Source organism: Melospiza melodia, chromosome 18 (genome assembly GCF_035770615.1).
Source record: "Melospiza melodia melodia isolate bMelMel2 chromosome 18, bMelMel2.pri, whole genome shotgun sequence".
Taxonomy (NCBI): Eukaryota; Metazoa; Chordata; class Aves; order Passeriformes; family Passerellidae; genus Melospiza; species Melospiza melodia.
The window spans coordinates 8062066-8204656 of NC_086211.1; the positions used below are offsets into that span (position 1 = coordinate 8062066).

At 43.0% G+C, this 142591-nt stretch overlaps 3 protein-coding genes across 3 annotated transcripts; all 3 read left to right on the forward strand.

The window, feature by feature from the left end:
- Positions 1 to 8482: 8482 nt before the first annotated feature.
- SMG1 (SMG1 nonsense mediated mRNA decay associated PI3K related kinase) lies at positions 8483 to 67975 on the forward strand. The gene is made up of 63 exons (XM_063171935.1): positions 8483 to 8637; positions 17386 to 17549; positions 20497 to 20652; positions 23183 to 23319; positions 25559 to 25617; positions 26319 to 26532; positions 27269 to 27394; positions 27489 to 27561; positions 28241 to 28338; positions 29811 to 29984; positions 30965 to 31189; positions 31301 to 31402; positions 31844 to 32113; positions 32660 to 32790; positions 33482 to 33643; positions 34080 to 34198; positions 34622 to 34709; positions 34792 to 34893; positions 35420 to 35560; positions 35853 to 36052; positions 36297 to 36493; positions 37148 to 37315; positions 38085 to 38239; positions 38693 to 38838; positions 39505 to 39706; positions 40634 to 40743; positions 41134 to 41281; positions 41648 to 41807; positions 42413 to 42533; positions 43167 to 43415; positions 43699 to 43983; positions 44979 to 45123; positions 45395 to 45533; positions 45824 to 46054; positions 46147 to 46324; positions 46944 to 47105; positions 47380 to 47597; positions 47772 to 47926; positions 48836 to 49058; positions 49770 to 50016; positions 50600 to 50829; positions 51382 to 51630; positions 52007 to 52145; positions 52233 to 52342; positions 52945 to 53163; positions 53594 to 53784; positions 54386 to 54558; positions 54935 to 55214; positions 56767 to 57039; positions 57600 to 57834; positions 59313 to 59539; positions 60196 to 60346; positions 60439 to 60628; positions 60849 to 61318; positions 62275 to 62409; positions 63266 to 63418; positions 63750 to 63929; positions 64132 to 64359; positions 64789 to 65000; positions 65202 to 65308; positions 65633 to 65812; positions 65945 to 66051; positions 66725 to 67975. Exons 1-63 carry the CDS (start codon positions 8549 to 8551, stop codon positions 66800 to 66802), a joined length of 10986 nt encoding a protein of 3661 aa, XP_063028005.1. The 5' UTR covers positions 8483 to 8548; the 3' UTR covers positions 66803 to 67975.
- A 4812-nt stretch (positions 67976 to 72787) lies between these two features.
- Positions 72788 to 79154, forward strand: ARL6IP1 (ADP ribosylation factor like GTPase 6 interacting protein 1). The gene is made up of 6 exons (XM_063171936.1): positions 72788 to 72866; positions 74332 to 74465; positions 76120 to 76239; positions 77053 to 77170; positions 77803 to 77887; positions 78106 to 79154. Exons 1-6 carry the CDS (start codon positions 72831 to 72833, stop codon positions 78222 to 78224), a joined length of 612 nt encoding a protein of 203 aa, XP_063028006.1. The 5' UTR covers positions 72788 to 72830; the 3' UTR covers positions 78225 to 79154.
- A 552-nt stretch (positions 79155 to 79706) lies between these two features.
- On the forward strand, positions 79707 to 84021 carry RPS15A (ribosomal protein S15a). Its single transcript, XM_063171938.1, has 5 exons — positions 79707 to 79763; positions 80819 to 80956; positions 81112 to 81191; positions 82656 to 82741; positions 83886 to 84021. The coding sequence occupies exons 2-5, from the start codon at positions 80824 to 80826 to the stop codon at positions 83977 to 83979; spliced, it is 393 nt and encodes a 130-aa protein (XP_063028008.1). The 5' UTR covers positions 79707 to 79763; positions 80819 to 80823; the 3' UTR covers positions 83980 to 84021.
- Positions 84022 to 142591: the final 58570 nt, after the last annotated feature.

Here is a 142591-nt window from a genome sequence, read left to right on the forward strand (position 1 = left end):
AGGAGGGAAATGCACTAGAAATCTACCCTGGGCAGTTAATTTCAGTGTCTCTCAGCAGTGATGGGCTGCTTTGTAATTTGCTTCAGTGCTATTTTTAATCTTGTGAAGTTCAAAAGGTAAAGGATAAATTTCACTCAAACTTAGATTTGTTGTTTTCAACTTGGATCCCAGATTTGAAATTCCAATTAGTATCCATAGAAATGTGTGTATGTACACACTACACATGGGATTGCATTTCAGGGGGGTAGCTATGCCCAAGCAGCAATTCCATGTGCAGCTCTGGTTCATATGGCTACATTTCTCAGAGACACTTTTTTTGGTCTCATCATGGGTTTTCTTCTGGGTGTTTAAAGGCTTGGCTTGCTCTTCAGCTGTGTGTTGGTGAAAGCTTACAGCCAGGATTTATGGATTTGCAAACATGTCATTAAGGGGTTGGTGGATTGGGTCTGCATGCTTGGAGCTAAATTCCATTTATCTGGAGAGTAGGTGTTTAACTAATGGCACATCAGACATGAAATAAATGCAGGGCAGCTTCTAGTGTCAGTATTTTACAAAAACATCTGAATGAATGAGCTGAGAGAACAAAACATCGACTGTTTTTATATTCAGTGAACAGAAATAACAAGAAAAGGCACCATGATGAAGCACTATCTTTGTGCATTAGTGATTATTGCAAAGTTAATTTTATTCATTCTGAAGGATCACCGTATCTGTAAGACTGTGGAACAGCAAGTTCAAGAAACTGAAAGAACCAAATAATTGCAAACCATATACAACCTAATTAATATCTCAAATAAGAATTTAAAGGAACTTGTGCAAAAGAAAACAGTAAGTTTATGTAACATTTCTAGCTGAATGAAAGGCTGACTGTGTTTGTTAACAGGGCTGTAATGCTCTGTGTGCATTGGTGCACAGGCTGTGGGTAAGAAGGATGGTCGTGCTACAGCGAGCTGGGAAAAAGTGTAGCATAAATGTGATCTAGGAGAACAATGAGAAAGAGACAGAGAGAGATGTCCTCTGTTTAAGGCCTCATTCTGCTTCAGATGGTGAAGCTGTCTTCTATAGCAGAATTATTAGACAATATTATGTTATGTTATGTTATGCTTCAAGATGCCAACCTGATCGTCTGATTATTCTAAACATTTAAAAAAATGTAATTTCTGCCTAGAAAGCTTTAAGATACACAGCAGTTTATAGAATACCATATTTTTAAGTGAGCAGTCACAAGTACTGAGGACTAAGGAGTATGACAAAATAAAAATTTGAAAGAACATGTCAATAGGGCTTTATGAGATATGCTGTCTTTCTTTTGCTTATTTCTGAGTAAATCCTTGTAGTTTGCTCTGTAAACATGCAAAAATTGAATTAAAATAATTTTATCAAGGCTGAAAAAAAGCAAAACTTGAAAATCGGAGAGAAGTCAGAAATAGGGTTGACTGGGAATAATGTGTGCTTTTCATGTACAAAGCCATATGCTATTTTTTCACCCTGGCCTGGAGATGAGTCAAAGTTGCTTTTGAAGGAAGCTGTGGTTTGTAAGGCTGTTGTTAGAGAAGCTGCAAATTGTAGTGATTTATACAAGGCACTATGGGAAGATGATTTGCTGGTTACAATGCGTGTATGTTATTTGGGAAATCAGATTCCCTTTTACATAATGCTAGACAGCTCTCCCACACCAAGCTTTTCATAGGCTCAAAGGAATTCTGAGTCCTTGCACTGCATGTATCAGGCAGTAAAAGGCAATTTATCCTCCTTTGATTCAGACTGAATTGTGTCATTATTGAGCCGTGGACACAGCCTTTCTCACAAAAGTAGCATGCAATAACAACTATGCAGGTGAGATTTCAACCAAGCAGTGCCTGGGGCCTCAATTCCCCTTGTGGAGACTTTGAACCCTCCTGGGTTTGCTCTAGATAGTGCCAGTGACTGCTGTCACAGGGATGCCCATCCTCTGCAGTGCCCTCCTTGCAGAGGAACCAGGGGAACTGCTGTTGCTCCCTGTGTTTACCCCGATTTTATCCATATGCCACTATCCAAGTCAATTTGTTTTCTGCTGATGAGTGTTTTCCCACCCTGTTAGCATGTTATCATGCAAACATCCAGAGATGTGAAAGATTTTGTCTTTTTACTTGGTTTTGTATGAAAGAAGAGCTTACATGGTCCATTGGCCAGCAGATGAACCATAGGCCCTCTAGGAATTCCTCTAGGAATTACTTTTGGTTCCATTGCCAGCTTTGTGATTGGACACCTCAACTTGTGAGTTTCCACAAAAATGCCCTAGAAAGGTTGTGGGAAAACCTGAGTGGTGCTTGAGAAAGGTGTGCAAAACTGACAGAAAATTTGGTTGTACATCACATAAAATTAGTCCTACAGAACACTGTCTGGGTCAGAGCACTGAACTTTAAGAGATAAGGACTTGCTGTTTAAATCTCTCTTTCTGGACCCAGGGCTCCTCTCTTTCATGCTCTGATACCGTGTTTTTTCTCACAAAGGCTGGTTATCGAGCTTCTCACGAAGTATGACTCACGAACTATGACATCTCTACTGATCTCATCAAAGTCTTTTCCAGAGGCTTCAAGGAAAGATTGAGAGATAAGGACTTGGTAATGTTGAGATCTGGAACACATTAAAAAAAACAGGTAGGAAAATGAGCCTAGAAAAAGCAATTAAAGTTAGAGAAGATTAAAGGATAAATACCTTGGGGGAGTTTACTGTATGTTTCACTTCTGTTTGTGCTGCACCTTTTAGACCAATTTTTCTTTTCATTTTCATAGCACTCCACTATCAACATAAGCACCAAACTGATCTAAATTAACAAGTTGGATTCATTACACCATTCAAACAAATTTCCCTGGGCTTATTACACCTAAAGGCTTGATACTTTCCTGCCAGCCTCTTTCAAATTACCCTTTCAACAAACATGACATAAACTTGGGTCTGCAGAGCATGAAAATTTATATGCAAGAGCAGTTATTTTAACAGGTGGAAATTCTCAGATTCACCAGAAAGGTGAAGCATCAAGTACACCATTAATTTTTCAAAAGGGCTTCAGAGTGTAATAGTCTTTTACTATTGGCATCCATGGTGAGAGCTAACTGCTTCTTGCTGCAACTCTGCCTTTCTCTGCAGTGCAGCACGGAGCACGCCAGCTCTGCTCCACCACTGTGCAGCATTTCATCATGTGCAATTGCTCGTGAGCCCCGATTCAGCTTTTCCCTCCTGCAGCATGCAGTGCTTCTCAGGCTTCTGCCCAGGCTCTCAGGGATCATGCAAGCAGCACAAATCTCCCCACAGCCCCTGAACAGCCAGCTCTTGCAGCACCATGAGCTGATCTGCAGCCAGGCTTGGCTTGCAGGGGACAGAAATCTCGGGCAGGACAGCAGTGAAGCTGAGCAGAGGAGAGGGAGCTGCTGCTCGTGGAGCACCTTGCAGTTGCTGTGAGTAAAAGCACATTTGATTCTCAGCCAGCACTGTCTACACATCCGACATTCAGCTGTTCCACGAAGTTTGATTTTCAGAGACGTTGAAAAAATTTTGTAACGGAGTTGTTACAATACTGTCAATTTAACTACGTAACACACTGCAGGCAGACTATGACTTTCCTCTAAGGAGCTTTATGTGGATTCCAAAACTCAGAAAAGGATTGCTGCAGTTCCCACTCTCCTGAAACCAACATGGACACTACTGCTTTGGGTTATCTCCTCCTTTTTACCCTGGCTGAAATTTAATACATATAATATGACTGCATGTATCCACAAAAAAAAAATTACTCTCCTACTATTTTTCCTTGGCTTTCAGGACCTAAAGTTTTAAAGAACTGAAACTGGTTCAAGTTATGTATTTATCAAGTCAAAATTACTGCAACAACTACTTGTTTAGAAACCTGTCACTTAAATGGAAGTGCTCAGTTTTTATGTTATGTATGACTGTTGCTGCTAATATGTAATAATATCTAGGACATTTAAGGAAGTATACACTTAAACAGAAAAACATACTGTTAATAAACAGAATATGAAGAAACAGCTTATATGCACAAACAAGGACTAATGTAGCCCACGATGTAATAAATCTGTGACAGGATGATGTCTGTGACAGGAACTCAGATATTTACTCATATACTGTACATAATGCTAGGGGATGTATATCTCACCTAGGAGATGTAAAATACCTCAAAGATGTAATAATCATAAATAAATTCAGGAGAGCAAGTTCTAAGAAATTTAATGTCTTATATTTGTTGCTCTGTTGTAGAGGAATACTGTTCAGGAAAAGATATCCTCTAAAAGACCTTGAGGAAATGGAGCAGATGGTTGTATGTGCTATCCCACTTAAATTCAAAGTGGCTTTATAAATACTCAGAAAAAATACAGCAATGTTTCCCCAGTCTTTTATACAAGTAAAAGAAGCTAAAAGTTGATTTTTTGTTGATATTCAAATTGGAATTCCAAAACAAAAGATTGACTTTTTACACTAAAATGATTTTCAACTCCAAACTGGTGGTGAACTAATAGCTCAATATACATTGTTATTAGAATTATTTGTACGTTGGATTGCTGTATCAATACACCTTATAGGATAAGGAAACATTCCAGTTTGGGATGAGACAAGGTAGGCCTCAACAGGGGCTGCAGCATCAGTTACTGATGGACAGTGTCCCTGCTGGGCAGAGATCTCTGTGGATCCCTGCACCTGCACAGGTTTTTAATGAGAGCACAGTGGGAGTCCTGGGGGAGCTCCTGTGCACGCCTGGGGGCTGTGCCTGAGCCGCCAGCACAACGTGTTCTGGACACCCTGTGCTCTCATGCCTGCACAGACTGGCCACACACCACGTGTGCTCTGAGACTGCGGTGCCCAGAATAATCTGTGGGGCCAGTCAACTGAAAATTTGGGTGGTTGTTGCTAGAAACTGGGTTCTGCCATTAAAACAGTAGAATTGGCAGGTATAGGGAGTAAATCCTCTAAGAATCCTTTCTAATTTTTAAGAGGCATCTATCTGAAATACACAGACTACAGGATCTTGGCGACTGGTGCTTCTCTGCTCTGGTAAAATACTGTTTTGCTCCTTGGCTTCTGTCCTGTTTCCACAAGAGGAAATAGCATCTCTTTCCCTCTCATGGCTGGTGATTGTTTTTCTCTCAATCTGTAGCTTTATTATGAATCAGAGGGAGCCAAGGGCCAGGAGTGACTTGCAATCCTCAGCACATGCTGGTTTCTCCAGACACACTGCTTAGTAAGGAAATAAATTAGTGAGGGGTAAAAGACGCAATATGGTGCTTACCACCCAATTTCAGCACATTAAATATATACAATCTGCACTTCATTCCCACTAAAAATAACACTCAGATTAATGCAGCTTCCTTTGATATATTAAATAGAGAAATCATTAGCATGAATTACAAAGCAGGGAAAGTGTAGTTCACGGTGTCTGCCACTCCAGAGCTGTGCATTAGGATGGATGTGGGCAGTTTGATGGAGCAGAGTGAGCATACACCCAGGAGTGAGACAGGGCACGTATCTCCATAAGTGTCATCGACTCCTTCTGGAATTTAAGGCAGGTCTTTTAAGTACATATATTTCTATTTTGAGAGAGTCCATATTTAAACACTTTAATTTTTAGCAAGATTTCAGAATGTACAGCTCCAGCTGATGTCTGTGCTGGCTACTCAGTATCCAAGTTCCAAACTTGAGGACTGAAATTTAGAAGGCAGTTTTGAAAATCCTGGCCTCAGCTTCCCTGGGTTTTTTAATTCCTAGTGTGATATCTGAATGGCCTTATCCATCTTTGGCTGATTGAAATCTGCTGAGAAAATGCTGTAGGAATAATTATTACTCTATCTCACAAATCTTGATGAGCTTTTTAACTAATATCTTTAATACCATTCAAATTTCATAATATAATAATCTTTGTAGAAACAAATCTAGAATATCTTTTATTTTGGTAGCTATATAATATCTTACAGTGTTAAGGCTGGGCACAAAAGCAGTTTAGAAAGCTGAACATCTCTGATACATTTTCCAAATGGAGACAACTGCACTCTGAAGAGGGATCTGCATTAGACCACACAGACTGCAGCAAATTCACCACTAGAATACAGGATTTCTGATACAAAATTTACTTTACTGAACACTAAATCGGCTGTTCTTAAACTCCTGGTGGATACAGGCAATTGTTTGTCATAGTATCCAGGTTGGTTTCTTGCCTCCCTTGGGAAAATTAATTGGAAGTGTAGTTAAAAATAAGTTGCTACTATTACCTTTTCCCTTAAGTGATTCATGTTTGTTACCACTGGGATGCTACTCAGTAATGAAACGAAAAGAATCACTTGCTGCATCACTGGGGCAGAGAATCTGCTTGACTTAATTGGGAAGGGTCAGCAAATTTGCAGCAAGTACTGTTGTTATACTTACAGAAAATAATTTTGTGGTGTATTGTGTAATTTTGGATGTCTATCTCAATTTTGAAGGACAGGAAAAAATCTGTCATGGCTCACGGAATTGATTGGTTTTGCAAAACTAATTCACTTAAGATACACAAATGTACATCAGTTGAAAGTCAGACTGATGGCCAGGGGTCATTGCATAGAAGTGGCATTTTATTGTGATGAAGCCTTGTGATGCATTTTTTTCTTTTTGTCCTGAAATTGATCTTGAAATCACTGTGTCTTGCAGGCATTGCTAAGTGAGTGCAAGGCAATAGGAGTGTATCAGCAGGGTGAGGGCTGCCCAGCAGAGTCCGAGGGAGGCGGCAGGATGCCATCTGTCTGAGGGAAGACTCCAACAGAACCCTGGCATAGTACAAGGATTTCTAATATGGAAATAGGCACAGGAGATTTTCAGAAGTCTCCTCAGGTCTTGCAGTGGTCTCCAGCCTCAGATATTGCAATTAAAAAAAGATTTTGTCTACTCATGTCTCTTTGCTGAATATCTAACTAAACTATTGTGATTTTTCATAACTAAGGAATAGCCTGCTGTCAGGAATTGGACTTAATGAATCAGCTAATGTAAGTTTCCAGACCTTGCAGGAAAAATAAAAATATGCCAGAGACAGTGTACACACCTTTTTTTTTGGGAAACGTCCTTAGAATATCTACCAAATGGAGATGACCTTTTTTCTCGTCTTGGAATTGTCTGCCTCCCTGGTAAGAGACAGACTTTGCCAACAGTGGGCACCAAATGCCCTTCCGGCAGCTGTGAAGATAGCTTTGGAGGATAGCACGGACAGCCATGGAGATACATGGATGTGCATCCGGGCTTAGAAGGACACTATTTGGCTTTTGAAATGCATTTTAAAAGGTTCCTGTAAGGAAGATGGGGGAAACCTTAGGGATTCAGTGTTTAATGTGGGCCTGGTCATCTTTCTGCTGATGGCTGCTGAACATCAGACTCCCCGCTATTGATGGACGGGCGGTGTGCCCTAATGGGAGAAGCGTGGGGATGTTCCATCCGGAGGGACACAGCTCCCCACAGACTCCAGCCGGGCGTGGGGCAGCACGGACAGACCCGTGCGGAGGGAAGGGGGGATGGCAGCAGGGCAGGATCCGCCCCCCGGCCCCGCTCCGGTCCTGTCAGCCCTGGCCGCTCCCGGGTCTCAGGGGCCCCAGGACCCCCTCACGCCTTGGAAACCTCGGAGCGCCGGGGGTCCCCTGAGGACTCGGGGCGTGAGATCCCCTGGCTCCCCTCAGGACTCGGGGTCTGGGATCCCCGGGCTCCCCTCACAGCTGGGGACTGGGAGCCGCCGCCTCCCTCTGTGTCGCGGGCACACCGGGGCTCCTCAGGCGCCAGGGTGCCCTCGAGGCCCGGGGTACCCTGACCCTCAGGATATCGTCTTAAACTGCGCCCAGGGGAGGTTTAGGTTGGATATTAGGAAGAAGTTTACAAGAAGGATTAGACACTGAAATGGGCGGCATAGGGAGGTGGTGGAGTCACCGTCCCCGGAGGAAAGACTGGACGTGGCACTCGGTGTCATGGTACAGTTGACGTGGTGATGTTCGCAGAGAGGTTGAACCCGATGATCTCAGAGGTCTTTTCCAACTCCAGGGATTCCGGGATCCCTTCACGCTGCTGGCGTTGGGACGCCCCGGCTGCCCTCCCGCCCGGGCTCCCCCGGCAGCTGAGGGCTGTCACCGGCTCCCCGCAGGGCCGGGGGCTGACACCCCTGTGACCGCCCGGGGCGGCGCCGCCGGCGGCCAGCCGCTCCCGGGGGAGGCGCGGGCGGAGAGCAGCGGGGACCCCCCGGGCGGGGATCCCGTCCCGCGGCTGCCGGAGGCGGAGCCGCCGCCCCCGCGCCCCGTGCCCGCCCTCCCGGCGTGCCCCGCGGAGGGGCGGGCGGCTCATGTCCGCCATCCCGGCGTGCTGCGCGCCCGGGCAGCAGCCGGAGCAGCCGCGGCGGCCGCGTCCCCTCCCTGCGCTGTGAGACAGCAGCACCGCCCGCGGAGCGCGAGTGAGGAGCCGCCGCCCGCGCCTCTCCCCCCGCGTCCTCCTGCTCCTGCTGCTCCTCCGCCCTGTCCCGCGCCGCTGCCCGGCCGGCCATGCCGTCTCGGGCAAGGTAATGAGCCGCAGAGCCCCGGGGTCTCGGCTGAGCGGCACCGGCAGCAGGCAGCACTACCACCCGCGGGGCTGGAATGACTGGCAACCCAGGTGGGCAGGGCTGGGGCCGGGGGCGCGGGCTCGGCGCTGTGAGAGCGGGGCGGGCGGCTCGGCCGGGCCCCACCGCCGGGCCTGGGGGAGCGGGGCGGCGGCGGAGCCACTTCCTGGCGGCCGGGCCTAGCGCGGGAGGGCGGGCGGGCCCAGGCGGCGGGACGGGGCCGCGTCTGCCGGAGGCGGGACGGGGCCGGTGTGTCAGCGCTCGGCGGGGCGGGAGCTCCCGCGGCCTGTAACGAGTGCGGCCGGTGGCCGGTGTGTGCCTGCGGGCAGCGCGTCCCTGCCTGGCGGCCGCGGCGCGGGGGAGCGGGGGTGGGCTCGGGTCCCGTATTCTCAGCCTGGTTTTCAGCTGGAGCACGGCCAGGGAAGAGCTGAGGCTGCAGGAGTACCCGTGGTTTTTTGAGGGTTAACACCATACTACCTAGGTTTATTTTGGATTTTTTTTAAACAATCTGGGGAGAATAGTTGATCTATATAAGCTCTCAACCCAGCCTAGTAAAAATGTGTTGTAAGGTTTTAGGTGTGTTTACATCTGGCACGTTTTAGTAAAATTCAAAATCTGTTCACTTCTTTAGTTAGATGTAGAGAGTGTATTTCAGCTCCTTATTATTTCTAATCTATCTCCTGCTAGTGTATTTGCTCTGCTCCTCAGTCTTGCTGTTTTCAGCGTCAAAATTGTCATGTAGAAATCCTAAAAAAAATTGGTGTTTCTTAGGTTCTTTAAAAATATATGATTTTAGAGTTTTTGAAAGTTTTACACAACATGGGACCCTACTTACAAACTTTCCAGTAGAGACCAGGGTGGCACATGCTTGGGAATGTATTGACAGGTGATGGTTCCAGTCTCATGTAGTTTGGACTAGAAAAATTGGGTAAATGAGAAGGTCACTTCAGCATTTACTGTGAAAGAAGCTTTCCTTTTGCTTGAACAGCAAACAGGCTAACAGCTCAGACTCTAGGGCCAGTACTAGAGGCTGTTCAATTCTTAATGGTGTATGGGGCATGGTTATTTAAATTCTAATTTCTTCTGTGATTGAGATACTTGGTCACATAACTTACTCTTTTTTCCTCACTTAAGAACTTATGAACATTATTGGTGACATTTTCTTAGCGCATCTAGATTTTTTTGGGAGAGAATTAAGAAGACTGATCTCTTACTCCTTACCTACTTCTTCACTTCAGTTTTCCTGGCTGCAGTGTGTAATTCTGGGCCCTAACTCATGACCTTTCCACCTGGAAGAAATTGGATGTGTCTTTGCAGTGGATGACTTCTATAAATGGATTTTTCATGAGTTCTGTCTTTTTATCTAAAAAATACATCTTCTGAGGGCTAGGAAGCTGATTTTATCCAATGCAGTATTGCCTACAGAGGCTTCAGTAGAGTTAAGGGTGACAGTAAGAGTGTAGCTGCAGAAATGCTTTGCCTGGTGGACAGGTTTGAGAAGTTACCTCCACGTGTGGCTCTGGTGTGTCCCCTGTAGTCCGGTGCCTCCTTAGCTCTCAAGTGCAGCTGTGTGACCTGGGCTGCTGAAATAATTGTCACAAATTGCCTCAAAGCCACAGCAGAGCCAAAGCTCTGAGAGCACCAGGGGAAGTGTGGCAGCCTAAGGGAGCCTCAGCATGGATGGGGCCTTGTTCTGTTTCCATCACACTGTGTGAGCAACAGCTTCTGCTAAGAAATTGCCAACACCTCTGTGCTGGTCCTGACACTTCTCAGAACTTAACTGTATAATTTCCTTTAAATGTATTATTATTATTATTATGGATACCAGGAATCAGAAACATTCACACAATCCCAAGCACAGCACATTTTCATCTATGTGCAGTGCTCCATTTTTTTACATCTCAGAAAGATTGGTGATGGGAAACCTGAGTCTACACTATGAATTTAAGGACAGTGCAGAGATTAAATCAGTCTGTCTATTTGGTGGTAACTAATTTTTGAAAGTGATTCACATGCACGGTTGAAAGGAGATCTGTTATATAAAACTGACAGTCTTTGTTTCTTTCATAATTTGAAATATGATCTTGGACAAACCCCACAACACAAATATACCCACATATTCTTTCCTTCCCCTTTCTGCTGGCTGTTTGTTCCATTTACTTCAGGTGATACTGGTAAATGCTTTCTTGCAGGGTGTGGAAGAGGTGAAGGAAGTGGCCCAAGCAGTGAAAGCTGTAATAATTGTAGCTGTCTCAAGTTCCTAAGGGTAAAAAAAGGAACTGCTGATACATGGGTGTATCATCAGATGGATTGTTTTCAAATGCACTTTTTTGTGTGTGTAAAAGTGACTAGATTGATTTTCATTAGTAGGTCCAGATTTCCTCTCAGTTTTTAGTAATGCTGATCAGCACTGGGGCTTGTGGTGAACAGAGTGTGAAACTGAAAGTTGGAGTGCACAGCTTTTTTTAAAGAAAAAGTTTTTAATGAAAATGAGATTTCTTTTGTGTACGTGTGGATGCAGTCATACATCATGGACTGGTTTTCCAGCAGTGTGTGTGCAGATAGAGCTGCCCGTGTTACAGAGGAAGAAGTTGTCCTGATGTACAGGGGGTATCACTTTGTGCACTGCTGTGTGCCAGACTCAGTTAATAGCAACACAAAAACTTTGTAGACAGATATTGGATGGATGTGACAGAGAACACTGAAGGATTTCTTGAGAAGACTTGATAAGATTTTGTTCCCCCTTCTCCTAATCTTTGCAGCTGTCTAGACCTTTGCTTCTTTCTTTTTTTTCTCTTTGTTCAGTAGATCTCACTGCATTTTCCCTGTTACAACTCTTGGGGCAAAAAATCAAATGATTTCAGTGTGCAGGCCTTGTGTGTGAGCAGAGTTCATTTGTTAGAGTGCTGAGGGCTAATTATGGACTGAAACAAGCAGTCCTGCTCTTTGGGAGGAAATGCAGGAGTGTGAGTGCAGGGTAGCAGGTTAGCAAGTGCAGGGTGCACCATGGCATTCTTGGGTGAAAGTGTGAAAAGGAAGATCAGATTTTAATTAACAGGACCTCTCTCCCTCCCTCACCTATCATAAATGTAGGTTAGAAGGGGAGGATGTGTGTAAAACGACATCTTTCACATCTGAGCAAATTTCCAGAAGTATCCTATTAGGTTTTAGTACTGAAATAATGAAAATGGCATGTGTCCTCTCCTACAGCATAACTCAGTGTTACAGGTTACTAATTTCTGTTAGCATGGTGCTTGCCAAACCAAGTTACTGCCTGGTCCTCATGGGTTTAAATCCAATGAGACAAGACAGTAAAATATGGTCTCCTTCCAGGTAGATTGTGGCCCAAGCAGCCCTTCCAGCAAATTGTCTGGAAGTTTGTAACTGAGGACAAGTACCCTGTCTTTAATTCAGACAGGTTGGGAGATACTGGCAGGGAGCAAAAAAACTCATTAGACCAAATGGCCCAGGAAGGTGCTGCTCAGAGCAGTGCTATGCACATGGCTGTGAGGGGCAGAGCAAGCACTCACTGTGGAAATTGTCTGGTCATAATGCTGCATCCAGGCAGTGAATGACAAACAGGTGATGGTAGCAGTGCTGGGTAGAAGGAAAGTTGAGACAGAGACTCTGTTTCTTCTGTGCTTGCATGTACAACAAAGTACCTGTAAAATTTGTTAGCAATAGGCTGAAACCATTGTTTGCATAGGTGGGAGACCTGAAAGTTGGCAGCATAGAGGTGTTTGAGGATGTTGCTGTGATTACCTAAGAATGGGTGTAGGGTCATGCAGGGTGAAAGTGGATATGACTTCTGCCCCTTCAGGGGTAGCTGAGAGAGAGGAGAGCCAAGGCTGAGATAGGGCAGGACAGAGAAAAGTCGTCAGTGATGTTAAGGCAGTTTAAAGAACGAGATGTAGGATCAGTTGTAAGGTTCCATTGTGAAAACATCAATGGAAGCCTTGGGAGGAGATTCAGTGGGCTGCATGTGGGAGATGCTGGACAGGAATGGCTTCAGTTCTGGAGTTGCCGCCATAATTCTTGATCTCCTTTCACATTTGTGTTAAGTATGATGATAACTCTTTGATCTCACACCTTCCCAAGCTTTTTTTGGGTTTTGGTAAAATGGAGGAGCTGAAATTTGTAATGTAAGAACCTTTGTTTTTAATGTGAAGATAGAGGAGAATGAGATGTGAGAAAGATTAAAGAAGATGAAAGTGTGTCAGTGGGAAGCAGAAGAAACTTGGAAGTGGATTGTTTTCCATTCAAGAACAGCCATACTAAATCAGCCCAAGGGTTCAGCTAGTTCAACATCCTGTACCCCAAAATGTCTGTTGGAATTCACCTGTGGAAAAAGAAGAGGATGTGTAAATGTGATACCCTTCCCTGACATTCCCTTCTCATAATGCCCAGTGTGGAACAGAATGAAATTGGTGAGCTACTGTCTAAGAAGAGAGGGACACAGAATCAGAGGTGATTTGAAATGCTGCTGTGATGGCAGGTAATTGTCCAGCAATGGAGCTGGCAGAATTGCAGTAGGAAGATAGTTAATTAGTTATTTCATGAATAGGAAACACAGCCACTTGTATTTTCTCAGCACAGAGAAGAAGCAGAAGTTGGCTTTGGGGTGGGCTCTGGCTTGGCAGGATGGACCAAGTGATGAGAAGATCATGGCAAAAGGAAGCTCTGCATGCCAGTGGCAGAACAGGCAGAAACTTGGTGGGAAGCTGTTAATTTGGGTGAATACAGTGACTCTTTAAAGTTTTAAATATTTTACTGATAAAGAATTTCAGTAATTAAGAATTTATCGACATTACTTCAAATAAACTTGGCAAATAGAGCAAGTAAGCAAATGAAATCAACTGACTTGGGTAATAATAGAGCTCACTCAGTGGAGTTGCCTTGGAATAAATCTTTCATGTAGGTTCTGTGCTTGGAAATAAAATCAAATAGAATAATTAAGTGATTTTTGTCTCAAAATATTGTCCATATGGCAGGGTTGTTCTGAAAAAGCTACACATAATGAACAGTATACACTAGATTGTAGCAAGTTTCTTGGACAAAAATTATTAAGGCTTCCATATAACAAAAATAACAACACATTTTTGATCTATTTTTCTTTTTTTTTTTCTGGGTAAGTTAAACTAGTTGCTCTTAGCTGTGCTCTCTTCAGTCAGACAAATTGGTAAGTCAAATTATATTTATATTTTTGATGAAATAAGATAGTAGACTTATTTTTGAAAAGTCTGTTTCCTTTTGTATGCCAGTGGAAAAAAAAATAAGCAGCCTTTTTGGAGAGGGAGGACACACTAGTGGCTATTTCTGCTTATTTATGTGGGTGAACTATTTTCTTTTCCTGTTGGACAAAGGCAGGTTTAAAATCACCCTGCAGAAAACTGGATGCAGTATCTTCCGTTTAAAGATATTGCTAAAGCAGTGTCTGCAGCCACTTGGTGGTGATGGGCAATCTTCCTCCACAACCAGACACAGATGAAAACTCTCATGTGAGCTCTTGGAGTGCTTTGTTTACTCTCCATCAGTGGGCTTTTCAGGTAGAAGTAATGCAGTGTAGTCTCTCATAAAGTGCCAAATAAACTTTAGAAGCTACAGTATAAGGTAATCATAGTCATGTTCATCCTTGTAGTTTCCCATTTTGATTTCATCTAATATAGCATTTGTATTTTTGCTTTTGCTTATCTGTTGCTAACATTGTACATTGAGACTCTATCAATATATGATGTTTGTTAGATGTGTGGCAATGTCAATGTATTTTACTTAAATTTGTTGTTACATAGGATAATTCTGAGCATTAGGTCTGTCATGTAACCTGCCATCTGCTTGGTGCAGTTTCAGTGTAAATATCCCCATGTGAGCAGAACTGTGCCCTCCTGAAATGCAGGCATGGGCTGAGGTGACCAGCACTACAGTCCTGCCCATTGCCTGGGGGAATGGCTGGAGGGAGGCAGAAAATGTAATTATTTTAAAACTTTGGCAAGTACCTTCACACAGAGTGCCTGCCTTTGAGTTGTGAGGGGCTGTCTTTCAAAATAGCAACCACATTGCTGTCATGAGAAATGGTGTCTTTGAGAAATGGGTTTGGAAATGGAGTGTGTCTGCCTGTGAGCATGCACAGCAGTGTCACCCAGGTGTCTGGAGCACAGGGGCAGGTGGCAGGTGCTGGGACACAGCCCCAGCTCTTGAGGAGCCCTTGCCACAAGTGCCCAGAGTGGTGTTGCAGGAGCCCACAGTGCAGCTCTGGAGTTCCCTTTCCCCTGAGGGTGGTGAGTGCCCCTGGGCAGCTGGAAATGCTCAGGTCTGTCAGTCCTCTGCTCTGCCTCTGCTGTGCAGCTCCTTATGAGCTCCTTCCCATTGGAAATCCCCTTTCCAGGCAATACAGGCCGCAGCAGTTGGTTGGTCACAGGATACCAGCATCTTTCTAGGATGATTTTTGTCTCTGCCTCATAAAGATAGCCAGGAGTTTCTATCCTATTGAAGCTAAACATTTATTATAGTGGGAACAGTGTTGTCAGTGGGCATTATTGTCTCTTAAATTGATATATAGGAGTACAGTTATGTATTTTTTACTAAAATTGGACTCACCTTTATTTGGTGATAAAGTGTGAGCAGGTTGGCTTGCAGTTGGCTGTTCCAGAAGCCAGAATGAAGTGAGTGTGTGGGTTTTCCTGGGGAAACAACAGGCTCACGTATTTTACCACAATGGAAAATTTTACAAAGCGTTCGCAGGCTGTCCTGTGGGAAGTGGGGTTAGCTGAGAACATGTGTAGTCCTTCAGCTGATAGGGATGTACAGAACAGTGTTAAAAATTGTGCATTTAATCAGCTTTTCTACAGACGTAGGAATTTCAGTGTTAATGGCTGACAATTAGAGATGATTCAGTTTACAGCACATTGCCTAAAAAAAAGCAATGCCCTTTGGGAAGGTAAAGGTAAGAAGCCATCAGTACTTCAATTTGTCAGCTGAAAATTTGTCAGCCTGTTTCATTGAAAGGCTAATGTAATTGCTCAAAGTGAACTGGGAGGTTTTAGGGCAGGGAGATCTGGGGTCTCTGTGTATGTCTGTACATGATTTGGTCACATTTGAAGTTCATACCATGTGAAGTGCAGAACTTTCCTGTTCAGCATAGCTTAGGTGAATGATGGTGGAACAATTGAATAAAGATTTTTACAATCCTAGTTAACTGTCATGAATAAAGACTTTTACTAAGGCTTTGCCTCTAGAGTAGCATAGCCTATTTTTCAAATAGTCCAAGCAAGTGCCCAACAAAGCAGTAGATGTGATGGCACAGTGGGCACTGAGTGAGAAAAAGTGTCTTACTGTGTATGTCTAAAAATGAACTTGCTTACAGTGCAAAAGGGAATAATACCTGCCAAGCAAATATAACATCAACCTGCACTGTGAGAACATGGGAAAAGTACAGTTTTCTTATTGTTCCAAACTGATAATGTCTTTTAACATGCTCAGGAGAATAAAATGTGTGTCTTTAATTCCAGTTAGTTTTGCAAGTGTCAGTGCTCATGGTATTGCTCTTCCAGTTGTACTGAGGCCGAGCTGTGTTGGACAGTAGCAAGGCTTTAGTACTGCTTAAGTAACAACTGCTTATCAAAAAGTTTACCTGTGCTTTTCCCTTTTGGCCTTGAGATGTATTTCCCTTTTTCCTGAATTGTCTACCAGTTCTAATTACAGTGTTGTCTTGCAAAGGAAAAATGAAAGAAATTTTCTTTAAGGACATGTGGTGTTTATCCTTACACAAATTGTAGTTAATTTACAGAAGTGATCTGTCCTGCTTTTTTGTTAAATAATTAAATGAACTATCCAAAACTTTAAGTAAAAATAGTAGATCTTTAGCTTGTTGTGAGTAATCTGAATAGTCTGATTCTAAATACACTGGGGTTGAGTGAAATTTTGCTGACTCTCCCTTTGGATGGGTATTGCTTTATTTGTTTTAGTGTCATCCCCCCATCATTGCTTGTAAGAGTGCATTTGAAGTGATTGGTTCAGTTTGTGTTCTAAAGTCTCATGCACACATGTTTATTATTAAAGTCCTGTATGTTTAAAAATTAAACCACTTAGTGTGTCCAGGGAGAAGAGTTGATTTCATAATTCTAATATTTTCCCTTAAAAGTTTAGTCTGGTCTATATCAGTTTTCTGATATGAGAGTGGTTCAAACCTAATGCAGATTTCTTTTTAAGTTGCCTTTTATCTGCAGACATTTACACTTAAGGATCACAGCTCTTAATTTCCCTTTCAGTATTTTCACAGTGAAGTCTGCTTCCTTCCTTTTTTATTTTGTAAAAACTTCAGATGTGATTTTTGTGCTGATCATCAGTTACATTCTTCCATCTAATAAGAGGGTTTATGTTGCTGAGTAAGGCCCATGGCATATTACATAAATGTTCATCTGTAGATCAGAGATGACTTTCACAAATGGTAGGCTGTGTCATCCAGCTGTGATACATACCTGGACCTGGTTGTGTTTTATTTGTCACCTCTGGGAAGTAATGTTTTCCTTGTACAGACATGCAACTGGAAAGAGACTTGAGAAGGTCATAAGAAAAGGCACTGGCACACTAGAATGCATTTCCTTTGCATGTTGCTGTGATAGTTAGTCAATTCCTGTCCCAATGTGAATTTAAGGTCACTTTTTAAGCAACAGGTTAGACAAACAACTTTTTTGACATAGTGAAATACATTTGGGATTGTCATTTAAATATGCTGCATTTATAAGTGAATGTGAATCCCACTCCTGTTATATCCCTACATAAAAAAAATATTTTTCTCTTTGTAGAACTGACAGTGCATCAGCTGACCAGGACAATTTAAAATATTCTTCATCCAGAGATCGGGGCAGTTCTGCCTCCTATGGATTACAACCCTCAAATTCAGCTGTGGTGTCTCGGCAAAGACACGATGATATCAGAGTCCACACTGACATACAGAATGAAGAAAAAGGTACCCAGATTGCTGTTTCATGTGTGATTGTGAGGGGATGAGCAGGGAAAGGCAGGAAACTGAAATGGTGGAGAAACTCTTATTTTGTTTTGCTTTTTTTTTTCCCTTCCCCCCCCAAAAAAGCTGTGAACTGATTTGTCTCATTGCCACAGTATCAGTGTTTGGGAGATTTGTCAGGCCTCAAAGAATTGCTGTGGTTGTTGTGAATACTGAGAAAAACATGCAGTTGTGTTAGGAGAAGAATGCAAGAAGAGCTTGATGTGTTAACAGAATTAGTGCTTTTTTCTGAAGAGTGATATTCTGGATGTGTCTGGTCTTCAGGCTGTAATTTCTTCCTGAATAGTCTCCAGTACTTCTGGTATTGGATTAAATGGGCTACAAGGCTGATCTATTGCCTGTTGCAGCTTTTCTGCACCAAACTGGAATCTTTATTCAGCAATCAGTTCTATATTCTTGTAATTAATGTCAGTTTCTACTTTCATGTACCTCAGTCTGACTTCATGTAAATCATGTGATGTGTGATTCATACATTTTTACTGGTTTTGGTTTTTTTTATCCTTAGGATGTAAATACTATCTCTAGGAAATAACTGAACAGTCAGAATCATATTTTTTCTGTAATTATGAAAAGTCTATATTCTGATTTTTTTTCCTTTCTTTAATTGCCAAATACAGATATCAAATTGGAGGATTTCTTACTTGTAGAGTCAGTTTTGACTATGTAAATCCTCAGGCAGGCCAGACTCAAGAACCAATCTCACAGGAACAGTAGTGTGGGAGTTTTTGTTCAGGAACCTAAAAAGTATTTGAACTCCCCCCACTTCTCTGGCCTGTAACTGACTCTAAATAATTGCTGTATCTTAGGGGAAATTACAGCTGGATGCAAATTGATATTTTATAAGTAGAAGGTAGTGTTAGTTAGTAGGTGGGAGAAGCATGAAGCATGTTTATCTGCATAGTTTGAGAACCTTAAGATTTGTTTTACTTCAGTAGAGAAACTGCTTAGGAGGTGAGTGTATTTGTCTGTCTGCTAATGTGGAATGTTGTACTGTGTTTAACACAGACTGGCATAGGGGGTTGTTCTTGTAATTTGAAGGGTGCTGGTATTTAAAGAATGTACTGGCAGTGCAGTGAAATAGTAAGTTTTGGACAAATTCAGAAAAGTAGTTTGTGAAGTTGCTGGGGAAGTGCCATTTGAGAAGAAAAATGTACCTGGCTCTCCCTCCAGTGCTGTGTCTTGCAGGGCATGTCTCTGCTAGCTCAGCACTTTGTGCTGTTCTGTTCAGGTGTGACTTGAAAAGAAGTGATTGGGATATTCTAACTATAAAACCAAGTTCCAGGTGTATCTAGTTCATTTTTGTTATTGGAGAATTTTGTAAGCATAAAAATGCAGAATAGTTTCTCTGTTTACTAAGATTTTTCAGTTCATCTGTTGGAGTCTGTCAGCATGGAATTTTCATTTGAGATTTTCTGTCCTGGCTTCCATACGCCCCCTACCCACCTCCCCCCAGTTTCTGGTGTTAGTAATAAAAATCACTTACAAATTGATGATTTTTGGAAGTTTTTCAGGTTTGAAAACCTCCAAGGATGTGACTCTTATGTTTAGGCTCAAATGCATTATTGCTGTTGGAAGTTACTTCCTTCATAGGACAGTGTGGTTTGTTCTGACGAAATAAAGTGAAAATGGCACACTTGTTAGTTTCTGTTTAAAAACTGAGCTGTAAAAAACAATGTTGTAAATCTAAATGGATACAAACTATCTTTGCTGTAATTGTAGTTAACCAATTACAAGTGAGACCTTGCACAGGGTTTTCTGTAATGGTAGGGCAGCCCCATGGGTATAGGGATGCACAAATGTATACTGGTAGTTAATATCTGCATTTTATCAAATGTTTTGCCTTAAAGAAACATTTGTTAAATCCACTAAGGTCCAGGTTCACCTCAGTGTTTGAACTCTACTTTTTTATCAATCCTTTAGTCTCAGTAGGCAGCCTCTTATGGGGAGCTACCTCTCCTTTTCCCCAGACCTTTTATACATTGAAGCAGATGGACTTGAGGAAATATCTTTTCTGAAAGAAATCTTGCATGTTTTTTAATGTTCTAGATTTAATTTTATTGGTTGATTCTTCTATGTCTTGGACAAGGAAGGCACTTCAGAAATGTTCCTTGGAGCTCTAATACATTGAGTGAAGGATTGGGCAGGCTCAGGGAACAGTTTCACTTCTCTGCAGTGTTGAGGGGAAGAACCTGCTCCTCAAAGTGGTGTGGCAGGCTGGAAAATTTCCAGTCTCAGCATTTGAGTAGGTTTATTCTGGTGGATCTAGGAGTAAGATCAACTGAATTAGTCAAAAATTATGCTTTTATTTTCATTTTCTATTGTTACCAAAGAATGTAGAATGTAGACTCCTTGAATGAGAATGATACCAGTATTACTGAAAATGTCGACCTTTATGTTTAAGGAGAGTTGTTCAATCTGTGCAAGCAGATCATATTTGTCTTTTCAAAAACTTTATTTTTTGGCCATTTTCCTTAGCTTGTGTGGTGGATTCATAGGAAAAGCAGAATGAAGATTTCATGTATATAAAGGAGCAAGTAAATTAAAATACCTAGCCATTTGTACTGGCAGTTTGACCTTGTATTTTACAAGGCCTTTCATGTCAAAGTAATAATAAGAAAACATTAAATGCAACAAAGTTGATATTAAAATTTATGAGAATAGTGGTTTTTTTTCATGTTCAGAAAAAAAAGACGAGATTCTTAATGTGTGACCTGGAAATTTACAGGAAATAACAAAACATTGATACATGTCAAAGTGAAGAAGGAAGCTAAAGGAGGTGGTAGAAGATAGAGCTGCTAATTTGCATATGAATTGAATAACTCACAGCTCAGCACCCTGGGAAATGTGTGCTCTGAGAGCCTGATCTAATGTCACATTGGTTTGTCCACAGGTGGCTACAGTGTCAATGGAGGATCTGGGGAAAATACTTATGGTCGGAAGTCGTTGGGGCAAGAGCTGAGAGTTAACAATGTGACCAATCCTGATTTTACCAGTGTTCCGCATGGGAATCGTGCTTTAGCCACAAAAGACATGAGGAAATCACAGGGTAAGGACATGGCTGATTTTCAGGAAGAGGATATCTCTTTGGGCAATATTTCTCACGTTCAGAATGTGAAAAGAAGTTCTGTGGTTATGCAGTCTGTATGGATTTTATTTTTTGTGATACATGATTAGATGGTGTTGATGGAAACTTGTTTTGCTCGTTTTTTGTCCCTTTTACTTTCCTTGTGCTGAGGCTTCCTCCATAGGTTTGGCAGATCTCTCAATGACCTGGCTTAGGCTGTAAATCTTTCAATTTCCTTTAGATGGCTTTTGAACCCTTGCTTAGATTAGCCAGATTTGGCAGAGACATCTCCAAGAAGGAGAACTTGCTTTGGATTTGTCGCAAATGGATGCCTGAGTAAAAAATTGTAATTAATGAGCCCCAGTGTGGGAAGAGCAGCAGTGGCTGGGAGCAGCTCAGCTGTTCCTGTTCTCCCTGGGCTGCAGGATAAGCAGTGGTCACGTCCTGTCACTGTGTCCTGAGCCTGCCACTGCTCCTGCTCCCTCTTGCTGAGGAACAGAGGCCAGGGAGGAGCTGGAAGTATCCTAAGAATGTGGGCAAGGTCTGGGGAGATGCAGCAAGAACAAATTTGGAGTTTCAAGAGGGTGCAGGAATGCTGGGCTTGTGTTTTTGAGGAAGAAGGCTTCACTCTTCCCACTGTTTGAGGTTTGAGTCATAGTTAAAAAAAAAAAAGTTATTCTAAGCATTTTTTGAATGGAAATAGAAACTTTATGACTAAGCACTGTCACTTATTGCATCACTTAGTATAAGTAGTAGTTGAGCCACTGGTAAAATCTGCCTGCTTTATGCCAGGCGCGTTATAAACATGAGGACAGGCTGTTTCTTCTCAAGAATTAATATTTCAGAGGAGAAAAAAGAATATTCGGTGTACTTTGCAGTGGAAGAGCTGAGGTGTAAGTGGTGCCATGACTGTTTCAAAAATGTGATTTTAGGAATGGATTAAACTCAGACTTTAGAATCCCATTCTGGTGTCTTGGTCTAAAGTTATGTAGTCCTTTTAGTGTCTTTTTATGTTTATGTAGAGGAAATAGAACACTCTTCAAATGAAAAAACTTTCTGCCAGTACTAAATAATAGTTAATTCAGACTGTTTTCCTGGGTATGTGAGCATCTCTTTAATACTTAAAACGTTAGGATATATAATTTTGGATTCCTGAAGTTGCTGCCTATGACTTGCATATTTTCTCTCCTTGAAATGTCAGATTTCAAGAGTTTGTCCTTTTGAACGTGTCTGTCTTTGATTGTTGTAGGTTTCAGCAAGTCATTTTGGTTTTTTGTGTCTTCAAAATACAATGGGATTATGCTGCAACAAGATTTTGGGTTTTAAGTTCTTTGATGTTTTCTTGTTAGTGTATTCATTAAACTATTTTTAAAATAGTCTTCTGTGAATTAGTGTGTGGCTGAGACCTTGCTGAATTTTCACAAAGTGGATGTCACAGGTATTTGTGCTTTGATTAGTGTAGCTTCATTTGTGTTCTTGGTTAATATTTTTTGCTTCTTTTTTTTTCTTAAAGTTATAATTGTGACTTAACAATTACCTGACACTATTGGGGAGTAATGCCAATGTAGATTAGCTATGAACTGAATAAAGAGAAAGCTGCTTTAGTCACACCAGATGAGTGATGTCTAGCAGAGTAGAGCAGAAAGCTCTGTAGCTGTCTTGGATTTTCTCATTAGTCATGTTGACTAAGAATGCCTCATCATACTCCATGAATCCTCTGATTTGAGCCACCATGAAACATCTAATGTTAAATTTATTGAAAGAAATTTTGCTTCCTTTTTTCAAATGAGGGCAATTAATTATTTGTATGAATTCATAGGTAATTTGTCCCTGAGGCAGGTGAGCTGCACTGTGACCATCCCTGGTATTGTGTGCTGTTGGCCAGGTTTGATGAGGTGTTGCCTTAGGAAGGTTCATTCTCCCCCATCGTGATCTGCTTAAGTGAACAGCCAGGTCCCTCTTCATGCTGGGGCCTTCTGTTCCTCAGTAAAGGAAGAGCAGATCTGTTTTCCTGTTTGAGACAGAACCCTGCTGCCTATCAAGAGAGAAAATATTGTTTGTTTGTAGTTGCCTGAACTTAAATCTGGTTCTTTGCTTCGGGAAGCAGCTTGTTTTTTCCACAAGGTTTTCTCGAAGTATTGTTTGTTGAATTATTTTTGTTTATTCTACAGTAAGTCTGGTTTAATCTTACCCCACACCATTTTTTTTAGTTCCATTTATGTAGAAGGAAACTAAGTCCAGATTTTTTGTGTAGAAGTAAGACACTTCTGCTTAGTTCTGAATGAGTTCAACAGGTACTGGGCTGTGCACATGAAGAAATGAAATATTTTGGTGGCTAAATTGGATTTTACATTTAACTTCCTTTTATGAAAGTTTAAAACCAATCAGGTTTTATTTTTAATTATTTTCTTAAATGACTATTATGACTTATTGATTCCACTCATACATGTATTGGACAGCACAGTACTGTTGATAAATGCTGTGGGAACAAATAAAGAATTTCTTTTTCCAGAGCGACCGTTGTCTTATTCTGACGAGTCTCGACTGTCAAATCTTCTTCGGAGGATTACTCGGGAAGACGACAGAGACCGAAGACTGGCTACTGTAAAGCAACTGAAAGAATTCATTCAGCAACCAGAAAACAAACTGGTCAGCAATCCTTCCTTTTCCATTGCATTGGGTAGTTCTTGTTTTATAAAATTGTCTTTTTCAAATCTGAGTATTGGCATGTGTCTGCAGGAATGATCTTGTATACAAAGAATTTCATTCCACATGAAAGGAGAGTGTATTCCTGGATTGTCTGTCTTGTTTCCATAATTCAGGAAATGTTTGATTAGAATGTATTGCCTTAAGCTAAACTGATGAATGCCTGAACTACTAATGTAGATTAGCTGTTACAGGAATTTACATGGCATGTGTGTGACTTTGTTTGACTGCTTTAGGAATAGCCTCTGGATCCCTCAGGAAGGAAACAGTGAGAAAGCAAAGTGTTGTTGTCTTGTTCAAGAACTGCTTCTGTATTTTAAATTAAAAATACACGGGTTTTTTATTCTTGTGAACAGCTCATCTTAGAGCTACTCAGCTTTCTAACTAAACATCTCTGTATGTGGGAAGAGAATTAAGTAAATCTTTGTTTTCATTACATCTTGAGGAGTTCTGGTGGTTTGCTGAAGTCTCTAATGTCCTCAAGTGTTTTTTAAGGATATGGGGATGGGAAGGGAAGTATCCCACTGTGGGTATAAATTTTTAATATTACGTATTTTGAAATGAAATATTAAAGAGCATATTGTCTGGCACATCTCCCCCACTGTTTTGGAAAGCTTAAGAGTTCTCCAAGTACTGAAAAAGCAGGAAGTGATGCTTTAATATCCTGCCACTCATTTGCAAGCAGTGCTCTGATACTTTAGCTGTGGGATCTGTGTCTGTCCTTACTCATAAGAAATTGGTTCATTTTCTCATTGTATGTTAATTAACCAGTGATAATTGTGCTCTTTTCCAAAGGACATGAGACTTGAATATGGGGAATATTCTGGTCTGTGCACCTAGGTGTAAGCAGCCCTTGTGCAAGCCTGGTTAACACTTCAGCTTTCCTCTTGTTGCTACAAGGGTTTAGGAAGTAAATGCTTTCCATAGTTATTCTGTGGTTACTTTTAGTTACTTCCATTATTCTCCATGAGGTTTTCCCCATTTTAAAATTTTATTTTGTAGCTGCATTTATTTAGGTTTATTGGTATCTCAGAATGTACTGAAATTGCCATTGTAATGTGTAAGTCAGCAAGGACAAACTTTGTTAGTGGTCAGAGTATTAGAAGTTTGTCACTTAGAAGCTCCTCTGAGCTCACTAATGAGAATAAGATCAGATGTCAAGTGATATCAAGGCCAAAACTTCATAATGGACGGTGTTTAACCTAGCAGTAGTTCCTGCAGGTCTTGACACTACACAGTGTACTTTAACTTTGGAGTTCTTTTCATCTTCAGTGCTGAAATACGAGTTCAGAGTCAAGTGGTAGAAGTCAGTAGTCTCTTGTTATCTAATGGAGTCCAGCTTTAGCTTCTAAATTATAGAGATGTCTTTTTCTTCTTAGCCTGTCTTGCAGGTACCAGACACATTTTCAAAATGCCCTTATGAGTTCTGAGGGGTCAAGCATGTGGATCTCTGTCCCTCCAGCCTCAAAAGCATGATGTTGCTCAAAACTTTTAAACAAAAACTGGCTACCATCCACAGTGTTAAAGAGGAATGTCTTTCTGAAGAAAAGAGAATGAACCTTTTTATTAACTTGTCAAGAAAACTTCCTGTTAATATGTTACACAGTTGCAGCTAATGTGTGATTTTTCAATCAGATCACTAAAGTGGCAGGGGTTTAGTGCATGTTAGGAAAACAGGTCTTTCTGATTATGGTTACTGAGAAGCACTAGTTCATCAATAATGCTTCACCTCCAAAATTGTATTCCATTTCACTAAAATGCAGGGTTGCCTAAATAGAAACTTTAATACTTCAGATTATGAGTTCCATAAAATTTTCCAGTGATACAGTTGATTTATTAGTGTTAGAAATTTGGGCTTTAGTAGATGCTACTCATGAACTGTGTGATGTGTCTTCCATGGTGATGTAATGTTATCAGCAAGAACTAAACATGGAACAGACCTTGATAGCAGGCTGCCAGTATTTTCATGGCTACTGTAAATAAATATCAAATATAACATCTAGGATAATATTGCAGTGTTGCTTAATATAGTTGATGCTAGTCTGCAGTGGCCATGGAAAGCATGATGGCATTCAAGGAGAACTGAGAGTGTTGTGTTTAATGTGGGTGTAAGCAGGACCTATTGTGGAGGCAGTATTGGGCAATTGCTGTGCTTATGCCTTTTATGTATCTTATATTACAGGTACTTGTTAAACAACTGGATAATATCCTGACTGCCATTCATGATGTGCTCAGTGAAAGGTAAATTGAAAAAATGCTCTAAAGGGGAAAAATAATGTCGGTATTAGTTTGAAATAGAGAGGGAAAAGTTTGAGAGAAAGTGATTTGCTAGTTTTGCATGGGTGTCCCATTGCAGGAACAGAATGAAATTGGGGGAAATAAAGGCTCTTAGGCATATCAACAGTTCTGTTGGGCTGTCTAGAGTACACCTCCCTTGGACAGAATGTGGAGGCACAAGTGTGGCTTTGGTGCTGTGGGTGGTGTGGAGTCTGTCTCAGGTGTGTTCACTCAGCTGGTGGAGCTGTGCACTGCAGTGCTGGGGTAGCTTCCAAAGTGAAATGAGTTTTTTTACAAGCTGAGTCATTTACATCCAATGAAGAATGTGTGTAGAGGATGCTGAGGTTTGTGTGGGCTTTTAGGTGCTTAGGTCAGTGTTATTTCCCAGACTCAGCTGCATATTAAGAACTATTTCTATTGGGTAGTGTGTTGCTAATAAAACAGCACATTTGCATACTTTTATTCCAGTTGATTTACTCCATAGAAATGATATTTCTTAGAATTTTATCTTAGCTTTGCCACTGCTGCCATTAAGTAGGAGAGAAGCAGCTTCATTTCTGCATCTATTTTCTTTTGCTTTAGAAAATGCATAATTCTGTTCATGCTTCTGTTTTGCTGCCATGGCTGGAGATCCCAAGTTTCTTTTTTTCTCTCCAAAATTACAGTAGCAAATTGCTTCAGGAATTGAGACAGGAAGGAGCTTGCTGTCTTGGCCTTCTTTGTGCTTCTCTGAGCTACGAGGCTGAGAAGATCTTTAAATGGATTTTTAGCAAATTCAGTTCATCCACAAAAGATGAAGTTAAACTTCTTTATTTGTGTGCAACCTACAAAGCACTAGAGACTGTAGGAGAAAAGAAAGCATTTTCATCTTTAATGCAGGTAAGACTACAAGTTAAAACATGATTATTAATGATTTTCTCAGTGCAATGCTTGAATGAAGTTTTTAAACTGGAATGAACAGTAAGTAATGCTATATTGACATAATAAATAAATATCATTACAACTGGGATGCAACTTTCTGAATGGGAGTATTTGATTCTGGTTAAATTAGAAAAGAATGACAAGTCACATACTTTGATGTAACTTTCTAGTATTTATAGCAAATCCAAGAAGAATCTTTTTGAAACAAAAAGATAAACTTATGTGGAATGGTACACAAAACCCAACCTTTTGATTGTTATATGCCACCTCCTATTTACAATTTCTAACTGGAATTGTGGGTAGATCTGAGAAGGAGTAGGATGTGTGCAGACAAGGTGATGTCCCTTTGTACAAGTTTTAGGGTTTCTTATTTTGGGTGTAGAAGAGCTATGGCCAGGTCTGTGCTCCAATTTAATAATTACTTTACAGAGCCAGAAAGCTTTGACAGAAGAAATAGGGCTTAAAATTACACAGTTGTTCTGTGGCTAAAGAGCTAAAGAAAAGTGTTCCCTGGCCCTGCCATATATCAAGCAAATGCCCCCTTTTTGTGATTATTTTCATGCAGTGTATGTGATGCCTTTTACATTTTGTTCCTGCAGAAGGAGTAGAGTTTTGTTGATTGAATAAAAGCAGTTTGTTCCAGTGTGTTGTCTCTCATGTTTAATATGAAATATCTGGTGCCTTTGCTTTTCAGCTTGTAATGACCAGCCTGCAGTCCATCCTAGAGAATGTTGATACACCAGAGTTACTGTGCAAGTGTGTCAAGTGCATCCTTCTGGTGTCTCGATGCTACCCACACATTTTCAGCACCAATTTTAGGGTAAGCTTTCTCTGTGCTTTGTGTTTGCTTTCTACAGTGGAAATGTTGGTGCATTAAGTTGGGTAATGGCTCTGTTTTCACAATTGCTTTCCAGGACACAGTGGACATCCTGGTTGGGTGGCACATAGATCATACCCAGAAACCTTCTTTGACACAACAGGTCTCTGGTAAGTTTGGCCAGAGGAGCTCATGGAGGGTCTCACAGCCTGCTCTGGCTTGCGGGTGTTGGGGGTTTACTTACACCAGTTTGGGTCTTCTGACACGGAAGTTTACACAAAACCAAACTGAGTTTTTGGCTGTGTAGCATGATACTTTATTCCTAACTTTTTAGCAAATTTACATTTTCCATTTTTTGCTGATTCTGGAAAAATGGGATGCTTTTTTCAGGGTACATTTAAACACCAATTGCTTTGTGCAGTCTTATAACAATCTTAAATTTATAGGTCTTAATATATCCTCCGTGAAAGGATATATTTTCTCCATAGTACTTTTAGAAAATCTTCCTCATAAAGATACTGTACTGGCATTTAAAAATGGGGAGAGTTTTTCCAATAGCTTTATCATTTTTCTAGGAGTTATTCATAGCAAGTTTATTATTCTTCTTGTGTCATAGCCCTAGATTCTATCCTTGATGTTTACTGATGTGGGGCAGAACTGAACCTTAAAATTATTTTTGCAGAAGGGCAGAAGAGGGAGATACAAATTGTATTTCTTTTAAAAACATCTAGTGTTAGTATTTTCATGTAGATGACCTCTTTGCTCAGCAACTTTTCCCTCAGAAATATGCAACTAAAATTTAATGATTGTATGTCACCCTGTATTAATTGGCTTGGTATTTTTGTACAGGATGGCTGCAGAGCTTGGAGCCCTTTTGGGTGGCTGATCTAACTTTTTCTACCACACTTTTGGGTCAGTTTTTGGAAGATATGGAAGCTTACGCTGAGGTAAACAAGACTTTATGGTATATACCAGAGTTAACTGTTATGGTTTTATTAATAAACCCACAGCTGTGATTTTTATGGCTGTATTACTTTTGTAGGCTTTCCTGGGGAAAAGAGGACCAAATTATGGAGTATAATTCAGTCACGTACAATGACCAGCTGCACAAATACTCATGAATTATTTAATTAGTATCACAACCAGGTTTTTAGCCATTGTTGATTGACAATATAGTGTTGTAGTAAAACTAAACAATTGACCAAGCAGGAATGCCTTTATTTTTCAAGAGCTGATGTGAAGACAGCTCATGACTTTTCCTTGGTGCTTTCTCTAATTGTCCAACCTCTGAGTGTTTCAGAACTAGTAACTGTTGGGGAGAGAGAGGAAATCTTAATTCTTCAAAAGACTAATGATAAATCTGTCTTTTAAAATAATGCAGCAGATTACATTGTACAGGAAATAATACAGCAGGAATTGATGGAAAATGAGATTATATTCATTTAATGTACTTCATTTTGACTTTGTAACCTTTGCTTAGTTAACAGGGCATAGAGTTTGTCTGATGCTGTCATTAAAGGAAGAGCTTTTGGGTTGGGGGGAGTGCTGTCTTTTAAGGTGTATGTGCTCATATGAATATGTACCTATAGGTCAATTATACTGCATTGTGTATGTTAAAATACAGGCCCTGTAGGTAAAATTGTACTTGGAGCATAATTTGTGTCACTCAAAGCAGAGTCAATAATTTGGTCAGTGTCCTTCTCTGTGCAGCAGGGCCTTTGCTGGGGCAGCTTTAGGATTCTCAGGGCAGAGCAGTAAATCACTGCTTATCAGGCTGGCTGCTGCTCTGCTCAATGTGTGTATTCTTAGTCACGGAAGAGTTTTAAGATAACGTGTGCTAACGTGGAGGAGGTGCTTCCAGCCAGTGTGTTTATCTCACAGTGGGGTAGAGCAAGGCTACAGCTCTGCTAATGAGATCAGCACTTCTGGGAATGTTCCCAGGCGCTGGTGCCAGCTGGCATGGGGTAGGCTGTTAGTGAACTCTTGGTCTCCAGATTAACATAGTTCACATATGTGATGGGAATGGCCAAACATCTCCACTCCAGTTTGGGGATGGGAATTTTTTGGAAGAGTGGTAAAAGTGTTCAGAAAACTGTTGTAACAGTGCAGCAATACAGATGATCATGTTCCAGAGACCAGGAACTTCATAAGCCTGAGGTTTAATTTACAAGATATAGTCTGAGTACTTTGTTTCAGTGGCTAAACTCATTGCTACTCTGTGACTTCTTGTTGTCATTGTGTGCTTATATTCCACCTTCATGTGTGTGTAGTTAAGAGATACTGGATAAATACACCTGTAATTGGATTGTACAGTTTAATGTCTGGAAAAGAGATGAAGTACTTTCAGTCTCACATTTGGATGTTTTACCCATGTGTAAGTTAATGGTGTGTGCTGATACACAAACCTTGTGTGCTGCAGGACCTGAGCCACGTGGCGTCAGGGGAATCGGTGGATGAGGACGTTCCTCCCCCGTCGGTGTCGCTGCCCAAGCTGGCCGCCCTGCTGAGGGTGTTCAGCACCGTGGTGAGGAGCATCGGGGAGCGCTTCAGCCCCATCAGGGGACCACCCATCACAGAAGCTTATGTGACTGATGTAAGAGCTCCATTGCTGTGCCTTTCTTGGTTACTCAAATGTTTTGTCACCATCCAGCAATGCATGCCATTGACTGAGCTGATTTAGGCTTTTTGAACGTTATATGAATGTGTATATTCTCAACTTTGAGTAAATCTATTTTTTCCAAGAAATATGCTACAATGCTTTAATAAAAGTATAGATTGTAATAGTGGCACATGAAAATTGTATCAGAAATTAACTTTTTTAGACATTTTAACTTCATGTGGCTGGGTTTGCGTGTTATCTTTGAGACCATGTTATTGTTTATTCAGATAACTATGCCACTATGGAAACTTGAATTCTACTTATGAGTTTGATTTTATAAAATGTGATGGTTTTTATTTGTGTTGAAATTTTATCTATTGAATCTGATAGCAAACTTTTCTAGCTTTATAGTATAGGATGGTGGAAACTCAGAATAAATATTATATAATATGCAAAGTAGCTGATATAGTTCTGTAATGGGTGAGGAGATAAGATAAAAATACCTGCACTCGAACTCTTGTGGCTGCTGGATGACCTGCCCAGCTGGAATTTATGTCCTTGAGAATTTTGTGAGAGACACAACTTCTTGGGTAAATAAGTGTATGGATTTCCCAGTTGAAGACAAGACAGTTATGTAACTTCTGCATTAATCTGCAGGGGATTCTTGTGACAAAAGTTCAAGAAAACTCATCTGTCTTTTTCAAGGGGAGTTCTGTTGATGTTAGTTGGAGCTGAACAGAACTGTGAATTATGAATTTAGGTTTTGTAGATCTCTAACTGAATTGGAAACCAAGCAGTTGAAAGTTTGTTTTTTCTTACACTTCTAAAGTGTAATGTCAAGATGACATTTTTCAGAATAGAATTGAACAAGCTGCAGAGCAGGTGATGGGACAGGATATCAAATGGGTGTGAATACAATTAATTAGCATCTCTCTTTAATGGAGTTTAACTCAGTTGTGTTTTTGATTTTGCAGGTTCTGTACAGAGTAATGAGATGTGTGACTGCAGCAAACCAAGTGTTCTTTTCTGAAGCTGTGCTTACAGCTGCCAATGAGTGTGTTGGGGTTTTACTTGGCAGCCTGGATCCCAGTATGACCATACACTGTGACATGGTCATCACCTATGGATTAGATCAGATGGAAAATTGTCAGACTTGTGGCACTGACTACGTCATTTCAGTCCTGAATCTGTTGACACTGGTTTGTACATGTTTTTATTCTTGTAAGGGACTAGAAAAACAATATTTTGATCAATCTTTAATAATTAGTAAAAATTCAGGTAAAGTTACTTATTTTTGTGTTTATCCCCAGATTGTTGAACAAATAAATACAAAACTACCATCATCATTTGTAGAGAAATTATTTATACCAGAGTCTAAACTACTTGTTCTTCGTTATCATAAGGAGAAAGAGGTAAGAGGAAGTAACTCCTACAGGTGTGTTCCAACAGCCTTCATGCACTTCCTAGAATTAAGCTGTAAAACTTAAGCTGTAAAGCTCATCTTCAATACATTTTTTAGTCTTAACTGAATATCTGAAACTTCTGGAAAGGCGGATATAGCTACTTCTTTGTTTTAGCACTTAGATTTGATGAGAAATTGGAAAGTTTTTGTTATCATGCCAGGTAGAGAAGCCTTAGTTCATCTGGCTTTGATACTCAGTGTGTTGGGTGGATGATCTAGAAAATAATTAATAGAGTCTGTAAGTAAGAGGTACAGAAAACTGAAGATAGGTATCTGTATCAGACTAAGCTATTCATAGATAAAGAAGAGTGATCTTAAAGTCTTTGTTGCTGATTAGTGTGTTTTATGATTGTTTGTTTTAATCAGTTATTGCTGTAATTATGTTCTCAAGGTCGTTGCAGCAGCCCTTGCTGTATACCAAGCTGTATTGAGCCTGAAGAACATTCCTGTTCTGGAGACTGCTTACAGGTTGATTCTAGGAGAAATGACCTGTGCTTTAAATAGTCTACTCCATAGTTTACATCTTCCTGAGGCCTGTTCTGAAATCCAGCATGACTCTTTCAAGAAGCTTATATCCAATGTGGATAATGCCAAGTTTGTTGTTATATTTGACCTCAGTGCTCTAAGTACTATTGGAAATGCTAAAAACTCATTAATTGGGGTGAGTAAAAACTCAACAGACAGTTCATGCAATAAGTGTAAAAAATACTTCTTTACTTAAAATTAATGTATTACACCAGTAGGGCACATATGTATAACTAAAATGATCATATTTGTCTCTCAACTTCCTAAGTTTTAGAAAAACTCCCAGTGTTACAACTCAGGGGAAACAGTGGGTGGATTGTATCTCCAGTTGTTGCATAATGAAAAGCAGTTTCTAGGGAAGAGCATCTTATCAGGGTTATTAAGGGTTTAATGCCAAGATCATCATAGTAATTGCTTTTGAAACTCAAGACAGATAAAAGCAGCTGTAAAGTGTCCTTTGGTAGCATATTAGACATATGAAAAAGCTTTCCAGATCTCTCCATATAAAAACATTAACTACTTTTAACAGACTTCTAAAAATGGGAAAGAAAATAGTTACAGTCAGAAAATAATAGAGTTAAATTATTTCCTGTGGGGAAAAAGGGAAAGACATTATATGATGCTATGAAAATTACAGTTAAAAGTAGATCCTAGTTTTTATGTTTCTGTGATTGTTTTATAGATGTGGGCCCTTTCACCAACTGTGTTTGCACTGCTGAGTAAAAACCTGATGATTGTTCATGGTGACATAGCAGTTCACTTCCCTGCTGTCCAGTATGCAGTGCTCTACACGCTGTACTCACACTGCTCCAGGTATGGGGTTTGATAATTCAGCATATTTTAAGAGCACTAGGATGGACTGATGTGAATAGAATATATTGTTGGAGGGATGAAATGGAATAGGCTGTTACAATCAAGCTCTTGCCCAAACTTCCTTAATTAATTTTTACTTTCATTAATTGCAGGGAAGCTGTATCTCAGCCAGGAAAGCATATCCTGGCTTAAAGTTGGCCTTTTATTCAAAGGCAGATTAGAAATCTTGTTTGAATAGAGATAACTGAGGGAGAACTCCACTGAGAGTAAATTGTGAAAGATTATTTACTATTTTGCCTTAATGAGAGATCTGGGAGGGGTAATGAGATGTAAACAACAGATGTAAATACATTTTAGACCTTATTAATACAAACTGTTGTTAAAGTAAGGGAATATACAATTTTAACTCTTACTCTACGTTCTTAGCTGTGGTGATTTTTCACTAAGCTTTGGATACCAGATGCAGTTGAGAACATGTTACTGACCTGCATGGACTGATAGCAAATTGTAGCTTTTTCTTTTAGGCTAGGGATCAAAATATTTAGGTTTTGACCGAGTATGGTGTGTGTGTGTGCATGTGTTCATTTAACTTTCTTGCTGAGTGTTGATGTTTTCTCTCCTCCTGTAAACTTCAGGGAAGTATCTCAAATCTTGGGGTGGTTTTACAGTTTGTTTTTCCTTGCCTTTCCAGGCACGACCATTTCATATCCAGTAGCCTCAGTTCTTCCTCTCCCTCTCTGTTTGATGGAGCAGTTATAAGTACTGTAACTACAGCAACAAAAAAACATTTCTCAATCATACTGAACCTTTTGGGGCTACTGCTTAAGAAGGATAACCTTACTCAAGATACCAGGTAAGGAAAATATTCTTAGAAATTGGGAATTTTTTTTTTTTGCCCAGTAGAATACGTTAATTCAGAAACCAGGGTAATTTGAATTTGTAAAACTTGGGGTAAATTTAACCTGTCAAATGTTTGAGTTTATTATACACTATTAGTGAAATTGTGGAAAAAAGTAGCTGCTTGTTTTTATATATGAAAACTAGAGAAGTTGAAGCCTTTCTATGATCTATCCAGTAGAAGCAGAACTATCAAAATTCACTGGAAGAAAGGGTTTGCTCACTGAAAGCATCCTTAACAAAATGCTGTGAAAGCTGGGGACATCTTTAAAGTTAAGAAAGAACTTGTTTAGAAAGTGTGAGCTATGGTGTGATAGTGATGTACAACGTGAAGTGGTTTGAAAGAACCTTTCTGTAACTCTGTAGAGTGACTAAACTCTTGGTTTTTGAAGGAAACTGCTTACAACATGGGCTTTGGAAGTGGCTCTTCTGATGAAGAAGTCAGAAACATATGCACCGTTATTTTCTCTCCCATCTTTTCATAACTTTTGCAAAGGACTTTTAGCAAACAGTAAGATATTGCATATTTTTACTTAACTGTCTTTTACATTTCAAAATTAAGTGCATAAATTGCCTTTTCCCACTGATAGTAGCAACTGTACTTGTTTCATTTACTTTAGGGATGCTTCAAGGTTGTATTGTGCAAGAACTTAGACTTTTCTTATGTTTTTTTTTTAAAGTGGATCCCTGCCTGTTACTGAAACAATTAATTTTCTTAAAATAAATTGTAATCTTAAGAGATTTGATGCATCACTGACATTTTTGGTAGATCAATTTCCCAGTCACAAACCATTTATCAAAAGCACCGGCCCAGTTCTGTGACGTATTCAATTCCAAGATCTGTAAATAATATGGGAACAAATGCAGAGTAGTGCAGAAGTTACCGAATTCCAGCAAGAATGACTTTTTTTCTCCTTTCAACTCCTTAATTCAGCACTTCTGGAAGATGTGAACATTTGTCTTCAAGCATGTAGTAGCCTCCATGCCCTGTCTTCCTCCCTTCCAGATGACCTTTTACAAAGGTACTTGCACAGAGTTCTGTAAGTTATTAGAATTCTGCTGATGATGGGGATATTCACCCTTCTTTCCTTCTTGGTGCTGCAGGTGTGTTGATGTGTGTCGTGTTCAGCTTGTCCACAGTGGTGCTCGTGTGAGACAAGCTTTTGGAAAGCTGCTGAAGTCAATTCGTTTGGATGTTGTGTTGAGGTGAGTTGCTCAGACCAACTTCAGTGTAAATAATGGTTTAGTTTTTCAGGGACACTTGAAATTAAAAATAATGCCAGTGGACTGTCATCATGTTGTCTTAGTTCAAAATCAAAAAGCATGAACTTACAGTGGTAGTTCTGGGTTGATGGTTGGGCTTGATGATCTTAAAGGTCTCATCCAACCCTCTGTGATTCTAAGTTTCTTGCCATCTGTCCTGTGCTTTTTCTGGTCTAAGAACAGTATGTAGTACACAAAGTAATTAATAAATTTGATTAGCTCTGCATCACTTCTTGAAGCAAACACTGAGTGTCTGTAAGGTCCCTTTTGTCCAGAGCTTCAGCAATATTATGTCCTGTAATTTGCCTTGAAGACCCGAACTCTGAAAGAACTTGGTATTAATACCAAAGCATGTAATTACTTCTAGTCATTACCTATAGATATAATGTGTGTGTAACTCTCTTACAAACCTTGTTTTGGTTTATTCAAGTACATTACAGCATGGGTTGTTTTCCCTCTCTTCTTGCAGTAACCGTACCCACACTGAAATACAAGAAATTTCTTTGGCTATAAGAAGTCACATGAGCAAAGCTCCAAGTAACACATTCCACCCACAGGATTTCTCTGATGTCATCAGTTTTATTTTGTATGGAAACCTCCACCGAACTGGGTAAGAACTCCTTGTAGAACTGAAATCTATCGGTGTTGAATTTGTAGTAAACAAGTCCAAGTTACATTTAGTTAAAAATTTGTAATTATCATTATAAACTATGTTGCTTTACTTTCAAACTTTTTTTAATACTTCTAAGTATTTATGAATGTCTTACATACACACCTTTTGGCATATTTTCCTATGTACTTTGCTGCTTGGAAGTTAATTTTGTGAGAGATCTGTTTGTGAACAATAGGGACATGAAGTGTGTACAGTATGAACTTGTCAATGCACTGATGTTTCCTTTCAGGAAGGATAACTGGTTAGAAAGGTTATTCTATAGCTGTCAAAGGCTGGATAAGAGAGATCAGCCCACCATCCCTCGGAACCTGCTGAAGACTGATGCTGTGCTGTGGCAATGGGCTGTCTGGGAAGCAGCTCAGTTCACTGTGCTCTCAAAGCTAAGAACTCCTCTGGGGAGAGCCCAAGATACATTTCAAACAATTGAAGGTAAAGTAAAAAATATACTTTATTTTGATGAGATTTTTTGGTAAGGTTGTGAGGCAAAGGTGTTCATGTCTAAGGCAAGAGGCACAATGGATTTATTTTTCAGTGCATAGAGATTTTAAAGATTCTGCATAATTACTGTTAACTTGTGATAGATTTTGAGAGCTAGCATTGCTATCCCTTTGCATATTTAAATACAATACCCTTTGGTAACTCTTTTTTCCCCATGTTTTGGTAAAATGTGCAGGTATTATTAGGAGCCTTGCAGCCCACACATTAAACCCTGATCAAGATGTCAGCCAGTGGACTACTGCAGACAATGATGAAGGACACAGTAGCAACCAGCTCAGGCTTGTTCTCCTTCTGCAGTATTTGGAGAACTTGGAAAAACTGATGTACAATGCATATGAAGGATGTGCCAATGCCCTTACCTCTCCACCCAAGGTTTGTTTATCTTGCAGTGCTGATGTTGCTTGGAACAGTTTATGAATGAACAGTGTCTTCAGGATTGTTCAGTTCTTAGCCATGGAATTCTAGAAAAACTTCTTAACATTTGAGGCTCCTAAAACACTTTGGCTTTAACTTTGGCATATTCCTACAGAGCATGTTAAACCAGGCTTTGTTTCTGTAGTACCAGCTTGCATAGTGGTACAAATCCAGCAAGACTGTAGTACCTCTGATTTGTACCAGTCACTTATTTGTAGATTGTCAGCAGCCCTATTATACAGTAACACAGTTATTTAAAGCTTTAATTGCTTTTTGGGGACTGTAGTAATTATTTATAAGCAACATACCCCGTTGTGTATTTCTAAGTGCAAAGCATTCTTCACTGTAGAAACAAGCTGTTTAATTACCAGACTTTGATGTGACAGTAATACATGATTTATAGTCAGTGCATATTAAGACTTCTGGCCTGCCAGTGTTCCTGGCCAGTTGCATTCTACATGTGATTTCACACAACTTGCATTAATAAAATTAATGATTAATTGAAGACTGGAGTAAACAAACCTTCCTGCCTTTGATATCAATCTCAAGTACTTAACTGTTTAGGTTTGTGCAGAGGAATGTTGTTGTGAAACTTCTTTCCTGTCTCTGAAGGTTATCAGGACGTTCTTTTACACCAACCGCCAGACGTGCCAGGACTGGCTGACACGGATTAGACTGTCCATCATGAGAGTGGGACTGCTGGCTGGCCAGCCTGCTGTCACAGTCAGGCATGGATTTGATTTACTCACAGAAATGAAAACTAATAATAGTATCTCTCAGGTACTCTCTTTTCAACCTCTGTGGACTACTGCAGAAATATTCACTATGATATTCTAAAAGAAGTAAGCTAAGGCAACCAGTAGTTACTAAACCAAGTGGTATGTAAAAGAATGAGTTATTTAAAGCCACATTTTTAATTTGTATGTTTTTATTGTGGTTGTGATACTGTGGATTGGAGGTTAAGATGTACTGAACACATGTGGTCAAATACTACACAGGAACGCATGCTAGAGTTAATTCACAGTTTTAATTGAGCAATTTCTAATTTAGTGGAAACATTGTGAAACTGGTGCTGCATTTGTGTGAGGCCATACCAAGCTTGTGGTAGTGTGATGTTTTTGTGTCATGGGAGTATCCTTCCTCTAACTAGCAGCAGCCAAGTTCAAGGGTGGGATGGAAGGATAAAGTAGTTAAAGCCTTCTTGAAAGGGTTGAATAGTTTCTTCAGTACTTGATTTGATTTGCTTAAATGTTTTACCAGAGGAGGTTTGCTAGTTCTTTGTTACTTTGTGCTCCCTTACAAATTCTCATACAGGTACAAAGCCACCACACAGTGATTGCTCACCATTGGTGTTCAGGCTGTGGGTTCACAGCACAGACTCTTCCCTTGCCTCCCCTGCTCTTCCAAAAGCAGTGCAGTGGATGGGATCAGGAGCTCTTGTAGATGTGCATAGTGAAATACTGCTTCACCATTTCTGAGCATTCGCCCACAGACAGGGGGCTCTTGCATTAGATGAGTTTGTTAAATAATGCTTTTGGTTTGCATTTAGGGAAATGAATTGGAAGTGACAATTATGATGCTGGTAGAAGCATTATGTGAGCTTCACTGTCCTGAAGCTATTCAGGGGATTGCTGTCTGGTCTTCTGCTGTAGTTGGGAAGAGCCTCTCCTGGATCAATTCTGTAGCTCAGCAAGCAGAAGGACGGTAAGCTTTCACAAATTATTGGATGCTACAAACTTGGATGTTTTTTCCTTCTAGGAAAAGTTCTGCTTCTGAGTCTTTTAAACTGTTGCATGAGTCAAGGCTGCTGATGAACTTCCATGTCAATTATACTCAGTGAATATTTTCAGAGATGTTATATGTATTTAATCAGTATTCAGATTAAAATTGTGACAGGCAAATATAAAACTCATTTATTTCTTTCTTTTTCTACTTGATTTGAAGTTTACATTAAAAGTTTCATGGACAAGCTTTTATCAAATGCTATAACCTGGAAATTCAGCCAGCAACCTCATATCCTATCCTAATCCCTTTCTTTTGCTGAAGGTGATATGAGTATTGGAGTAAAATAATGCTCAAAATCTAGTTTATTTACAAAAAAACCAAAAACCCAGCCTCGTTCTTTAAGATGCTGACTGAAATATTGAATTGTTTTAGGTTTGAAAAAGCAACTGCAGAATACCAGGAGCACCTCTGCTCCATGACTGGAGTGGATTGCTGTATAACAGGCTTTGACAAGACTGTTCTGAAGTTGGCCAATTCCAACAGTGTGAACAATGCCAGCCCAAAGCATTCCCTGAATGGTCAGTGTTTGTTTTCTTTTTAACAGAAATACAACTGTGTAAATGTGTACATAAAATAAGAACATTCAGTGATACAGCCATGGTGATGTATGACTCTGAAATCTGAAAACCTGTTTCTGTCTGCAGTTAAACTGAACCACTTAATGCCCTTGAAACCAATATTATGTGTAGATAGGAGGGTTTGCAGTACTGAGGTCTAGCTGAATGAAACTAAAGGTAATAGGTAAAATATTGTGTAACTTACTAATTTAAATCTAGTTTATTTTAGATCATCATAACGTAAACCTTAGTGTTTATGACATAATTGTATCATAAATGCACTAGTTACTCAGAGATTTTTAACTTCTAAGACTTGGTTGCAGTATTCTGTTTCATCTTTGAAAATGAACATCCTTTGTTCCTAATTTAGTAGTTCTGTTTTTCTGTTTTGATGTTCCTTTACAGATATAAACTAAATTTTTTCAAAACCTCATCTGAAAAGGTTCTCTTTTCCCTTAGAAAAAGTGTCAGTGGAAGAATCCTGTAAAAGTTGTGTATCTTTGATTTTTTTTAAAAATTAATAGTTTTTCTTGACAAAAGATACAGAAATAATGTTTGAGTAATAGAACTGCTGTTTGAAAATATATATATAAGTGTGTGTTTATATAAAATTTTTTCATTCCATAGGAGAAACTAGAAAAACTGTTCTGACTAAGCCAAGTGAGTCTTCACCTGAAGTGATAAACTACCTGGGTAACAAGGCATGTGAATGTTACATTTCCATTGCTGACTGGTCTGCTGTTCAGGAGTGGCAAAACATGGTCCATGAACTGAAGAAAAGCAATAGTAATACCTCAATCAACCTGAAAGCAGATTTTAACTACATAAAGTAAGGGTATAATTCATTTTTTCCACAGTACCTAAGAGTTCATTGTTTTGCAGCTGAAATATTAAAGTTTTAATGGATTTTAAAAATTGGATGTCAGTTTCTAAGTAGAGGCATAGAAAGAAGAGAGGGGTGTTCTTGGGAGGGTGAAAACTTCGCCATGGCATTTACAGATGAAGAGATAACATCATTCTCAATAGCTGCTGTAGCTTTCTGGCTGCTGAGGCTGCTTAGTATTCAAGAGATAAATCTTTTCATTGAAGAAAAAAAGATGCCAAATTTATTCTGCTTTTCTCAGCAAAAGATGAATCCTTTTGCACAACTTAAATAAAATGTATCTCAGTGGTTCTTAAAAATATCCTAATGTACTAATTAATGGAAAAAGTAGTGGCCAAGACCACTTATTTCCTATGAGTTTTTTAGTTTTGTTTTTTTTTTTAAATGAAATTTAGAATTGTAGCTTGTGCATTTATTTCCTGATCTTTGATATTTTTCTAGTTAATGAAAAAATACTTGTGACATTGATTAGACCTTCAAAGTTTAAGGATAGTTTCTTTTTATTTGACAACTTGATTGCTTTCCATTCCTTTATGATTGTGGTAAACATAGTAAAATCCTTTTGGCTGAAATTTCTTGACTTGAAAATAAAAAGCACAGAAGGAAGCAGTGAAATAAAATCTGCAGATCTGAAAAGGTGACTGCTTCTGTCAGAGAAAGGAGCTTTTCTTTCCCTTTGGTACTGGATTCTTTCATTTGTTGCAGAACTAGTGCCTTTTATTGATGTATGTGATAATTGAGATTTTTGCTTAGAATTAGTCATAAGTGCTCTGTAGGATTTGGAGTTAGTCTTGAGTCTTTGCTGTGTAATAAACTTGGCAACTGGAGTGAAGTAAAAAATATGAAAATAAAACTATAAATGTTAAATTGCAGATCTTTGAGCAGCTTTGAATCTGGACAACTTACTGAATGCACTGAACAACTAGAATTATTACCAGGAGAAAATATCAACCTGCTTGCAGGGGGATCCAAAGAAAAAATAGGTATAAATGCATAAATTAACATTTACTTCAAATGCAAAATAAATAATTCTTTGTGCATCTCTATAAATGACAGACTGAAACATTGAATGCAGTTTGCTGTGTTCAGTGGACTGACCATAACCCTTAATAATCAAGCTTCAAAATGTTGGGCAATGGTCATCCTAAATGTTGATGCAAATGTGTTTTCTGGAGTTAATGTGACTGTTTATAAGTAAACTATGATGAATATTCATAATAGAATATTATGAATACATACACATATAAAAATATATATTTTTAAAAGAGGGTTTTTTTCCTAACTTCCTTACTGTGAAAAATGCATTATCAGATGGTGAAACATGATAAAATTTGGCAGTTCTAGTTGGTTTCAATTGTTTAATCTCCATGTAGACATGAAGAAGCTCCTTCCTAATATGCTAAGTCCTGATCCAAGAGAACTTCAAAAAGCAGTTGAAGTACAGCTTTTGAGAAGTTCAGTATGTCTGGCAACAGCTGTAAACCACATAGAACAGGAGCAAAAGTGGCAGTCAATATCTGAGTAAGTTGAAATGTGCTATGAATTAATGTGAAAACTGTGAAAACCTGTTCTAGTTTGTTAAACATAACTTTGTGTAAAACTTCAGCATCCATGGCAGTTCTAGCTGTTGTGAGTTATAAGCTTACTGAGGAAAAATAAGATTGCTTAACATGGAATTCATGTAGTTGATAAAGTACTTGAGTTGATAAAGTACTTCTGTGTCAGTGTAATAATAAAATATTGTAACATAACTTGTATGATATTGCAACACTTTCTCACCATCCTTTTAAAGATACTGATTTTGTTTTTTCTTCAGTAATTTTGATATCACTATTCACTCTTACAGTCTAGCTAAGAAAAATGACTGTCCTGACCCTTTAATTTCAGAAATCTTATCAAGTACCTGAAGCAAACCTCCCGCATTGCCATTGGGCCTTTGAGGCTTTCCACGCTCACCGTGTCTCAGTCTTTACCAGTGTTGAGCACTCTTCAGTTGTACTGTTCTTCTGCTTTGGAAAACACTGTATGCAACAGGCTGACATCAGAGGTAGTTCTTTGTGTTTAAAACCTAAATTGGGAAAATGTCTTTTGCCATGTCATATTGTGGAGTATTGAATATAAAACATAGATTAATTGTTTTGATTGTTAATCGTATTGTAAAAAGACCACATTTAGTTTTCTAATGTGCCTTGACCCCAGTTTTTATAAGTTTACATCTTAATTGGACTTCTCTCTGTAGTTATAAATATACCTCTCTTTGAATTATACTTACAGTATTTTTGAAGTGTTATTGATAGTGGCCTTTTAGAGAGTTGCTATTTCTTCTCTGAATACATTGTAACATGCACTTAATTTACTTTCAAAACAACTTAAAAATATTCTAATAAAAAGTCACTTCAGCAATTAAGAACTGAATGTCAGACTTCAACCACTATGAATGTTCTGGATGTAATTTCTAATCCCTTTGTTCAGAAGACAACAGTTCTTAGTGTTGTCCTCTCAAAATCAAACATAAAACATATCTCTTAGTGATAAAGTGTGGTTACTAATATAAATAAGAATGTTTATTTGCTCTAAAAACGGTCTTTGGTTTTAATTAATGGAAATGCATGGTAGTAAAGTTGTCTCTCAAGACAATTGTGCCTCTTGCAGGACTGTCTGATACCTCTCTTCAATGAAGCGTTGAGGTCATGCAAGCAGCACGATGTAAGGCCATGGATGCATGCCCTGAGGTACACGGTGTACCAGAATCAACTGATGGAAAAGCTTAAAGGTGTGTGAGCTCTCACTATGGTGCTGTGAAAAGCAAATGCAGAATTTGAACTTAAGTTGTCTGCTGAAAGCAGCAGCTGTCTTTTTCTAGTATTTTAGATGAAGTACTTTTTAAAAGCCAAGTTTTTTTCCTTCAGGTGTCTTGTTTTACTAGTCATACATGTCTTGATTAGTCCTGTGATGTAGACAGTGTCAACAAGAAAAACAACATTCTGAAGTGTTTATACTCCTCTCCTAATAACCCCTTAATTGCTCATCACTTCATACTTTAACTGCTTTCACTTTTGAACATTTCAACATAATGAATAATGGGTCTTCACAAACAGTCATGAAAGCCCTTTAAATGTGCAGTATGAAAAGAAGTAATGGGAGAAAAAAAGTTCTGTCAGAGAAAAAGTAGGCTTATTAGCTAAGAAGAATGGTTATAGTAGAAAAAAAATCTTTGTCCTAGCAGATAATCTATGGATAGAATTTTGGTTTCAGATGGGTTATATAAATATTCTGGACATAAGTCATCTAAATCTCTGAAGCAATTTTTACTGATGCCCATGTACACGATACATTGGACAGAAATTTCTGTGTGCCAGACAGTGGTTTAATACTTTTGTTTACCATGTCTTGCTCCCTTCTTTAGAACCAACAGTCCCAATTAAAAGCCATCTCATGGAACTGGGCTTAACAGCAGCGAAGTTTGCACGGAAGCGAGGGAACATCGCCCTGGCCACGCGGCTGCTGGCACAGTGCAGCGAGGTGCAGCTGGGGAAAACCACCACTGCACAGGACCTCGTCCAGCACTTTAAAAAACTGTCTGCACCAGGTCAGATAGATGAAAAATGGGGTCCTGAACTTGATATTGAGAAAACAAAGTTGTTGTACACAGCAGGTGAGTGTTATGTTGTAGGGACTTTTGGTTTTTTTTCCTTATAACCAGGCTGATTCCCCTCACCTTGAAGTCACAATAGGGCAGTATCACTAGGAACTGATTTCATCCCATTAGCTATTGTCTGTCTGAATGTGTTTTCATAAGTTTTTTCATGCTTATCATTCTTCAAAAGAGAATTTTCTGTGTAAAAATGTATTGCTACAAGTTTATATGAATGTGCTGACTTTCAGAACAGTTTTAAATAATAGCAGTGTACTGAAGATCTGCTTTCCATGATATGCAGGTCAGTCAACACATGCCATGGAAATGCTGAGTTCTTGTGCCATATCTTTTTGCAAATCTGCCAAAGCTGAATATGCAGTTGCTAAATCTATTCTCACACTGGCTAAATGGATTCAAGCAGAATGGAAAGAGATCTCAGGACAGTTGAAACAAGTATATAGAGCTCAACAGCAGCAGAATCACAGTGGCCTGACCACCTTGTCTAAAAACATATACAGTCTGATTGAGCTGCCAGCTGTTAATACACTGGAAGATGAATATCCTAGGATTGAAAGTGAATCTACAGGTATGTTTGTTCTCATTGTTCTTAAAAATAGTTACTGATAAATATAGTGAGGGATATAACATCAGTTATATTGATGAAGACTAAGTGCTCCATCACTCATGTATTTGTTTTCCTAATACATGTGTCAAGGGTGTGTATTTTGTGCAAAAGGTAGCTATACACAGTTTAAAAACCTAAACTTCTTAATACTGATATTTCATATTTCTGTCACATTTTTCCCATTCAAGTCATGGCGGCCTGAGAAAGAAACTGGGATATGTTTATTTTGCATTGAGGATATCAGTTACTGTCCTGTATGTGTTTGCTTTCAGCTTGTGTATCTGCTGAAGTCTGAGTTAGATCTTTCAGGTTTAAGCATGGAGAGGATTTGTTATGAAGGCCCCCATAAGTGTGAAAAGTACTTCAGGATTTTTCGTTATCTTTAATCTGTAATTAATCTGAACACTTCTGCTGTTACTGCAGAATGTGTTCTCATTCCTAATTTCCAGCATTTTCTTTAAATGTTAAGATAAATTCTGTGTTTCTTTAAACTTGGATTTCATAAATGACTTCATTCCTCTCATGCAAAGTCAGAATTATTGTAGAGCTGTTTGTGGATGTTAAACAGTAGGTGCTTTCTGACTTGATGGTAAAGAACATAAATACATACACAAATAAATACAACCACAGTGCCCTGGGTACTTCATAAAGTCTTCTCTCTGAAGCACTGCTCCTCTGGAGGTCATGAGTTCCTTCCCTCAATTCCACCTCTCTGTGAGAGAGGAAGGAATTTTAGAGTGTCAGCAGTGGTTGTTGGCAAATGGAAACTAAACTTTATTTTCAAGCTGTGTCAGAACTGAAAAATAATTGTATTTTGGAAAATTTTGCACTGTTGGGTATTAATTTCACTAAAAAAATACTGTATGCCCATAATTTTTAGTGTTATTTTCTGTGCTAAGGAAGGCCTAAGTAGGTTTTACACTGTAACACATATTACTCTATTTCTCCCATCACAGTAAACATTGGAGTTGGAGAACCAGACTTTATCTTGGGCCAGCTGTATCACTTGTCTTCAGTGCAGGCACCTGAAGTAGCCAAGTCTTGGGCAGCCCTGGCTAGCTGGGCTTACAGATGGGGCCGCAAAGTAGTTGATAATGCCAGGTAAATACAGCCTAGTGCTTGAATTTGTGCAGTACAATTGCTTTTCTTAAGATAAACTTACCTGTGTATTTATGATTGCTGTTGTATGTGGTCTGAAGTTTGCTGTGAGCAGAGAAATGAATTTTCTCCTGGTTGGTTGCCTCTGTAAAACAAAGCAAACTTAATTCTGAGATAAAGATGATTTCTTCCTTCAAAAAGTTTTATAGATAGACTTGCAGTAGCTCCACAAATACTCATGTAATGGGGATCAGTAATTCATTGACTGTTACAGTCAGGGAGAAGGTGTTCGGCTGCTGCCCCGGGAGAAGTCCGAGGTTCAGAACTTGCTCCCAGACAACATTGCAGAGGAGGACAAAGAGAAAATCTATGGCATTCTTGGGCAGGCAGTGTGTCGGCCTGCTGGCATCCAAGTAAGTGAAGATTTGTTTGTGTGAAAAAATGTTCAGCTTCAGCATGAACTTTATTTTCCTCTTCTTGCAGTTCATGTTAACTCTTGTAAATGTCTTAAAGTTAAAATTCAGACAGCACAAGAAACCATCTGTTAGCTATGTGGTAACCACCTGTTGGATGAACTATGGTAATGTGATCAAGTAATGCAGTTGCATGAGCTGCTAGGCAAAAACTGACTTAGGAGCTAAGACTGCTTGTAGAAATTATTGGAGGACTTAATCAAACCTGTTTTCCCTTTATTTGCATTTAGGATGAAGATATGACTCTACAAATCACTGAAAATGAGGACAATGAAGAAGATGATATGGTGGATGTGATATGGCGCCAGTTATTAACAAGTTGTCCCTGGCTTTCAGATCTTGATGAAAATGCAACAGAAGGATTAATTAAAGTCTGGAGGAAAGTTGTAGACAGAATCTTCAGTCTCTATAAACTGTCCTGCAGTGCATACTTTACATTCCTCAAACTCAATGCTGGGCAGGTTAGTGTTGATGTGGAAGCCAAGTTACAAAGTTTTTTAAACGAGGATATGATCTATATACTTAATTTAGAGGAGTATTTCTGTTTTTCAAGGTTCCACTTGATGAAGAAGATCCCAGACTGCACTTAAGAAACACCTCTGAACAAAGCACAGATGATGTAATTGTGATGGCAACCCTGAGACTGTTACGCTTGCTTGTGAAGCATGCTGGAGAGCTTAGACAGTATCTAGAGCATGGGCTAGAAACTACACCTACTGCTCCTTGGAGAGGTAAACATATGTTATCTAGCTGTTAAAATTGATTTTGAGACATTTTCTCTAAATGCAGAAAGCTCTTTATTGCACATTGATAAAATTTTTATTTAAGTGTGAGACAGGAGACCCTGTCTTTCACTAAATGATGTCACTGAAGATGTTCAAGTCTGCCACACGCCCTGATTGTGAAGCAGATAAGTAGCACAGATTTTGATCCCCTCCTTCCCCCACCTGAAGACATAGAAAAGAGAAAGGGGATGTGGTTTGTGAAGTATTACATCACATGGCCACTCTATAAAACAAACGAGGTGGGTTTTTTCTAGTTACAGTTGAGAAAGATGTGTGACTAAAGCCACACGTTTCAGAAGTAGTTGTTTGTCATTACACTGCAGGTTCTGGTTGTTCAGGGACTTTCCCTCAAAGGTTATAGTGTTACTGTGGGAGGCAAAGAAGAGGAGGCCACCTATTGTAAAGTTGCACTTTGTTTTGGGCTTTTTTGTAAATTGGTAAATTTGTACTTCTTTGATTTACATTCTCCCTATGCAAAAATAATGGCATGCTTTTAAAATAAAATTCTATCTCATTTGAAGAGAAATGAAGTGAATTAGCACATTTCCCTTTCCTCTTTCTGCAGGAATTATTCCCCAGCTTTTCTCCCGCCTCAATCACCCAGAGGTGTACGTACGTCAGAGCATTTGCAACTTGCTCTGTCGAGTTGCTCAGGATTCTCCTCACCTCATCCTCTATCCTGCAATAGTGGGAACCATTTCACTGAGCAGTGAATCCCAGACTTCAGGTATGGAGAAAAGGAAAAATGTATTCAAATAAACTTTAGCTACTATATTTTTATATACTGGGTAGGATGATGCTGAGGTGTGTTTTTCTTTTCTCAGTTTTGATCTTAAGAATATTTTTGTTATGGGAACTCAGTGGTATCCTTAGTCTGATTTACCAGATTTTGCGAATTTTTCTTATACTTCACCAGTACTTAATGGGGACCTGATGCTGAATAAACTGTGGAGTGGTACATCTTACTGTAGCTAATATTTTATCATCTGATTTTAATTCAGGAAACAAGCTGCCTTCTGCCATCCCTACTTTGCTTGGTAATATACAAGGAGAAGAACTGTTGGGTGGTGAATGTGATGAAGGGAGCGCTCCAGCTTCCCAGGAAAGTAGTAAAGATGATACAAAAGCTGGATTAAATGAAGACCAAGCAATGATGCAAGATTGCTACAGCAAAATTGTGGAAAAACTCTCTGCTGCAAATCCAACAATGGTATTGCAGGTAAATAATTCAAATGTATTGCTTGGGTGCTTGAACCACAAATACGTAATTTATGTGTCTTGGGTGTTGGCCTACTGAAAGTTTGCTGTGTCTCTGTCTTTCTTCCAACTTGTTCATGTACTGAAACAAATCTGAATTTTAGTTCTTTTGAAAAGTGACTCTTGCTTTCTGCAGGTTCAGATGCTTGTGGCTGAGCTGCGCAGGGTCACAGTTCTCTGGGATGAGCTGTGGTTGGGAGTTCTCCTGCAGCAGCACATGTACGTCCTCAGACGGATTCAGCAGCTGGAAGATGAAGTCAAGAGGGTCCAAAACAACAACACTCTACGGAAGTATGTTTCAGTAACACAGGGGATAATCATAACAAATGTTTATTTCTGGGGAAGTAAACAGTCAAATGAATCAGCAGTGGTGTTGTTTCTGAATCCATACTATCCCAGCTGCTGCTTTGTATGTCTGGGACCTTATTTCAGGAACATTTTATGCTACAGCTACTTCTCCAGTCAAATGAGTGAAACAGTCTACCTGTGAATCCATGTTGTGATTTCTTTAGCAATAACATGTTAGAACCCAATGTATATTGTACTGTGGATGATGAGATCCTATAGTTCTCCATTTCCAAGTCAGATGAAATGAGCATACACATTCAACATGCTTAATCTATTTAGACATCACTGTAAATGCAGATATTTGGAGCAAACAAGAATATCTTAATCTGATTTTAGTTTTCAGTGTTGAGCAAGTCTGTCTTTTTCCTTCACCTGGGTTATCCTGTGAGCAGAGTAGTGGAAGAGCAGATCCATTCACTGGGCACCTGGCTAAGCTTAAGAATGCCTCTTGTATTCTGTAGTCAGGACTGACATGGAATGGGGGAACAGAATGATCTGAATGTCTCTTCTTCTTTATAGTGTGGTGCATCCTCAACAGGTAGTAGTGAAAAGGTCCTTTAATAAAGGAAATCATTTGCTTAAAGTGATTTCTTCTCAGAGCTTCTAATCAGGGTTTCTGGTAATGAACAATGCATTTTTAATGTTTTTATTGAAACATGTGTGGTTCAGAGGAACACTTACTCAATATGGAATGAAATACTCTTCATTTTAATATGATCATAACTGAAGACCTCATTTTAGAGAAGTAATAATTTTTGTGAGTTCTTCAATGTCTGTTATTGTTTAATGCTGTCCTTATGAGAACTTGGTTTTATGGCATCAAGAAGAGTTTTTTGTGGTTTTTTGTAACAGGGAGGAGAAAATAGCAATCATGCGTGAGAAGCACACAGCTCTGATGAAGCCCATTGTGTTTGCCCTGGAGCACGTGAGGAGCATCACTGCAGCTCCTGCAGAAACTCCTCATGAGAAATGGTTTCAGGATAACTATGGAGATGCAATTGAAAATGCACTAGAGAAGCTGAAGAATCCTTTGAATCCTGCTAAACCTGGAAGCAGCTGGCTCCCATTTAAAGAGGTATCACATGCAAGAGGAAGAGTACAATGTGGGATGCTGTCAGCTTTGGGAGCAGAGGGCTTTCTTTTAAATACTGTCTTTCTGAAACTCTGGTATTTGTGTTTAGTTAATTTAAGTTTTAAATAGTTAATTCTGTTTAGCTAAGCATAGTCCTTGGGCTGTGCAGCAACCTTCAAATGATCAACCCTTCCCAGAGGTCCTTTGTCAATGATGTCATCTTCTCTTAGTTTATGGATCTGAAGAGAAACTAAATATTCACTTGTCTCTCCAGAGCCAGCCTGGTGTTTTTAAAACCAGAACAGAGGTTTTACAGGCAAATAGACCTTTTTTGCTTGTTTTTCCTCTTCTGCTTTGCAGAACAGACAAGCATTCAGCTATATAAACAGGAGGTTGCTGAATGCTGCTGCATTTAACTACAGCTCAGATATTTATAAATACAGGAGCAAACCTCTTGAGGAGCACGATTTGTTGTGATTTTACTCTTGTCACTGCACAGGGTATATTTGCTGCATAGAGGATGTTGTTTGGTTTTTGTAATCTTCATCCTAAACTGTGGATTAGCAGCATGGCAAGGGTGCCAAGGAGTTTAGGAAAAACCTTTGTTTTCTAGAAGATGACCATCATTAAGTCTGGTTTGATGGTGTTTTTGTTCTTACTTCTAACTGTTAAGGTGAATGTCAGCCTAAAAGGAAAAAACTTTCTTTGGAATAGGTAATGCTGAGCTTGCAGCAAAGAGCACAGAAACGGGCCAGCTATCTCTTAAGGCTTGAAGAAATCAGTCCTTGGCTGGCTGCCATGATGAACACTGAGATAGCACTTCCTGGAGAGGTGTCCACCAGGGACACAGTCACCATCCACAGTGTGGGCAGCACCATCACCATCCTGCCCACCAAAACCAAACCTAAAAAGTTGCTCTTCCTGGGTTCAGATGGGAAGAACTATCCCTACCTGTTCAAAGGTAAGTAATAGAACTTTTCTCATACCAGCTACTGTCTGTTGTTATAAATTAGACTGTATTAAAGCTAGGAAGATTGTGTGGTGCAACTCTAGTTTTATTTGCCTGAATGATAAAGAGAAAGACGAGTTTGAAGCATTTGCTCTCTCTTCCCTACCTCCCACTTCTCCAGATATTTTTCAAGGAATTTTGCCATGTGAAACTGTAAGTCAAATCTCTTCTTTACAAGGCTTTCATCAGAAGCAATGCTCTGCTTGGATGTTGATAGGATTAGCTGGATGCAATTTTCCAGAAGCTTAATGTAGCCCCTAAAAGACAACTTTAGAGACTTGTTTTGCCCGCAAGGGAAAGGCCTGTTTGTTATGTTGTAATGATTGTGTGTGCTGCTCACACAGCAAGCTGGCATAAACTGGTAGGTAAATGCCATGTAAACACTTTGCTTTAGGCCAAACAACTCATCCTTAATCTACATATTATGAAGATATTCACAGTCTGAAATGTAGTAGGTTTAAAAAAAACCACGAAATTTTGGGCTTTAGGAGAATTCTTTTATCTAGAAGCTTAATTTTAAACAAATTTCTTGCAGGTTTGGAAGACTTGCACCTAGATGAGAGGATCATGCAGTTCTTATCCATTGTGAACACCATGTTTGCCACGATCAACCGGCAAGAGACGCCGCGGTTCCACGCGCGGCACTACTCGGTGACACCCCTGGGGACAAGGTCAGGCCTCATCCAGTGGGTGGATGGAGCCACGCCTCTGTTTGGGCTGTACAAGCGCTGGCAGCAGCGGGAAGCTGCTCTGCAGGCACAAAAGGTAACACCTCTGTTCTGTGCTAAGTGGAGCAAGGCAGAGGAGAAATGCTTGTTTTGATTTGCTTTGTGATTCTAAGTCATGTGGTCTCACAAGGATTGTTTTGTTCATAATAATGCAGGAGGGTTCTGTGTGTTCGTGTATCTTGGGACTTCACCTGAAGTCAATAAAATTGCATGTCTATTATTTAAATATAATCACAGTATGTAACATAAAAATGCTCTTCTGGCATGATAATTCAAGAGAACTGTTTTTTACAAATAGAATTAACCTTGGTTGAAATAATTTTAGTTCTATATCTTGTTTACTCATTTCATTCTAAATGCAGTCTTTGCAGTTATATTTATGAGATCTATTTATTTTGAGAGTAGAATTAGGCCAAAACAATGTGTTTTCAATCTATTTAGACCTTAACTACTGAATTTTGAAAGCAGTCTTTGAGCTGAAGAAGTCATGCTCAGTCAAAGCATTGATTTCATATTTAATTCTCACCAAAACTGAATTTGGGTTATATTTCTGTACTAATACATCAACTACCATTTTTATCTCTTCTAGGCCCAGGACTCTTACCAGACCCCTCAGAACCCTGGAATAGTTCCTAGACCCAGTGAACTTTACTACAGTAAAATTGGACCTGCTCTAAAGGCAGTTGGGCTTAGTCTCGACGTGTCACGTCGTGACTGGCCCTTGAATGTCATGAGGGCTGTTCTGGAGGAGCTGATGGAAGCAACTCCCCCGAATCTCCTTGCCAAGGAGCTCTGGTCATCCTGTACCACACCAGATGAGTGGTGGAGAGTTACACAGGTGAGTTACAACAGCTGTATTTTACATAGGAGAGGCTGTGGTTTTAATGGGATGAGGGGCACCAACTGCCTGAGGTGTGGTACTTGTGAGTTTGGAGAGCTGGTGATGCTGTGAGTTTGAGGAAATGTTGGCAGTTGTGCCATTTAAACATGGGTATAGACCAGATAAGTCTATGTTATTATACTAGAGTTACCAGCCAAAAAAAATGAGAACTCTTGTAAGATACCATCAAACAACAAATAGAAAACTGCTTGGAATAAGTTGGGCTTGATTTGTTTTACACTTACACTTAAAATAATGTTTTAAGATGGTAGTCAGTCCAATGTGTTGGCAGAGGATTCCCACAAATAATTTTTTCCTGAAACTCTCTTTTAAGTCGTATGCAAGATCCACTGCAGTTATGTCCATGGTTGGCTACATCATTGGTCTTGGAGACAGACATCTGGATAATGTTCTTATAGATATGACTACAGGAGAAGTTGTCCACATAGATTATAATGTTTGCTTTGAAAAAGGTAATTTAAAAAATGCTCTATGTTATTCAAATAAAAGGTTTTCTTTCTTGGCAATTAAAAGAAACAACTTAATTTTTTATCTTGAAGGGAAGAGCCTTAGGGTGCCAGAGAAGGTTCCGTTCCGGATGACGCACAACATTGAAACAGCGCTGGGAGTGACAGGAGTGGAGGGGGTGTTCAGGCTTTCTTGTGAGCAGGTATGGTTGGAGATCTAAAAACTGAGGGCCATCACTGGCCAAATACTGGCTTAGAAGTTAGCTACATTTTGCTGCTGGTTTATAGAGCCTTCACCTTTCTGCTGTGATTTTAATTGGCCTTACTTTAGCTATATCCTGTGGTAGGTATTTAAGAAACATGAGATTGTCTGATAAGTGCCCATGCAAGTAGTGGTACAACTAAAATTTAGGGTGAAAGGGGGACTCCTAGGTATAGATTAAAATGTTATGTTTTTCCTGAATTTTTTTTGAGGTGTTTTGCTTGCCCTCTTCCTTTGGAACTCATTCTGTAAAAACATGACAGATATGTTTTTAAAAAGAAAAATGCTCTGAAGAAGGGAGATTTTTCCTCCTTAAGCGTCTGTGGCTTGTGCATAGAGTTTGTGTGGAAGGCTAGATCTTCTACAGGCTTAACTGCATTTGTACCTCCTGTGGTGTTCTTCCTGTCTCTGTAGTAGTTAGGCTTAGCTACTACTATCCATGATGGATTTCTGTACCTACTCAAGTACAGTATTTTGCCTCTGAGTTTCCACTGCTCTGCAAGGATAGCACAGAATCACGAGTCTGTTTAAAATACGATGCAGGTCCTTCATATAATGCGGCGGGGGAGAGAGACTTTGCTTACACTGCTGGAGGCTTTTGTTTATGATCCACTGGTGGACTGGACAGCTGGAGGAGAGGCAGGATTTGCTGGGGCTGTCTATGGTGGTGGTGGCCAGCAGGCTGAAAACAAACAGAGCAAAAGGGAAATGGAAAGGGATATTACACGGAGTCTCTTTTCCTCGAGGGTGGCAGAGATAAAGGTGAGTTTACTGCAAGAATTTTCTATTTTTAATCCAAAGTAGACTCTGCACTTTCATTTTGTTTATTTGCATTTTGGGAATGGGGGAAGATGAGATCATATATCAGCAATGGTTAATGAATTTTATTGTGATAAATTCAGTTTATGTGAAGGGAGGTGTTTACATTGAACTTGCAAGTATTTAATTTTCAGTTTCTGCATGCTTAATTCTAAAATATGTTTTAGTGCTTTGCTTGAATCTGGGCTAGGGAATAACAATAGAGGTTTAGAGAGCAGTTTAAATAAAGAATGTCTGTTAAGATTTGGCAGTTGTAGCACTGGAAGCAGTGCTAGATGAATGGCATTGTTGAAGGGTTAAGTTCTGCCATATCCTTACCTTCTGCTGCCAGTTGGATTTAGTGCAGTTGGTAACATCTGTGTCTTGATTGCAGGTTAACTGGTTTAAGAACAGAGATGAAATGCTTGCTGTGCTGCCAAAACTGGACAGTAGTTTAGAAGAGTACCTGAACCTGCAGGAGCAGTTAACAGATGTAGAAAAGTTGCAAGGAAAACTACTGGAAGAGATAGAATTTCTGGAAGGTGCAGAAGGAGTGGATCATCCCTCCCACACGCTTCAGCACAGGTATGGAGGAGCCAGGAATTCTGCCAGAAATCTCACAGTTCAATACAGATGGTGTTCTAGCAGTGTGCTTATGGGTTAAATGTTAGAAATCTGTACATGAGTGAATAGCTGGGTAAAAGCTATTGCAGTAAGCAGGTCTCTCCTGGTACAGAACTACTGAAACCTTTTCCTACTGAATAATCTTATTCATGTCCTGCATCCATACTCCATCAATATAACTTGTGCTAGTCCAAGTTCCCCACTTGATCCTCAAGACAAGAGAGAAAATATTCTGAAAGTGGTGTCTCATCAATATAATTCACTTAAGGGAGCGATTGATAAATAACATAAAATATTTTCTTGTAGGTTTCTTATTATTTTTTTGAAGATTATTTGAAATGAATCAAGTACTTCAGAATTGCATGAATAGGCACAGGCATGAATTAGTTTGTAGGAAAACAGAATTAATTACTAATGCAACACTGTTAGTTTAATGTGATTGATGAGAACATGTTCATTTCCTAGTTAACAGTTGCATTGTTCAATATTCTTCTGTATTCTATAGTGTTAAGTATTTTCTTTCTCATAGTACTTACTTGATTCTGTGGCTTCAATAATTCAGGTATTCTGAGCACACTCAGTTGCAATCTCAACAAAGAGCTGTCCAGGAAGCCATCCAGGTGAAGCTGAATGAGTTTGAGCAGTGGATAACCCATTACCAAACTGCCTTCAGTAATTTAGAGGCCACACAACTTGCAAGTCTGCTCCAAGAAATCAGCACACAAATGGACCTAGGTACAAAATAGTATTTCTGGGGGTGGTTTTAATGGTTTGAAAATAACTTGAGTTTAATATCAGGTGGCATTATGAGTATCCTTTAACTTAAAGGCAATGATCTGTATGTAATAAGTTAAAAGAAAGGGGCTTCTTCAAAGGGTGATTGAGAGCACTTCAAGGTCTCAGTGCCAAGCTGTCTGAAGGAACTTGTCTGTCTTATCCTACCTGGGCATTAGATTCTCTTACCTTGTGCTCAAAAATCTCAATATGAATTCTCTATGCTTCCTTTATCACAAGTAAAAAAAAAAATTGAAAAGGTGTTAATGCTCAGTATTTGTATGGTATAAAACGTGTTTTCAGATATATCTTTATTCATAACCTTCTTTCTTAAAAGGTCCTCCAAGTTATGTCCCAGCAACAGCATTTCTGCAAAATGCAGGCCAGGCACATCTAATCAGCCAGTGTGAGCAGCTGGAAGGAGAGGTTGGTGCTTTTCTGCAGCAGAGAAGATCTGTGTTACGTGGCTGCCTGGAACAACTGCACAACTATGCAACAGTGGCTCTGCAGTACCCAAAGGCTGTGTTCCAGAAGCACCGAATAGAGCAGTGGAAAACCTGGATGGAAGAGCTCATCTGTAACATGACAATAGAGAGATGTCAGGATATCTTTAGGAAGTAAGTTGGCAGAATAATGGCTTGTTCAAAGAACATAATTTTCAAGCTACTACCCTAATTTTATCATTTAAATAAATACTTTTGCAAGGACCTATCTAATTGTAAAGCAAACCAGCATTAAATTGTAATTCTAGAAAATTGGAGTAAGTATGTAAAACTGCTTTAAAAATACCATTCCAGAATTTAATCTGTGTACTTCAACAAGAAAATCAAGTAATGTTGTCCTGTAACGATCAAATGGAGCATTCATGTGGCTTCAGAGTAGTGATATTTTGAGTTTTAGAAACTTGTAATATTTAAAAATCAATATGGAAAGGTTTTTTTAATCTAGTAGATTTTCAAGCAGCTTCTGGTTCTTTTTTTCATCTTGAATCAAGTTGTTTCAACATTATTATGGCTTGGCTTAAGAGATCTAGATTATATTTGAGCATTTCCTCTAAAATCTTTTTCCTTTCTTTTTATCTTCTATTCATTCTTTGCTTCAAGGACAGCTGTCTTATGTCCTTGCAAATAGGTGTGGAATATGGTGCGTTTTAGGACCTTACAAAAGCATTGTTAGGGAAGTTATCAACCTCTTGCAGTATTTAGAGTTAAGAATCACAGAATAATGAGGTTGGAAGAGACCTCTAAGATCAGAGTCCAACCTATGCCCCAACACCTCAAGTAGCCTATAGCACCAAGTGCCATGTCCAGTCTTTCTTTAAACACATCCAGAGATGGTGATTCTACCACCTCCCTGGCAAGAGCATTCCAATACTTTATTATTCTTTCCGTGAAAAAATTTTCCCTAATATCCAACCTATCCCTTCCCTGATGTAGCTGGATACTGTGTCCTCTTGTTCTGTCAGTGCTGCCTGGTGGAAGAGACTGACCCCACCTGTGTGCAGCCTCCCTTCAGGAAGGTGTAGAGAGCAATAAGGTCACCTCTGAGCCTCCTCTTCTCCAGGCTAAACCACCCCAGCTCCTTCAACGTTCCTCATAGGGCTTGTGTTCCAAGCCCCTCACCAGCCTTGTTGCCCTCCTCTGGATGTGCTCAAGCATCTCAACATCCTTTCCAAACTGAGGGGCCAGAACTGGACACAGTAGGTGATTTAGGTTCAAATGTGATGTTCACAGGGGTTCCAGGATGAGAGAAGAGATGAGAATCTTGACTCTGTGTTTCAGAAGGCTGATTTATTATTTTGTGATATATATATTATATTAAAACTATACTAACAGAATAGGAGAGGATTTCATCAGAAGGCTTGAAAGGAATGGAATGATAATAAAATCTTGTGACTCACCAGACAGTCTGGACTGTGGTTTGCCATCAGTTAGAAACAACCACATCAGACCAATCTAAGATGCAGCTGTTGTATTCCACAGCAGCAGATAATTATTTTGTTCTTTCCCTCTGAGGCGTCTCAGCTTCTCAGGAGAAAAATCCTGGCAAAGGGATTTTTCAGAAAATATCATGGCTGCAGAACATGGAGTGTTTTTCCTACGTGCAGAGCAGAAAGCAGGCTGTTAGCCCCGAGAAGGGCAGCGTGGTCAGTGTGTGTGTGTTGCACAGGTACGAGATGCAGTACGCGCCCCAGCCCGCGCCCAGCGTGTGCCAGTTCATCACGGCCACGGAGATGACGCTGCAGCGCTACGCGGCCGACATCAACAGCCGCCTGATCCGGCAGGTGGAGCGCCTCAAGCAGGAGGCCGTCACCGTGCCCGTGTGCGAGGAGCAGCTCAAGGAGATCGAGCGCTGCATCAAAGTGTTCCTGCACGAGAACGGCGAGGAGGGCTCGCTCAGCCTGGCCAGCGTCATCATCTCCGCGCTGTGCGCCCTCACCAGGTGAGTGCCCTGGGGAGAGTTCCTGCTGGAGGCCTGTTGTATTGCACTAAAAGTTTGTTTAGTTGTTGTTTTGCACTGGGTGATTGGAAATTTGTACTGAGTGTGTTATGTCACATAGATTGTTATTTCTCTTCTCCCATCACATGGTCTTTCCCTCTGCTATACCTACCCCCTGGTGGTTTGGGCTCTGGTTACCCTTCCCCTTGCCCCTCCTCAGTGGTATCCCACTGGATATGGTTCTCTTCCCCTGCCCCCATTGCCTCAGGTATAAAGGTCCCCTGCAAGAAGGTCACACCCTCTTTTCCACCTGGGAGGTCACCAGAGCCTGAAGTGTCCCTTCCCAGGCCAATAAACAGGACACTTGTCCCCACATGGAGAAGAGCGTTTCTCTTTGTCCACGTAAGACCGTGTGGGCCAGGGTCCATAGCTAGCCAGAGTGGACTCCAACAACAGCCCAAGAGACAGTTTCTTACAGAGGCCACATCACAGGACCAGTCAGTGATGGATTCTGTGAGGAGAGCAGCAGCAGGCACCGTGTCTAAGTGTCTCTGTTCATCCAGGCGAAACCTGATGATGGAAGGTGCAGCATCCAGTGCTGGAGAGCAGCTGGTTGATTTGACATCCAGAGATGGAGCCTGGTTCCTGGAGGAGCTTTGCAGCATGAGTGGCAATGTCACATGCCTCGTGCAGCTGCTGAAGCAGTGCCATCTTGTACCCCAGGACTTGGACATTCCCAACCCCATGGAAGCATCAGAAGCTGTTCACTTAGCCAATGGAGTATATATCTCACTTCAGGTGAGTCTTTTGTTATTTTTTCCCCCATCCTTCAAGGCTTCAGTGAAGTCATTCTTAATAGATTCTTCCTTAGTGGGCTAAATGTTTGTCTATGATGCTGCTGACATTTTTTTCACAAGTCTTGCTCCTGATTGCTGTATTTGATTGAGCTGAACAGGCATTTGTTTCTGTTATTTACATTTTTATTGGTTATAAGAAACTGTTTAGATCTATACATGACAAATTACAAAAAACTGCTGTCAAGTAAGTAACCATGAGGAAGATGTTGGTATCAGCTTTATAGGCACACCAGCTTCATGTCTCCTTTTCATTTTTCTGTTCTGTTGCTGGCAGTCCAGATCAACTTCCAAACTCTTCAAAATGTGTTCTTTCTGTTTTCTGCTCCTGCTAAACTTTACTTATTTTCACCTCAATCAAATAGTTTCAAATAATCTCAGAAAAGCTGTTGTACAGGCCCCTGTCTCCAATATTGGGTAGGAGAAAAATGCATTTATAATTTTGTGATTCCGAAATGTTTCCACATTAATAAAACATAAAAAACCTATGAAGGGCAGTCTGAGTGAAATATCTGCTGAAAACTAATGTTCTTTATACACTGTGGCTGGTTAAATAGATTTGTGAGGCTTTTGGTTCCATTGTATTGATTTGAGAAATATTTTCCTCTTAAACTGCATAAGTGCATTTGGATTTTCATCACTTTTTTTTCTCTCTTTGAAGATGTAACATTTCAGAACTGTTTCAGAAATGTGCATGGCAGCAGTTTTACTGCATTGCAGTGGGGATCTTTCACCCACACATTGTTGTCCTCCCTGTGAGCTCTCAGATAAGATGTACTCACTGAGCTCCCTGCTCACTTGGCAGTCAAGATAACCAGTCCTTTTGGTGTGTTTCATCTCCTCTTGGAGACAGAGCACATTGGTTCTTTCCATAGCTGCCTTTAGCCCTCTGCTGCATTCTTCCTGGGGGGAATTGCTCTGTGCCACTTAAGGTACTGTTTTTCTTCCTTGCATTGATTTCTGTGGCAAAATTATCACTCCCTGGCAAGTTTCTCTATTTTTTCTTTCTAGTCTAATCAGTTTAAGAAATCATAAATTCAGTAAATAATTTAATTTGCTCATAGTTATGTAATGGAAAAGAAAAGCCTACATTGATGAAACCAATTCACAAATTATGAACTCTGTGTCCCCCAGCCTCTGCTGAGGATAACTGCCAGGTATTGCTGCTGGTGCTGTGGAGATGGTTGTTGCTGTGTTGCTACAGATATCAGACCTTTTGCTTTGTACAGGATTTAATATATTCCTAATTTCTTCAAAGTTGATCCAAGAGCAGACTTTTGACTCTTGGCTGACCACCATCATGTTATATTTTAGATAATGTCTGCTGCATGGTAGTGTAGTACTAAAATGACAAAAGATGTTGCATGTGATATTTTTTTGAGGGGGAAAAGTTCTTACTTTTTCATACCTACTTCCCAACAGGAATTGAACTCCAACTTCAGGCAGATCATTTTCCCTGAAGCACTGAGGTGCTTAATGAAAGGAGAGTACACTTTAGAAAGTATGCTCCATGAGCTGGATAATCTCATAGAGCAAACAACTGACGGAGTCCCTTTGCAAACGTTGGTTGAATCTCTTCAAGCCTACCTAAGAAATGCTGCTATGGGTATAGAGGAGGAGACACACACTCATTACATTGATGTTGCAAGGTAAATCACTTATTTTTCAGTTCAGATATGAGAGAGTGAAGACTGAAGAACATTAGTTTGTATAAAATTATTTTTTGAGATACAGGCTTTTCTTGCCCAAGAATGCATCGATTGCACAGTATAAAGTGTGCACTTGTTTCCTTCTCTGTGTTTGTGTGCATACACAGAAATATGGAGCTGTGGCAATTTACACTTACATCTGCTTAAAACTGACTTTTGGTAGTCAACTTCTTCCAAATATGTAGTTGTGATTTTATATTTGAAGTGAAAGGGTACTAAAAATAAGAACTTGTTCATTAGTTTGTGGGAGGAACCTGTGAAAGGGAGAGCTTGTAACCATGGCACTCCTCATCAGGAGTGTTTGATGAGCAGCTTTTGCTTAATGAGTCAGTGACTTGATTAAAGAAGCAAAATGAGACAAAACACTGAGCAAACAAAGACTTGTGCATCTTGTAATGTGGGACAGTAAATTTCTGGGTAGGTGCTTGGTACACAACAAACCAATTCAGAATTTGCAAGTGGTGTTCCCCTTGAGCCAGTTGTGGTGGGTCCATCAGTGGTACAGTGAATCTGTGGAATCAGTCAGTTTAAGAAAATTCTGTTTATTGTGGACTAAGCGAAACCATGTAAATTTTCTTTCTTTTTTTCCTATTAAGAGTACTTCATGCTCAGTATGGTGAACTGATTCAGCCCAGAAATGGTTCAGTTGATGAAACTCCCAAAATGTCAGCTGGTCAGATGCTTTTGGTAGCTTTTGATGGAATGTTTGCTCAAGTGGAAACTGCCTTTGGTTTATTGATTGAAAAGGTATGGATTTGTTCTTTTTGGAGTACTGTTTGAGTCAGCATTAGGAAACCTCCAAAAAAGCCAAACTAATTAATTTCCTTTACATTGCTCAGCTAAACAAGATGGAGATACCTCTTGCTTGGCGTAAGATTGACATAATCAGGGAAGCCCGCAGCACCCAGGTTAACTTCTTTGATGATGACAACAATCGGCAGGTGCTGGAGGAGATATTCTTTCTGAAGAGACTGCAAACAATTAAAGAATTTTTCAGGCTCTGTGGTACCTTTTCTAAGACACTGTCAGGTAAATAAATGTCATTATCAAATATTCAGTGTGCCTTTATCCACTTCTCATCCTGTTCAGAAGAACATAAAGTAGTAACTTACCCTAAATATGGGGTGAGGAAGCAGCAACTGAAAATGAATTCCTGTGCTTTTGCTGTGTTTGTAATTTGGGTATTATTCTTCTAGATGCATCAAATGTTTCATTTATAACAAAAGTACTATTTCTTTCCCTTTAAAAGGAATCAGTTCAATTGAAGATCAGAATGCAGTAAATGGACCTGTTCAAATTGTCAATGTGAAAGCCCTTTACAGGAACTCTTGTTTTAGTGAAGATCAAATGGCCAAGCCAATTAAGGCTTTTACAGCAGACTTTGTGAGGCAGCTTTTAATTGGCCTTCCAAATCAAGCTTTGGGACTGACCTTGTGCAGTTTCATCAGCGCTCTGGGTGTCGATATCATTGCTCAGGTAGAGGCTAAAGACTTTGGAGCAGAAAGCAAAGTTTCTGTGGATGACCTGTGCAAGAAAGCCGTGGAGCACAACATCCAGATTGGCAAGTTCTCCCAGCTGGTGATGAACAGGGCCACAGTCCTGGCCAGCTCCTACGACACGGCCTGGAAGAAGCACGACCTGGTGCGCAGGCTGGAAACCAGCATCTCCTCGTGCAAGACCAGCCTGCAGAGAGTGCAGCTGCACATTGCCATGTTCCAGGTGAGAGCCCAGCACAGCTGGGGCTGGGCAAAGTCAGCCTGAGTTACAGTGTCAGAGCACAACAAACATGCTATTTTCTTGAATAAGTTCTAAGGTATTTTAGTGGGCTTTATAAGGTATTCTGGTTATAATATATGAGGAACAGTGTTACTGCTGGCTTTTCTGGAAGACTGGCTGCTTTACAGAAGCAAATTCTGCAACATATACATTTTTTTTAATCAATACATGTAATTTTTTTCAATAGCTATTAAGTTGTTTTTTAGAAAATAGGTCATTCTCTGGCTTTCTTACCAGCAGCAATGCTGTCCTGTTCTCCCCCTTTTTCTCAGATTATGATTTTAAGGGAGGAGATGGCTTAGAACAGAGGGTATGAGGTGCTGAATGTCATTTTGTACCTTTCCTTCAAAGTTTTAATGCATTGACTGTCCCCTTGCTCCACTCTTTACTTCATTAAAAATACAAATAGCAGCAGTATCAGTCCTGAAAAATGCTCCTCTGAGGCTTTAGACAAATGCTATTGTGTACCTTTACACAGGTATCCAGTTGTGTTGTACTATCAGAGATCTTAATTTTATAAGGGACAAGGCTTTCTCCTGGTCAGATGTTAAACCATTTCATAGACCAATAAGCAAAATTGTCTTGGTTTTAAGGTATCACAAGTGAATTGTTTCTGAATATTGATGGCTTTTCCTTTAGATTAAAAAGATCTGTGTAAATCACATCTGATTAATGGTATAAACATCTAAGCCAGCAAAACATAATTTACAACTACTTGTATAATTTAATACTCTTGAATGATTTAGGACTTTGAGATGTTCTGGTACTGCCTGATGTGCAGCCCTTTTAAGTGCCCTTGTTGATAAAGGGTACCAGAGCACTGGAATTGCTGTTTGTGATGTAAAGTATTTTGTGCTGAGCAATATTGATAATCAAGTGTTGCTGTTGCTTTCTTAAAGTGGCAGCATGAAGATCTGCTCATCAATCGTCCCCAGGCTATTTCTGTCACTCCACCTCGTTCTGCAATTTTAGCCAACATGAAAAAGAAACTTCACACGCTCAGTCAGATTGAAGCTTCCATTGCCACGGTCCAGGTATGGCTGTTTGGGGAGGGTTGTCCAGCAGCACATTGAAATGTGGCAAACACAAACTGCAAAATCATCTGCCACATTCAAATTATGGCTTGCTGTCTTACACAAATATGGGGGTGTTGTCGTTGATCTCTCTCAGTTTGTCTGATGGATACTGTTACATTGTTTGATTTTGCTGTCTCATCCAAAATGTTCTTTGGAATAGCAGTAAATGTCTTTCACAGATTTGTATTTTTCTGCAAAGTACCTTTCTTTCTGAAGGCTACTAATGCTCCTTTTCTTTAAGTTTGTGTGCCTTAGATCATCCTTACTGTCATTTTTCATAGCTAAATGTCAGAAGTTCCCTTTGTAGAAATGGGCAGATTTATTCTTCTGTGTGTTAAGGTTTGTATGCTGTGGCTTTGCTCAGTATTTTAGATTCCTTTGGTGCCAGTAATAGAGAATGTTTAATTGTTTGTTAAATACTGCTTAGCTTCCTGAATTTTAATTTCCTTTTTTAGTTGTGAAGGTCCTGTTTATAATAATTTCTTGAATTATTTGCAAAATAATGGAGGGACTCTTTGATGTTATATAATTCTTAGTCTAGAAATCTGATTACTTTCGCTTTTTTTTTGGTGAGTTAAAGTCTACCTGTCTAGACTTTATGTAATAATCAAATCCAGTTGTGATGTGTACTGGAAATAAACTTTTAAACAGCATAAACCAACATTTGTCAATTGTGAATGCCACAGTATTTTACATATATGGCATAAGAAAATGTCTGCATGTGTTATGTATGCATAATTTATTTAAAGCCAGGCTTAGAATGCTGTATATCACTGTGAATTATCTATATGGGCTTTTTTCTTCCCCAATGCAGGAGAAACTAGCAGCACTTGAAGCAAGTATTGAGCAGCGTTTAAAATGGGCAGGAGGTGCTAATCCTGCACTGGCCCCAGTCTTGCAAGATTTTGATGCCACTATTGCTGAAAGAAGAAACCTTGTACTGAAAGAAAGTCAAAGAGCAAGTCAGGTACTATGGATAAGTACAGTACTCTTGATTCCATGAGTGTATTCACTCTTCATTTCCTACTCGAGGTTTATGTAGAAGATGTTTTTCTGCTCTGCATCTAAAGAGCAAGCATAGATAATCAAATACTTCTGGGAATCCCACTTGAAAGCAACAGGAATAATCTTTGTGAGAATTGCTGCAGGGTTGGATGACCCTGGGATGATACTGCTACTGTAACAGAGCAGTTTCTGTCTGTTTAAAATCCTCACTTCAAAGCACATCAAAAAAACAGTGTTTGTCTAATAGGCAGTTGAAGTGAAATAATTTTTCTCACTGTGGCTTTGCTTTCCAGGTCACTTTCCTTTGCAGTAATATCATCCACTTTGAGAGTCTGCGCACCAGAACAGCAGAAGCCCTGAACCTGGATGCTGCCCTGTTTGACCTCCTCAAGCGCTGCCAGCAGATGTGCTCCTTCGCCTCCCAGTTCAACAGCTCCGTGTCCGAGCTGGAGCTGCGCCTGCTGCAGAGGGTGGTGAGCACAGGGCAGGGCCCGAAACCCCTCAGAGTCACTGCAGGGAGCTCTCAGCTCTGCCTTCATTCTCTGGGTTATGTACCTGCAGATGGAGTGTGGCTGCAGAGTTCATGCTGTCAGTTAAACACTTGGCAGTGCTGTCTACACAGCAAGTGCATTTTATCTCTGGGTACAGATAAATAAATGTTTCTGTTATTTTTAGGGCACTGGTCTTGAACATCCTATTGGCAGCTCTGAATGGCTTCACTCAGCTCACAAGCAGTTGACCCAGGAGATATCTACACAGAGAACAGTACAAACAGAAAGAGAACAGCAAATAGAAACAGTTTGTGAAACAATTCAGAATCTGGTGGATAATATTAAAACTGTGCTCACGGGTCATAACAGACAGCTTGGAGATGTCAAACATCTACTGAAAGCTATGGCAAAGGTATGCCTGAAACATCCTTAAATTTATTCCTCAAACCTGTGTCAGTACAGTTTAAGAAAAATAACAGTTGTAGTTTGTGCTTTGTAAAGTATCTAGAAACAGTAAAATGTTTGTGTCTATGGCGTTCAAGACATAAAGTTCATGTTCAAGAATTCATAAAACTTTCTAGCATTAGCCTTAGCAGGCTTTGGTTGAACTGAACCTTTTCTCTCTCTTGGCAGTTGAAACATTGTGTTTATAAATCCTTTTGGTTCTAAATCTGTAAAAAATGTTATCATTTAAAAATTTATTTATTCATACATAACTACTGAACATTATAGTTATTTGTAATCAGATGACAAACTGAAGGACTGAAAGGGCTTAGAAATCTTCACTTTATTCTCTTAGCCAAAATATGGCAGTTGACCTTTTTGCACATCTTGGTTACAGGATGAAGAAGCGGCTCTGGCAGATGGTGAAGATGTTCCCTATGAGAACAGTGTTAGGCAGTTCCTGGGTGAATATAAATCATGGCAAGATAATATTCAGACAGTTCTGTTTACATTAGTTCAGGTTATGGGTCAAGTCCGCAGTCAGGAACATGTTGAAATGCTGCAGGAGATAACTCCCACCTTGAAAGAACTTAAAACACAGAGCCAAAGGTAAGAGTTAACTTGTCTCAGGTGACAAAAGGCATTTTGCAGACCTGCTTTCATGTAGCAGGAACATATCATGGAGCACATGCTTGATGATTTTCTTCGAACTCAGAAATCTTCTTGCAAAATTTGAATTAATTGAATTTTTGGGTTTTCAGTAAGTCAAGTAGTTGCATGAGTATTTACCAACTGTGTTATGTTTCCCAGTGTCTACAATAATCTGGTGGGGTTTGCATCACCCTTAGTCACGGATACAGCAAATGAATGCTCCAGCCCAACTTCAGCTGCTACATATCAGCCAACCTTTGCTGCAGGTAATACTTGCACAAGTATGAACATGAAACCACCAGGAATTGATATTAGAGAGGGAATCATAGCTCTTACTGAACATTGAAATACAGACAATTTGCTTAATATAAATAAATTCTTAGCAGTGGAATAGAACTTGTTTATGAAACTAAAGAAATTAGAAAATTGAAAGATTGAAAACTGGTGCAGAATTTAAAATGCAAATTTAAAATGCATTTTTTCTGAAAAACTGATAGGTCTACTTGCTATGCATTTAATTGTGCTTTTTCTTGCTTCTATAAAATGCTATTATTTTGAAGACTTTAAGCACTTTTAAATTTTCTTTACAGCTGTACGTAGCAATACAGGGCAGAAAACTCAGCCAGAGGTGATGTCACAGAATGCAAGAAAGCTAATTCAGAAAAATCTTGCAACATCAGCAGATACTCCTCCAAACACAGTCCCAGGAACTGGCAAAAGTGTTGCTTGTAGTCCCAAAAAGACAGCCAGGGACCCTAAAACAGGAAAAGGTAAATACAAACCTTAAAAAAAAACAACTAGGAAAAAACCAACAACCCTACCACTGACAGCAACAAAAAAATACCTCTGTGAGTTTCTGTGCAGGAGTGTCAAGTTGCATTAACTTTGTTTTGTACCTGTAGCTGTGCAGGAGAGGAATTCCTACGCAGTTAGCGTGTGGAAGCGGGTCAAAGCCAAGTTAGAGGGCCGAGATGTGGATCCCAACAGGAGAATGTCTGTGGCTGAACAGGTGAGTTAAAAATAAAGTTTCAGTAGTGGTCCTTGCTTTAAATACATGCTAATTAGCAGGTGTGTGTGCTGAATTGTGCCTTCAGGGCTGAAATCCTGGTGTGAATGGGGATTCCTTTGGGGATGGGAGCTATTGCAGTGCAAATCAATGTTGCTGCTACTGCCTTGTATTGCTGCATCTTTTTTTTTTTACTGTCATATGCTTTTTTTTTTTTCTATGGGAGGTTTATGTGGAGCCATGAATCAGATAAAATTGTCTTTTGTCTGTCACTAAGCTAACATTTATTCCACAGCTGCTGGTAGCCAGGGAGAACACGAGATCTGTACAGCTGCCCAAGGGACAGAACTTGTCTGTGTTCACTAACACAACACACAACTCCTGTCTCTGGGCAACGGAGTCAGGGGACACACAGAGTCAGTTGTCCACAGCTATTTGAGAATGGTATGGCTACTTCCAAGATAGGGGCTGTGAATGAGATGATAATGTGATTTTTTTTTTTGCAGTATAGCTTCCTGTTTCTTATGTGGACTGCACAAAGTTATGTCTACAGTTACTTCAGGTTTTTTTCAGTGAAATATTTACAGGTGGCGTTCGACAGTAAATTCTAAGAATTCACTTAAACTCTTTTAAAATTCCAGCTTATTTTTAATTCCTTGTTTGACCTTTTTAATAGGTTGACTTTGTGATTAAGGAAGCAACTAATCTAGATAACTTGGCTCAGCTGTATGAAGGTTGGACTGCCTGGGTATGAGTAGGGAGACAGCAGCTCGGTCTGGTTCAGCGAGGTCAGACATCCACCAGAATCAACTCGGCCTCAGGCATCCGTAGCCGCACCACAGTCGGTGGTGATGCATACTGGGGCTTAATCTGAGGAAACCTAGGAAATCTCGGTGCACTGGGAAGTGAATCCTGCAGGATAGCTGCACTCAGGGATACGCTAAACACAATGGTCTGCAACCCCCACGGTCAAGGGTGAACGCTCACCGCTTGAGCAACACGGTTTGTCTTTCTGCTACGGAAGAACTGCAAACGTGTCTGGGGGTCAGCTGCAGAAAGAAATCAGGATGCTACAAACGGCAGAGTGATTTGGAACTCAATTCCACCTGACCCTGTGAACAATTCAGGAAACACCGAACCCTGTTCAAAGAAAAACAGAAAAATGGGGCCATGAAGAAATCACAGCAAGGGCAGATTTGAGGCGTTCAGATCCTCGTTCCTCTTGTTCTGTGGCAGCAGTGCTGGTTGAGTTGACCAGTTAGTACGGGAAAAGGCTACAAAACGTAAACTTCAGAAATGGACTGAAAGCAAAGAGCTGTACATCAGATACACGCTGCATTGGAAGAACTTCTGAGATAGAAGAAAAAGCCTTTGTTCTCTTCTCCCTTTCCTCTTTCCTTTCACTCCTCCCTCCCAGCCTCTCCTCGCATACACCCCTCTTGGCTTATTCTTGTAGGTTAGGCGTACTTCCAATATACTTTTTATTTCAATCCTTCTACTTCACAGTTTAGTCAAATTAACAACTTAAATTCTGTTTGGTAAACAATTTCTCCAAAAGCACTGAAAATATAGAACATCAACGATTACTTATGAGTTGGATGGTCAAATGCAAAATGTAATTTTGGTTATTTTAAAGTCATTTTTGTGATTCTATTATGTACAGTTTCTCAAAATTGTCACTGTGCATTTAAAAGTAATGATTCCTACAGGCATTTGATTTAATGTGCACTTCCCTCTGCTTGCAGTGTACACTTTTTTGTAATTCAAATTGTCCCTCCAATCTCATTCTACTGTGATTGCTGTAGTTTCTTTCGTACTACGTAGCTAATCCAATGTAATCTTTACCTTTTTAAAAACCAGGATAGAGTATCTAGTAGAGTTTTACATTGTTGATGACAGATAAACAATAAAGTGATGTTCTGGTGGAGGTAGAGTGATATGCTTTTTACTTCATTTTCCTAATCCTTTTAGTTCACACTTGTGAATTCTAGTGCTTCACTTCACAGGGGTATACATATAATCCAAGAAATGAAGGACTCTCAAATTTTTGTTCGACTAGATCTGTAAAGATTTCTGCAAAGTAGTTTTCCTTTGCCATATTTCTTCTATTGATGGCTATTCAGTAATGCATCCATAAGGAATCTTCCACCAAGGTTTTTTTTAATCAGTTCTCAAAGTGTGATTATGGTCAGAAAAGTCTCTCTAAAAATGGCATCATCTTCCTTGGATCAAGGTCCTGCTTGTCTGCTGGTTGTCTGAAAGCCTTCTTGCTTTATTTTTTAAGCAGGACACATTTAGGAAAAGACAACTTCCTTTTAGAGAAACAAACCTAACAGAATTCAGCTACAACTGCAGAATTGTAAAGGTGCTGATAGCTAAAGCAGAAATGCACTCTGGCATTCTGAACCCAGATAAATTCGTTGTAGCTCTGTATAAAAAGTTTCTCTTTTGTAAACTTGGTGAATTCATTATGGACGGTTGCTGAAAATTGTGGGAAGATCCTTAATGCCATTTTAGTCACTTTTCAGAGTAAAACCACACTTTCAATACAGCATTTTTCAGTCAAAATCCAAGTATTAAAAGATTTGAGCCAAGCCCACTACTGGCATAAAATTAATTTAATTGAAAGGGTTTGCAGCAGTTCATCTGAGTAGGAAGCTTGGCTGGTGATTTTTGGACAATGCCAGCAAACTTCTCTTCCTTTCAGTATTTGCACTATGCTGACTGCTCTGCCTCCGCAGTAGGTCTTAGAATTCACTTTCTTCTCTGTTGCCAACTTTTTGTGGACATGCACTTTGAAGTGTAACAGTTTTCAACAGTCATATGGCCTTCCTTGCACTCTGATTGCCTGATTACCTCTAGGGAAGTCGCAGGCTTTGCATCTACCAGTCCCCGTGCAAACGCATTCCACTGCCGCCGCTTCCTGACCCTGTGCCGCGCTCGCCGCGGGAACGCTGCTGGAATGCTGCAGTGAGGAACATTCATGTGCACAACAGGACGCTTGGCACTGTTGGTCCTTTCCATTTTTCTCCAGTTCAACATGACCTTATGAACAATCTGTTGGAGAAGTGTAGTGACAGGAGTGTGTTGTAGCTGCTGTTTTGTTTCTTGGAAGCTGGGGGGAAGGGAGGGGTAATGCACTCACCTGTGGCTCATGTATTATACCTCTGCCATCCAGAAATGAAACACTTGTGTGGAGATGGGTTCTTACTGCGTAATTTAATAAAGTTTTAAAAAATAAAAAAGGATACGTGTTTCTAATTTCTTTCTGTGCAACACTGTGTGGGTTGTGAAAATTACAGGGAGGAATAAAAGTGCCTGATACAAACAAATAACAAACCAAACCCCAAATTAGAACAGGATTCTCTAGAGATTTAAATTTGCATAACTAATGCAAGGGAGACAGCTCAGATGTGCTGGAGCTAGTGGGACTGGCACTGTTCACATGTGTGCTGACACATTTTTCTTGGAAATGTTGACAGTATGGGAGGTTGGAACAGTCTTGATGAAACCTAAAATTCAGGTTCTGCTCACACACCCTGCATAGTAAATAAGACTGCATTAGTTACATTCTCTTAAAAAATGCTTCTTACAAAGACATAAGGGTCTTTCCTTTATTTTCAGTAGAACTGGTGTTTATTTTCTGTGCAGTGAGCCACACCTAGAATAATGCAATTCTAGAATCACCTCTCTAAATACAAACCAGATGAAGCTATAGAAGTGAAACAATTCAACTAAGGGCAATTTTGTACCTGCAGCTTACCTGCAGTAAATATTAACCAAGGGACCATGCTATAAAGTGATTTCTCAAAGCCAAATTCCACATATGTTCAGCAGTTTTGTTACCCACTCACAATTCTATAGGCTCATGGTTGAGATGAAAATTTGAAAATGGAGTTGGTTGTTTGCCTCTCTTCCTTCTCCCCTTTTGGAAAGCCATGATGTGAGCATGGCTCTGCCAAATGGGTTGCTGGGGTGTGTTAAACTGGAATTATTAGTGGTGTCCTAGGTTATTTTGGTAGGACAATGGCACAGTCAATACAACAAATGGAAAAGGCAACAGATCTATACAGTTAACAGAAATTAGTTTTGTACTTTTTAGGGACTTCATGGTCTGGTTTTGCTTTGCAACAACTGGTTTTGCCCTCAAGGATTATCCTATTTAAATAGAATAATGTTTTGTCTAATTTTTCAAATGTCTGTAAAATACTCAAGTCCCTCAAGCTGAAGCTCTGTTTTTCTAAGTGCTGTAGTCTTTAAGGTTAATTTACTTCAATTATTCATCGTTGTTCTGTGCCTGGTACATTAGCCATTCTGTTTTAGTGCACTCAAGTACTTCAAAGGTTTCTTTGCTTTCTTTTTTTCCTTTTTTCTTTTTTGTCAAGCTTTTCTTAAAATTAGCAGACACGCTTTATACGTTAAAGAATTTGACTAGGAAAAATAGTTCAGAGGACCTGCCATCTGTGTGTTTGTTAATGTGGTCCCAAATTATAAAATGCATTTTTTCTTTAGTGAAGTTGCGAGCACACTGTTAACATTTTAGCTAAAGGATTTCACAGAAATTACAGATATTACCTACAAACTGCTGCTGTGTACATAAATACATACCTGATTAGAGCAATTCTGCCATTCATCAGGCTAATTTTTTATTAATAGCATAATAAATGTATATTAGGTATGCTGAAAGGGTGGAGGCTTGACATGTAAACTTTGTGTGCCTGTTCTAAGTGCACAGAGCAATTGCACTGCCCCTTTTAAAGGTGCTTTGAAGCCAGCTTGGGGATTTAATGTTCTGTGCCTCTGCTAAGAGAGAATCTTGGTGCAGGAAGAATGGATCCCATTGCAGCATGGTCTGTGCCATGCATCCAGGCAAGCAAAACAGCTGGGTGTAGCTCAGGTGGGAGGTGCTGAGCTGCTGCTGATCCTGCACCATGGCTGAGATTTAACAATGGGATTTATGAATACTTCTACATTATGCACACATTTTTTAATGTGACCTGGTGCCTCTCCAGGCCTGGCTGCTCAGCGAGGGAGGGGTGGGCAGGTGCCCTGTGCTGTGTGCCATGGCCTCTCTGGCATTGCTGGGCCTGAGGGCACCCAGACCTGTCCCTCTTCCCCTCTGAGGCACGGAGCAACACCTAATAGGAGGGAAAGGCACCTCCACGGGCCCCCTGGATGGAGAAAAGCTGCAATCCCACCTGGCTGGGGTGAAAGACTGGCTGGAGATGATGGCAGTGCCTGCTTTTCCATTGGTAAGTACTTGGGTTTTCTGTGGTGAGAATCACATAAATGAATGAAACCAGGAGCTGGCTGATGGTATCTCATAGCCAGAGCAGCGTTGTTGCAGGGCACTGCAAATACCTGCAGAAATTGTAATGCATCATAGAATCACACAATGGTGAGGGGTTGGAATGGACCTTAAACACCATCTGGTCCCAACACCCTTGCCATGGGCAGGGACATCTCCCAGCACTGAATCTCCCTGGGCAAACCTGTTCTCACCACCCTCAGTAAAGAATTCCCCCTAAGATCTAACCCAAATTTCTCCTCTTTCAGTTTGTACCCTTTACTCCTTGCTCTGTCACTACAGTTTCTGATGAAGCATCCCTCTCCTTGTAGGCCCCTTCAGACACTGGAAGGTTGCTATGAGGTCATGCCTCTGTATGGCTCCATGCTCTTTTAAAAGACTAATAAAATTATTGCTGCCATCATCATTTACTTATGAAATCACCTTTTGTGTGAGTTTGCTGTGGTAAAATGACAGATTTTGAGAGTGAACTCCACAATTTATAAGTGTAAAATGTTACATGAAAATACTGTTAGCTTTTAGTGGCATGTGAACGAATTTGAAAGTTATTCAGTATGGCATCTGTTCTTTACATATATGTTCTAGAATGAGTGAGAAGCCCCCTGTGAAAGACCAAACCATTCAGGACAGACATGAGTTCGCTTTTACACTATCTTCCTTAGTCCTTCTCTTTTTTGGCTCCCTCAAGCTGGTGCCAGAGCAGTTTTGGTGGCCGAGATGTTTTCTTTGCTCTCATTACAGCCTTGCATTGCATCCTGGGCACGGTGATTATGCTCATTAACTCACGTGCCTGAAGCATTTAGAGAGCTGAGTCAGAAACAATATTTATATCCCAGCGCCTTTCTCCTGTATTTATTTCCATGCTGCCACAAGTTCTGAAGGAAATAAAACACCTTGCTGGGCGCTTTGATGTTACTAAGAGAATTGGCCCAGTGCTGGGCACTGTTGAGGCCGCACCTCAGGTGGTGTGACCAGGTCAGGGTCCCTCGGTTCAGAGCGGACACTGAGGGGCTGGAGCGAGCTCAGAGCTGGGGAAGGGGCTGGGGAAAGGGCTGGAGCAGCAGCTGAGGGAGCTGAGGGTGTTGTTCACTGGGGACACAGTTCAGAGCAGGGCACGGAGCTGGGGAAGGGGCTGGAGCAGCGGAGGGAGCCGAGGGTGTTCAGTGGGACACAGGGAGCTCAGAGCAGGACACGGGGCTGCAGCAGCGGAGGGAGCGCTTTTCGGTGGGGGTGCCGCCCCTGCCCGGAGCCGAACAGCTCTCCCCGCGCGGGCCCGGCTCCGCCTCAGCCGCACTGCGGCGCGCAGGGGGGCACGCGCACGCCCCGCGCGGTTCGAATCCCAGCAGCCAACCAGCGGCCGGCAGGGCTCAGGGACTGGCCAATCACAGCGCTCAGTAGGCCGGCGGAGGCTATAAAAGGCGGCTGCGCGGCCTGCGGAGGGAGGGCGTGGCCGGCGGTGCGGGAGCGGCGCAAGATGGCGGAGGGGGACAACAACAGCGTCTACCAGCTGGTGAGGGCGGGCGGGCTGGCGGCCGCTCGGGCCTGCTGGGGGCGGCGGCAGAGCCGGAGCCAGGCCCGCTCTGCCCTGCCCTGCCCGCAGTGGGGGCTGGCGGGGGCGCTGTGTGTGCCGCGGTTCGACGCTGAGGGCTCGGTGTGGGGTGGGCTCGGGGCCCGCGGCCAGTGCGGGCCCGGGGCGCGGGAGCGGCGGCGGCGCTGCTGCTCGCGGGCCGGAGCCCCCAGCAGCGCTCGGCGTTGCGTGATCTGCGGCGGTTACAGCCTGTGTCCGTCTGTCAGTCCGCGTCCGTGTGTGTCTGTTTGTGTGCGTGCTCCCTCCCGCTGCGGGATCCCGGAGAGCGGCAGGCGTTGGGTGATTCAGCTTAACTAAACGTGCCGAGATATGCTGGAATAGTTAAATAAACACAAGGCTATATATATAGTGATGCCTCAGTTGGTAAGCGGCTGCCGTGGGAAATGGCAGTAAAAAGCTGTGCAGGGGCAGAGGCTGGAGGCGTTCGAGCGCTCGGTGCTGCACACCCAGCCTGGGCACAGGGAACAGCTCCAGGAGCTCGGAGCTTGGGGAGAGGCTCCGGAATTTGTAGAAAATCCACGAGCTGTGTTGTGCTTGTTATTCTAGTGCCGTCGGAGTTCTCATTGGAATTAAGTGTAGCACATAGCCGGGAGTGAAACCTGTTTTGTTAGCTCTGCGCGGCCGACGTGCGAGTCTTCATGGCTTGTCACCTCTCACTGCTCGGGCAGCAGTCGGTTCTGCTCACGGTTTACCTGAGTTTTGTAATCTCTGAGATGCCATCTCGCACTGAGGGGACACTGTTAAGCTCTGTTAAATGTGGAACACCTCGGGTGAACTGCTTAGCAAGCTGGTGGCAGCACAGGTGGGGCCTCGTTGCTGGAGGAATGTAGGAATCACATAGGAACTGGAGTTGAAAGGTTGTCTTGGGCAGCTTGTGGGAGAACTTGCTGTCCAGATGTCATCAGTTGGGTTACTGTACTGTGGATTCTGAGTCTTTATCCATCTTCCTCATAATAAACTAGCATTGGACAGCAGCTAGAAAGCTTGAATTTAATGTGGTAGAGTTGTCTTGGGAAATACATTTATTTTTAAACAGTTCTCACATTACAGTTTTCCAGTCATTGACACTGAAAACTTGAGAGGCTTTAAAACTTGACATTCTGGGGGGAATGGGGTATGGTAAATGGGAGATTAGGGGAAAACACCTTGGCAAAATCTGGGAGGAGGTATTGTTTGGCCTATACATGCTGCTAGGATCTTAACTATATAAAGGCATCAATGCTACAATGTCATAACTTAGTACAAAACTCACAGTATTATTACTAATTTAATTACTCAAAAAGATTTGTGTTAATTATTACACTGTTTTTTTTTTTTAGCAACTTCAGAGCGGGAATTAATTTGATAATCTGGTTAGTTAAAGGAATTTTCTTCTCTTTTTGTGTAGGCAGCTGAAACTGCAAGCTTGGAAGAGCAGTTGCAAGGATGGGGAGAAGTGATTCTGATGACAGATAAAGTTCTGCGCTGGGAGCGAGCCTGGTTTCCCCTGGCACTGATGAGTGTTGTTTCCTTCTCCTTCCTGTGAGTACCTGCAGGAGGGAGCTGCAGCATCATTGCATCTTCATGGCTCTGACCAAGCCTGTTAAGAAAATTAGTGAGACAGCTGGAGGAGTGTAATAGGAATGGTTTTACTCTAGGTTCTTTTTCTTAAAACGTGTGAACTTTGTTGGAAATTAAAAACAAAAGTAGTGAAAGCAGGAAGTCACATGATTCATATCCTGCTCAGAATGGTTTCTGCAAAAGCTGTTTGCCAGCAGTAGTTGCTGGGGTTTTTCCTGTGCTCAGCTGAATGTTCCTCAGTGCTGCATTCATGTTCTGCCCTCGTTCTTTGTCCCCTGCTTCTTGGTCAGATCTCATGACCCCCTTGGTTCCCCCCACAGCACCAGCAGTATCCTTACAGAAAGCTTGTTTCCACAGAGCACAATATCTTACTCTCCCTCTTTGCTGTGGGTTCAGGATAAGTTCAGGGTTTTTTTCCACAGCTAGGGTTTTTTGATAGTCTCTGTCATGTCTTTTGAGAAAGGAGAAAAGGGAAGACTGCAGGTAACTCCAATCAGCAGGGTGGAAAGATGTTGCCTGTCTGATTGGAGGTGCTGGAGGCACTTGGATGTGCTTTTATGTAACATGGTAGTAAAGATGACCTGACAGTCTTGCTCAGACAGCTGTTTGTGCCAGCTCTGCAGTTTGCCAGCTCTGTCTGTTCCTGCAGTAAGGAGAGAAATTACAAAAATAAATGTTCAGCCAGGTGAGGCAGGGATAATTGGTCTTTCGGCTAATATAATTTTTTTTTCCTTTTAGGGGAGATGATGATGGAAATCAAATGGAAACTGAGAAGTAACTTTTAAAAGAAGTAATTGTGTGAAGTTGAGGATATTCTGTTATAAATTCTGTGATTAGAGCAGGGAAGATCTTGTGCTGAGAAATACTTTATGGAAATGCAGACCTACTGGAGGTTCTGAACTCACCACAATGACCTTGAACACCCAGCACAGTGTCAGCGTGCAGATGTACAGAGCACATGGCCCTGCAGTAGCACTCTGCAGATGTACAGAACAGCCCCACCATGGACTGGGTCATTTCTTTGCTTTTACTGTCTCAGTTTTGAGCAAGTTCTGTGAAGTGCAGTTGGATAGCAGAGGGCCCAGCTGGTGTTATCAGACATTTGGCAGATCAGCTGCTTCTTATCCAGTTGCCCTTCTGCTGTGTTTGAGTGATGGCAGACTGAATATGGAGAATGCAGCACTGCTTTAAGTGGAGATTGATGGCCAGAACAGGTTTGGCTAGCTCTCCCAGGAGAGACAGAGCAAATGACAGCCTCTAGTGGATCTGAATTCTGTGACTTGAGCAACAAAATTAGAGCTTTTACTCTGCCTGGTTATTTCATTTGTTCACTCATCATCATCATCCCTCAATCAGTGTTAAGTTCACTGTTGGTCAGTTTCTGAGAGAATAATAACAATGAAATTTTACTTCTACTGAACTTTGTACCTTATTTGCTTGTGGCACATTCTTATCTGGTCTATTAAGAGAAAATGGCATTATTTGTAATTTTGTTTGAGGTTAGGCAAGAGAGAGCTATGATGTAGGAAGCTCTGAGCCAGTCTGAAGAAGTGACCAAGCATGTCTAGTATTGAGCAGTTGGAGCACTCAGAAATAATTTGTCTTCTTTCTGCAGGATGATCTACTATTTGGACCCTTCAGTTCTCTCAGGTGTCTCCTGTTTGGTCATGTTCCTCTGTTTGGCTGATTACCTGGTTCCTGCTCTTGCTCCTCGGATCTTTGGCTCTAATAAGTGGTGAGGAAAGCTTCAATTGAAAGTTTACTGAGTGTAATTATGATCTTTATCAAAATGGATATCTGATTTGTGGATATCAAATAGTTACTTTGTAGAGTCATTGTAGAGAGAAATCAGCAATCTCTATAATACATGAAGTGAAGACAGTAGCAACATGTTCTTCATTCTTTTTCTGGAAGAGAACTACTACTACTTACTTGTTCTTTTTCTTCTGAAAAAATCAGATCTTTTTTTTAAGAAGTAGGCACATTCTTTACTCTCCAATAAGCATGCTAGTTAGTTCTGCTAGACTAGTTTTTAGTAATAGATAATATATACTGAAAAGTGAAATTATGTGGAAGAGTACTGATTTCATGTTTGGAAAAAAGCAGTAGTAAATGTGATAAAAAAGAGAATAATGCAGAGAGAGTATGAATGTGATTGTGAGTGAAACAGATTTGAAAAAGGCAAGCCTTGTATAAAAGAAATAACTTGAAGAAGAACCTAATTTGAACAACATTTTGAGTTAAAGGTGAAGTTTAGTGTATCTGCTTTGGGATAAATGTTTTTATGTAGACAAGCATTATTTGTGTGTCTCTCACACTGGTATCAGATTAAGGTCAGGGAGTCAATTTAATTAACATTCAGCATGCAGGAAAATTACATGGGCACTTCCTTGCAGTGCTCACTAAGGTTCAAGCTAAGCAAAGCAAGTGCCAGGATAAGCCCTGGGTACTTCTTTACTGCTGGAAAAATGCCATGGAGGATTTTTTAAAATTAAAAATTAAATCTTGAATTCTTATTCTGGCTTTTTCCCCCTCCCTTTAATAAAAGGACCACGGAGCAGCAGCAGAGGTTTCACGAGATTTGTGGCAATTTGGTGAAGTGTCGCCGCCGGATTGTTGGCTGGTGGAAGCGTCTCTTCACTCTGAAGGAAGAAAAGCCTAAAATGGTACTGAGTTCTAGGGGTTAATCCTTGTTTTCTTAAAATTTTGTGTGATTTAGCTTTGTCTGAAGTATTTTAGCAAGGCCTGAATGATCTGGTGTTCCAAACCAGCAGCTGGTGCTTCTGGCTGTGACTTGGTCACACATTTATTCAGACCTGGAGTGGTAAGATACAAAACTTAAAAACTTGCACTTCTATGTATTTTATGAGCAAACCCTTGATAATTAGATAAAGGAAGACTGGATTTCTCTGGATAGGTAAATTTTTGGAAAAAAGCTGTTTCCAGTGTGCACAAACCCCAAAAACCTGGATCTTCAATAGTGTGTCAGCTGGTGCATGAGCTACTGAGCCCCTGTCCCAAACCAGCTGTGGGTGCAACACTGGGGATGGCACAGTCTGGCATTAAGGGATACCTGGGAAGAAAGAACATGCACTGTTCAGGTGATGGTCTGAAAATAAGTGAGAATGGCCAATTACAGATCCTGTAATCTCAGTTTTAACATGCCTGTGCATAGGTATCATGGGTGGAAGAGCCAGAGAGCTTCATGTTAGTTTGAAATGTTGAAGTTCTGCCAAATACTGAAGGGAAGGCAGAATCCCCAGCAGCTCTGTGGTAACTCCTCCCTTTTCACTTTTAGTACTTCATGACCATGGTCTTCACTCTTGCTGTGGTTGCCTGGATTGGACAGCAGGTTCACAATCTTTTTCTGACCTATCTTATTGGTAAGTGTGGGCATGCAAAACACAAGGAGCTCTCTTGTTAGCTGCCTGAAATGGATTGAGACTGGTAGAAGTAATTTTTGATTAAGTGTGGTGGGGTGTTTTTGTTTTTCTCTTTTCAAGCAATTAATGGGGCTTAAGGGAAGCAAAGAATTGCAGAGTGACAGAAGCTTGTTAAGGGAGTATTAATTGGTTTTTTTTTTCCTCCTTCTCCTCTTTAGTAAGCTTCTTGTTGCTGTTTCCTGGACTAAACCAGCATGGGATCATCACAAAGTACATTGGAATGGCAAAAAGGGAGATCAACAAACTTCTCAAGCACAAGGAAAAGAAAAATGAATGAAGGCTTAAGTGCTGTTCACTCTAGTAGAAGGTTTTTTTTGGGAACAGTTTTGAGAATTAATGTATAATTAAGACAATAGAAGTTGTATTGCTCACTGACTTTTTTTTTTTTTTTAATTGGCTCCCTGATGAAGTGAAAAAGTCATTCCAGCAGCTGCTGTGGGTTTGTCTCTTCCTGTGCTGTGTAGGGCTCTGCAGCCTGGAGCTGATCCTGTCTGAGACATCTGCTTTGATGTGTGGAGCTTGTTAAGTGTCTTCATCAAACACCCAGGGCATAAGCACCCCAACAGCAGAGCTGTAATGCCTTGATAGTGTTTCTGTGACCGTGTTAGATTTGCTGATCATTAATTGTGGCTGCAGCAAGTGTGAGAGGCAGTTCTGAAGGCTTTGGAGACTTGTTACTACTGATCCTTGTGGCAGGAGGACAATTAGCAGAGTGAGAATGGTCATGGCTGAGGGGGCACATCCAAAATGGGGCAGAAGGTTCCATTGTCTCACTGAGCCTGTTTGGCTGTGTGTACCTGAGAATGTGTGGAGTAGGGGTCTGGAATATATAAATTTGTACTTCAGTTATTAGCTGTAGTGTAAACTCATTGCACTGAGACTGTCGAAAATGAGTGAGGGTGTGTGTAACCTTAAGAGCTGATTGTTCTGGGAACTGCTGTTGTCATGGAGCCTTTGTAGCACGTTTGGTTTTATGAATGTTTGTCTGTATACAAAATCACTCTGAATATGCTGAGTTTGACTCTGTAAATAAGCCTGAATTGTTTGTGCTTTTCTATGATCTCTCCCTCCTTTTTTAAAACTGAACTGTTTTTCTTTAAAAAGCTAAAACCTGTGTTAATGTTTTAAAAGTTTACTGTTTTAAATGAACTCTCTTCAGTGTCTATTGTAACTGTTGAATAGGTAAATACAGACTAAAGAGAAACTACTTGAAGACTTGCTCCTTGTCCCTGTCCAGAGAAGGGTGTCAGTGCACTTTTCAGTGTATCAGGAGGTCTGGGAAGGGTTGAGGGAGTGCTGAAGGGCGCAGCCAGTCGGTGGGAAGACCCTGGCTGTGTGCAGGCGGGCGGTGACACGGCGCGGTGTCCCCAACTGCGAGAGTGGAGAATGCGCCGGCACTGGCTTGGCTGCTGCCCGGCTGCTGGCACAGTGCAAGTGCCCTGTGCTCCTTCGGAGTGCGAGCGCACTACAAACACAGCCCATGCATCGGCGGGGGCTGTGCTCACCGCAGCCCCGTGTCCCCGTTGTCGCGGTGTCCCCGTGTCCCTGCTCCGCTGTCCCGGCCCGTGGGCTCACCTGCGCGCTCTGCCCGGCGGAGCGCAGCTTTTTGTCCCTCGCGCCCCGCCGTACGCGAGCGAAGCGTCCCCGTTGCCATGGCAGCCGGGCGGCGGCGTCGCTCCGGAAGTGCGGCGCGCGGTCTCAGCCAATGGGGAGGGCCAGGCTCGAGGGTCGAAGTCTCGCGATATTTCCGTCCGCCGCTGGCCCTCCCATCAGCCCGCGCGGCCCGGGCTCTTCCTTTTCCGCCATCGCGCTCTCGGTGAGTGGGGCCGGAGCCGCGGGCGCGCAGCATCCGCCCCGTCCCGCCGCCATCCGCGCCCCGCGCCCGCCCCGCCCGCGCCGCCGCGGGCAGCGGGCACCGCGCCACCCTCCCGGCCCGGTTTGAGCCGCCGGCACCGGCCCTGGCGCCGTACGGAGCCGCCGGAACGCGGGGTGGGGGGCGGCTCCTCCCGCCGGTGGCCCCGCGCTCTTCAGCGATGCGCGGCGGGAAGCGGGAGCGGCGGCCGGGCCCGGGCCGGAGCTGTGGGGAGCGGGGCCGGGCCGGGCGCGGGGCAGCAGCGGAGCCGGTGCGCTGAGGGGCCGGCGGAGCGCGGGCAGCGGGCGCGGTCGGGCCCCGGAGGAGGCAGCCCCGTTGCGCGGGGCTGGCGGCTCTCGCCGGGGACGGGAGTTGGCTGCGCGGGGCTGGTGTCCCGGTGGTGAAAGTCCCCGTGTGCCACAGGAGCTGCCCCGGTGTCCGGGCAGGGTCAGCTCGGGCAGCGGCCCGACTCTGTCGGAGCGGTGGCCGTGCCAAGTCATCCCCGCCGGGCTGGGGCTGCTCCGAGGCTCCTCCTGCGAGCCTCCGAGAGCTGCTGCCGGGCTTCCTTTGCGAAGCGTTGTGTTTGTGCATCCTGCAGGGTTTTTGCACATCAGTGAGCCGAGCAGCATCTGCTGATTTAATACCACGTAGAATCTAGTTATTGCACAGGATCGGTACTGTGCAGTTGGGTGTTAATTGGGTTTTAAGGGCAAACTGATGTACCTGCGGAGCTGTCACACTGCTGACAGCTGTCTGGATGGTGCTTTTGAAATCCTGTGTGTGCTTTGATAGAGCCAAATTTAACCGTGTCAGGTTTCCTGACGTGTTGTGGTAGTGGTGACTCTTATTGATCACAGTTGAGCGTGTGATCGCTTCTTTAGCTTGAGACTGCTTTTCGAGGTTTAATACAACTTTCTGTCAGTATTGGATGTTTTCGGTGTAACACCAGCCCTGACAGGGGCGCTGCTCGGCGTTTCCGTGCCGAGGAGCCGGTGCAGTGACTGCTGCCGTCCCCGCAGGCACCATGGTGCGGATGAACGTGCTGGCCGATGCTCTCAAAAGCATCAACAACGCAGAGAAGCGCGGCAAGCGCCAGGTGCTCATCCGGCCGTGCTCCAAGGTGATCGTCCGCTTCCTCACCGTCATGATGAAGCACGGTGAGTGCCGGCCCTGCTTCCCCGGGTGTCCGTGGGTGCTGCTGGGGTAAAAGATGGAAATCGAGGTGCTTGAAGTAGCTTCGTGTAACACAGTTAAATAGATGTGTTATTGTAGCTAAGTGTTGTGTGTGTCTCTGTCTGCTGGTCTCCTGCAGGTTACATTGGTGAATTCGAGATAATTGATGATCACAGAGCTGGGAAGATTGTTGTCAACCTCACAGGCAGACTCAACAAGGTAGGATTTGTCTTCCTGAATTCAGTTCTCTGAAGAAGTGTTTAAGTAAGACTTTTTTTAAATTTTATGTTTGTCTGCTCTATTTCTAAAAGAACTTGTTGTAAAGGAGGTGGTATTTGTTGAATCCATGTAAAGAAGAGCAGCATGGATGTTATCAGTTGAAAGGGTGGTTAATTTGGGATGTTATCAGTTAAAAGGGTGGTTAATTTGTCTGGATTCAAAGTGGTGTGGGTCACTAATTACATTTCTTTTAATCTCTGACTGTGTAAGATATGCTCTCAGGGAAGTCTGCTTGCAAGTGCTGTGTACTTCTCTCTGTTCAAAGGCTTTCTGGCCATGTGGTGCTTTCTCAGTTTATTTGATATTTAAGCTGTCTGGAAGACTTGTCTTAGAGATAGGGGCTGAGTTGGTTTCCAGTTGATGTTTGATGGCTGCAGTTGTGAAGACAAACCTTTCTCCTGCTGCCAGCTGGGCTTTGCTTGCAGTGAGGAGAAGTTGAATGTTACATTGATTGGTGCCTGTGAGGTTCCTGGGGCATGTGAGGCATTTGTGTGTGTTTTGGAAGTTCTTAAATGCTTATGTCTCAAACTACTGAGCTGTGTGGTTCTGTGTGACTTGCTGTGCATCCTTGTTTACAGCTGAGCTCTTCCAGTCAGAGTTGGCTCTACAATAAAGAAATAAAAAATATTTCTTGGTCAGAATATGCTGGGGCTGTCCTCATGATGAAGATGCCGTGTGAAAATTGCAGTGTATATAAGGCAGATAATGCTGACACCCCCAAATTACTGCAGTAGTTACAGTAATTACAGTAGACACAGTGTTATGTGTCTGTAATAAAAGTGATGTGGGTCAGGTTTGAGGGTAGTGTTCCTTGAACTCTTCCAGGATGATAGGGATCTTCCAGGCTCATGGATATAATGTTTCTCCCAATCATAGCAGTAAGGGAACAATTGTTTAGTTCAGAGAAGTGCATAGTGCAGGAAGGTGTGCTTCTGGTTTGGGGTTGGATAGTTGTTAAAATGATTGGAGCCAGTGAGGTAACTGGTCGTGGTGCTGGTGGTCTTGGTCAGTGATACAATTACCTTGAAAATTCCAGTAGCATGGAAATTCCTTCCTGGTTAAAATCCACGTGGGTTTTTTTGCTAACTTTGTATAATGGTTAGGGGTGGAATATCCCTGAGCAATCCCAGGAATGTTGCTGATGTTACAGCATGCTTTAGTGCTTGCCCCAGGTGTGGGCATTATGTGAGTGGTGTGGCTTCAGCAGCAGTTTAGGCTGTGCAGGTGAGGAGGAGGAGTGAGGCTGAGGCAGGAATGGGAGTGGAATTGCTGGGTGTGAGGTCCTGGTGTAACAGAGTGTGTGTGACAGCACTTGATGAGGCCCTGCAGGCAGGGAGCTGGGATCACACATCTGTAAATCCATGAAGTGCTTCAGTTTATAATGGAATCCTCTCTTACTTACAGTGTGGTGTAATCAGTCCCAGATTTGATGTGCAGCTGAAGGATTTGGAAAAGTGGCAGAACAACCTGCTGCCTTCCCGTCAGTTTGGGTGAGTATGAGGAAGGGTCAGATGTGTGTTGTGTGTAAAAATGTTACACTGACAAACTGCCTGGGTTACACTCACCTGGCAGCTTTTCCTCTGATACCCTGGAGTTAAATTCCAGTGTCAAAATCCATCCTCCATATAAATGCCCTTTTAAACCAGTTTTACAGGGGCACTGCTAAGCAAGGATATGTTTGTTTGGCTTTGGTAAATCCTTGTTTGACCATTTCACAGTTTAATGGAAAGCAGGACTTCTCTCATGTTTATTTTGTTTTTGTGAATGGCTGTTTTTAAGTGGGGAAGGAGTTATGTAAGTTACCAGGTCAGTGAAAGTAAATTGTACTACTTGAATTCACACATCCTGTGTGAAAGTTAATCAGATATGAAGTGATGAGGAACTTGGAGTCTCTGTTAAACAAACCTCCACAACACAGGAAATCTTACTATTACACAATGTACCTTTCCTTCACAAAGTGTGTGGAATTGAGAGCTGTAATTCCCAGTGCACCAGGATGGCAGAGCTGGAGAAGTCTCCAGGGCCTCAGCCAGTCTGTCCCATCAAAGGAAGGATTGATTAAAACAGTTCTGTGCTGCTTCTGTTCTTAAGGCTCCAGCAGTAACTCCTGCTTCAGCTGGCCCTGTGTAGCTGCTCTGTCATTGGGAGCTTTAAGAGCATTTACAGCATTTATGATGGGACAGGAGGTTCTGGGGCTGTGGGTGAGTGTGTTGGTACTGCAGATGTTGGCTTTAGCGGTGGCAGCTGCTGCAGGTGCAGATCCTGCCCTGCACCAGGCAGAGATCCCAGCTGAGGAGCTCTGGCACTGTGGCACCTGTGCCTGCAGCAGCATCTGTGGGGATAGAAGTGAAGCTGGGCTAGAAACCTGTCCAGCAGCTGGACAGGGAGTGCCCAGTGGGAATGTGCAGGGATAGAGGCAATAGCTGGAGAGCAGAAGTCTGTTCCTGCCCTGTGTGTGCTGCAGGGCCGTGCTCCTGAGAGGAGCTGCTGTGCACTGTTGGTAGTCAGGCTCACTGTGCTGGGCCTGTTACAGGAACAGGCCCTGCTGTGTGTGGCACAGATGGAGGTGGTGCTCTCAGCTCTGCAGCAGCCTGGAGCAGGGAGATTACCTGAACATCTGCTCTCTCTTGGCAGGTATATTGTCCTGACAACCTCAGCTGGCATCATGGACCATGAGGAGGCGAGACGAAAACACACAGGAGGCAAAATCCTGGGATTCTTTTTCTAAAACTTGTAAAAAAAGAGGATACTAATAAATTGTTCAAATGGACTCTGGTGTTTCCAGTGGGTATTTCAATGAGTTCAAACACTGCCTGTGACAGTGCTTGTAACAGCTCTTCAGTAGTGCTGTAGGTCCAGCTTCACTTCAAATGATGTTTGGGTACCACACCATCCCTGGTCACAATTCTGTTTCTGTTAATGATATAATGTACTTGTGAAAGTTACCACTGGAGTGGCATTTGGGGGTCACTGTACAGGAGAGCCTCAGCAGGGGAGCTCTAAAGCTAAACTAATGCTCATCCCAGCTGTCCTGCTTGGGCTCACCTCCCAGGTGTTCAGTACATGTGTCTGCAGTTAGTTACCTGTGTGTGATTCTAGAGTTTCACTGTTTGCCTCAATAATAGAAGATTGATAATAATAGAAGATTGATAATAATAGAAATAGCCTTGCCAGAAGCTATTTCCTGTTTATGGTTAGAAAAGTTGTGGGATGTGGGATTCTGGAATAATTAAAATGGTTGGAGTTTTGATTTCAGATCACTAACTTGTTCCACATCATATGGTGAAAGGAGTAACTGAGGTTGGGAGGTGAATCATTCTTTTCCTTCAAATTTCTCCTTTGAAAGTGTTTTGAAACCCCAGAATTTTGGGTAGAGTAGTTGCTCTGCAGCTGCTTTGTATATTGGCACACAGAAACAACTGTTTGGGATTTCTTTACGTTTTCAGAGTGAGGAAATAAGGTGGTCTGAACCTATAGGTAGGGAATATTTAGTATTGAATGAATTGGTGTTTTCTTCAGGCACATGACAGCACAGTGTCCTTGATGCAGAGAAATCAGATGTGTTGCAAGGCAGTACCTGGAGCAGTACAACTTGGTAGAGGATGGGCAGCAAGCTGGGCTGGTGGCATTGTCCAACAGCAGCTGGACCTGCCCTGCCGTGGTTTGGAGTCAGTCTTACCAGGAGGGAGCCTTTGGAGATGTAGCAAGTGTTTCATCACACTCTAAACCAGCTGCTGAAATTTGTGATTCTGATACAAACAGGTGGAACCCAAGTTTTCCTGGTTGGTGATACATCTCCATGCCCTCCATGTACAGTTGCTTGGGCTGGAAGTGTCCTGCCTTGAAGGTGATACTTCATCACAGACCTTGCCATGGAAGGGGCTCTTCAGGCCCTGGGTCTGAGCTCAATAACTCTGTAGCCTCTCTGGGTTCAGTCTGTTACTCTTTATGGAGGAAAGGACAAGGTGTTACTGTTAAGCAGGTTTTCACTCTGGGCAGACACTGCAGTGTCGCTGATGTGGTTGGTGCTCCCCAAGGAACGTGAGAGCTCTGAGAGTGCTCACAGGGGGTGTGGTGGCAGCAGCACCCTGACCTGGGCCTGGCTGAGAAGAGCAGGGGCACAGGATGAAACTGGTCTAGCTGCTGGGTCACAGCTCTGATGGACTGGAGACAAAACATTCAAATGGCATCACTGGTTCTCAGTTTGGCTGGAAACAAATCTGCTCAGCTGCAGGTCTGTACACTGAATTAGAGTAGTTACAAAGTCGAGGCTGTTTCAAACTGTTTGTTGTCAAATGGAGCTATTTAGTGACAGGTGGGTTTTTCCTATCCTTAATGGGTTTCATTCTGCAGTACCAGGCACTGACAGCTGAGATTTTGTTCTTGCTCAGAGTAACCCTGAAGATTGTATCAAGATTCACTATCCTTTTTTATAAAATCTTGATTTTCTCAAGTCTAGAATAGAACACGTTTCTCATACCTAGTAGAAGAAGGCCAATGACAGTTTCAAAGCTTCCTTTGGATGAATTAACTATGGCAAGTTTCCTACTAGTTTGACATTTGTTTTAAATCAGTTTTACACAGGACATACATGGCAGTTTTCCTGACCTAGCTTAGCTGTGTGTCCTTTACTCCCACAGAGACTCCTGAGGTAACAATTTCTGGTGTTCTCAGTTGACAGATCAATTGGGAATGAACTGTAAATTTATTCCAGCAGCCAGCCCAGTGACTTTTATAGACTTATTAAATGGAAATTAGAGCTGTGATGTAACAGGAATGACTTGGAGGAAAGGAAGCAGCAGCAGAAGCACCTTTTCCACAGCATATCTACAGAAGTGACTACATCCAGGCTTACCACACATGGAAGCTGATGTGGCTGATTGGGGTTCATGAGATGATCTCTGAGCTTGACCCTCACTGGTGAGAGCTTTGCTGCTGGCTGAGAGCCATGAACTCTGGAAGGTGGCCTTGGGAGCTGACAGGAGAGATCATGACAACACAACAGCTTTGAATGGGTTTGCAGGAATTCTTACTCCCAGATATGTTTAAAATCTGAAAGTGGTGTAATTTTTTAAACCTCAGTGATGTTTAGTGGGCTAAGGGCATTTATATGCCTTGGGCAAGCAGTCTGGAGGTAAAAGCATTTTGGGTAAGAATAGGATTGCTAGAGATGGGAGGGAAAATGGCACAAAGCTGAAGGTGACTGGATTGCAACAGGTGATCAGGGGCAGGTGAGAGTTCAGAGAAGGGGTTTGGTACCTGTGGGCAGAGGGAACATCAGGATGGAGGAGCTGAGGGACAGAGCAGCTGTCAGGGCAGGGTGGGAATCCCTGAGGAATTCCTGAGTTACCAGCATTGCCCTGGGGCTGTCCTGGGTCCCCTGTGGTCTAACACTGAAGGTGATGGTGTCACCTCTGTGCCCTGCACACCATCTGAGCCCTCTATCCATGCCTGGAGCAGGCCAGAGCTCACCCTGAGCCCGTGCTGGAGCTGCCCTGCCTGCAGCCCCATCCTGCTGTCCCCTGCTCACAGCCACGTGTCAGCATCACAGTCCAGCCCCAGGGGCACAATGGGTCAGAACTGAATTTGGATGTGAAAACGAGTAAATTGGATGCAGCTGGGGGAGGGTTGGTGACGCCCCTGTGAGGTACAGCCCATTCTCACCTTGCAGTCAGATCAATATTTTGGGGTGCCCCTGCTCCTCATGCCGTGGCTAAAGAAGAGGATGAAGGATGCTCGAACTGGCTGGGTGCTGCGGATCCAAACAGCGATTTACTGGTGCCTGAGGAGGTGTCAGCAGAGGGCAGCAGCCGGCCTCTGTCGCTGGAGGTGGAGAGGAGGATCCTGCTTCCTGTGCCCTGGTCCACAGGGAGAGTTTTCTCTGTCCTTGATGCTTTGAGCCTACTTTAAGGTAATATTGGAGGTGAGAATAAGTGTGGATCTGCAAAATACTGCAGCAGGCTCAGGAGCCTGGTGTGTGACTGGAAAGGCACCTTTTTCTCCTCATCCTTTTGTCTAATGTTATTTAGCTAATTTAGATTTAAGACAAAGCTATGTCTTAACGGCCTATTAATGTAAGTATCCTGCTCTCAGTAAATATCTGGGTGGATTTAACCACAGTTTGGTCTGGGGAACTGTTCTAGTGAAGTTGGAGGGTGCAGAGGCTGGTGGCCTCCATTCTTGTTCGTGCCTCTGATGTTTTCTCTGCTCAGGTGCTGCTCTTGTGTCATTAATGCAGTAATGGGCTGTGATTATCCTCATCCTCAGGACAGCCCATCTGATCAGGCATGTGATGGAGTTGGGACACTGATGCTGTTGGTACATTTGTGCTGGGGCAGGATTCGAGTTCCTAGTCTGGTTTTATTTATATTTTATGGAGGCTTTTATCTGCTGGTGGTGCACTGAATCATTGTGTGTGCATTCCTGTGGCATTGTCTGCTTTTGGACAAGGTGCTCTAGCAGGGTATGTGACCCCCTCCCTCCCCTTTCAGACTGCTTTTTTAACAGATTGGGGATAACTCAGAGGGCCATGGAAATAGAGAGCATTCCTGCCACTCTGTAATCCATTGCTATTTCCTCTTGGACTTTTATAATTTATGACTAGGCGTTGATTTTTTTCATATTTAATTCACTTGATTTATTGTTCTCACTCTGTGAACAAACCATGCTACACATTCTCCAGAAACTCTTTCTCCAGGAGCTTGCAATCCCCTGCCTGCCATCTCTAGATGTCTCTCTTGCCTTAATGTAAGAAAATATGAAAAAGACAAAAGTACCGAAATACTTGGTATGTGATCCTGGATAGAAATGTGTATGTGCAGCACTCCTCCATCTTCAGCTCCTCATTAGATCAGAGTGGGATTGGCCCCTTCATTTGTGGAAAGAAACGTGGCACAGCCATTCTTGTCTTCCACTGATGCAAGTTAACTCTGCTTTCAGCTGGACCAGGCTGTAGGCAGGAAGAGGCAAGGATTATACCTGGGAGTGGGGGAAGAGTCGGTGATGGATGAGGTTAGAGAGAAGCTGCAGCTGCAGCCACCTCTGGGCACTGTCTGAGGCTCATTAGATCCATGAAGGGAGCTCAGTTTGTGTTTGGTTCACTGTTCTGTTTGTGCCAGTTTAAAAAGCAAAGTCCAGGAACATCAATGACAACTTTAGGTTTTTGGTATCTTTACAAATCAGGCCTTTAACCATAAGAATGAAAATAAGGGGAGAAATTAAAGGTTATTTTTTCCTTTTCTCCCTACCCCTCTGCAATGCACATGGGTGCTTGTCTCCTCACTTGCAGTAACATGCCCAGGTGTATTCTTGCACAACAGGATCCTCAGCACAAGATCCCTGTGTCTGTGTGAGCAGGAAATCAGCTCTGGCCCTCCTTCAGTCCCTGGGGTTCCTTCCTTAGGGCAGCAGCATTAGCCCCTCAGTTATCACCTGCCCTCCTCATGTTTGAAACCATTTCCACCTCACTGGGGAGGCTGTGGGTGTCAGAGCTGACTGCACACCTGTGGTGTTTGTGCTGGGACCTGTGCTCTGTCCAGGATGGGCTCATGGGTCTGTCCCTCTTGGGCAGAAGCCAAAGCCTTGCTTGATTTCCATGACTGGTGGTGATTTCTGGTTCTATTTCCAGTTTATAGTCCAGCTCAGGCAGCAGGAGTTGGGGTTTTATGTGAAGCCTTGTGCAGTGTGTGTTACATCAGGGGAAAGAGGAGATGTGTGCATAGGACCGCTGAATTCATCTGCAGGCAGGTGTTTTCTCTGGGAAGGAAGCAAAAATCAGGAGACTATTTTTAGCTCTGAAATACTTTTATTGAATGACATTCAGTCCTTGCCAGCGTTTGATGAGCAGAGAAATAATCCCTGAAGGGAAGAGCCAGAGGTGCCTGGATCTGTGCTGGGCTGCTGGCAGCTCCCAGTGTGGCTAGGACAGCTCCTGGGACAGCTGCAGGGACAGCAGCCACCTGCAGCCACCACCTACCCAGGCATGGGCTGAGAGAGAAGTGCTGGAGTGCAGGAAGGCATCTGAGCACGAACAAAAATGATTCTGAGCCCATTTCCCTGAGAGAGAGCCTGTCCTATGGAGCAGGATGTGGGGCTGAGAGTCACGAGCCCGTGGCACATCAGGAGCCAGCCCCAGCCCCAGGCCAGAGAGCCCATCTTGCAAATTGCTGAATTACAAAGCCAGTGCTGGTAGGTGGTGGCTCCAGAAATAGATACAGAGATAGCACATAACACTCCCTGATAGCTGAAATAAAAAGAATTAAACTGTACAAAAGTGTGCTTTAATTGCTAACTCTCTCCTGTCTGCTTAAATCACTAGAAATAAAGGTCTCCTCCTTAGTGATGAGCAGTTCCAGGCAGAACAGACGTGATGGGGGAAACATGTTTGGAATAAATACTGATGTGAATGACACTTATTAGCTACAGTGTGGCATATTTATTTCTCTGTAGTTAGCATAATAGCACAGCTTGAAACGAGAAGGGTTCTTTACTTGTGTCTGTGTGTGCGTGCATAAAAATAACAATGCCTTGTTTTGGGCAGAATGCAGATGATTCTGCTGTGTCTGCAATTAGCTCTGGTGTTTGGGTGGTGCCAGCTGCTGTGGCACTGAGAGAGGGGCCCAGGCATGGCTGAGCTTTGGGCAAACCTTCATTTCCTGAGCTTTGGGGAAACCCTCCCTCCCTTTGCTTTGGGCAAACCTTCCTTTCCTGAGCTTTGGGCAAACCTTCCCTGTGACCGTGTTCACAGGCGTCTGAGGATGAGGGAAGAGATGAGGATCTGACTCCATGTTTCAGAAGGCTTGATTTATTATTTTATGATATATATTATATTAAAACTATACTAAAAGAATAGAAGAAAGGATTTCATCAGAAGGCTGGCTAAGAATAGAAAAAGAAAGAATCATAACAACGGCTTCTGTCTCGGAGAGAGAGTCAGAGCCAGCTGACTGTGATTGGCCATTAATCAAAACAACCACATGAGACCAACCACAGATGCACCTGTTGCATTTCATAGCAGCAGACAATCATTGTTTACATTTTGTTCCTGAGGCCTCTCAGCTTCTCAAGAGAAAAAATCCTAAGGAAAGGATTTTTCATAAAAGATGTCTGTGACACTTCCCAGCCTGTGCTTTGGGCAAACCTTTCCTTGCTGTGGCAGGCAGGACTACTGTGGATATTTTTGCCCTAATGAGGGGGAGAGAATGATGCATTGACTCCATCTTCTCAGAAGGCTAATTAATTACCTTATTATACTATATTATTCTATACTATATTACATTGCATCTAAACTGAATCTGCCAAACATTCAACTCTGCACACCCTGCCCAGAATCTCGTGACTGTCAGCGACAGTCCCGACACACACACACACACACACCTGGCCCTGACAGGCCAAGAAGACAAAACACCATCACTGTGGGTAAACAATTTCTACACTGCATTCTACTTTTGCACAAACACAGGCACAGTAAATGATAAGAATTGTTTTTCCTTTCTCTGAAGTTCAGAGAACGTGAAACCCAGAAATATTCTTGGGAAGAACTGTGCCTTGCTTTTCTCTGTGAGGGGAAATGTGGTGACACAGGACAGAAAGCAGAGCAGTACAGCTGGCTCCTGTACCCCCTCAGTGCCAGCCCCTGGGGGCTCTGCTCTTCTTTGGGTGCTGCAGGGCTCCTATAAGGGCAAAGCAGCCCCTGCCACCTCCCCAGGGCTCCTAGCAGGGAGACCACAGCCAGCAGGCTCAGCTGGAACTGTGCTTGGATTGGGAAACATTCTGATTATCTCACAGGAATCAGCCCCAGGTGTGAGGGTGACTTGCTGAAGGCTTTCTTGTCTCCTGAGGAGCCAGGTGGGGACAAGTTTGGCTGCTGGGATGTGCAGGTTACCTTCCCTCCTGCTCCTGGGAACCTCAGTCTTGTCCTGCTGCCCTGTTCCTGGTGCTGGGGGTGCTGCCTGTGCCAGGGTCTGGCTGCCCTGCCCCTTCTCCTTCCACAGGTTTGGCATTTCTCACCCCCATGGATTTCTCACCCTGCAGGGATTTAAAAAACATTGAGCAGTTCATTGAGGGCATCAGACACTGTTGCTGCCATATCCTCTCTCCCCAAGGCCCTGGAGCAAGGAGGGAGGGAAAGCTTTGCTGGGAGTCTGTGCTGGGCAGACACTGCCAGCCAGCACAGGGAAGAGCTTGCAAGAGCTCTTGGAGCTCCTTGCAAGAGCTTCCAGACAAATCTGGCATGTGAGTGGTTCAGTGAGCATCACCTTTGTGTTGTTGCTTTGAGACAGCAATTTCTCCTCTCTTCTGCATTTTAATGTCAGAATGTGTGGATATGGACAGTACTGGACCTCTGCTGTCCTGGTCCAGCTTGGAGTGAAGGTGTCTGGTGGATTGCACAGCTCTTGGTGAAGGGGAGACAGCAGGGTGGACAAAGGGACTGCTAGAGCCCTGTTTCCTTAGAGGTATTTCGAATAAGAAGCCAAGGTGCTCTCAGGTGGACTGTGAGTGCTGAGCACTGTCTCAGGAGCCATCTCACAAGTCTTTTTGTTGAGGGGAATAATTATACTGTGGTAAAAGTATTTACTTCCTAGGTATTTCCCTGCCTTATTGTACTGTACTCTTCCATTGCTGAAATGTGAGATGAAAAACCTGGGAGTAACAAACTTTCTGTTTTAAGCCCACTTGATTGAGTGCTTGGTTCAGAAATACCATAAAAGTGCCAGACCAGAGCTTGAAATATCACATTACCAGGTGTCAGGCTGCTTATAACTTCCACTCTGGGATTGTTGAGGAATTTTTTTCCTGTTGGTCTTTTAATGAAAATGCCAAAGGGGGAAAAACTATTACACAAAAATAAAAAATGCTGCTTTGATTGAAAATAAAAATGCTGAGGCAGCAGCAACTTTCAGTAGCACTTCCTCTGTTGCACTGCCCTGACAAAGATTATTTCCCAAGCCTGGGGGATGCTGTGAGGGTCTGCTCTGGGCACAGCCCTGCTGGCTTTGGCTTTGCAGGGAGGGAAAGGTTACAGTGCTGGCTTGGCTGGAGTCACAGAGTGTCCCCTGCAGAGCAAGGGCAGTGTGACAGCTGAGGGAGCCTGGCTGGATCTTTGGTGGCTGCTGGTGACCTGTGACAAGGTGGGGACACTGCTTTCCTGCTTGTGCTTCCCTTACAGGGCTGCTCTCCCAGCTGTGCCAGTGCAGGGATGTGAGAGAGCTCCTGGCACTGCCAGCCTCTGTGCCAGGGCTGGGACAGAGCAGGGAGGGACTTCCACTGCTGGAGGCTCCTGGAGGCTCTGAAATGTGGCTGGGGAGCAGCTTTCCCCCGTGAAAGGTGGCTGGGGAAGGAGATTTCACCTGTGAAAGGTGGCTGGGGAAGGAGATTTCACCTGTGAAGGGTGGCTGGGGAGCACCTGAGTGCTCTGGAGCACAAACACCCAACATTGGTGCTGGGAAAGAAGGGTGGGCAAGGCTAACACAGAGTGCTGCTGGAGAGGTGGGGAGGCCGTCTCTGACTGAAAGGAGGAGAAAGATGCTTAGTCAGAGTTGGAGATCCATGTGGCAGCTCAATAACCCCCCTGGGGTGGAGAAAATGATGCTCTAGGGAGATGGCCTTGGCCAGGTCCAGCTCATGGTGACTTTGGGTGGCATCAGTGCCTTCAGTGCTGGCCTTCAGCAGTGTGTCCCTGCTGCCTGGGCATTTTCCCAGTAGGGTGGAGTGTTGGGGAAGATGAAACAGGAAAGCCTTATAAATATGATTGCTTGGCAAAAGATTTTGAGAATATAGAAACTATAAGTGAGATTGAAATGAAAGCAAGCTTTGAGATACTTTAGCTACTGAACAACTGGAAAACAATGGTGTGGCCAGCTGAAAGTCATCTCTTTTTGATGAAACAATACCCTCTGCTTGCAGACAGGTCCAAAGATCAGAGCAGACTTTGTTAGCTTAGCAGAAGGGGTCTAAAGAGTAGTTTTTAGGGTGTAAAATGTAACACAGTATGGTAATGTAATGATTCTTCTAACCTGTATGTAAATGCTGTAAGATTTGTATCTTGTATTGGATTGGTTATTTTGTGCTGTCAAGGATGGAGGTGTCCCTGCCTGTACCCCAGCACTGGGACAGGCTCCTGCTGGGAGCTGTGGTCCCCTGGCTGTCCTGTGCCTGGCACAGGAAGGTCCCTCCTGCCTGGGACACACACAGAGGTGCTTGGGGACACCAGGAAACCACCTGGGGAGGGCATGGTGCCCCAGAGCAGCTTGGATTTGTGGGGTTCTGTGCTCCTCTCCAGCTAAGCAGCCTGCATTTGTTCCTGTGCCCCTCTCCAAGTGAGCAGATTGCTCCTCTGGGGCTCCAGAGGCTGCAATCCCTCCTGCAGGAATGCTGGCACCTTGCACAGCAGGAGAGGGAAACTCCCAGACGTGGCAAACAATCTGCAGCAGCTAAAGCTATACCAAAAGCATCTTGCATGGAAAATCAGACAGAGCAGGAAAAACAGCACTTACCATCAATATAACACAGCTGAAATCTCTTTCTTGGAGATAATCATCTCTGACTCCAGCAGTAAAAATAAAGGACAGAAACTGGAAGAAGCCAGAAAACGTGGTCGTGGGAGTGAATCTCAGTGAAGTGAAAATTAAAAACACAATGAAAAGCATGGAACTGCCTTGAGTGAAACCAGCTGGCTGCCCAGAACTGCACCCAGATCCTGTGTGAGGCACAGGGGGTGTGGGGAGCAGCAGGGCTGGGCTGTGCCAGTGCTCAGCTGGGAGGGCACAGAGGGGGCACAGAGAAAGATCAGGGTCTCAGGGTTCCCTTGCAGCCTGGGGGACATCCAGGTGCTTGTCTTTGGCACCCAGTGTGAAGGATAAGGGGATTTCTTCTGTCTGAGGGACAAGGCTGATCCTGGCTCCTGTCTGAGATCTGCCTTGAGCTGAGCTGTCCTTCCTCAGCAATCTCCCACATTTAGGGCTGTGCAGGCCAGGCCCCTTGCAGGGCTCCAGCAGTGGAAGGAAAGGTTTCTGCTGGCCCAGAGAGGCAGCACTGCCAGCTGGGCTGACCTCAGAGCAGCCATAGCCTCCTTATTGTCCCTGCAAGGTGGGACCTATGCAAATCAGAGCCACAAACCTGGGCTCCTCATGCTGTTTCCTCCTTAATTTTTAAGTGCTACAGGAGATGTGCAGTCTTTTATCAAAGGATGTCAGTGTCTGGTGTGAATATGTATGTCTTTTGACTATTCCAGGCTGACCTTGATGTGTTTGTTATGCTAAATGTCATAAAAAATCAAACTGCTAAATTAACTGGCTGTTATTTCCACAACACCAAGGAAGCACCTGGGGCCCTTTTGCTCCCTGCAGACAATGGCTGAGGGAGGATTATGCAACTCCTGCTCTGCTGGTGGCTGCTCTCTTCCAGAGCTGCCAAGGTATTTTTAGATGCAAAGGAGAAGTGTCTCCTAACTATATGCTAATCACATTTTCAAAGCTTCAGCTGATATTAAAATGATTCAGCCGTGTCCTGAATTCACTCACTTTTGTTTGTTGCCTTTTGTATGCTCTGTGTAGCTTTTCATGCAACTCTGCCTATTTTCTGCCAAAATCATGGCTTGGGAGCTGCTGTATGACAAAGGATGTTTTTATCCTTTTTTGAAGATCTTTGGAGTTTTCCTTAGCCCCAGCTATCAGAAATACAGACTCATGCATATATATTCTCTCTGCAGGCAAAGAACAGAGGCAGGAGCAGACTTTACAGCTGTGATTCTCAAATTTTATTAAAGGGCTGCCTGACCTTCAGGGGAAAGGAAAGTATTTGAGAGCCATCATATCTGATGCTGCCACCCTGATGTTCATTTATGGCCAAATAACTTTTTGATGGGATTTTTTTATTAGTTTTTCTTGCCCTTTTGTGTACTCTCTTGCCTGGTGGAGAATGTGCTCAATAAATGCCTTTGTGTGTGTCTCCCACAGCACCCTCAGGCCTGTGCTGAACTCGGGCCTGCAGCCCTTGTGGCCTCTGCCCCCTCAGCCTGATGTGCTGTGTGCCAAGCTGAGGAAAAAAGTCACTTTACTGAACATAGTTTGCTGAAATTAGTCCTTTTCTTAGCAAAAAGGTGCCACATAGTCCAGGCCATTGTCTGGTGCTCAGAAAGTGTCCCCAAATCCAGTGCAGCACACCATGCAGTGCTGATACAAGCTGGGAACACAGCAAGGGAGGGTTACAGCTTCTCCTGGTGAGAATGGCAGCTCAGAGCAGGGCCCATGCTGCTGGGGCCACTGGGGGTGAGGGGGAGTGATGGAAGACTCAGCTGGGCTTTACTGGTGTTCACTGGTGTCCCTGAGCCCAGCTGGGCCTTACTGGTGCCTCTGAGCCCAGACTGGCTTTGCTTGTGCTTCCAGGCCCAGCTGTGGGGCAGAGGAGAACCATGAGCATCTCTTCACAGAAGTAGGTGATGCTCTGGGGATCCCCACATGGGATGGTGCTTCCAAAACCATGAAAATGGCCTTTCTTTCTGTGGCCATGAAGCACCTGGGTTTGCTGTTCCCTCCCGGGCCACCTCTGCCTGTGGCTGAGGGGACACTGGACCCCTCTCCCAGGGATTTTGGGGTCTTTGCCCTTTCCAGGCTGCTCTCCTGGTGCTGAGCCCAGCCTGGGGGCTCAGATGGGCCAGGCACCTCTGGAGGCCCTCAGTGCCCCTGAGGAGGATGAGCTGATGGCCCAGCACAGCTCCTGGCCCACACAAGGTTTAAGGGGCTGCAGGCAGGACCCCTCAGCCCTGCCTAGCTGGAGCTCCCTCATTGCTGCTCTCCCATCTCCCCATTCCCTGTCCCATCTTCCCCATTCTCTGTCCCATCTCCCCATTCTCTGTCCCATCTCCCCATTCTCTGTCCCATCTCCCCCATTCCCTCTGTCCCATCTCCCCCATTCCCCCTGTCCCATCTCCCCCATTCCCCCTGTCCCATCTCCCCCATTCCCCTTGTCCCATCTCCCCATTCCCTGTCCCACTCCTGCTGTCCCTGTAGCTGAGTGCTGCTGGAGGATCTGTGCTGTCCCCCCTCTCTTCCCTACTCTTCTCTTTTTCCCCTCCTCCTCTTTTAATCCCTGTCTTGCTTGGATTCAACTTTTTTATCCTGATCTTCAAGAACCAAAGCAAAATGCTTCCAACAGCTCAGGAAGCTGGTCAGATTTGCATTTAGCATATTTAAATATTTAAATGTGTAACATATTTAGGGTTGAATTAAAGCAAAGGCAGACAAAATTGGGAGCAGACTGAAGAATGAGTGTGTGTGTGCATGTAGGGAGGAATAAAGGCAATGTGTGCAGATACACAGGGAAAATAAAACATGGGAAAGGAGACAGAGAGAGCCTGGTCCCTCTTTGTTGTTGCATCAAGCACACTGTGACTAATGGTGATAATTTCCCATACCCCCCAGTACCATAACAGAAGAAAAAACCTAATTGTCATCTGCCACCCACTGCTTGTAAAGCAGCTTCTCTTAAATAGTTCTTATGTATTGAGTTCAGCTGTCAAAAGGAGCAGCTTTTTTTCATGGTCTGCAGAATGCATTTCAGTTTGAACACAGCTCCATGCAAAGGTCACCCCATCAAAAACGTTTCCCTCAGCAGTGAGCATAATGGCAAAGCCCAGCATTTTGCAGTCTACTCTCACAATTTTACTTGATATTTTTAAAATGTTAGACAGCTGGAGATTAAATTCCCTTTGATGGGCAGGATTTGAGGGAGAATATTTTGTAGAATACTTTGGGTTTCCCCCTCCTCTCTGCCATGCTGTGGTATGGGCTCCTTAGTAGCTACTTATGACAGGTAGTATGAGCCATAAAAAGAGCAGGAGACAGAGGAAAATTGCCCATTGTTCTTCAGATTGGCTGCAGTTCCTTAGGATATCAGTATGTGCTCCTGTGTGTGCCAGTGTTTTAATGGTAGTTTGGATTCTGGATGCTTAAATTACTCTCCCTGTCAGTGTTTCCATTTACTTGACACATTCCAAAAGGAAAAGACTTTGGGAGTCAGCCTACAGTGAGAGGGACCACAGGAGTGAATGTCACTGCAGGCAGTGGGCAGGGGTCACACAGCAGCAAGAGGAGGTTTTCTGCTGCCATTTCCCCAGGAGCTGGGGCTGGGCATATGAAAGTGATAATTACAGGGGTGCCTGCTCTGTGTGTATGCCCTCCCACAAAACCTGGCAAGGGAAAACAAGGCATGGTCAGGCTGGTTTCTGCTGGGCATCTGAGGGTGGCTGCTGCATCTTCAAGGGTATAACTTGCATGTTTCATCCACATTTTTACAAAAACTTTGCTATGTTGTTGGGCTGTGGAGGGGAAGGTTGGAAAAGGTTTTATTTGCCCCTAGAGGAAATGTTTTGTGCTGTTGTGCTGCCTGGGTTAACCTGTGGTGACCCTTGCCCAAAGGACTGTGTGTAGACCATGAAAACTGTGCTCTGCATCAGCTCCTACCAAATATGTGCTGAGTGAACTTCTGAGACAGCAGGGACAGCTGGGACAATGCCAACAGCACTTTATCTGCAGGAGATGCTGCCCAATACACCCTGAACAAGTTCTCTAGTGGTACAGGTGTTGCATTTTCTCAGCATGCATCAGGACTGAAAACTTCATGTCTCTCCAGGCCTTATTCTTCTTGTAAATGTTAAATTTCCCTTTTTTAAAGGGCAACTGTACCACAGGTAAAAAAAATCTTAGTTACAAGTGTGCTTTTAAGGCAGCAGAACCTGCTTTGTTCTGTTGTACTGGTAAAAATGTCTGGACAGGCACAGGCATCAAAGTCCTGGCCTGAATAAACTGGCCTGGAATTAGGCAGCGGATGTTTTGCAAGGGTGTTCCAGCTGGGGAAAACTACACAGTCTGGTCTCTTCTTGCTCCTATGCCACTGTGCAGCCCAGAGAGCTCCTTGGTTTTTGCAGTGTTGTTCATGGCTGGGTGACTGGAGGAAGGATCCTTTACTTGGGCCCCTCTGCAGGTGACAGTGCCACGAGGTGGCAGTGGCCACCAAATAATGTCTGGCCACAAGCAGGGTGTCCAGGAGTGCATTTGGTGAGCTCTTTGCTCAATGATTTAAGAGTGGGAGCACAAGCCAGCCCCCAAATACCAGCTGAAGTGCTGCTCTACCTTATAGCTGTCCTTTGACTTTCAAGTAGGCCCAAAAATTCCAATTTTGCCATTTTTTTGAGCACCTCATCAAAGTCAGGGTGAGAGGAGACCACACTCTTGCTGAGCTGTGCCTTGCTGTTCTGTGTGCACCCTCAGAGCCTTGCTGCCCCTGGAGAGCTTGATCTTGTTTAGGCTGCACATTCCCTGCAGGATTTTTTTGGTGTTGTGCTGCTATCCCTTTTCCAAGATATCCCGTTTTCCATTTCTAGGTGACATTTTGTTCTCCTGTGCCTGGGCTGCCTGGGATGGATGGTGGGAATTGCAGAGCAGATAAAATCTACATTGCTTGAGTGATGGTGGCTCCACTGCCTTCTCACAGCTCTCTGTGACTGAAGGGGCAGAGCTTTCCTGCGGTTTGCTGGGACAGAGTTTTAGAGCAGTAGAATCTTTCAGATAATTGAACAGAATCTTTAAGATAATTGAGTCCAACCATTAACCCAGCACTGCTAAGTCCACCATTAAACCATATCTCCCACACATCTTTTAAATAACTCCAGCATGGTGACTCCACCATTTTCATGACATCCTGTTCCAATGCTTGACAACTCTTTCAGGGAAGAGATTTTTCCTAACGTTGAACCTAAAACTCCCTTGGTGCAACTTGATAGAGACATCTTTACCGTGCTTTGATATTTTTTGCCATCTTTGATGTGACCAGTGTAAAGCAAGAACCAGTCTAAGAGAGAAAGGATTTTGCATTCTGCAGTCCAGTTACTGAATAATCTGAAGGCAGGCCAGGAGGGTGGAAAGAAGGCAGGAATCACCTCTACTCTCTTTTTGTTGGTGATAAATCAAGCACAACAGCAAGACCTTAATAAAACAGTGTGACATTTTAGGTAGAATGTTGCACATGGCTTAAATGAGTTGCCCAGCTGTGATGGGAGGCCTCACTTTCCAACAGGGCTCTGCTGCTGTGACATCAGAGATGGTGAATTCTGTGTGTCATGGATTTCTGCAGGCACAGACCCCATTTCATGCTCCTCTCTGTAAAATGGATTTTGTTTCACCCAGCAGAGGTGATGTGAGGAAATGTTTGTTGATGTTTTTGGGGTCCTTGTCTATTTTTGGGAGAGTGCCATGAAGGGCTTGAATGGCAAATTCTTTCTGTCAGAGCACACCTGTAATTAAACAGGTCTGCTTATCCGTGAGACAGGCTTATTATTGCTTTTTCTAGCCTTGATCTAACAAGTTGTGCAATGTGCTCTGGCACACATCTGCTGCTCTGTGCCTGCTGGGGAGGGTGGACACCTGGTGCCAGTGCAGGAAGAGCAGTGGAGTGGAAGCAGTGGCCTCAGTGGGGATTTCCTTTGAAGGTAAAAGCCCTGCATGGCTGTTTGTGAAACCCTGCAGCAGGGGTAGGTTTGTTGTCAAGCAAGAGACACTATGAAAGCAAATAACTGCAAATTGGCCAAGTGCTGGCTGAGGATCTGAGAGCTGTGACAGGTGAGCTCAGCTGGCAGCAGCCTGGCTGTGTCACACGCTGGTGCCTGCTTGGCACAGACACATTTGTGCAGGGCACCTGCTGCACGTGCTGCTGCTGCTGCCCAGAGCCAGACTGGGCTCTTTGTCACACTGTGTGCTGGGCTGTGGCATTCACATTCTCTGGAAAAATCCCAGGATTTTTCTCCTGGGAAGCTGAGAAGCCTCAGAGAAAAAGAAAACAATTCTTATCTCATTTGCTTATCCTCTGTTTTGCTCATGTGGAATGTGTTTGGAGATTGTTTACCCACAGGTGATTGTTTCATTGGGTTCTGCTGTGAGTTGTTTGCACTTTTTGGCCAATCAGTGGCAAGCTGTGTCAGGAGTCTGGAAAGAGTCACGAGGTGTCATTATTATCTTTTTAGCATTTTAGTAAGTGTCCTTTCTGTATTCTTTATAATAGAATTAGAAATTCTTTATTCTATTATATTATATAAATATAATATAGTATAATATACTATACTATATTATATTTAGTATAATATAGTATAGTATTCTTTAATATAATATTATAAAGTAATAAATGAGCCTTCTGAAAACATGGAGTCAGATTCATCATTCCTGCCTTGGTCAGGGCATTTCCCAGCAAATACAATAGTGGGTCAGACAGGAAAATGACATACACCATCATGTGCCTGGTTCTGCTCTCCTGAAGCTGAAGGGAGAAAGGGGAATATCCCCTTGTTGGGAGAAAGGGGAAGCAACTGGTTGGAAGAAGGGTGGATGCCAGAGTCCTGCATCTGCCAGCGTGGACACTCCAGCCTTTGTAATATATAAATCATGGAAAATGTGTGTGCTTTTCTCATTGTGTCAGTCAGAAAGCCCTGACCCAGCTGGAGGAAAATAACAATTTAAACAGAGATGTCATCAAGCAGGATGTTCCAGCTCGTTAGAAAACAACTTACAGTATGCTTGAAAGGCAATGCATAAAAAGCAACAGCTCACTCCTGCACTGGAAAATCTAAAGCAGAATAGGCAGATATGACCTCATCTCTTCATGATGGAAAATTACTGCTTCTTAACCTGATGTTCTTGCCATTCTAAAGCAGTTAGTGGGAAATCTGTGATTTAGGAGCAAGTGTAAATGTGGCTCAGCTGCTTATCTAGTTGGAGCAGTCTCTTGGATCTAATGGAAAAACAGTTGAACAAGCAATATTGTCCCCCTCTTTTTGCTGGCTCTTTCAGGTGTCTAAGGAGCTTGGAAGGGAAGAATTTGAAGTGAACTGTGTTGCTGAACCCTTGCATTGAAGGCAACTCTGGTCTAGCTAGTCAGAGTACAAACTTGTGCTGGGTGCCCTAGCAGTGCACTTGGGAAGCACATTCCAGTGCAGGCACAGCCTCAGTGTTTGGGAAAATGAGCCAGTTCCACGATGCAGGCACAGTGCACAGTTTGGGGATCATCTAAGTGGTCTAGCAGCAGATGGCACAGATGGCCGTGTCTGTCTGTCCTCCCTTGTGCCAGTGCAGAGTCCCAGCCTTTTGCTTTCACTTCAGAGCTGGGGCAGACTTGCAGGTGTGCTCAGCTCACAGGCTGTGTGATGCTGGCAGGGGACATCACCTCTCTGTGCTGGTCTGTCATTCTGGGAGCTTTTGGCTGGAATATGACCTTTGGGAGAAGACCCTTTTATGAGGAAAGACAGCAAAGCCCAACATCTCTGGGACCACAGCCACTTCCAGAGAGTGCACCTACTGAGAGAAGGGGAGAGTGGTGGCATGGCTGAGGGACCTGCAATCTGTCATGTGATTCACTTATAAGTGCTTGGATATAACTTTTTATTCAGCATAGTTCTAAAAACCCCAAACAGGATGTGTCTGTGAGTGTAAAAGCTCAGGAGCTCCAAGCCTGGAGGCCCCCAGGTTCCCCCTGGCTCAGCCAGGGCAGTGGGAGCCAAGCCCTGCCTAGGGAAGGTGCCCCTGGGCTTTGCATTGTTGGTTCACTGCAGGACCCAGGTAAACCCTCAGCCCTGGGCCAGGCCATGTGGGATGGGACCAGTGAACAATGTCTGTTTGGCATGCTTGGATGTGCAGGGATAGGTGAAACAGACCAAAGGATAGGAGGGAAACACTTCCCAGTCTGCCACTTCCCCAGAGAAGCTACAGTTTAATTACTCTCAGTGCTGGGAAACAAGCTTTTATTCTAAAGCTGGATTTCTTTTCTGCCCATCAGGCCCTGTTTGCTGAGGCTCACTCTTGGCTCTTCCCTGTGCAAGCACTGGTGAGTATCATTTGAGTTGTGCCTTTGTTTTACTCAGACACATTAAATTCCTTATGTCTGTCTGCAGGAATGGTTCTCCAGGTTCTTCTTTCATGCTGCCTGGCTCTTCAGTCATGCAAAAATGACACAGCATTGCAGAGACCATTACTTTCTTCTCTGAATCCTCATTTTCTGTCTTGTAAAGAAAACATTGAATTTTTGGATCCCAAATCTACAGCCTTGTGTTTTACTCTGCAGAGGAAATCCAGCAATGCCTGAGCCCACCTCTGCAGACAGCACAGCAGGGCTGGCTGGAGCTGGGGTGTGTGGCTCTCATGGGTCTGGCACAGCCTGCCAGGCTGCTGCTTTCCACCAGCTCTGTTGTCTGGCACTCCTGGAAATGGGCAAGTTCTCCCTGTGGCCTCCATTCCACAACAATTTGCTTTGCAACAGAATTGGTGTTTGTCAGAGTTAGAAAATTCCCAGCTAGAAAATGTCTTCAGGCTTGGAGAGGTTTCAGCAAAGGGGGAGCAGGAGCTGCTCTCTCTCCTTTGACTGGGCTTTGGGGGAAAGTGGGATGGGAATGAGGAGGGGGAGCTGTGTCTGAGACCTGCCATGGAGCACGAGGGCACTGCTGGGCTTTGGTTTGGGTGTGAGAGGTTTTACAGGCACCTCCAGGGAGCAGCTGCAGAGTGTGGCTCAAAGCAAATCTGCCATGGGCAGGCTGTGCTGGGATCAGGGGAGCCACCTGTGCTTTTGGTGAATAATTTTCCTTTGCTAGAAACTCTCTTTTATTTGGCACCTTACAGCAAGAATTGGTGAGCCTCTTGGAAGCTCTCAGAAGATGGGTGGCACACCCAGGAGCTGATGTTTAAGTAAAGGTTAAATTGATGCGTCTGCTCCCTTTACAGTGAGCAAAATCCAGGGGGACTGGAGAAGGCCAGGTATGTCCTGCAAGACCCAGTTTGCAGATGAGAAGAGTAAATGTCTGAAGAAATCAAACAGGGCTGGGATGAAATGTAGGTCTTGTTCCTCCCACCTGTTCTACATCTCCACTGTCTGCAGGGTCTGAGGCTCACTAAAGCTGCTGGGATTTCAATGCAGCTCTTGGCCATATGCAGAGCTTCTGATTTCTCAGATTTAGGAGGGACTTGTGAGATTTAGGAGGGAATGTGAGATCTTTCAGCAGGAGGAAAAGGTACAGAGATCCAAACCAGAAGGCAGGTATCTTATATATAGCTTATATTTTCCTGTTTAAATGCAAATATTTGTCGTTGACACCCTGCTTGAGGACAAACAAAGGGATTGCTCCTTGTGACTGTGCTGTGGATTTTCTCATTTGAGTCTGCTGCTATAATGGCAGTCAGATTAAGAAAAAATAATAATAAAAAAAAAGACAGAGGATTGGGCAGAGATGGGATGTTAAATATTGTGGAGAGCATGGAAACCCTGTGTCAGCCCAGAACTTGTAAAGGGAAAACCATTCTTGGCAGAGACAGCTTAATAGGCTTGTAAAGTGTGGCACCATCAAAACCACAATTTGGGTTTTATCAAAGCATGGCAGTGGAGCCTTGAGAAATGACAGCTGTATTATCTGTCTCCAGATCATTCTGAGAGCAACATCAGGAACAGGCTGGAAACAGTTCAGGAAATCATTTTGTACTGAGGGTTTGCTGGGGGCAGAAATGTATAGGGGAAATTGAAATGAAAGAATTAATAACAGTATCAATAACCTTCCTACCACAGCTATCAGACATGACATGAAAATTGCTTGAAAGTTGTCATCTACTGTGTATTTTACTCCCATCAGGAAGATTTGAGGCATGAGAGGAGAATCCAAACAAGGCAATTAGAAGACTGGAGCATGTTGAGAAAGGAAGAAATGACTAGTGTGGAGAACCTTTGAATGCAAATTTCCCTGCCAGACACAGAGGCTGGGCCAGATTCTGATGTGTGGAGCCAGCATTGGAGCCTGCAGATTCACAGAGTGGCAGCAGGGCCTGCAGTGTCAGCTGTGTGCACAAGGGTGGTCTGTGCAGGATGCTGATTGTTGCAGCAGAAGATAAAATGCAGCTTTATCCTGGAGGTGGATCCTAGGGGCTGGAGATCCCAGCTAGGGTTTCTCACTCACCACCAAAGTGATTTAAAATCACTGGAGTCATTGCCAATATTTCCAGTACTTTTTCTGGGCTGTGGACCAATCCTGCTTAGTGCAGTCCAGTTTGTGTGAGTGCAGGGGATGGTAAAATGTCCTACTTTTTTCTATCCCTGTTTGTTGACTCTGAGCCATTTGTACTCATTCTCTTGCTCCAAGATGATTGACTCCCAGCCAGGAGCTCAGTGTGCTTGTCCAGAGCTTTGGGACTCTGGACCCAGGCTAGAATTGTCCATAGCTACTGGGAAAGAGAGCCCAGCACGTAGGTTAAACCACTTATAAATGATGGCATCACAGAGGCAGCCAAGCTCTATTTCTGCAAGTGACATAGTCACCTAAGCACTGAAACCACACTGGGAACACTCCCCTTCCTGTGGAGCAGATGCTTTTCAGACATTACCTAAGCCCTGAGGCTGGGATGGGACAGACTGCTGGGATCCCATGTGCCAGTTCCAGGTCATTAATGTGCACAGGAGAAGGGATTCAATTGTCAGACTTTCCCAGAGACAGCGAGTTTCTACTGGAGTTTATCTTCAAGCTTAACCAGTAAATCACCCAGAATCAATGTTGTTTTCTGACCTGTATTTAGGTATATTTTTTGCCACATAGCTGGCCAAACTTGTGGTGCTACCAAGGGAAAAGGGAAGAGGTGAAGCTTGCAGTCTGCATTTTCTGAATTAGCAATTGTATGTCTGAAAGGAGCCAGTGAAGAAGAGAAACTACTTGCAGGAACGATGGTGAATGCCAGGGCACAGGCTCAGTTGCACAGGGCTGAAAATCCAACAATCTTTATGTACAGAAGAGAAAAATTGTAGCTTGCTTGTCACTTTAGGAAGCTGGTCATTACTTTCTTTTTGGTTCCCAGAGCAGTCTCTCTACAATTGATTGGTCATTCCTTAGCAATGGAGGCAGATAAGAGGTTTATGCTATCAGGTGGAGCACGGGCACTGAGCTGAAGAGCAGGTCCTGTCTGTGTTGCAGGAGATGGGCTGAGGGCTGCCCAGGAGGTCACTGGGGAAGTTTGACAGCTGGAGGGAGGTGGGACACCTGTCTGCAGCTCAGTCCTGGGCTGGTGACAGCACCCTGGGCTGCCCTGGTGGCTGTAGGCACACAGTTTGGGGTAATTGGGAATGTGGCTGTGGCTGAACCTCATCCACAATGGGCTACAGCTGTGAGAAGCAGGTGAGCAGCATTGACAGCAACGAGCCATGGAGTGCCCAGGTGTGTAATCACAGAGCAACCACCAAAGGGAGCGGAGGGCACACAGGTGCTGTGCATGAACCATGAGAGGCACACAGGTGCAATGCATTAACAGGAGGGTATAAAAGGCTGGGCTGAAGGACAAGCAGGGCAGATGCTTGCAGCCTTCTGAAGGGATGTTACTCTGTGTGGGCAGATGCCTGAAGCCTTCTGATGAGGTAAGGTGTTTCTGTGTTTGAGGGAATGCTAAAAGCCCTCTGAAACTGTGTGGTGATACCCTGTGTATTGTGATCATCTCAGCTGTGACATGTGCTGCCCTGGTGACATGTCCAGCCCTGGCCCAGGTGTAGCAGCCTCAGATGTGCTGGTGCCCAGAGCTCTGATGGGCACAGACATTCCTGGGGAATGTTTGTGCTGCTTGGGAGCTGGAGTGGCTCACAGGGAGAATGGGGTGTTCTAAAGCAGAATGGGGCTTTCTCCGTGTCTGTTCCTGAAAGCCTGGCAAAGAAGAGAAAATGCCTTTGCAAGGGAAAGTACTCAGTGTATTCACTGGTTACAGCATTTGGTGGGCTCATTTGCTAAAGTAATCCATGCATGCCCAGAGTAAGAAAAGATTGCTGTGGCACTGAGTCTGTGATTCTGGGTCCTTTCTCCCTTTGAACATTTGCTTTTCTTCTGCAATCTGTAGTTGGTTGGGACTTATTCAAAGGTAGCTTCAAAAGATCAAAGGCAGATGCAGTCTTTATAGCATTCATGGCTCTGCCATTCAGTTCATGCAGATATTAATGAGGTGTGTTTTATATGGCCTGACAGTCATGTCTTTCTGCTCACCCTAATGAGATTGTTCTGCTGTCCCTCTTGTTCTAATAAGCAACAGAGTCTCCAAGATCAATTTCTAAAGAGATATTTTTCTACTTAAATATTATCAAGAACAAAACTAGGAATGATAATTTTAAAAGGCATAAGGCACCAGGATCTTCTGTCTGATGCCTTCAAAGCAGTGCATTCTCCTCTGCCTAGCCTACTCTGAATTATCAGAGGTTTCAGGCTAACACATAAATTTCTTGGCCTTTTATCTCTCTAATTGTTTTCACAAGTTCATTAATGATTTTGCAAAAGCTGTAGTGAAACGAAATGACATGCTCATAAACCTTTAAAGGAGAATATACCCATCTGCTGATGGGAAAAGTCTCATTAGTCTTTTCAAATTGCTCCCAGCAGGTTCAAACTTGTTAGGTGCAGATTCAGATTCAACTTGTTAGGTGCATAAATATGCTTCTCTAATTCAATTGGCTGTGCTGATTGTGTGACAATTGGAGTTTGCTCTGCTTTCAAGTAGCCACAAAAATCACCTTTGTGAGGCAGAGGTTTTGAGAGCCAAAACTGTTCTGAAATCTGAGGCGTTCTTAAAAAAATCTATGGGAGTTCTTGGGCTACTGATGTCACCTGTTCTTTTGTTACAAGAAAATCCTGTGCTGGCTTTTTGGAAGAACACTGGGTTTCTCACTGAGCTGGGAATATTCAGGTGATGATGATAAAGCTTTTGCAAGGTATTTTCAGGGCTGCAGATGGTGTGGGATTTTTGCTGGGACAAGGACTAAATGCTGTGTTATTAATCACCAAGTGATTTGGGGTCTCTGACACCTGTGGCAGGGAGGGGAGCAGAGCTGGGTGTGGATCCAGGCAGCTGCACCTGTGGGAAAGGTGCAGGGCGTCCCAGGGGACACAGCCCAAACCCCCAAGGAGATAAGGGAAATTAAAGGTGTTTCTCAGAGGTGTTCCTCAGCAGGGCTTGGGGCATTATCAATGGTGGGAGGAGAGCCTGGTGCAGCAGTTTCAGCACAGCAGGACATGGGAGAAGGCAGGAGAAGGAGAGGAGCTGAGGGCAGCTAGGGCCAGAAGGTTCAGGGCTTCTGCAAAGCACTGGGGACACACTGAACTGCTGGAGCAGCACATCCCCAACCTCCTCGACTCAAATCTGTTCTCTCTGGGCTGAGATAAAGAATGAAAATGATTTTTGAGTCTTGAGAGTGCTTTCCTTTGAGCTCATTTAGATGAGGATATTTCTATCACACAAACCTTAATTAAGTATTTGATTTCACTTTTGTATGTGGAGTTAATTTATATGACATGATTAAAATACATGTTATTTATACAATAGGAACTTAGAACTGGAGTAGATGATTAAAACAACTGAACAGCCTCTTCTGAAATTCCAGCTTTGCTTTATCCTTTGACAGGATATTCTAGCTGAGCATTTTTGAAAGTTAAGTTAAATATAAGGGTGCATTTTAGATAAGTACATCACCATGCAAGATCCATTTTATGCCTGACACTAGAGGTCTCAGATTTTGACTGGTTTAAGCAGAGGATACTGATACACATTTTGGGCCCTACTGCTCCCAGCTGCCTGGATGAAGCTGAGCTGTCTGGTAGTGTTACTTCAAAGGGGTGAAACCCCTCTGGCTGTGTCCTTGTGTGCTGTGCTCTCACCTCTCTGTGTGAAGCCTCTCAGCACCACCCTGGCCTTCTCACTCCAGAAGGTGAGGAGACCTTGGTGACACAGAGGAAAACAAACCTCTCTCCTCCAGGAGGGAAAACAGACACATCCAAGTGTCCATCAAAGCTAGAAACCAGAATGCACTGAGTCAGGTTTGTGTCACTGCCAGTGGCAGAGTGCTCAGCACAGAGCTGAGAAATCAGTTTTCAGTGAAGGGGAGCACAGCTGTGACTGTACCTGTATCTCTTAGAAAGGGGATTCAGCTGTAGCTCCATGTCTAAGGCCTCACTTTGTGTGAGCCTTTGCTGGAGTGTAAAGGCCATTTTTGGTGGCTGAAACCAGCAGCTGCTGTCACCTGCACTCTCACACAGAGCTCTGGATCTCAGTGACGTGCAGCCATCAGCCTGGGCTGGCCCAGGAACACACACAGCCACTCATGTTTAACCTCACTACCCTGCAAAGAGCAAAGCCTTTCCTGGGGGTAGCTGCTCAGCTGAGGTGCCTTGGGCTGGGTGCTGCCTGCACAGGGCTGTGCTGGCCATGGTGAGCTGAGTGTGCCTGGCACCTTCTGCAGGAGGGCTGGGCTGGGCTGGCTGCTCTCTGAGCACACCTGGGCTTCTCCTGCTCCTCAGGGCCCCCTGTGCTGCTGTCCCCCACACTGTCCCCCACCGTCCCAGGAGGGTCAGAGTGCTCTGGCCACGCTCATCCCCCTGCATCCCAGCTCAGTTTTATCAGCTGGGTGCTTCTGATTGTTCTAATTCTCTCTGGAATTAAAGTAGGGACTCTATTGTTTTACATTAGAGTGAAAAACACTCTAGTGTTTTTCAGGAAGGGAGGTCACAGGGAAGTACTGGTTCCTGCAAGTCTCCCAAACCAGATTTTGCTGGGGACTGTCTGAAACTGAAGAAACAGGATTCAAAGTTCTGTTTTTAAAATGTGTTTGGCAAATCTGCTTGATTCTGCAATAGACCATCCAGGATAGTTGATGACACTCCTCAAAGCTTATTGGTTTTTTTTTTTTGTTTGTCTGTGAAGATGTTGAAGTCTTGACCTGACTTTTGTGATTAACTATGGAAGGGGAAATGTCTTTTTTTGTTTTCTTTTTCTTTGTTTTTCCCCTTGCAGGACACGAGCTGCAGTTTCCCCCACAAAACTTTTGAGCTCTCATTTTCTGAAAGTCCCAATTTCCAGTTTCTCTTTTCTTTGGGTATTTTAGCTACTTTTAGTGCCTAGCTTTGGTCCATTGTTTTCAGTTTCTATAACAGAGCAAGATTCTCCTTTCTTAGTGTAGTTGTGCTGCATTGCTGTGTGCAAAGTGTTCCGAAACTTTTGCATAGGAGGTACAGCTCAGTGGAAAGTCCTTCTGTTACACATGAGAAATTAATTTGCAATTATTAAGTTGGATGACTTCCTCCTTTGTTCTGTCTGAAAATGGCCTGTGAGCAGATTGCTAAAGTCTCAAAAAATTCATTGCAGCAAATTCTGAATTTCTTCCCTAAGTAATTCCTAGTCTGACCAGAACAAGCTGTTCATGATGTGCAAGTGGAATTCATTAGTTTCTTGAGTGGCTAATACATGGATTGAGGTTCCCCAGTCAGTGTGAAGTGCAGGTAGCACAAAACTTGCTTTTAATCTGTGCTTAAAACTGAGATGTTGGTTTGTGACCTGAGTTTTGAGTAACTTGAGGGACTGAGCCCAAAGAATAGAGGGGTGTGGTGTTCAGAACCTGCCTTCAGGTGGATATTTGCAGAGGGCAGGTGGCTGCCTGCACAGAGGGCCCATGCATGGGGATTTTAGCAGGATGGGATCAGTCTCTGGCAACAGATAATTTTAAATATTACCAAATATTACCAGTGAAAAGAAAAAAAAAATATGGGCATATTCTTTGGTGGAGGAGAGGAAAAGCGCAAATAAGAAGTGCTGTGTGGCTGGGAGCTGAGGAAGAGGCGGCCTCAGGATGGGAAGCCAGGACAGCCTGGCCACGTCGCCTGTGTCTGGTGGTGCTGCTGTGGCTCAGCACTCCAATGCCAAGCCACCACCCAGCCTGTCCAGCTAGCAAATGTTAGAGGAGCTGAAAATATTAATGGGAGTCTAACAGCAAATGTCACCAGCTGTGCCAGCAGCTGAAAAGGGCTGGGCTCAGTGCTGTGATGCTGGCAGCCCTTTCTGCCCCTGCTGCAGCCTCAGCTCCTCTGTGCTCCTTGCAGGCAGCTGTCAGAGAGCTCCATCTGCATTCCTTCACCCCGGGGGTTTGCAAACACCACGGCATGGTAAAAAGGAGACACCACTTTTTCCTGTATTGCACTGTGCTGCTTTCTGCCTGTGGAGGTTTTGTTGCCTAGCTTGGTATGAAGGCTGGTGTGACCATTTTCTCTGCTGTAGTCTAAATTTCGTTTCACAGCACTCTTCCTCTCACCAAGAGTTGCATGTGGCCCCACTGCAGCCTGCCTGGCTCAGGATGGGCTGTTCACATAAAGGCAGTGCTGCTGATGAGGATGGAAGTGCTGGCATTCACACTGCTGCTGCTTTACTGCTCTCCTGCCCCTGTCCCCATCCAAACCAGCTCAGTGGCAAGTGTCACATTGCTCACTTTGTGAACCTTGGCTGTCCTAGGTTAATGCAGCTCCTAGACCAACTGCACTGGCATCAACAATTAGTTCATTCTGCCTCTGTTAGTTTAAAATAAGTTAAGACTATTGCATGTTATTGTGGCTTTTAAAAGCATGAGGACATACTTGTGTCTATCAGCCTGTCCCCACAGCTGAGCCCTGCTGAGTGATTTGTGCTGCATCTGTGCGATGGTTGCTGATATGGAGAGACACAGGAGTAACAATTAGTGAAACCCCAAAGGTTCCTGCTCCTGATCTGTCCTGGCTGGGTGCAGGGAGGTGCATCACCCCTGTCTGTGCTGTGCAGCTCTGGAATCGGGGAGCAGTGTCCCTGTGCCCGGGGCAGGGTCAGCAGATGGCACTGTCACACCTGCGGTGCGGCACAGCTCGGGAAGGGTTCCGTGCTCGGCCTTGGCTTCTCTCCTGGCCAGATCTGCTGTCAATGACAGGGGGACCTTTTGTCGCCTTAATCTCTGCTGCCAGGGCCCCGCGGTCAGGCTGGGGCTGTGTGACCCGTGTTTGACAGGGATCCCGCGGGAAGGTTCCAGTCCCGGAGTGCTCAGTGTCACCTCTGCCCAGCGCTGGGGCTGCTGCTGCCTCCAGACACCTTCCCCAGGCACTGAAGGGCGTCCCCATCCCTGTGCTGGGAGTGCCCAGACACCTTCTCCAGGCAGTGAAGGATGTCCCCATCCCTGGGCTGCTGGCACCAGGCACTGAAGGGTGTCCCCATCCCTGTGCTGGGAGTGCCCAGACACCTTCTCCAGGCACTGAAGTGTGTCCCCATCCCTGTGCTGGGAGTGCCCAGACACCTTCTCCAGGCACTGAAGTGTGTCCCCATCCCTGCGCTGGGAGTGCCCTGATGGGCTCTGCAAGGGGAGAGCTGATGTTCCAGTTCTGGTTTCTGTGAAAGTCACAGGGTGTTTCCAAGGGGCAGGGGACCAGCACAGAGCCCATGTGCCATGGGGAGCTGCACTGCCTTTCCTGGGTGAGCCTGGCGTGCCCTGGGTGGCAGTGGCTGTCCAGGACTTCAGAACTGCAATGTGGCTTTGCAGAGCAGCCAGTTCTGCACTGCTGATAAGAGTTTTCTAGGAATCATCCCTTAGGAGATGAGGCTATCTAGCAGTGCTGTGAAACGAGGATTTGTGGTGTGAGAGTTATCATGAGAGCAGCTCCAGGAATCCCTCTGCAGCACAGCCACCATCCTGCTCAGGCTGCTGTTCTCCACACAGAGCTTTTCTTCCAGCTTCTGGAGCAGACATGGAGCTTGACATCATGTTCATCTGTCCATGTACCATAATATTGCCTGTGACATTCAGTACTTCAGAGATTTTTGGCTGCTGACTTTCAATGACATTAGGAGCAATCTCCATAGCCAGTGTGAGATCCTCCTCTGTGCTGAAGAATATAAAAGAGACTATTGCATTTAATATATTGGAGTACATGAGACACAGCAGCAGTTTGTGTGATTTACTGGGGAGACAAAAATGCACCATGGCATGTTCTGTAAATATAAGCACAAACATATCGTGCTGCATCCCACTGTAAATTTCCTTTACTGCTAAAGTGTCCAAATTAATGAATGCAGGAATAATGGGTTATTTCAAACAATAGGTTCTGTCTCAAGCTACTTGGTCATTAACATGGGAGCACACTCAACTGTCCTGACAAGGATTCAGGGGAGGGTGACCTGGAACAAAGCAGCATGTTCCTTAGGGTATGGCCTGATGCCCTTGAGGTGGTTAGCCCTGAGAAAGAGCTGCCTCGGGTCCTGTGCTGCAAACCACCCTCTCTGTTCTGCATCTCACAGAACAGACTGACCTGCATCTCTCACAGGACACCCTCCCTTCACCTCACACTTTTAATGTGTATCACATACAAGACAACGATTCCTGTGCTGTAGGGTCTGAGTCCCTCTCATGCTGCATTCTTAAGTGCTTCTCACCTCTTTTAATCTGGGGCTTGGGAAAAGGGAGAATTGCTTTCAGTTTCTTTGGACAGATTCCCAAAAAGGAAGAAGCAAATAGATAAATACATAAATTTTTAAAAACAGCAATAATTTCTGCTTGTGATGAGGCTGACAGGAGCTGGCTGATGGGAGGCAGTGTGGCATGTCTGTTATCACATCTCATGAAGTTCGATGGAGCCAGCTGGCAAATACCAGCAACTCTCCTGAGTTCATAGCTCACCCTGTTTGTGTTGACATTTCTGGCAAGGAAAGGTAAAGAGCTGTCCCAGTTGCAATAACCTGGGAGCTCTCCCTGTGCATTTCTCTTCATTTGACTGCAATGAGAGTCTCCCTGGGCAGGAGTGAATCAAGTGCCAGCATTTGCCATTGTGGCTGCTTGGCTGGGGGTGCTGTGGGAGATGGCTCTTGAGGACATCCAGACCCAGAACTGCACACCAGTGGCCTCACAGCTCTCACCTTCCCTTCCTCCCTCCTAAAACCCAACTTTGCTGTCACCTGGCAGCCTCCCAGCACAGCACAGGGCTGGTGTGAGGTGCTGCAGCCCCAAGGGAGCTCAGGCTGAGCCCTGCCTGCTGCTGGAGAGGAGAGGAAATTAAAGAAACTAAAGGAAACCCAAATGATCTGACTCTCGTGCCAGCATCCTATGTTTCCTTGGGCTGTGTCTGCACTGTTAATAACACTGTGTTTCCCTGGAAGTTGGCTAATTTTTTATTCTTGCCTCTTTTTAAAAATTTGACCTTTAGCATTTGAGCTTTCATAATGGCTGTTAATCTGTTCAATAAGGAAAAATAATAGAGAAGGCAAAAATCATAACCTGGTCTGTCTGTGTTCAGTCTTTGAGCACTGTTTTCTCTTTCAGACATATTCCCCTTCCCTTGGGAATGCTGAACACTGCCGGGAGCTCCTCCTGTCTGCATCCAGTGCAGCCTTGTGTGGAGGCAAACTCTGCCTCTTGCTTTGCACTAGTCCTGCCCTTCCCTGCCTTTCTGACCTGGTGTTTGTGTTCAGCAGCCTCAGACATTGTCCAGCTCACCCTCCCCAACCCAAGGCACCTCTCTGTCACACCTTTCCTGGGGTGCAGCTTTCTTATTCAAAACCTCAGGTGCAAGGTGATCTTCCTGTGATCCAAGCTGGCCCTTAACTACCTTGTACTTTGTTATACGCTTTGTAACTTCAGAGTTTTAAAGCCCCAGGTATTTGAGTGATGGGAAGTTGTTTATTGCAACTCTTTTCAAGTCATCTCCCTCTGTCATTGTGCTTTTCCTGGGCTGGATCCAGACCAGTCCCTGCCCACTGAGTGTCCTCTTCAGAAGCACCTCACATGCTACAAAGTGAACAAATGTTGAGGGGAAAGCTGGAGGCCAGAAGATAATTCCTTTCCTCTCATTTTATCCATGTGTAAGATGAGAGAATCTTTCCAGCACCTGATGCTTGAATAATTCTCCTCTTTAATGCCTGAAAGCTCTGCTCACCTCTGCCTTGCTGGCTGGCTGAACTCACACTGTTCGCATCTCCTTCCAGGATGACAGCCAGGAAATCCTTACAGTGCAATTTAAAGACCATAAAGGGCAGGATGAGCAGATGGCAGGCCACATCTCCCCTGTGAGCAGCCCATGTCACCGTGGCACTGCTGCAGCCTTGCTGAGCTGCTCTCACTGAGTCCAAACAAGGAGCAGCTCCAGTGGAGGTGATGTCTGTCAGGGCAGCATCCCAGCAGCACAGACCTTGCACTGTGGCAAAGAATCTGGGCATTGGCAAGGAGCTTTAGTGACAATGAGCTTTAAATACCTGCTGTTAAGATAATCACAATAATCTGTCTGCCAGCTTTTTCCTAATGTGCATTTTCTAATTCATTGTGGGAGGCAAAATTCTTAGACTGGTGGAATGAAGACATGGCACTGTGACTATAATTTACATTGTTAAATAAGTGGAAGGAGCAGCTATCAAAAGCTGAAATCCTACCCAAAGCAGGATAGCTGCCTTCACAGACTAATTTTTTTTAAAAGACAAGAAATTAGTGTTTTCATAGAGAGGAATTCTTGATGGGAGGAATCCTCAGTTCTCTGAAAAGGATTCAAAAAGTGAATACTGCTCTTGCAGGATTTGCTGAGGTCCTGATCTCTTACATTCTGCCCTTGGAGCTGGGTATCTTACCCTCTGCTTCTCATTTACTGCTCTGTGGACTGCTGTGCTGCTTTGGAGAGGCTGAAATAGCCATTATGGTCATCCCTGTCATCCCGAAGAGGATGTTTCTGAGAAAATTAATTTCTCTTCTATCTAATTGGGAACCTCAAGCAGAGATCTGTCGTGTATTGGCCCTTGATGCAGCAGTGAGGTTGATCCCCCTTATCCTTTCAGCATTAATTCCAACCCCTGTGCAGCCCTCTGCCCAAGGGGCTGTGTCACCATTAATCACAGCACAGCTGGGGCTGTTTGGGGCACAGGGACACTCCACAGAGTCACTGTCATCCTTCCTTTGCTGCTCGTGGGGCTGGAACAAAGGACACATCTGGGATCTGCTGAGGATGGAGCAGGGTGGAGTTAGAAGTTTGATAGGGAAGAATCTTCTCAAAAAAACTCCACAAACAGCTGAGGAAAACATTACATCTAATTGAAGCACTGAGCTGAACAGCAGGGCCAGCAGGTAAATAATGTGTACTGAGAGAGGTACAGCCACCCAGAAATCATTCCTTACACAATCTATTCTCAGTTAATGGAGGTGATTCCTCATTTTCTAGCTTTCACACTCAAAGCCCCCTCTTTTTCCCTCCCCATGAGGTGAGTGAGGGTGGCAGGGAGTGAGGAACAACTTGTCCCCCTGATGCCCTGGTGGCAGCTCAGATCCTTGGTCCACCAGCAGTGCTTAGCTTGCATGAGACCTCCTCATGCAGATTTGGATGGACAGCCTGAAAAACACCTTTTCTTTGTTCCCCTTCAGGTGAAATCTGCTGTACCCTCCCCCTGTTCCCTGGTGAGGAATTCCCTCCCATCTGTGCCCTGCAGAGGCTGTGTTTGACACTCCTGCAGGCAAAACCCTGTGAGAGGCAGATGTTTGTGGAGCTGGGACTTGCAGCTCCCTGGCCACCTCTGGGAATGGCTCTTTCAAGGACGTTTTCAAAGCATGTTTGCAGAGGCTTGCATTGCTGCTGCTCTGCTCATGCTGAGGAATAAATTGGATTTGACTATCTGCAGCTGCTTTTGGCACCTTTCACTAGTGCAGAAATTCCTGTTGTGATCTGTGAAAAAACAACCACCAAAAATCCTTAATTTTACAAGAGGTATTCCTGGGAAAAAACGTCACTTTTCATATAGGCTGGCTAAAGGTAGCCAGTTGTGCTGTTTATCCAACAGGGAGCATTATAGTTTGCATTTTGCATTTCTAAGAACTGAATTTGCTAAATGGAGCACTTCCCACTGACAGAGCCAGCTTGGGCTCTGCTCTTTTTTTTCCTTTCCTTGCAACTGGAAACCATTTTTGTTTGTATCACAGAGCTTCTTAGTCCTGTTGAATCTGGCTTAGTGTTTCTCAGGGGACAAGGCAGGATTACTAATAGCTTTTTTCCAACCCACTTTAGTCTCTTCCTTCATAACACGACTCTCAGCAAAACTGGCTCCAGCAAGGTCTTTGTCCTGGATGACTTTTTGCTAAATAAGTTAGCAATGCTCTACTTAGCAAAATCTCTTCTCCCCCATGGGTGGTTCAGACTTCCTGGGAGCCTGAAGCAGGGCTGGGAGAAAAGCTGTGTTTGAGCCTTAATGCAGCCAATTCCCCACGTGTGGCCTCAGACCTGCTGGGCAGATACAGAAATGTTTTGATCTGAATCAGAAAAATCTGTCATTTTCTCACAGAGAATCTGAAACAGGTCCCTCTTTTTCTCTCTTTCACAGATGAACAGACAGAATAAGCTGTCCACCTTCAGAGTATGGGTTGACTTTGCATTTCAAGAAGAACATTTGTTTCTTCTACATGAAATTTATTAATAAATGTGGTTTTCACAGCAATCTTAGTTCCTAAAGATATGTATCCTAGGGTTTGTTATGTTTTTCTAAATACTTCTATGGAAGTAGGACCATGCAAAAAGGAGCAAGTATATGTGAAGCATATTGTAAATGCTTCCAGATTAGATTCTTTTATTAAAAAAAGAAAAAGGCTTTTTCTTATTCCCATCATTCAGTGAAATGAATCTTTAGATGACAGATACTGGACTCTGACAGGCATCTCATCTTGTATTGAGGCTAGTGACAGTCTGAAAGGAGTTGCTCATCTGAGTGAGCAGCCAGCTTCTCCAACTGTTTGTCTTTGGTGCTAATTTCATTTCTTTGCTCTGTTTTCCTGGAACCTGGGCAGGCACACTGACCTGATAAATAACTGGAGCCAGCAATAAAGATAAAGGAAAGCTCTACACTTCAGAGGTCAAGCTAGCTTCCAAATCATATTTGCCCTAATGGAGAACAAATTCAACACTACCAAAAGTCAAATGAATGTTTAGTCACCTGAGAAAATACCATTATAAGCTGAAATGAGCTCTCATTATTTTTTCCATTTTATTTCTTTAATTTCTCCTTGGCTTTTGCTACAAAACTAAAAATAGGGGCATTAGTCACAGGGTACTTCAGAGGCACCCTCAAGGCAGAAGCAAGGTTCTAAGGTAAATCATAGCTGGTGACTCTTAAAATGGATGAAATCACTTGCATTAGGCCTTCAGGATGCATATTTTCATTTACTTGATTTATTCCTATTGTTTAAGCTGTGATGTGAAGTGGCACAGGCACGATGGAGCCAGGCTGATGAGGAACTTTATAGTGAGCTGTCAGGGCAGAAAATCCCATTGCAAAGAGATCCTTTCCTCAGGGCTGCTTGTGAGGATGGTGCAGCAGAAAGCTGAGAGAATGATTTAAAAGGGGGGGGGGGGGGGGGTGGAAGAACAGAAGATGGGGAAATGTAAGAAATAGGCAGGTGAATTACCTGACATGCTGCTGGCACCAAGGCACTGGGCCACCCTGGTGGAACCAGCTGTAGAGCTGGGCAGGTCAGACCAGGTTATCCCATGCAGGAGGTGAATAATGTGTCTCAGCCCCTCACCCTGCTCAGGTTATCCCCTCCAGGAGGTGAATAATGTGTCTCAGCCCCTCACCCTGCTCAGGTTATCCCCTCCAGGAGGTGAATAAGGTGTCTCAGCCCCTCATCCTGCTCAGGTTATCCCCTCCAGGAGGTGAATAAGGTGTCTCAGCCCCTCATCCTGCTCCTCACAGGAGATGATTTGTCTCCAGAGGTTCCCCATGAGCTGGCCCCTTCCTTCTCTGCCCAGCCTGGGAGTTGCTGGTGGTTTGTTTCCCAGTTATACCTCCAAGCCTCCCTCTGCCTCCTTGCATCCCCTGAGTGTGTGACTGTGAAGGCTGGGAGCTGTCTAATGCAGCATTTCTGACAGCCAGACCTGCTTGTTTTGGAGCCAAAAGGAAATTAGTAAATGTCTTTTTCCTGTTGTTGCTGATGCCATCAAGCCACATTCTGTGTCATTGTATCACCAGCATCCTAGAAAGGACCTAGGAAGGGTGAGGCATCTTGGCAATAATGAAGTCTTTTATCAATAAATATGCTTCTTCTGGAGAAATAATGGAGCCAGTAGGGCCAAACAGAACCTTAATGGCATGTCCAAGACATCCTCTTGCAATTTATATGTTGGAAATTTGTTAAACCACGTTTATTTTGTGAAACATTGAGAGAGAGTAAGGAGTTACTGTGGAAGCAGATATTAGTAGGGTCTGGGGGAAAGCAGATAACCTTTTATGTGTCCCACTTGTACCCCTGTGAAATCCCAGCACTGTCTTACCTCACTTGATATTTATTTTGTGGGCATGCAAATCTTCATTGGTTATGAGAACTTTTCTACTCAGTTTAAATGCAGTTGTGAAATTCATCAGGGGCACCTGCAGAGCTGAAGTCTGTACACAAAGGATGGAATATTTTGGGTTCTGTGGGTGTCAATTATTTATTATAGAAATATCTTTGTCATGGAACTTCATCTGATTTGTTTGTGATGGCAAAAGTGACTCTGGATGATTGATTGTGTGTTGCTGTGGGACATGGAGGTGTGGACACATCAGCACTGTTTGAGTTTCTGTGCTACAAAACATATGTACAGCACATTAGAGCTGTCAGCAAGTTGTAATGAAGCTGATCTTTTTCACCTATGCAAGATAGTGTGTGGGTTTTATAGGAAGTTACATTGGATCAGCTGAGTGAGGGCTGTCTTACTGTGTTTTGTGGATTTGATTTATTAATTTGTGCTGATTTTGTAATAGGAATTCATTTGGTAGAACTTTCCTGTAGATTGCAAATGCAAAATCCTCAAACTAAATGCCCAAGCAACCCCTTGCTCCTGCTTCCTCAAAATAAAAATAAATTTGGAGGAAAATTTTTATTTTAGTAAAAAATTATTTTCTCTTCAGGGAGGAAAATCCAGGGGATATCATGGTTTGTTTCAATAGAAACAGTATTGATCTATCTCAGTGTTTGGCCAGCTGTATACAGAGGTCAGCAAGAGTTTTGGGGTTTTTCCTATTTCCCCCATGTAGGGGTCAAAGACAGCTCCATGAAGGCATGTGACCTTCTAACAAAATGTATCCTTAAGGACAAAAGGACAAATTCCTTTCTGGACAGGAAAAGCTTGATGATTTTTAGTTGTAATGACACATTTATTTCAGGGCTAAATTTGGCCAAGTGTTCATAAGTGCCCACAACATCACAGATATAAATGCAATGTATCTTCTTTGATAAAAACAACCAAGGGGATTTAATTTGCTATCCTGGGCACTTCTCCATATATCAGTAGAAGGAAGAGCACTAAAAAGGCTGCTTCTCAGATTTTAATAAGAAGCTCTGTGAAGATTGCATTTCAGCTTATAGCACAATATTTCATTTTCCTCAATTCTTCAGAATATTTTCTAACAATGCATCCATGTGCACATTTAGTGGTGGCAGACATGTTTTAGGTCACTCAGTCAAACGACATTTAAAAAAAATTGCTACCAAGGAAATCTGAAATGTTGCTGGTAGATGGGTGCAATAGCTCACGTGCTAAACAAGCTGTTAGTGGAAAAATGTTACTGGTACTGTGGATGACAGTCATGGCAACTGGAAGTGTTGGTTCAGCTCCATGTCTGCAGATGGCTTTGAGGTGAGCTCAGTCTGACTGGACACATTCTCCAACAGCAAAGATAAAGTTGTTTTTCCTGCCCCTGTGTTTAGCATAGCCACACCAATCCAACAGCCTGTTGATAACTGGCAATAAATCTCAAAAACTCAACCATTCAAAGCAAGTCCTTCACTCTCTCACCCAGCTCTCCTTCTTGATCTTAGCATTTTCTTGAATCTTAGGATGGAGCTCTGTGAAGTGCTGGGCTCCTCTTCCAGCCATGCAGTAGAACCAGATTTCCTGGAAGCTGAAGGCAAGAGAAATTCCTAAGTGGTGTTGATTTGAATTTTCTTCCCAATATTCTGATCCTGGCTGATCAAGCATTCACTGCACCAGTGTGGTGTTTCCTGGGAAATATTCTATCAGTACCTGAGCTTGGCAGCAGCACCTGTGTCAGCACTGCCAGCTGGGTGAGAGTGGTGCATCCTCTGCCAGCAGGACAGGCAGCCCAGCAGTGCAAACTGCACCCCTGAACATTTCTGTCTCTTTGTCTGGGGTGGCAAAGAGTGACCTTACTCCCCTGAGCTGAAAGCTCAGAGCTGGCCATTGCTGCTTTAACTCAGAGTGTGCAGAATTGAGTAGAAAATGTTATTACTTTTATGTTAAATGAGTAGAAAAGTGCAAATAACAGAATTTGCAGCAGTTTTTTAACTCTCTTGAGGAGAAAATAGATCTGTATAAGTTCTGCTGTAACTTATTTGCTTGTTCATCTTCCATTTTACTGTTCATGGACACCTCTATTGCTCAGTTTAACTTAGGGAATTTTTCAAGGTAAGACAAACTCCTTCTGTGGGTCTGATAAAACAGAATATGTATCAAGAACAACCAAAAATTATTTTGGGATGAATCAGAAGTGTTCAATTCAGCTGGGAGAATTGACACCCAGTAGCCACTGGCACACAGAAGTAAATTCAGAGCAGCAAACACACCAACAGTTCAGGTTCTCTTTATATCCACCTTGGGAGCTGTCTACGCTCTTGAATATATTAAGCAGCTGTTAGTAATGAACAAACATGTGAAAATTAATCTGTTTTTGGAGGAACAGTTAATGAGCTGAAGAAGGGCTAAATTTCTTGAGCAAGTAATTTATTTAATGAACAGTTTGACTTAAAAGTGTGATGCCTCTGTTGTAGCTTGTAGCTGGACCTAAGGGGATTTTTTATATTTGACTCTGGTATAAAGTGCCTCCTGTATATTTCAGTGCTGCAGCAGCCTTGTGGCCTTTTCAGCAGGCTGTGAACAGTGAGATAATGACAGCAAGCAGGGTGGGAACAGTGGGGTTAAGTTCTGGAGCAGCAGCACTGCAGCCAAGACACAGAAAGAATAAAAAGGGGATTGAACTTGTAATTGCAGTAGCAAAAACATCCTGAAGGCTGATGGAAGGGACCTCATGTGCTGTCCTTCAGGCTGTGAATTAAACTTTACTGGTGGCTCAGGTGAAGCTTTTTTGGAATGAGAACAGATCTCCTGTGTCCTGCTGCAGCCTGACCTAGAGCTGCCTGCTGTCCTGTGGCTGGGCCTGTGCAAACCAGAGGCCAGGTCTGGTTTTTGGCAGCTCTCATGCACCTTTCACTCCTTGTATGCACTTCCAGAGCAGCCACGGTGCAGGCAGGGACAGCAGAGTGTGATGGAGAGGCAGATTGTCTGTTCTCATGACAGGTTGGTAATAATCAGCTTTTCCCAAGGTGTCTGGGACTGGTCAGCAAGTGCTTGACTTGGCTGGTGAATCCCATACAGCAATTCCTGTTTCCAGCCTTCCTGTGCTTAAAGCTCAATCTTCTGGGAGAAAAATCCAGATTTCTGTCCATTGCTGCTGCCTGCAGTGGTGTTTGAGAGGGAATGGCTGACCACAACTCACACACAGAACCCAGGCAGAGCAAATCCCCAGTGAGCTGTGTGGGATTGTACCCCTCACTCTGCAGGGTGGGCACAGCACTGCCCTTTCCCAGCCAGGGGAATTCTTGCTCCCAGTCAGCACACAGGACTAATGAGGGATTGTTTTGTTGATTAAAACCACGTAGCATTTGTGGGCTCTTGAGAGAATCAGGTGCCAAGATGAAATTGTACTAACTTTGCTTTTAGTGCAGCCTTTGGAACTGGGAAAGGATGTGGTGAAGAGCAGAAAACAGATCAATGAGGGGTTCTTGGGGAGGAATGTTTGGTGCTGGTTAAATGGTCAGCCTGCAGGGAGCTAGAGAAGGAAAAGCTGTGAGCAGAAGGGTGAGGACAGCAGCTACAAGAAAAAGGGATTTAGCTGTTAAAAGCAGGACCATACCCAAATCAAATTTTTTTCATAAAAAAAAAAAGAAAACCCAGAGTGAATAAAGCATCAATTTTCCTACATTTTAAATGAGAGCTAAAAAAGAACTCAGTAATGGTATTGGTTGCCATGGTGTTTAAAGGTGCAGCTCCACAGACACTTCAAATAACAGGAGATGCTTTTATCTGCCTATGTGGCTGAGTTAATTTTCATCTGCTGGAATTATTCATTTAGTTTGCTTTAATTATTTTATATTGGCAGTACCATAAAAGGGCCTGATCCTGCCCCCCTCACACAGACAGTATTCTTGCTGACTGCAGAGGAGGAAAGGAGGGTTGGGTGCAAGCTGAACTACCCAGGAGATGCAGGTGGGAATGCTGTGGCTCTGGGCTTGCAGAGATGCCCCAGAGGTTTCTTGTACAGTGCTTAGGGCAGAACTGGGCAGGGAAACATTGTCCAGGCTCTGGGGGTGAAGGGCATGGAAAATCCAGAGAAGAGGGGCTGTGTCCTGCTAGCCACAGGCCCTGATGCTGTCCCCGCTCTGCTCAGGGGGAATGTCCAGCTTAGAGGATTCTCTCCTGTGTCCCACCAGGTTTTGCCCCTGTTTTGCTCAAGTAGGACCATCCCCAGCTGGGCCAGGGGACTTTGGAGAAGCTCACAAAACCAAACCTGTCCCTTGATTTGCTCACCTCCAGCCCTGCCCCAGCCAGGCTTTTGAACTCACTCCTTTTGCATGTCCTCTGTGGCACTGGCAGTGTTTATGGACCAAATAAAAAGGTTGTTAGTTAGATTGCCAAATTCCTGAATTGCTGTTAGATTGCCATATCCCTAGATTTTGGTCTGAGTTTTGAAGTGCCAAGCACTTGACTCCTCCCTTGGTACCTGCTGGGAGGTTGTTGATGGCACCACCACTTGGGTAAAGCCTGAAATCTCTGCCCCTGCAGTCCAGATTGAAGGTGCAGCAGCTCTGTGCCCACAAGGAGCCTGCAGTTTGTTTCTAATTGTTATTTGATATTGTTTCTAATTATTAATTGTTAATTGACCCTGGCTTATATACAAAGTGTGTTGCTCCTGTGCCTTACTACCTTTGTATCTCCTCAGTTTAGCTCCCTCTGCCCCTTGTCTTTTGGCTGAGAACAGCCATCAGTACTGGCCCTGCATCTCTAAACCTAAATACTTTTCTCCTGTGCTTGGCTTTACTTAAAATAAAAGGAATGACCCAAAAGAGGAAGAGTTAGAAACTGATAGTGTGAGGTGATGCAGCCCTGTGCAACTCTAATATGGCTGTTGTTTGAAGCAGGATATCAATAAATACATTTATAGTGTTTTCTCTCTCAATGTTGTCACATAATCTGCAATGAAATGGCATTCAGAGTCTCAAGATCTTTTCCAGCTCCCTGTCTATGCTTTCTTTTATTGATGTTTTTCCTTGTTCCCCCAGAAGCATGAGTCAGGAACCCTGTGTTATTAAAAGCAGTCCCACTTGCACATACCTTTCATTTCCTTTGGATTACATTAATTGCCTGACAGCTAAAAGTGATCTGGGTTTTTCAGTCCTCAGCTCTGGACCACAAGAAATATTTACCAGCTACAGCAGATTTATAAAGATGCCACTGAGATGCCTTGAGACTAACAATCAGAAAACACAGCAGCAAAACAACACTATTTTTCAAGGTTAAATGCTCAGAATGCTAAAAAAGGAATTGCACATAATAAAGCCAAGCAAAGGTTTGGATTCAGCCCATATTTTCCTCTACTTTTGTCACATAAAAAAAAAATGTGCCAGTGATTTAAAAATTATTACACAGCATCGCACGACAATTAGAAGTTTAATAAGGGAGATTTAATTTTAATTTAGTTTTGGTTTTGTGGTTCAGATGTCTGTTAGTGGCAGCCCCCTGCCTGCAGTGCACAGTCATTTCCTTGCCATGCGTGGCTGGCTCTGTGTCTCTCTGATGCTGAGAATGGCTGAATGGTGCTGAATAAAGCCCAGCTCAGTGCAGGGGGATTGCCCAGCTGATGGAGCAGTCTGGAGCTCAAACCTGTCCTGCAGGACTCTGAACAAACCATTTAATCTTTCTGCACCCCCTTTCCCAGGCACTGTGGCACCAGGGCCAGGAAAGGGGCTTGGACAGAGGAAATACCCAGCAGATGTGTGCTGGGATATAAGGCAGTGATATCAAATTTGCTTCAGTTCATCATCAACCTTGCAGCTTTGCTTCAGTGACAAAAAAATGGCCTGATTCTCATTCAGCCACTGCTCCTTGTGCATGTAAAGACCCATCTTAAGGCCCTGCATCATGGCAGAGATGCTGCCCATGGATGCATTTGGATGTTTTTCCCTCCCTCTAAGCAGGGACTGGGGTTCCCATATACACAATATGAAGATGTTCCCTGCCTTGAAGTGACTTTGTGTTTTTTCAAGTGAAAAAATGAAACTTTACCCTCAAGAAATAGAGGCTTACTGATCTTGGTGTAAGTTATAAGTCAAAATGCAATGCTCTGTGTACAAACTCTATAGAATTGAACCATTTAAAAGTGGTCTGCAAAGGCAGTAAGAGCCATTCTTTACTGATACCCAGTGAGAAGAGGTGATGTGAAGTATTATAAATTCTTGTCTGAGTGACCTTGTAGCAATTGTTTGTGTTTGCCAGTGCTCCAGATAAATGCTGCACACTTACATATTTATAAATTATTGTCCTTTGAAGGGACAGGGCTTGCTCACAGGGGATGACACTCGAAGCAGCACACCTGATCCCTCCTGCAGTGCTGAGAACCAGGGAGAAGTGAGGAACCTCCCAAGGGCAGTGGGGATTTTGAGCAGCAGAGGTTCCACACCCTGGCTGTGCTGCTCTTAGCTTGGAGGCCACCAGCATAGATGGGCAGCAGCAGGGAACATCTGGAACTGGGAATTTCTCCTTCCCATCAATGCCTCACTCTGAGCCTGAGAGAGGCTCTTGTGGAGTGTCAAGCAAGTGAGCCTTCTTCCTGGGGATGGGCAAAACTGCCCCCAAAGGCAGCTGAGCTTTCTCAGTGTGGGGAAATTGTTGAGACCTTTGCTGGTGTCTGAACTACATCTTTGTAGCACCACAAGCCTGTGCTGGGAGCAGGTTTGGATACCACCCTCACAAGGAAAAAGGGAGGTGAGAATTCCACAGTGCTTTAGCCTTCCACCAATAACAATTGAGACATCACTGACAGGCACTGCTGTCTTGCCAAGCCTTCCCTGAGATTTTCCTTTCCCTTAGGAGGGGGATTAGGCTGAGTCCATTTGCTGCTGGTGTTCCTGCAGGGTGCTGTGTCTGCAGGCAAGGGGGGTGAGCCCAGTTTGGGTGCCCTGTCCCCAGCAGCTCCTGGAATGGCTTTGCAGCAGGGAGGTGGTGCAGGTGCTCAGAACAGGGTCAGCCCTCCCCCCTCTCACAGGACAGAGCATTTTACAGGGAGATTTGCACTCTGGTTAACATCTATGCCACCTTACCTGTGTGTGTGTGAGAGGATGGGGTATACATCCCAAATATTTTAGGGAAATACATGAGTGCTATGAATTAGAAATACCTAAATGGGCTTGAAAATTTGGTTTAAACTCTTGTATAAACTGCAAATCTTATTAATTTCGTGTGGGTATATCATGTTGTGACTCCAGGTTTGTTCTTCTGTAATGAATGTGGAAAGCAGATTTTCAGTTCTCAGTGCACTAGAACATCACACCTGTTATTTTCTTCTTTCCTCCCTCTGCCTTTCAAGTTGGAATGAAGCCCTCTACCTTGGAAATGTGTCTGTGTGGGCCTTCAAAGCCTCAGGCTGGCTGCAATAATCCTGCTAGATCCATTTTTTAACCCCTACAAAGAGCTGATCATGTGAATCATTGCTCATGTGAATCTGCAGTACTGATTTTGTTATTGTTCTCAGTCCCAACTTTCTCTGCTTTTGATGATTCAACTCAAAGTCTTATCACATGTTCACATTTAGGGAAAGGCTTTGGGGGACTTAATTCTTCTTTAATCCTACCTGCAGCTAACAAAATACTCTGAACCTTTAGAACAGAGGAAGAGAGTGTGCGTGTGTGCATGTGTGTGTAGGCTGACCTGCTGGAGAGATCATTTCTTATCTGTTTACAGATTCATTAAGGCCAGGGAAGGATTATACCCAGTGATCTTGGGCTCCAAATGTTTAAGTCATCTCTAAAGTGGAGATGCCTCAGCAGTAGATGAGGAAATTGAACCATTGCTTTTGCAAATACACTTAAAATGGTATATTTTCCATATAATTGATGGTTAAATTGTTAAAACAAAATGCTTTGCAGATCCGGTGCTCAGGAAGAGTACTTGTGTTTGTGGGGGTCTGCCTGTGGGGACTTTCATTTTGGTATTTTTTGTTCACCTGGACTGTTAACCTAAAATCATGAGCTAAATTGCTTAATCCCTGTGTATTGGGGGAGGAAATGGTCTCTAAGTTTTGCACAGTCAATCCAAAGTCCTCTGAGGCTTTGGAGAAATCCCCAACTTTGAGGCATCCTCCTCCCTCACCCTTTACACCTGCAGCAGAGCAGCCCAAGCAGTTCTGAGCCCCTTTGTGCCCCCAGCAGCAGATCCCAGCATCAACCCCCTGCTCCTCATCTGTGCTGTGCAGGGAGGAGAGGGGAAATCATTAAAAGTGGGGGAGATGCCCAGGGACAGGGATTGTCACCTGTGGGACAACAATGGGTCCCAGATCAGCGAGGGGAAGAAGCAGCAGCACCCTTGGGGGGCTGGTAGGAGCTCCACAAGCAAAAAGCACCAGTTGTTTATTCAATCCATTTCCTCTACTTCAAGAAAATTAGGAAAAGGTAGGAGATTAACTTATTTCCTTGAGAGGAGCAATGCTCCAGGGAGAAGAAACTTGGTCTCCAGAACAGCCCTGAGGTATGAGGGCTGGTTCTGATCTTCCCATTAGGAAGTAGAAATCATCCTTCCCATTCTGAAGCACAGCAAATGAGCATCTCACTGAACAATTTGAAGCAAATAGCTAATAAAATCTAAAATAAATGAGATTACTGAATCAAATCATAGAATGCAAAATATTTGTGTAATTCAAAGCTGTTGCAATATTAATGAATTTTATAATAGAATGATTAAACACAGGATTCATTTTCATTTTGCAAATGTGCTTAAGCCTTTAATCTAGCAGGGTATTACAGCATAGGTAAATTTTGTTAAACGTTTCTGTGAAAGCATTTCATTTAAAGAACCACAACAAACCTCTTCCTGTTCAAAGCCCTCATCATCACTCATTGTTTCCTTTAGTCTCCTTCTCATTGTTTTCTTTATTCTGCTTCTTCCCATGGTTTCTGACTCACCTACTGAAGATAAAATGAGACAATATGCAGCTGACACACTGAGCAGTCCAAGGATATAGTTCAGCACTGCTGAAGTCCAGTTGCCTAAAGCCCCCTCTTATTCAAATCCTGACTTTCCCTTTAGTCTAATGTAGCCTCCTGTATAAAGAGTTTTTTCTCTGAATAATCTTGCTGTTCACCATGAACTGTTTCAGGAGCAAGGTCCTACTTAATGGCAGGAAGCATGGCAAAGAGTAGCCCCAGGAGAAACACAAAACTCTCAACTCAATCCTCATTTATCTCAACAACTATTTGTATAAATTTAATTTATACATGCTGAAAAGTCGCTATTTGTTTAAATTTCATTTATACATGCTGAAGAGCTGAGCAGAAGAGCAAGCTGTGGGGTTTTTTCCTATGAGGTTTTTTTTTATCATCTCCTCTTCAATAGGTTAAAAAATGATGCTCAAACACTTTTTTGTTTCTTCTGAACCTGAGGAAAGTTCCAGAACCTCAGTCCAGACTGAGCAAAATTGATTACTCCTATCTTCTGTCTGGTAACTAATGGAGCCTTGCTTTAAGTTGCTCTACAGAGCTTTTGTGCTGCTGTAAATCACTGCTGTTGTCAAGATGGAAAAGTTTTGAGCTTTCATGCTCAGCAGTGCAAGGCTGCAGGCTGAGCTCTGCCTGGCAGGGAGAGAGAGGCACAGGCTCCTGGGCTGCAGCTTTTGTGTTTGCACATTTATAACCACAAGCTGGGTTTGTGCTCTGAGCACCCTCCCATTGTTTGTGTTTGTCTCTGCTCCTGGCCAGGCCACAGAACTAGAGCAGGGTGTGCAAACATCTCTTGGGTACTGGAGAACCAGTGAAGAAGGAATGGATGTATCAGGCCTAGAAATGTGTGAATGTTTTTGCTGCCAGAGGAATTAGTTATTTGAATAATTTACACTGGGTTGTGCTGGATTCGTTGCTGTGTGTAGTCCTGGTGCTTTTTCTGGAAATAAGATCATTGCTGAGATGGTGTCTGGTGAAGGACTTACTAGGGGAAATCCTGTCACAGGCAAGGTGGAGAAATCAGTGACCATTCTGGTCCCTTTTAACACTAAAATTGATATAAATCAGTGCTAGGAGGGTGTGTGAACCTCTCCCAGCCCTGGGCCACCCAGAAATCAGCTATGTGGTGTTACAGTGGAGGTGAGAGGTGTGTCTGTGCTTTTCACTCCCCACACCCATCCTGCACTGCTCCATCTCCACTCCTTTGTGTCTTCATACACCTGAAAAGAAAGGATTGGTTGTCCTTTTTATGCACAATTCCTCCAAAATACTGTGTATCACAGAGATGACTAATATCATCCATTCATCTTTATAACATTGCAGTCACTCCACCATCTTAGAAAGGTGTGGGCACCTGTATCCAAGACAGGTTAAATCATAACAATTCAAATAATGTGCTTTGATGCAGAGAATAAAAACCTTCCTATAGTAGCAGTGATACTTGCTGGGAATGTTTTTTGTCATAATGGAAATACAGCCCATTGTTTTTAATACCAGTAAGATGATGTGGTGGGATCCATTCTCTGCAGGTTGATAAAAGGATCTGTGGAAATGCCTTGGTTCCCAAAACAAATTGAGATATTTGTAGATCTAAGCTGTACATGGATCTGCAGCTCCCCTTTCACTGCTCACAGCAGCAGAGCAGAGGTAGCTGTCATTTCCTGTGGTACACAAACAGCCCTTTGTACATCCATTTGTAAATGTAAAACAGGATTTTGGTTCTTGGCTTCAAACCATGAACACACCAGCCTGAGGTTCCTTGAAAGAACAGTGGGTGCCATAACGATGCTATTGCCTCTTACAAGGACAACATTTAAAAATTAATTCTGGGGGAAATGCAGGTAAAATGAAACCCAACATCATTCCAACCCAGATGTTTTATTCAGCTTGAAATGAATAAGTAATTTTATTTTCAAATGATCTAAGCCTTTTGCTTTTGCTGCAAAAAAGAAAAGAACAAAATTTCAGTGGAATGCAATATCAGTAATGAATCTTGAAAATATAAAGTAAGGCTAGTAGGCTTTCAGTGCTTCTCCTTCTTTGATTAAGTGCTGCCTGAATTCAATCCAAATTTACAAAGCGTGAGTTTGCTGTTAATTCAGTTTTCTTTAGCCCAGCTTACAGCACTGAATTACAGGTGATAGTGCAGTGCTGGCTGCCAGCAGACAGGAGGTCAGGGAGGGTCTGGGGCTGCTCCTGGGCTGTGGGCACAGAATGCAGAGTGAGCCTGGCCCTGCAGAGTCCCTGACTGGGCAGTAACAGCATCGTGGGCAGCAGCTTTTGGGCTCAGCCTTGTGGTTTTGGGCAGGTTCATGTTCAACAATGCATGTAGGGACTGCCCAAGCTGCTGTGGGTAAGGTTTGACTGCACAGTGATGTTTGATTTCCCTGTCCCATCACTCAAGACTGTAGAAACAGCAAATCCTATCTCCTATGATTTTCTGAAATAATTTTTCTTTTTTCCCCTCGAGCTCAGTTTTGCACTAGAAATTACACAAACCAGTAAATGAGTTGCAGGAACAGATGGGGCTAATTGCACCTGTCTGACAGTGCAAATTTTAGCTCTCTGAGCTTCACAAGGCTGTGGATCCAAATCACAGCCTGCAAAACAACTGATGGAAAGCCTCTCTGAAAGTCAGGTGTTTGCTGGCTATGACTGGGCTCTTCCTGAAGCTGTTCCATCAGTGACAGGTGATGAGCATTGCTGGAAATTAGGCTGGGAAAATTTATATGTCTTAGCTTTTGCATTAAAGAAGTATTTGAGTATTCCTGTCATTGTCCTGCACTTTTCCTCATTGTGTATGCCCACCTTGCCTCTGCAGTTCTGGCTGGGTGGGTTTTTTTGTTGTCATTCTCTCCCAAACCAACGAATCCCTTGGGCGGGCTGTGTGTCACTCTGAGCTGCAGAGGGGGAAAGGTGGGGTGGGAGAAGAAATTGTGGAATTTCCAGCCAGAGCATGGTCTGAGCAGACTCAGGGACCTGGGAATGGTCTGAAGGAGGCCAGAGCAGTCAGGCAGGGATTAGAAGAAACGGAATTGCAAGGAACAATTTGCATGTGATTCATTTCTCTTTGTGGCCAAAGTGATTGTCCAGAGTGGCCCCATCAGTTTGGACAAAAAATGGGAGGATAAAGCCTCACCTATAGGGGTGAAGGTGGGGCTGAGTGGACCCTGTGACAGCAGGACTGTCCCCAGACTGAGGAGATGTGGGGCCAGCCTGAAAGCTGGCAAGAGAGGAATGGTGTGGGAAGGCAGAGGTGAACAGGGCACTGAAGGTGCTGGGATGATGTATTTGTACCTGGGGATCTCAGGGGATGAAGAGGAAGAGTGATGTGGTCAAATCACCAGGCAGCTGCTTATGAGGCCAAACTGGGAATATTTTTTCCCTGCATTGGCAATAACTAACCTATTTTATTGATGTTCTGTGCTTTCCTGGCAAGGGGATGTGTTTCTCTTTTGCCATGGTTTGTGTAATCCATGCTTAAGTACTCCTGGGCATCCTGCTTAGCTGACACTGTATTGTCACATCCTTGTGTGATCTCCCAGCTGGGAATACTGGGCACAAACCACTGGATCAGGGCTGGCTTTGTGTGTGGCACTGGGCAGCTGCAAACATTCCTGCCCTGCCATGGAAGCTCCCCTGCAGGCTCTGAGGGATCCAAATCACCCATCCTGGGTCCTGCCATCTGACACAGATTTACATTTTCTCAGCATTTTGAAGGCATATGCTCCAAGGACAAATGCAGTTTCACTGTTAATATGGTCCAGCCACCTTCAGGAGGAATTGCATTCTGCTGCTCCACTGAGGTGTTGAACTGTTTGCTGAGTGTTTCAAAGCTGGATCTCTGCCATGATTGGTACCTCTGCACACAGATCATGTGGCTCTTCCACCTGAGACTCCTCAGCTCCCTGCTTCTTCTTGGATTGCTTAGACTTAAGCACCACTCTGCATTTGGGATTCTGCTGAGTTTTGAGATGGCCTCTCATGTTCAGACCCACATCCTAATGTATCTGTCCCCAAAGGATGTGGTCCCCTGGCTTCCTGGAGCTAGAGCTGTTAGAATTTCCCAAACCTGGGAAGATCTAAGCTCACAAATCACCTTGGAGAGCACAGGCTCTCATCCAGCTCTCCCTGCAGCCATGCTAAAATAACTAATTAGTATTTTTTCATCCCAAAGTTTTGAAAGAAGATGCAATTAGTTTAGGAGGACTGTGACTGTGCTGCCTGGTGTGAGGGAGGGATTGTTCCTGCCTGTGTTTTATCAGAGCTGGAATAGCCTCCAAGAGCTGACAGGTTTGGGCAGGAGAAGAAGTGCTGGGATTTTATTGACAGCACAGTGAGACCCAGCATTACAAACACTCAGTGTGCCTCTCAGCCAGCATTCTCCTGTAGTGGAAGCAGGCATCTGTGCAACCACCAAAACCTGGCTGTGGAAACCGTGACCTCATTTGAGATGATTTCATTTCACAAAGCCTGTGCCTTTCTCCATGGCAGTGCTAATTCCCCTTGAAATCCTGTCCCTCACAGCTGGATTGCCTCTGCTCAGGCTATGGGCTGCCTGTTACAGCTGGGTTTGCTGGGAGCATTTCTGTGATTGTTCCCTCATTTCCAGGCCCTGGCCCAAAGGCCATCTTTGTCATCCACAGTCTCATCTGGCAGGAAGATGTTTTCCTCTCAATTCCCTGGTCAGATATTTACCACTGTAACTCTGGCAGAATTAATGTTTCCCCTTGATGTTGCATCAGGGTATCACAGAGGAAGCTGAGAGGAAAAGGCTGGAAGGAGCCTCCGGAGGCTTTCTAGCCCAAGGTGCTGCTCTGAGGAAGGATCAAGTCAGCCCACACAGCTCCCATGACACATCACACTTTAACTGCTCTCCACAGCTGCACTGAGGGGATTTTTGGACATCCAAAGGCAGTGTATCTCAATCCCTACTACCTTAAGAAAATATTTTTCTTAGTATCCTAAAAGAGCCTTTGCTGCTAATAAAGCCCTTTTTTTTATTTCTTATTTTTTTTTTCCTGTTTTTTCAGCCACTAGGGCAGGATATAACCTAGAATTCATCATCCTTTAATAATGGTCTGTAATGTATAAAAAGACTATCAAGCTCTCCTATTGGCTTTCTTTTTTGTAGATCAAGCAAAGTGAAGCCACTCATTAGTGCTGATTTTTCCAACTCTTTCCCCCTTTTGGGCTTTCTCAAAAAGCCCAAATCTCAGAGGATGATGAAAGGTGAATGAAGCATCACTTCTCTTGGTTGCTGGGCCCCATTCATTTAAACTAAGACTTCTTTTCCTTTGCATTTTGGGATTGTTGAACCTATAAATATAAAAGGAAAAATCTGGAAATGTAAAACTCTCACAAACTAAAATCTGCCTGAGTTCATCTGAATTTTTTGACGAGCAAAGTTTGAGCAGCTAATCTTCCCATGCTCCAGCTCTCTTTCAGCCACTGCAAAAAAGTTACTTAAGGCAAGATCTATTTTCTCAGTCAGCTGGCTTCTTTCTTGGAGCCTCCACCTGCAGGCAGTGCTGTCTGCAGCCCTCATGTCTTCTTCAGCCTCACTCTTCATCCTCAGCCAGTCCTGGGCATTAACTGCCAGAACCACTTGTTTGTTTCTTCACATAATCCACACATGTTCTTTCAAGAATGGCAGTTTAGAAGCAAAGAACCAACCCCAGCTCTGATAAAGGCATGATTTTAGCATGATGGACACCATTTTTCATTCAGTGTGGTGACATTTCTTGAGCATCCTCACCTGCAGTGGGATTCTGAGATTTGCCAGTGTGCTGCAAACCTCTCTGCTTGTGAGTGCACTCTGAGGGTCCAATCCTTTTGAGTGACAGTGATGGATAGCCTGATCAGAAATCCTCCCACTGCATCCCCTGACTGTCTGAATGCACCACAGAGTAGTCAGAAAATTCTCTGCTGAAGAAAGAAAGAAACAATTAGAAAGCATTTTTAGAACAGCGAATGGAATGTTTTTCACAGCTGGCAGTTCTTATTTATGACAAGTAATGATTGCCTCAGCTGAAAAAAGGCTCTGAAAATGAAAAAAGAAGGTATTTTTAAAGGGAATATGGTGCCCTTGGATTTGCAAGTGGGATTCTGCAGGTACTGGGTAGCTTCAAGCAAAAGGATGCTGAGGGGGAAGGACTGGGTGTGCAAGCAGGCACTGCCTCCCAGAGCTACAGACAGGGGCAGCCATACCCTCACCAGATGAGGATGGAAATAATTGGGAATTTTTGTGTTTGTGTTGGGTTTTTTGTTGTTGTTTTTCTGTGGGTTTTTTTTTTTTTTTTTATTTTTTGTGGTGAGGCAGGGATGAGAGTTCTCAGGGTTGGGTCTCTCAAAACATCCAGGCATGAAGGAGCACCTGCTACACACTGGTGTATAGATCACTGGGCTGCAGAGGATATAATTGCAGAAACTCCCTCTGAAATTGAAAGAACTAGACACTAACATGATGCACTAGCTTCCAGGCCTGTGGTTTCTGTTAAAGGAATTTATCAGGTGTATTTGCAGCTAATGGATACATCTCAGTCACTCACGTGTAAATATATGCTGGAATTCAAAAGAGGTGAGCTCCTGTGGCTTCACTGAGATTTTTTTCCCAGCATCACTCTTTTAAACTACAATTTTCCTTAAGAAATTATAAGACTTAAAATATATCTGTAATGCTGTGAGATTATAAATATCATGGCCTTTGAATCTGGACTCAGCAGAACAACTGTTTCTGTGTATTGTTTCTCAGTTGGGTGGGTTCTGTGAGTATTTAACACATTTTAAAGTGTTCTGGCAAATACTCTTATCAAAAATTTTCCCAATGAATCACCTGACAGCACTGACAGCCAACAATGAGCAAACAGGGAGATTGCTTTTCAGGGTGGAGATGAACTTTCTCCAGTTCTTTTGTTGAGCTTCTTTTGGTGAGAAGAGAAATTCTACCAAGGCATGCTGTCCATAGTATCTGACTTGTAAAGATATTTTCCTTTTTCTTAAAGACTATTTTTGTGCAGAGAACGTAGCGTAGCCCATTTTAAATGGAAATCATACTTTTTGTGTTTCTTTGCTGTATTGCAAGCATATTGCACATAACCTTGGCTGAGAAGAAAGGTTCTCCAGCCCCTTGGCAAGGAAGGCAGAAAAGAGCTGCCAGGACAATCCTGCAAATGTAGGAAAGCTCAGGGGGTGCCTCTGCTCTGTGCATCACAGGCATCACAGCCTGACTCCTTCCAGTCTTTTCCCATGCACAGGCACAGAGAAAAGGAGAAGATCTGTGTTTCTTGCCCTGGTGTGGCATCTGCATTGATAACACCTGAGAAGTGGCTGGCAAAGTGTGAGCACCCAGAGGGGCTGGTCCTTTATTCATACTGCATTATTCTCTGTAGAGATCCTGCATCCCATCGTGACATGTGGCATTCTGGGCAGCATTCCAAGTTAAATAAATAAATAGAATTAGTAATAATTCCCTTGCACTTTTCTCTCAGCTGCAGGAGTTTGGGAACCCCCAGAACACATTTCTGCTTGGGCTTCACTTTTGAAAGTGCCTAGAACAGCGAGAAGAAAAACAAGCATTTGGCTCTAATAAAAAAATGGACAGTTAATCTTTCCATTAAATCTCGCACAGACAAAGCCCAAAGCACCCCAATTTCACGTCAGTGTTAACAAACCCATAACAGCAAGCAGTTTCCTGGAATCTAAAGCCCTTTGGGCTCTTTAGAGAGAAGTCAGCAGGACTTTCCACATGCTGCAACTTAATATGTTTTATGTGCTTTCTTGGACTGAGGAATCTCATCATTGTTTTCTGCTGGCACCTTGGAGATTTTCTGGATCTCTCTGCTCCATTGTACAACTGACTACTTCTGAAAAAGCCATTTTATTGACAGGCTAAAAGGGCCATTCCTGGAGGAGAAATACGTAACATATTTGTGCACCCCTCTGTCTGCAGGGCTGTTTGTGGGGTCACACCTGACTTTGGGCTCCAGGGCTATCAGGACACATTTTCATCTGACACCTCGTGCAGGAGTCAAAGCAGAGCTGTGCCTGCTCACATCAGCTGAGGATTCAGCCTTTAGAGTGAGCACAAGAAATTATTTTAAATCCCATGCTGCTGCAGAAGTGGATCCAAACTGGTCAGGAATAATGCCCTGCTGCTTTTTGTCTTAGGCTGCACAGGTCTGGGGACTGGAGTCTCACACAAAAGAAACCCCCCACTGATTCTCTCCCTAGAGCTGGATTTTCAGAGGCAAGGCAATCCCAAAACAGTCAAAACTCTCTGGTGGAGGGAAGGAAAGATAAATGTGAGGGCCCAAAGTGTCTGAAACATTAATGTTTTTCTTTTTCTTTTTATTCTGTGAGAGAAATTTCTGTTAGAAAGGGCTCATAAAATAATGAAAGGTTCTCCAGTGTACTAGCATGTGATTTATTATGCCCAAGTGTGCTCTGTGTCTCCCTAAATGCAGCCAGGCAGTGGCTTCTGCTATTAGCATGCAAAGGTTTGAGCATGAAAAAGAGAAGTCGGAGATGAATTTTGGAACCTGGAAAGCAAAATTTAACTCTGAAGGGGGTTGTGTGTTTTTGCTGGGAAGGTTGGCAAGGGTGGAGAGAGGAGGGGGCAATGGCCTGGCAGCAGAGGGGCAGCTCCTGCCCCTGCAGAGCTGACTCCAATCAGGTTTGCTGCTCACTGAGACCCGGCCTGGGGCTGCAGGGCTGTTGCAAAAGGAAGATAACAACCAGCTGTGGTAAGGATTGCCTTGCTGGAGGAGAAACTGTGAAATAGTTTTAATTAAATCTCAGGAACCAGATATTATGTGATGGGCTTACCTACTGCACTGGAATTTTCTTATTTTGCTTAATAAATGCTATTTTTCAACATGAGTTGCCATTTGGGAGTGGGGAAAGTAAGTCACTGAACATTGCAAAGAGTTTTTTACAACTCCACAGGTTTCTGGATAGAGACCTGAGCCGATGGTTTGCTTGCAACCTTTCTAAATACAACCTTTTGGCAGTCAGTCAGGCCTTGGCAGGAGACTTGCTGCTACTTATCACAAAAGTTTTCATGTAAGCATGTCAAATTTAACTACACTTTCATTTTTTTTTTTAATTTGGCCTTGATTTTGAATTTTCTCCAAGTAAGATTTTTTTTAACCTCTGGCTAACTAAGTGTCCTGGATAATTATTTCATTACTAGTTAAATATAGTTTCTCATGTAGAACACACACAGCTGGTTTGCACTTGATCTAAATATCTGTCATGTTTCTTTCTTGCTATACTTTTTGCTAGGGTTTGTATCTGCCACAATAGGATTGTGTCCTTTTCAGAGCCAGTACTAATAATTCATCAAGGATCCCAAAAACATCAATGCACAAGTGATGGTGCTTGGCTCTTTGGTAAAAGGAGCATCTCCATGGGAAGGTCATGCTGAGCTTGGTGCTCTTTTTGCCTCTCTATTTGTTCTGTTTCAAGGGGAGAAATGTGCCCATGTGCTGGATCTGGTCCTCATTCAGGGGGTCATGCTGCTTTTGTGGGAGAATGTGAAATGGTTGGAGGAAGGGGGTGTGTGTGTCCCCGCCTTGTGCCTGTCTGCATAACCCACCTGTAGCTGTTCCAAGGGAGAAAGTGTTGACAAATGCCAGCACTTTTTCAGAACACATTGTAATATAAAACCTGAAATATAATTGCTATTGTTCTCTGCTGCCCTGGGTATAGGTCTGTTCCTGGAATATGTATCAAGAGCAATCCCTCTGTTTACAGTTTAAACATGAGCTATAGACTCTTTACTCCAACTGCCACTTTCCTGGGAAAAATGTTTGCCATGGCCATCTATTATCTTGGCTGCAAGGAAAGTAAACTCTTAACTGAATATGAAATTAAGCAATTCTTTTCTAGCAATTGGAGTTTGGGTTTGGTGATAATAAGTGTGGGTTTGTGATTTAATAGGTCATTACCTACTTTGCCCATAATCACAAAGTAATAAATAACTATTGGCAAGATGGATAATAGCTGGGTCTGAGAGGCATGAAAAAGATAAAGCAATAGGCACAAAACGTAATTTATATTCATAGAAAATGGCCAAGAAATGCAATCTAAACTGATAAGAGAGCAGATTTTTATTAGATGTCTCTGATTTGGGGAATGGCTGAACACCTTCTTACACAAGAGCTCATTGTCTTTCTGGTTTATAAAATGTGTTTTGGACATGTTATGTGGGGGTTTCCCTTTCTGAAGAGGAAATTCCATATCTGAGGGACCCAAACTCGTGATCCCATGGATCTAGACTCCCCCCTGGAAGATTACTCCAGGTTTTTGGGCCCAATTAACCAAAATCTGTCAATGCTTCACTGTTCATTTGCTGCCCCATTCAACATCTGTTGCAGCTGCTTAGAGTTGTTCTGACTTCTGGGGCACAAGGTGCAGTTCCTCATCCCTTCCTTTCTTGTGCTACCTTACTCAGTTCATGACAAACAAATAGTGATATAATTTATAGTTTTGTGTTTTCCCAGCCATTCTTGTTCCCTTCTGTGCAGTGTAATAGTCATTATTGCAGCATGTCAAATTACATCACTTGTGTCATAAACTCATCAGTTTTTTTATTATCTCTAGACATGCTGTGCAGAGCTCCAGGCTTTCTCTGTAGTGTGCAAGAAAACACATGAGAAACTGAAATCCAAATGTGGCAATAAACAAAGCCTTCCCCAGGGCTGGGCAGGGAGGATGGTGTGGCCATGGTGTCCATAACCAACTCTTGAGCTCACCATTCTTTTCTTTTTTTCCATGTAATTGGTGCCAGAAAATGAAGATGCAGGCAATGTGTAGATGCCTTTGATGTGGTGGTCTAGTTTTGAACATATGAAAATACAGTTGTTCAGTTCTGAGCCTGACACCAAGGTCAGTTGTGGCTTTGTTCAAATTTTTGGATTAATCAAGAGGAAGTACCCACCCTTTTTCCTCTCAGAGAGGTTCAAAGAGAAGATGCCTTTGCATATTTTAAGGAGGTGAGGAGATGGGGGCAGGAGTGAGATGCCTGAAGAAGTGCCATTGGATGTTTGTTCACTCTGGAAAAGGGAGAAACAAAAAAAACTCTTCCATATTTCTCACCAGCCTCCCCCGTTTCCAATACGTTCGCTTTATATCAGTGAACTTTAAGAACAAAATGTGCTCAGGGAAAAGAAATTAAAATTGCAAAGCAGTTTCCTTTCCTATCAGCAGAACTGACAGAAAAAATGACAAAATGCTTGTGGGAATGATTAGAGAGAGCGAATGTTCTCATTCATGTCGTGTCGTATATTGCTAATTTATATGTATTTGTTTTTGAACCAATCTGGCAAATTTCAGGAAAGGATCTGCCAGGAATCAATGGGAAAAATAGGCCTGTATTCTTTTGGAAATTAATAATAAGTATTTGCTGTGTTTTCTTTGGGTTTTAATGACATCTGTAATGAGTGATGGCTAGCAGGAATGGGAACAGCCAGGGAGGGGCTCAGGGCAGGGCTCTGCAGATTTGGGGCCTTTTGCTGTTTCTGCTGTTGGTCTCCTGGGTGACCCCATCACTCAGGGCACCCCCCTCCCCTGCTCCATTTCTTCCTACAGGAAAATGAGGAGGGGTGAGACCTCCAAATACCTTTCAGGAAGGGAGGGAGGCTCCAGGCTTTCCATACCTGTTAAATGTGTTTTTGACTATTGACTTTTTGGGGTTCCTTACATCCTTTCCTCTCCTTCCTCCTTGCCCCTTTTCTGTCTCTCAAGAAATGGCTACTGAGTGATAAAGCAGTTAATAAATACAGAATTTAAATTGGGTATAAATATTTCTTCACTTGCTAGGGCAACACTGTCCTCACTCATCTTTTGGCCACTCCAATTTTCAATGTGTCACTGGTCTGCAAATACAGGATTTTCACCTTATACTTTGACCTTTTCCTTTCATTTTTACTCCATTATTTGGTAGCATTTCCATGGATCACTCTAAACATCCTCTAATTTCTTCAGCTGTAATTTTGTTGCTTTTTCTGTAACAAGTAGGGAGCTATTTAAGGTTCCAGTGACTCTGATGATTTCAATGACAGGAAGTTGAAATAAAATTCTCCTCAAAAGCCTGAGGAGAAAAAAGAATTAATCTGGCATGTTCACCTGACTTCTCAGAACCATTCAGGGGCCCAAATCCTCTTGATTTCCATGTCTTTGGAGATTTGCCTTTAATGCTTCAATATTCTGTAAAGGTGCTGATTTAATTTAATTATCCTTCATCCTGGTTATACCGATTATTTTTTTCAGTCTTTCCTGGAAAAGTAGCACCTACAACTCCTTAATCACTTCTGTTACTGATTTTATCTCCATTACATCCCAACCTGATTTTTTTGGCAAGGTTGTTGCCTTCTAAGTTTTTTCAGCCTGATTGTCAGGAACGTGTTATGGCCAAGAATAGACTGGAAAATATGGCTCTTGCTAGTCTCTTTCTACAGGGAGGAAATGAAATTCGGTGCAAAGAAGCACTTGCTCTCTAGCAGAACTCAGTTAATGTCATGAAGAAGGGAGGAAAAAAGGGGGGGTTAGCAGTGAGGAAGTTAATGAGAACCCAATATGGGAACCCAAGAGAAACACCAGACAGATGGCAAATCCTCCCAGCAAACACTTGGGCTATTTTCCTGTCTGAACCCACTGATCTGATCTGAGAAATGAGCTGTCTCTAATCTGTGCAGCTCTTTTTCAGAGATGCTTTGACAATGCCTCTCATCTGGTGGTTCCAATGGCATTTCCATCACCAGGGGCTGCAGGGCAGGGCCAGTGTTTGCTGCCACAGGGCAGCTCTGCCTTCCTGCCCGGCCAGGCTCGGTCTCACAGAGCCCTCATGTCCTGTAGAGCCCCTTGTCCTGGATAAGCCATCTTTTTACTTCTTTGACCATGAGAAATCCCTCAGGTGGCCCAGGGACCCTGCAGGGGCTGCAGACACCAGCACAGTTGAGAAGAGGGATCCCTTCCTCTTTCCAAGGAACTGAAACTGGACAGAAATGTTTGATGCAATGGTGGAACTCCTCCATCTCCCCAAACCCCTCTGTGGTGAGGGTTAAGTCTTTTTTCCTCCATCCTGTGGGGTTTTTTCCAGAGCTGGATATGTCTGGTATGATCATGTCATACTCTGGGGGTAGAAGGAACATCAGCTCAGCATTTTCAAAGGAATCAGAACTAATTTATCCAACTAAGAACTAACTTATCCAAAGCTTGTGTATGGGAGAGGGTTGAGGAGGAAATCTTGGTCTTGGATGGATTAATTTACTGGAGCTGTTTGAAGCCTTTCTGTTTGGCCTGGCTCTTGTGTGCCTTGGTGTGACACAGGAGTGACCAGCCAGACAAATCCATGTGAGAAGCAAAAAGGAAAGGACATTAAAGGGGCATGATCTGTGAATTTTACCCATGTTGTTCTGGAAGAAAAAGTATTGTAAAGGGAACACAAACAATTAGGGCATAGTGTGTTTATCTTCAGAAGCATGTGGTAGGTGTGCCAGTGCACTGGTGTTCAGCAATTAACAATAAAGGCAGACAGCAATTAACCACATGTCTGCTGTGAGTGGTAATGCAAGTTATTTGTATTTAACCTTCATGATTCATGAACCACTTTCATTCTGGAAACTAAAAAGAAAGGGAAGGAACCTCTTAGAGCCTGATGTCACCATATGAAAAATGATCAGACTTCAGTAGTCAGTAATGAAAAAACTTATATACATAAATAAAAATAAATAGATTTCTTCCCATTATTGGCAAATGAAATATGATCATTTATCATACATATACACATATATATGCATACATACATATCTATGAGCATTTTTTTCTGTAATAGTGGAGTTCTATTTCTGGGAATGTCAAGCTTCATTTGCTTTCAGGATCTCAGCTCATATATATACTGAAACCAGTGGAGAAATCCTTATCAGTATCAATGGCTGTTGCATTTGACTGCTGATATAAACACCTCCATAGGATATACAGTCTTTAGAAGTGGGGTTTTTTTTGGTTGTTCTTTTTTCCCCATATATTTCTGAAGAAATTAGATTTATTTAGGAAAAGCAGCCTTTATAGGATTCAGTATTCAAAGGAATGTGATGGGACACCCAAGCTGTTGGAATTAAACCTGCTCTGATGCCACATCTCTTTTTCAAGGGTTTTTAATTGACAACCTTCATGATTAACTGCCACTGGGACAAGTACAGAGCTGGGTTTTTTGTAAAAGAATATCCTGGCCACAGGGGAAGAAGAGCAAGAAAACCAAAGGATACCTGTGCCATCCTCTGTTGAAGAAGAAAGAGCCACTGCATCAGGATTACACACACTCTAAGATCACTTTTTCTTTTTCCCTGAACCAGAGTTCTGTCACAAAGCTTGTTTTTGGTGGAATGAGGCTTAGCAATAAGTTCATCTCATTATAGGTAAACAGATACATTTTGGACAGTTTTCCATTGAGCAGCATATAAATCTAGACTTATATGTAATGAACTGGCACCAAAAAGTGTACTGGAATATTGATTTTTGTGAATTAATAAGACATTGTTTTCTGTTTTTTATGGATTAATACTTAGCTACAAGCTGTTCAGGATTTGGGTGGAGAATATCCTAGCAGTAAAATGCAATTTTGTTTGGGAGATGGAAATGCTTCAAGATGGAGCAATTGGAGTGGTGGAGAGATTGTATTAAAAGGTAGCAAGGGAGAGACACAAAGTGCCTTTATTGCTTATTCTTTCAATACAAGTAATAAGTATTGATGACCTAAAAGAAATGCAATGAAAGGGTTTTATGAAAATAGAATTTGGAGGGCTGTTGGTCTTGTCTGTGCCTTAAAGTGTCATCTTAGAAAAACCAATTAAAATGAGGTATTTTGGCAGAAAAACAATATTTTTTTTAAGCATAAAAAGAAATTATTTAAATTGTGTTTCCATTTACGAAAATGTATAACTTAGCTTGGAATCAAAAGCTTATTTAACACTTCTAGTAGAATGAAATCTGCTTTCCTCCTGCTGTCCCTGTTTCCATTGGGAACTCCTAAATTTTCCAGTAAGAATTTTTTCAAAGGTGAATTTTCTTAGGGGAATTTTTCTTTCAAATCCATCTAATAACCCATGTCAGGGAGAACTTCAGATGTTCCAGATGAGATGGAAAGAGGTCAGGGAATTGTTCAAGGAGCTGAAGGATGAGAAGAGTGGTTTGCGCTGCAGCCTGCCAGATTTGTGGGGCAGCCCAGCCGTGGGCTGAGC

Excerpts from the sequence above, each read along its gene's own strand:
- SMG1 (XM_063171935.1), top strand. The coding sequence starts at position 8,549 with ATGAGCCGCAGAGCCCCGGGGTCTCGGCTGAGCGGCACCGGCAGCAGG. Across the intron at positions 35,561-35,852 it reads GGAAACCTCCACCGAACTGG|GAAGGATAACTGGTTAGAAA; the intron begins GTAAGAACTCCT and ends GTTTCCTTTCAG. Across the intron at positions 63,930-64,131 it reads TGCGCCTGCTGCAGAGGGTG|GGCACTGGTCTTGAACATCC; the intron begins GTGAGCACAGGG and ends TGTTATTTTTAG.
- ARL6IP1 (XM_063171936.1), top strand. The coding sequence starts at position 72,831 with ATGGCGGAGGGGGACAACAACAGCGTCTACCAGCTG. Across the intron at positions 74,466-76,119 it reads GTTGTTTCCTTCTCCTTCCT|GATGATCTACTATTTGGACC; the intron begins GTGAGTACCTGC and ends TTCTTTCTGCAG. Across the intron at positions 77,171-77,802 it reads AGGAAGAAAAGCCTAAAATG|TACTTCATGACCATGGTCTT; the intron begins GTACTGAGTTCT and ends TTTCACTTTTAG.
- RPS15A (XM_063171938.1), top strand. The coding sequence starts at position 80,824 with ATGGTGCGGATGAACGTGCTGGCCGATGCTCTCAAAAGCATCAACAAC. Across the intron at positions 80,957-81,111 it reads CACCGTCATGATGAAGCACG|GTTACATTGGTGAATTCGAG; the intron begins GTGAGTGCCGGC and ends GGTCTCCTGCAG. Across the intron at positions 81,192-82,655 it reads TCACAGGCAGACTCAACAAG|TGTGGTGTAATCAGTCCCAG; the intron begins GTAGGATTTGTC and ends TCTTACTTACAG.